General features: G+C 39.5%; 2 protein-coding genes and 1 long non-coding RNA gene across 20 annotated transcripts; 2 read left to right on the plus strand and 1 right to left on the minus strand.

Annotated features, from left to right (window-relative positions):
- Positions 1-1593: 1593 nt before the first annotated feature.
- On the plus strand, positions 1594-93526 carry EMB2191 (Cytidine/deoxycytidylate deaminase family protein). 13 transcript variants are annotated; one of them, XR_016109970.1, is made up of 12 exons: positions 1600-2018; positions 4707-4786; positions 4884-4942; positions 36366-36460; positions 40481-40518; positions 59861-59927; positions 61932-62091; positions 62206-62302; positions 62425-62606; positions 62854-62916; positions 64225-64328; positions 93291-93526. XR_016109970.1 is itself a non-coding variant. In XM_088978412.1 (11 exons), exons 5-11 carry the CDS (start codon positions 36395-36397, stop codon positions 93323-93325), a joined length of 567 nt encoding a protein of 188 aa, XP_088834538.1. In that variant the 5' UTR covers positions 1605-2018; positions 4707-4786; positions 4884-4942; positions 35266-35433; positions 36366-36394; the 3' UTR covers positions 93326-93526. The 13 variants fall into 13 exon arrangements, 10 of the variants coding, with proteins under 10 accessions (XP_088834537.1, XP_088834532.1, XP_088834538.1 ...); XR_016109973.1 differs by having other exon boundaries at positions 1625-2018; positions 4890-4942; XR_016109972.1 differs by lacking the exon at positions 62854-62916.
- Positions 93527-117404: 23878 nt separating this feature from the next.
- Positions 117405-118373, plus strand: LOC148864349 (uncharacterized). 2 transcript variants are annotated; one of them, XR_016109205.1, is made up of 3 exons: positions 117405-117646; positions 117854-118038; positions 118149-118373. It is a non-coding gene; the product is annotated as an uncharacterized LOC148864349 (long non-coding RNA). The 2 variants fall into 2 exon arrangements; XR_016109204.1 differs by lacking the exon at positions 117405-117646 and having other exon boundaries at positions 117783-118038.
- A 3143-nt stretch (positions 118374-121516) lies between these two features.
- On the minus strand, positions 121517-127592 carry LOC148864350 (cytochrome b5). 5 transcript variants are annotated; one of them, XM_088977740.1, is made up of 4 exons: positions 127509-127592; positions 127231-127330; positions 122329-122395; positions 121517-122174 (listed from the first exon to the last, which is right to left on the minus strand). In XM_088977740.1, the coding sequence occupies exons 2-4, from the start codon at positions 127315-127317 to the stop codon at positions 121924-121926; spliced, it is 405 nt and encodes a 134-aa protein (XP_088833866.1). In that variant the 5' UTR covers positions 127318-127330; positions 127509-127592; the 3' UTR covers positions 121517-121923. The 5 variants fall into 5 exon arrangements, with proteins under 5 accessions (XP_088833866.1, XP_088833864.1, XP_088833863.1 ...); XM_088977738.1 differs by having other exon boundaries at positions 127231-127334; XM_088977737.1 differs by having other exon boundaries at positions 127231-127334; positions 127497-127589.
- Positions 127593-144179: the final 16587 nt, after the last annotated feature.

The raw sequence follows: 144179 nt of genomic DNA on the forward strand, positions 1-144179 counted from the left end.
ATACAAAAGATGTCACTTTGCCAATGATAAAATGGCTTGAACATGATAGAATGGTGCTGCATGGAAATTCCTTTCATTCGTTTTAATCATCCTCCCTCATCTCATTATTTTGGTCTTTATTGTTTTGTAGTCTTCTACTTTACAACAAAGACGGGTAGTTGTTAGCACCCGATTTTTGCTTGGTCCATTGTTTGAATGCTAATTCACCCCGAATTCTTGATCAAACCCTTCCAACCTCTCTGAAACACCTAAAAGCTACAAAACCCAACTTTCAACCCTCATACCACCATTTAATATACCAATTTGATGGCCCCAATTGACCCCCATTTACACCTCAACCATTAGGTCAAACACAATCATCAGGCTCAATACCATATAGAACATATGCCCAAAAAATTTAAACCCAAAATCCCCCCCCTCCCCCCCCATTTACCCTCTTAATAAACAAAGATCTCATTTTGACTCATATCGTAGACCTAAAGCACCCACAACACATATCCACTTGATCCAAACACATCTAAACCAATCAAACACTGACAATCACCACAGAATGCCAAAAGACCCCTACATATGAATTTTTAGCTCAAAATTCATTCATTTACTCTCTCATAAATTAAAGATTCCATTTTGATGCTTATCGTCAACATAAAACACCCGCAACCCGGATCTCCTTCATTTGAACACATCTAAGTCAACCGGACCACACCATTAAAATCTAAACACACCAAAACACATGCCTACAAAATTTCAACCCCAAATTCCCCCATTTGCCATTTCATTAAACCAAGATTTTCGTTATAGAACATCCTATTGACCTAAATTTTTACAATCTTGACCCTCCAAGACTAAGACTTTACTAATCACCTCAAATTACCCAAAAAAACCTACGCTGTGTAATTTCACCCAAAATTGCCCTTGTTTGCCTTGCGATCACACCTAGATTCCATTTCAAGGCTCTAGATTGACTAGATTTTGTGCCCTTCCGATCCAAACTCAGTTGGTTAAATCAAACTTTACCAATCACCTCAAACTACCCAAAAACTCTACCATGTGAAATTTTACCTAGAACTGTCCTTGTTTGCCCATTCATCACACCTAAATTCCATTTCAAGGCTCTAGATGGATCGGATTCTAAGCCCTTTTGATTCGGGCCTAGTTGGCCTAATCAAACTTTACTAGTTACCTTAGACTATCCAAAAACCCTTCCCTGTGGAATTTCACCCAAATATGCCCTTGTTTGTCCCTCAATCACACAAGGATTTTGTTTCTAAGCTCTAGATTGGTCGAACAATGCCCCTTTTAGATCTACTCAATCCAGACCTAAATGGGCCAATCCAACCCTCCCGGTCAAATTACCAATTTTCAATAAAAAATCTCCCATTTATCCATTAGAAAGATTTCATTTTGGCCGATCTCATCGGCCTGCATATGCAAGATCCTTCTCTGCACTCTACCTATCTCAATCATTTCCATTTTGGCCCAAAAATTTCGGCCATCAAGCCAAGACCGCCGGTTTAACCCCCTTAGACCCGGCTGGTCCAATTTGACCCGGACCGCAATTTGCCAAAAACCACCCCTCCCCCTCAGAATCCAAAAAACACGGCTCTTATTTGTTATTTTATTCGAATGGGAGAGGAGAGAGGGGACTGTTCACTGTCTCTTACATTCGGACCAGCAGGTAGCGGCGGACAAGGCCTCCCATTCTCAGGTTTCCTTCGATTCCTTCCTTTTATTTAATCTTTCCTTCTCCCTCCCCTTCCCCTTCATCTCCCTTTCCGTCCGTAGCTCCTCTGTTCATTCTCCCCGCCGGTTAGAGAGGAGAAGTTGCAGTACTGGCGCATCTGGTCTGACCTCGTCAAGTCTGGAAAATAATCGCCCTCACCCTGGACGATATTCATAATTGAAGTCGCCTATCTAAACCTGCTCTCATAGACCATTCTTCAGCCTCATTTCCACACTGAAACGGACTGAGATTCCCCTGCATCATCAACCGAGTGCCGACCAGACATTCGAACAAGGTAAAACTCGCACATAATTTTTTTCTCCATTTCCTTCTGTGATGATCCAACTCTCGTTGCTGGGTATGCTTACTTCTGAAGCGAGGTCGAGCTCCCGTATATCCGATGTTCACCCAAGGCCAATGTAGCCTGCTCCAGAAATCTCAATAGTTGCGTGGAAATTTTAATTGAGAGAAGCCTGTTAAATTCTTGAGGATATTTTATCATTTAGATTCCCGCATAGCAGTAGCAATACCACCAGCCTTCTGATGAGGGAGGGAGTTTGAGGTATAATTGGACAGGAAAAAATGAGAAAAAGCAGAAGGCAAGAAAGAATCCAAGTTTTGCCTCCAATTGTCTGCTTCTACAGCCACTCAGAAACTGCAGAATCATAAGAAGCAACATGCTGGAAAGCCTTCCAAGCAAGTTTCCCGCGGAATTGCTGGTCATCTTGGTTTCCTTTCAGAATTCCGAAAGTGCAGGATAGTCACTTGAGTCAACAACCACCAAAATATCCTTGTGATTCTGTTGAAAATAAATAGAACATAAAATATGAATGTTACTAAAGGAAGCATTATTAATTTTTAAATATTTTCGTTATATTTCCTTGACAAACAAAGCACATTAAATAATTGACATCAAATACTAGGAGGATAGTATAGACTACGTAGTATAAATATGTACAATCCATTTTGCAGATGGTTGAACTCATTAACATGGATTCCATCTTGATGAGCTTCAACTAGGAGATCTTGCTCCAAAATCATCCTGATAGAATAACTTTCTGGAAATTACAGTCCAGGAATTCCTACTTGTAAAATGGACCATTGGGTTTTGTATATTTTGGTTTAGGAGTGGGTGATTTGTCAGTCGCAGAGAATATATGTTGTGCCTATTGGAAAATTAACAGACATTAACTTAGCTCTCCAATATAATGTCATTATTGTGTCTCAGAAAACAAACTTTGCAGTGGCTTTGATCATGCCAGGGCCACCGATGTCGATGCTTTCTATTCCATCCTCAAATGATATTCCACTAGTAGTAGAAACTTTGTCATAAAAAGGACACAGGTTGTCAGGTTCACCACCACTATATCAAATATCCCTGCAAGCTAAACAATGTCAACATCAAAATTGGTAAACTGACATGCACTTATATACTAGATCCAATCTACCAAGAAAAAGAATTAAAGGACATTGACATGTTTCTTTGCAAGCCTTTATAGATAGGCCCAATATGCAGAGAGTACTAAAACTAGAACGCACCAATCCCATGCCCATTTAGAGCTTCCATGTGATGCTTTTGGTCTCTTCTAGCAAGAATATCCTCATGAATATTAGGATGTAAAAAAAATTGTAGAGTTCACTAACAACATTTTGATATAAAAAATTAACAAAGAACTATATGATAGAATAACAGAATATAGGACTAAAGGAACAATTTGTATCCTTCGAGGCATGTCGTATCGACATTGTGATGATCCTCATCTGGTTCCTTGCGAAGCAGATAGAACCGGGCTTATCACAGTCAGGTGGGCGACATGTTACCATGTTCTCTTTTTTTGGATCAATAACCGCAGATTTCATTAAATAGTAGTAAACTTACAAAAAATAGGAGCTAAAGTATCTTAACTCCCCTGAAGTTGGGAATGCACCCAAACTAATAAAAACAACAATTACAATTGAGCCCAGAACCCAGAAACCCTATTAACCCCTTGCCTAGCTAATCCATCAGCAAAGGAATTGGTGTTTCTCTTTACCCAAGTACATTGAACTTCCATTATTCTTGATCAGCCATTTGAACTTTCTCTTTTCATCACTGTAGCTCCACATCTTAGAGGTGTCTTCTTTTAGCTAGTCCACTACAATCACAAAATCTCCCTCTATAATCAATTTCTTGACATTAAGATCTTTGGCCCTTTGTACCCCTTCCAAAGCTGCTAACACCTCAACCCTGAAAGAGTCTCCCACTCCAATTGGGCCAGAGAACATAGCTATTACATTGTTACCATGTTCTTAGGGACCAATAGTTGAGGTGAGTGGATGAGATTGAACACGTCACATAGGTTGGTACCCCAGAGGTCGGCTAGTCATGCAGGTCGACAGTTGCCCGGGTTGGGAGAGATAGGTCTTTTGCTGGAGTCATCAACTTATGCCTTCAAGGTGATGTGCTCCAGTATGTTGTCGAGCGGTCTGTAGGTCTCCCATTGGTTGAGGTCCGATTCGTAGAGGGTGGCTTAGGCTGGCCAAGTAGGATGAGGTCCAACGACATGTGGCACCGAAGTGTCATAAAGTGGTTCGGACTTGCCACGTAGCATGGTATAATCGAAAGGCCAAATCACCCCTCATCAGGAACCACTCTTGCCACCATTTTCTAGGTCAATAGTTCAACTGTTTGCATCAAACAATTTGACCCGTAGCCATAAGGCCCTGTTTGATTTCACTTGTAATAAGTACTTAAAATAAGTGTCAGGACCACACATTAGGTGGAAAGTAAGCACTTGTCCATGTTTGGTAAAAAAGTAATGAAAAGTGCTTATTTAAAAAAGAAGTGCTTATTAAGAAAGCAACTTCAAAGTGGCTTTTTTTAAGCACTTCTTAAATAAGTGAATGGTCGAACTTTTTTGGACGGTTCAATCCCTGATTATTTTTTAAAATTCCCAAAATTCCTCCATGTGTTCTCAAAATATCATCTTCCTCATTTGACCAGACCTGAGCATACCAGTGGCGGAACCTGTACTTTGAGTGAGCAGCGACCACCGAACCACCTACGAACTCACTGGTGATCAGGTCGGTTACATGTTTTGAACCATTTTTTCATGTTTTTAAGATTATTATTTTTCAAGTATTTACCACTTGAAACACTTTCCTCGATGTTGCTTGCTAGATTTAGGTTTTTGGGTGGATTTCATGCCATTTTCACTGTAGAATCACCGAAGACATCAGGTTGGCCATCCTCCTTCCTTGTTTTTGATCTATGATTACTTTTTTTGTAATATTTTGCTAAAAACTGGATCTTGAGCAAAATATGTGAAAAATATTTTGCAATATTATTTTTCTTTAATCAACATGTTGATTGTGGTTTTATTAATATGATTTTTTTTGTGATACTATGTTCTTTTTTGGATTTTTATTGCACATTGTACATGCTGAAATATGTGAAAAATAATATACTGAAATATGAATAAAAATTAGGCTGAAATATGTGAATAATAATATGTTGAAATATTTGAATAATAATATGTTGAAATATGTGATTACATTTTGGTGTTTCTTGATTATTATTATTATTATTGTTGTTGTTGTTGTTGTTTTTATTATTATCCTATTATCATTTTTTGTTAATATTATCACTATTATTGTTGTTATTTGTCATTATTATCATTATTATTCCTTTTTTCTATTAATGGGACTTGGTGGTCGACGTGGCACTCAATGCGTGGGCCCACATAGATTCCCATGTGTCATGGCATGGTGATGTGGTGAACTTCCTTCAAATGTATAATGTAATATTGAAAAGCATTGTTTATATGGGTATTATGGGGGTTAAAATTGTCATTTATACTAAAATAAGCACTTGTAGGGAAAGTATCTCGCCAAACATCCCCACTAGACCTATTCATGGTTTGGGTAGCCCGACAGCCCGACCCTAGACGGGTTTGGACATATTATTAGGCTTGTGCGCCCGAGCTTGGGCCTAATGATCTAAGCCCGACTTAATTTCGGGCTAGGCTCTGAAATTTACATGATAGCCTGACCCAAGCCGACAATATTAATATATATATTATTAAAAATATAATAATATTTTTTATTTTCTAAATCTAACCCTTTTTTTTTGATTGGAAACAGTGACTTTCATTAAGGATATCAAATTACATCTTGCACTGTCAACAACCTGACATCAAGAATTACAGTACAACCCAAAAAAAGTTTTCCCTGAAAGTCCCCTGTTTTGCCAAGCTATCTGCCACAAAATTTGCTGATCTCCTGACCCGTTTGAAAGTTACTCCAACTTCGCTTGCCAAGCAGATTATTTCCCTTATTTGCTGTCTAAACTTCCATACACCCAAACTCTTTGTTTGCAGCCATCCTATTATCAATTTAGAGTCCCCTTCCACCTCCAAGTTCTGAAATTCCCGTTGTTTTGCTAATCTCAGGCCTTGTAGTATAGCCAAAATTTCAGCTCTCATAGAGTCTCCCACTCCTATGGGACCGGAATATAGTGTGCAACCATTTTGTCCTCCCCATCCCTAAAGACTCCCCCAACACCCGAGGGTCCTGGGTTACCCATGGAGCTTCCATCAAAGTTTAATTTGGCCCTTTGTTGTGCTGCAGGTGTCCAAGAAGGCTGAGGGACAGGCTGTTCGGTTGAAGAGTTTGCCACTGCTGACCATCCCCTTTATAAATCATCCATTGAAAAGTCATTAAATAAGTCACTTACTTTCAGCCAATGTATGACTTTAATGGCTATGCAGCCAATAATTTGTTCTGTTGTTCTTTGTGCCCCTTGGAATATTCTGTTATTCCTTTTTTCCCATAAAGACCAAAGAATGACTGCTCTTGTTGCCCTCCACATCACTCTCCCCCTTTTCTTTGATAGGAGGAAGAAGCTTGGGTTGAAAAGACTTGCCACATCTGGAGGAGAGGTCCACCTGCAGCCAAATAAGGAAGAGAACCAATTCCACACACAAGAAGCAAAGGGACAAGAAAGTAATAGATGCGTAACTGTCTCACCATTTCCCAAACAAAGGCAACAAACATGAGGGAAGAGGCAATGATTTGGCCTTCTTTTTTGTAAATTATCCAGAGTATTAATTTTTTGGAGCACCACCTCCCAACAAAAGGCTCTTATTTTTGGGGGTATAGGAATACATCAGACTTCCTTTGTAGGAAAGGAGCCTCTTGGGTGCGGGGAATGAAGGAGGGCAGAGAAGAAAGAGACACGGGTATAGGAGCTAGAGGCGGACTCTGATTAGATTCTATTGTCCTGACTAGCTGAAGGAAAGACGGTAGCAAATTGTGAATTCCATTCCAAGGAGAAGCCCTTGTTGCCCTAGGATCAAGGCCAGCGTCCCATCCGTTGTTTGCCATGCCATGGATGCTTACAATGACCTTATGCCATAAGTTGTCTTGTTCCAAGGGAAATCTCCACAACCATTTACCCAGTAGTGCCAAGTTCCTAAGTTTAATGTTTCCTACCCCTAGGCCTCCACTATCCCTACTCCTTGAAACCACCTCCCATTTTACCAAATGATCCTTTCTTGTATCCCCTGGCTCCCACAAGAAGTCTCTCATCATTTTCTTCAGTTTATTGACCACTTTTAAGGGGGCCCTAAAGGTTGAGAGGTAATAGATTGGCAAATTAGTCAATGTTGACTTTATTAGGGTTATTCTACCCCACATTTCTCTTCTAGCCAGCAAGCCTTTTTGTGAATCTTTCCACTACTGGATCCCAGAAGTTGACAGAAGTCGGGTTCCCTCCCAAGGGTAGACCAAGGTACTGTAGAGGCCACTCACCTACTTCACAACACAACAATCTAGCTAAGCTTTCAACCTCTCCTCTCTCTTTAGCCTTGCTACACAACTTTTGCTCCTGTTTACTTTGAGGTTGGAGACCTTTTCAAACAGGGATACCACCCTCTGTAAATTTGTCAAGTCCTCATTTTCTCCTTCACAAAAAATTAGAATATCATTTGCAAATTGTAAATGAGTAATCACCACATCATTTCTTCCAATTCTCCAACCTCGTATCAAATTGTTGGCATCAGCCCTTGAAATCAAATCACTAAACACATATGCTATTAGAGTGAAGAGGAAGGGGGATAGGGGGTCTCCTTGTCGAAGGCCCCTTTTGGCTGGAAAGAAATCTCTGGCAACTCCATTAACCAAGATGGAATAATGACAGGAGGAAATACAACCCCTTATCCATTTGCACCATCTCGCTCCAAAACCTCTCAACCTTAACACTTTTAGAAGGAAATCCCAATCCACCAAATCATAGGCTTTCTTCAGGTCCAATTTGCAAATTAGCCCTTTTTCCTTTCTCCATTTTTTAAACTCCACACACTCATTTGCAATAAGGATTTGGTCTATGATTTGTCTTCCAAACACAAAAGCCCATTGATTTGGAGAGATTAATGATGAAAAAACTTTTTTAATCCTCTCAGCTAACACCTTGGAGATAATTTTATACATGCTACCCACAGGGCTTATGGGTCTAAAATCTTTTTGGTGGGAGGCATCTAGGGTCTTAGGGATCAAAGTGGTAAAGGTGGATTTGCCCTTGAGTTGAATTTTTCCCTCTCAAAGAATTCAACAAAAACTTCCGCTAAATTAGCACCCACAATTTCCCAACAATCTCGAAGAAAAGCCATCGTAAAACCATCTAGGCCTGAGGCTTTGGATCTTTCCATAGAGAATATAGCTTCTTTTATTTCTTGGACTTCAAAAGTCTTCTCTAGGGATTCCATCAATACCCTAGGACCTCTTCTCCAATCAAAATTTTCTAGGGGCTCTCTGAGACCTCCCTGACTATTAAAAATGCCTTTGAAGTGATCCACAAAAGCTTGTGCTATATCCTCCTCCCTAGTTAGGGTTTGTCCATTCCACACTAGCTGAACAATAGAGTTTCATCTTTTTCTCCCATTTGCTACCAAGTGGAAAAAACTTGTATTGCCATCACCTTCCTTTAGCCACATACATCTAGACTCTTGTCTCCAACTAATCTCCTCTTTCCTCAAAATCTCTTCTAGTTCATGCTTTATTCTCCACCTCTCAGATTTCTCTTCCTCTCTTATTGTCCTTTCCCCTTCCTGCTCATCTAATTCCTCTATTCTATGTGAGATGAGTGTCTTTCTTTCCTCCAAAGACCCAAAAACTTTCTTATTCCACTCTTTGATCCTGCCCTTCAACCTTTGCAGTTTTTTGTTAAATCTAAAACCATTCCATCTAAACTCCACTTGGTCTTCTTCTCACCATTCTTTCACTTTTGACTTGAAATCCGGATGTAGCAGCCACATGTTCTCAAACCTAAAAGGGCAGAGCCCTCCTCCCACTCTTTTTTCAGAGATGCTGATAGGATATTGATCTGAAGTAGTTCTAGGTAAGGCCCTAACTATTAGACTCCGTCACCCTTCCTCCCAATCTAGAGAAAAGAGAAATCTGTCTATCTTGCAACAAATAGGTATCTCTTGAAAATTAGACCAAGTGAACTTTGCTTGGAGAAGGGGCAGCTCTCTCAGTTCATTTATATCTACAAACAGATTGAATTTTCTCATGCTGGAGGTAACTAATCACATTGAAATCACCCCCCAAACACCATGGGCCCTCCCACAGACCCCTGATTGCTGCCAACTCTTCCCAGAAATCTTCTCTCTCCTTGTAAGAATTCAGCCCATAGACATTGGTTAGAACCCAAACAAAACCATCTGTCTTTTTTTTTTTTTTTGTCTTGATTGAGACTGAAAAGTTTCTTATCAGTTCTTCCATGCATTCAAAATTATCGTTCTTCCATACAGTGATGATTCCTCCTGAAGATTCCCAAGATTGTGAGAAGGCCCAACTAATTCCCCTAGCAGTCCAAATCTGTCTTATCCACCTCCTTTCCACATCCATCAATTTGGACTCTTGAATCAGCACAAAATCTGGCTTCTCCTTTCTTAACAGCTCTCTTATTGCTCTTCTTTTATTTGCTCTTCCCAAACCTCTTACATTCCAGCTTAAAATCTTCATATAGAAACAAACTAAACTCTGTCCCCCTTTTTATTCACACCCTCTGCTCTACCTTTTCTTATCTTTTCTTCCAACACTCCCTTTATCATACACTACATTACATTGCAAACTCTCCACCTCAGTTAGCTTCTTTTTCCTTTTCTTGTTTGAGCCTCCTATGTTCTTGCTTCGACCCTTTTGTTCACTCAGCTTTTCCTTTCTGACCTTTTTTCTAACCCTACCTCTCCTATTATTTTTTTGTGACCCTTTTTTCCTTGTAGTCAAAGCTTTTAAATCCTTCCTCACCTCTTCTGGCCTAGAAAGAGGACTGTCACCCTCCCCACCCTTTCTCCTCACTTTCTAGTTCATCCTTCACCATGATCCTAAAGATCTCCAAAATCATCTCCTAGATTCTTTCACCTTCTTCCCCTTCAACTGTCGGCATCTCATCACTACCCACTACTTCTGTTGAAGCACTAGCAGTGGCAGACTTGGATGTTGGGCTGGTCTCCCCTGTGAGTGACTAGAAGAAAGATTAGTACCCACCAAAACCAAAGGAGACATCATACCTTGTGATTGAGAGGGAGACACACTAGGATTCGGAGAATTCTGGTTTTTGAGACTTAGCCTTTTGCCAGGGGTGACACTCTTTGGATCAATACTTGGATAAGAATTCAGGGGTATGGGGTATGTCGTTGCCTTGCCGAGAGCCAGTGGGAGAGTTCTACTACAGTCAGTTCCTTCTTGTCCTTGATCTTGTGCATTTTCTGGTTTTCCGTCCCTTTCTGACTGAGTTTCCCCCTCCACCGAAGGACTTGTCTTTCCCACCGACATTGCCTCTACTTCCAATCCATTATAATGCTCTTCAAATAATAAGGCTAGACTGTTCGCCTCCACCGAGTCCATCAAAGCTTTTGATTTGCTTTCCACACTTTCTGGACTAGGGGAAGCTGTAAAAACTTCATCCTCTGTATTCTCTTCATCGCAGCTGATCCAATCCGTATCAAACACATCGTCCTTTTCCCTTTGCCGATCGTACCTTGGGTTTGGTTTTTCTGGGCTAATAGAGTAGGAAACCAGCCTGGGTTTCCATGTCCATACTCCTCCCTCACTGTTCTGGTCTCACTGCTTATCCAGTTGGTTTGTCTTGGGTTGGGACGAAGATAGACCGGGAGAAGCGTCTGGTGTCACTCGATTCCTTCCTCCTATCACATGACTTATTAAGAAGTCACATGACGTCCTCAAGTTTGGTCCACCTTTGTTTGCTGGCCCAACTGGATTTGGCCCAGTTACTTTCGGCCTTAAAGCTGGCTTTTTTTACCTGGCCCTACGTGCCCACTTAAGGGCCCATGTGACTGTTTCGGCCCATTAGCTTGCAGTCCTGTTTCACCAGCTGCCCCCTTCAAACCACAAGGCCCAATGTCCAGCTATCTTCAGATTTTGACGCAAACACCTGGGCAAATGATCTGAATTTAGCCGTTGGGGTTTGAACTCCTGAGCCTGATTTGTTGATAAGTAGAGGAAGAAATTTCTCTGTCTTTGTCTTCTCCAGAGTCACAGTTTCCTTACTCGTGATACTTTTCTTTTCATTCTGTCGCTGCCTTTGACTGCACTGACCTTGTAGACTTGCCACGTCATCGTCGTCTTCCTCAGGACGCCCTTCCTTCCACCACTGAGCTTCAAGGACGTAGTAATCCATGCTTTGTATTCCACCGTATCTGTGTAAACTTCCAGAAGACGAGGGATTAACTCAGGTTTTTCTCCTCCTAGTCGGACTACGGCTGCTCTCAAATCATCAGCAACGAAGTCTAGCGGTTCTCCTCCACAAAGTTTTGCAATTTTTGTAAAATCTTCCAAGTTCCAGAGATGAAATGGCAACCCTAGGATTCTCAGTTCAATATCCTTTATTGGCTTGACAATCTTTTCATTAAAACAGGGAGACCACCTCTCTACTATCACCATGCCTTGCTTAGTTATAGCCGACAAGGGTACATCCACCTGCACTTCTTCAGGTAATAATAACACTGCTTTCTTCCCATCGGAGGGTTTTATTACTACCCTGCCTGAGACCTTTAGTAACTGTTTCACTTCTTCCCCTAGGCCAGTCCAATCTCCTACAATTCCTTTTGCTGAAATAACCACCCTGCCTTCCCAGTCTTCTTTGGAGGTGTTTACCCACATTTTAAGCTTTCCCACATGTGCAGCTAGACATACATCTTTTACTTCCTCACCCAGCATTTCATCTTCGCTCCAAATCTCCTTCTCCTTCAACGTTTTTTGTTTCTCTTCTTCATTTGACATTTTTTTCCTTCCCTTTTCTGCCTTTCAAAGCTGTGTTGGAGAACTCCTGAATTGCTTGAATAACCTTATCCCAGCCCGAGGCCTTTCTTCCTTCCGGGAAACAGGTATATTGTTTCAAACCTTCACGAAAATAATCATATATTCCAACGTACCTCCCCTTTTTATTTTCTCTCCTATCTGCAACATGTTTTCTTCCTACTTCAGTATGGTAGTTTTTTTGTGCTTTCACCTGTGAAGAGTTCTTTGCATCTTCTAGTACACCCCTGAACCAAAAAACAGCTTTTCTGGAAGGACGAGGGGAGCTCTTCTTAGTTCAACTATCTTCAGTGCTTGGGCTCCCCTAATCCACACCTCCTCCATCACAAAGGTTTTTGCTTAGACTTTCAACATTTTCCTCCACCTTCTCGCCGGTGAGAACTCCTCTATCTTTTTTCTTTCGTGAATTAGTTTCTTCACATGCTCAGAAGACAACCGTCTTCACCTACCCTAATGGGTCATAAGAAATTTCCCTACAGAAAGTAAAGAAATCCCCTCCTCCACCCCACCCCCACCCAAAACAACACCCCCAGATAATCTAACTTCTAACCCTATTTTCACTCGATACTCTCTCCCCAACCTGTTTCTTACTTTTTCATTCGATAGCATACTCTCTACTTTTTCATTCCTCAACCCTTTTACGCAAGTGGCAGATTGAGCGACCAACTGGATACCATTGTCCATCAACAGCGGCAAGCAGGCAACCCCATCTTCAATAGTGACGACCGGTGAGCTGAGCGACTGGATACCATCTTCCATCAACAGTGGCGACCCCATCCTCAACAACGGTGAACAGCGATGCCATCTCAATAGCGGTGATCGGGCTCAGGCCTCAGGCTTTTATGAGGGCTGGGCTTAGAAGCCTAAGATCTAGGCCCAGTGGTTGGGCTGGGCTCCGACTCGAGCTTGAAGACCAGTTATACCTAAAGGTATCTCCTTGAACTTCTCCCACTTAAGAGCTTATGTAGAGTTCTCTAGTTACGCCCAAGAGCATGAACCTTAGATGTACCTGAACTGATCATCAAATAAATATTGGGGAAGATGGAGAGGAACGAAGAAGAGAGAAGAAGAAAAAAAGGAAAGAAAGGGAGAGGGAAAGTGGACCAGTGGTTGTTATGTGTAGTACCAAAAGGTACTTCACCATGCAACTATGCTTGCTTCATGTTTACTGTAGAGGACACAATTGGAATTTTCAAAATTTAAATGAGTCATGTAATGTCACATGTAAATGGAATGTGATGGCCAACTAACAGACAGGTAGCATGTGTTATATCATGTCTAAGGGTGCAAGTTGGGGTGGGTTAGATTGGGTTGAGGTCAATCCTAACCCAACCCAAGTTCTTGAGCCCCCAATCCTAACTCAAAGCCAATCCTTGGGTTCAAGTCGAGCTTGGGCTGGGTTTAGGTTTAGGTTAGTCTCAAGTTGGCCTGACTTCTCTGTTTCCTTTTGCTAGATGTACTTATTTCTTAGACTTTTAGAGTTCATGTTAGTTCACTATTGGTATTTTATGTGTAAGGGAACATGATTATCATGTTTTATAAAAAATGCCTTTAACTATAAATTTTTAACATACAATATAGATGCACATACATATACATAAATACTATATGCATAAATACATAAATACTTGAAGTAAAAAAAATACATAAATATATAGATATATACATTTATAGATGCATGGTTGCATGTACAAACTTGCATGAATAGTGAACACACATATAATAAGTGCTTACGTGCATAAATACATATTTATATGATATTTATACATGCAAATATGAAGTTAAGTCAGGTTTGGGTTGGATTGGTTAATTCCTCAACCCTAACCCAACCCATAGTTAAGTCAAATTCATACTTTTCAACCTTAACCCTAACCCCAATGTAGAGAAACTGAGCTGTGGGGCCACTCTGTCCGTAGGGTAGAATGTACCTAGTCTATTTGTTATATTTTTCTGTTATTCTAATTCTGTTATTCTAGTTGTTATTTACTTTTCAGTTTTATATTGTTAAGTGTTATGATGTAAACACCAAGGGCAGATGTGCCCTTTCATGTAACTAGCATAACATATAAATATTAAGTTGAAGTGGCGGCGGCAGATCAATTAGAATCTGTCCTTCCTTTCAAACTTGTGTTCTACTGCTCTCTCACTAATCTTTCTCCTCTTTCTTCTTCACTTTCTCTTCTGTTCGAACCTGAAATTCCAAGACTGATAGCAGTCTTGATCATCTTCATGGTATCAGAGCCAAGTTAGGGTTTCTTATGTGAGTCTAATACCAGTCGACCACATGAGAATCTCCTAGGACTAGAAGCTGAAAAGGTGGAGTTCGCAGACTGATTCTTGGAGATTGCCAGAAGTGCTAGCAGCTGTTGGAAGTTTTGTTATGGTTATTGGTGGTCAGGAAGGATCAGAGAAGACTAGGGTTCGGGTAACCCTAGAAGGCAGCGAACAATTCTTTTCTTGTAAGTCATTTACTTTTCTAAGAAAAGATAGGTTGGACCTATCTGGAGAGGAAGGCTGAACCATTCTAGGTTTTCATCTCTTCGATTCACTAGGGTTTTACAGCAAACCCTACTGTTCTACTGTGATTAAAACCCTACTGGTTTACACCGGACTGTCTCAACCTTGTTTCTTTCTGCACTAGAGTTTGAAAGTGATCTTGCGGCAAGTCCTAGTGCTGGACTGAACCTTGTGATCTACCTAGAGCTGTCCTCAAGTTTATTGTTGGCATTGATCGGATTCTAGGGTTTCATATTAACCCTACTATGAAGCAACATGAAAGGCACAGAATAGATAATTAAAACCCTAATTCTGCAAAGGCAAATCAGACCTCCTTCTAAGCTGTTTTTCAAAGTATGTTGGGGTTTTCGAACTCTCTTAAAGGGGTTAGAGCTCTACGAACAACCATTGTTGTGTTTGTTAGTTGGTTTCATATCAGAGTTATCCCAGTTGTGCACATACATTGTGAATACAAATCAGGCCTATACTGTTTTTGGTTGTGATTGGTAGTCCAAGTGCTGTTTTAAGACTTGACCGAGATGGAGTTTAAAAATCAGGCAGAAGGCAGCTTTGGGAGCATCAGTTATGGTAGTGTTTTTGAGATGGGTGGTCAGATTACAACCGTAAATTCAGGTACTCTAGCTTCAGCCTACCATGCCTCAACTCCAAGTACTACTGAACCTTGTTGGGTAATAGATTCAGGTGCATCCGACCACATGACTAGCTTGCCTTCACTGTTTACCTCTTACCATTTGTCATCTGGTAGGGATAGAGTATCTATTGCTGATGGCTCCCTGGTTCCTATTTCTGGGAAGGGGGACATTAAGTTATCAGATACGATCTCCTTGTCTTCTGTCTTACATGTTCCTAAGCTTGATACTAACCTCCTTTCAGTCAGTAGTATTACCAAACACATGAATTGCTTAGTAACATTCTTCCCTGATCGGTGTGTTTTTCAAGACCTGGAGACGAAAAGGGTGATTGGGACTGGCCGTGAGACGAATGGGATCTATCTGCTCGGGGAGAGTTCTCGTCGGGAAGAGTCAGTGGGTAAGAGGTCACTTGTTTCCCAGAGTGTGAGTTCGGTTATGCTTTGGCATAACCGATTGGGTCATTTGTCTTTTCGATCCTTAAAGAGTTTGTTTCCTACTTTGTTTGAGTCTGTTGAGTTGTCTCAGTTGCAATGTGAAAGTTGTGAGTTTGCTAAACATTGTAGAAACTCTTATTCATTGAGTAATAAAAGGAGTAATCGTCTTTTTGATCTTGTGCATACGGATGTTTGGGGGCCATATCACATTCCTTCTATGGGTGGGTACAGATATTTTTTGTTATTTGTTGATGACCATACCCGATTTTCTTGGGTTTATCTTATGCGTTCACGAGATGAGGTTCCCGCCCTGACCCAATACTTTCACCAAATGATCCTAACCCAGTTTGATGCCAAGATTAAAGTTCTTAGATCTGATAATGCAAAGGAGTACTTTGCTAAGTCATTGGCATCTTACCTTCTTACTCATGGGGTTATCCATCAGAGCTCTTGCCCTCATACACCTTAGCAGAATGGGGTTGCAGAAAGGAAGAATAGGCACATCTTGGAGGTGGCTAGAAGTCTTATGTTTACCTCTAATGTCCCTATTTGCTTCTGGGGTGATGCTATCCTCACGGCGGTCTATCTTATTAATCGGATTCCTTCTCGGGTTCTTGATTTGCGATCTCCTTTTTCCCTTCTATACCCACATGAGGAGTTGTTTTCTATTCCCCTTAAGACATTCGGTTGTACCTGCTTTGTTCAGCTTCTCGGACCCCATCACTCCAAGTTTGAACCCAAGGCCTCCAAATGCATTTTCCTTGGTTATGCATGAACTCAAAAGGGGTATTGCTGCTATGATCCAGTCTCTGGGAGGAAGTTCGTCTCCATGGATGTCACTTTCTTTGAGGAGACACCCTATTATCCTCGGGTTTCTCCTCAGGGGGAGAACAGTGAGAGTAGGGGTTTAGGTCCATGTCTTTAGGGGGAGAGCAGTGAGAGTGTAGTAGTTCCTTTACCTATTCCATTGGGTGATGGGAGCTGCAATGTCGAGGGTGGCTAGAGGGATAAGGAGTTGAGGGGGAGCTGCAATGGTGAGGGTGGTCAGAGGGATCAGGAGTTGAGAGTCTATCACAGGCGGTGCAGGCAGGTTGATCCCGATCATTAGCAGTCCAGGCCAGCTCCAATCTCATCTGCGGCTCCAGGTCCAGGCATTACAGTCCCAGGACCCACAAAGACTTCTTCTATTGTTGCCATTTCACCACCTACAGATGACCTTGATCTTCCGATTGTAGTCCGTAAAGGGAAACGACATTGTACCACATCTACAATCCACTGTATTTCCCATTTTTTATCCTATGATCGCCTATCTCCTACCTACAAGTCCTACCTTAGTTCCATTTCCAATGTCCCTATTCCAAGAACAGTGCAAGAGGCCCTATCAGTCCCGGAGTGGAGAGGTGCAATGCAAGTTGAAATGGATGCTCTGTTGAAAAATAATACCTGGGAGCTAGTTGACTTCCCCAAAGGAAAGAAACCAGTTGGATGCAGATGGGTATTTACTGTAAAGCACAATGCAGATGGTTCCATTGAGAGGTACAAAGCTTGGCTAGTTGAAAAAGGGTTCACTCAGACTTATGGCATAGATTACTTGGAGACGTTTGCCCCGGTAGCCAAGATAACCACCATTCGGGTTCTATTATCTCTTCCAGCAAGCCACACTTGGCCTTTGTACCAAATGGATGTTAAAAATGCCTTCCTGAATGGGGACTTGTAGGAAGAGGTTTACATGCAGTTGCCTCCTGGATACTATGATACAGAGACAGGTAAGAAGGTCTGCTGGTTCAATAAGGCATTGTATGGTTTGAAGTAGTCACCTAGAGCTTGGTTCGATAGATTCAGACTAGCTCTTGGGAAGTTCGGTTATATACAGGCCCAGTCAGATCATACACTATTCATCAAGAGGGTGGAGTCTTTACTGACACTACTTGCAGTATATGTTGATGATATTGTGGTGACAGGAAATGACAGCCATGAGATTGAGTCCCTCAAACAGCTCCTTCATCAAGAGTTTGAGGTGAAAGATCTGGGTCCACTACGGTATTTTTTGGGTATTGAGGTTGCTAGATCTAAACAGGGGATCTTTGTCTCACAGAGGAAATATGTTTTAGATCTGTTGGCTGAAACTGGAAAGTTGGGTGTCAAACCTGCAGATACACCCATTGAATAGAACCACAAGATTAGTGCAGAGAGTGGAGAGCTGCTTGAAGACAAAGTTATGTTCCAATGGTTAGTGGGAAAGCTCCTATATATGTGCCTCACTCGGCCAGATATTAGTTATGCAGTTAGTGTTGTCAGTCAGTACATGCATTCTCCTAGAACCATGCACCTTCTAGCAGTAGAAAGAATATTAGCATACTTGAAGAGATGCCTGAGTAGAGGTATACTGTTCAAGAATGTTAGAGTTGGCCGAATAAGGGTAGATTAGTCATCTCACCTTGGTTAAGTTATGAGCTTATGTGGCAGTCTTATTAGAGGTTCTCTGTCCCATACTTAAGTAGGGGCAGTTTAGTCCTTGTACATTTAATTAGAAGCCTAATCACTATTAAGAGGTCGACTGATAGGGTTTAGCTATCAAGTTCGACAGTTCTTTCATCTTCTTCTTCTTCTCTTCTCTTTCCTCTTCTCCTTACTGGTTCGGACTACAGTAGCTACTGTAGCTACAGTGAAAACATGGTATCAGAGCGTGACAACTTCAGTTCGTGCTTCAGTTCTCTCCTTTTCTTCTCTGGGCTGTCAATGGAGAAAAGTGATTCGTCCCAGGCCTGAAACATCACAGTTTTTTTCTGGTGCACAGAACCTTCTTTCCTAAGAAAACAACTTCAGCAGTGAATGGTTGGCTGAAGCTCTCAAACAAAGGTTGGTTATCTCTCCTCTGTGTGCTGTTGGTATTTCTGGGTTGAAAATCTTCAAGAACTTGAGAGGACTGATCAGAACCTAGAAAACTAAGTTGGTTGTTGCCCTGGTATTTGGAAAAATTCCAAGAACAGGCTGTGTTTACAGTGACCAAATGGTGTAAGGGCTGCTACTGTAGGTGGCCGAATGGTGCAAGGTGTAATGCAATGGTACTAGTTGAGTTTTTTTTTTTTTTGTTGGTCTTGTGGTGCCCTCTTAAAAGCGTTAAAACAGGTCTGTATTGTGTGTGACAGCTATGGCTATGTGGTGGTGCTTGTAATGCACGAACTCTTGACAGCAGTAGTGGTGTGACAGCAAGTTGAGTTTTTGTTGAGTAGTTGTGGTGGTGCTTGTAATGCACAAACTCTTGACAGCAGTAGTGGTGTGATAGCTAGTTGAGTTTTTGTTGAGTAGTTGTAAATGAGCTTACATGTGGTTAGTAAGTGCTGAGTTAATGTCGGTGTAGTCTGTGTTTTTTTTTTGTGAAATCAGTAGTGGTGTGGATAAGAACAAAGGCGTGTGTATCTATCATTGTGTTTAGGGACTGCTGTAGGTTCTGGAACATCAAACTCTTGACAGTAGCACTTAGTTGGTGGTTGGGAATTCAGATTAGAGGCAGCATTGAAAAAGTATCATGGCAGCAATGGGAGATGGTTGTAGTGATCAGAAACCTAGTGTGGTGGTTTCCTCTGACTATCTAGGTGTACAGATGACCTCAATTAAACTGAATGGTGAGAACTATGTTCCATGGGCCAAATCGGTGGAAGTTTTTCTCAAGGCAAAGAGAAAAGTGAAGCATGTGAAAGAAGATAAACCACCGGCTGACTCTCCAGGGTTTGATGATTGGGTACAGGAGGATGCTCAAATCATGACATGGCTATGGAACAATATGGAACCCAAAATAAGTGCCAACTTCATGTTCTTAGATACAGCTAAGGACATATGGGAACATGCCAAGAAGCTGTATTTTGGGCAAGATAATACTACAAGGGTATATCAGCTCTATCAGGAGCACTTTGGTCTGCAACAAGGAAATAAAACCCTAGAAGAGTACTATGCCAATATGAAGAACCTCAGAAATGAACTCAATGTCTATCATCCTCTCACTCCAGATGTTAAAGTTCAGCAACAACAGAGGGAACAACTAGATGTCACAAGGTTCTTAGTGGGGTTGAAATCAGAGTATGAACCAGTTAGAGCCCAAATATTGGGGGGCTCTACCCTTCCTACACTTGAGGAAGTGTTTGCTCGGTTCCACAGGATTTCTTTGGGACAGATAGAGAATCCCACACAGTCTGATAGATCAGCTTTTGTAACAGCCAGAGGAGGTGGACATGGTACGAAAGGGGGAGGACATGCCTCCCGAGGAGGTCGTGGTGGTTCCATATTTGGCCGTGGTGGTGGTTGTGACTCAGGGGGAGGCTGTGGCAAAGAAAAAGGCAGCTCTACAAGGAAGTGTACCCACTGTGGCAGGGAAGGACATTCCGTAAATTTCTGTTATAATCTTCATGGTCGTCCTCCCTCTAAATGGGCCAATCATGCTATTGCTGGTGGGGTTGATGTCAGTGATAATCAACAGGCAGACCTAACTCCTTCCACATCTACATCTGTTTCTGGAAGGGAGATGGTGAGTGTACCGCGTGATGAGTATGAGCGGTTCCTTCAGTCCACTTCACAGCACACTACTGCTACTCTTGCCCACTCAGGTATAGCTTGCCTGTCATCTAAAACCTCTCCTTGGATTATTGACTCTGGAGCCTCTGATCACATGACCGGGACTCCAGGTGTGTTCTTTTCTCTCTCTGAAACTTCCACATCTCAAACTGTTACCCTTGCCAATGGTTCCTCCTCTCCCATCCGTGGTGTTGGCAATGTTGACATGACTTCTCTTTCTTTATCATCTGTTCTATATGTTCCTAAGTTTCCATTCAATCTTATGTCTGTTAGTAAATTAACCAAGACTCTTAACTGCTTTGTTACTTTTTTCCCTTCCTCTTGTGTTTTTCAGGATCTCAGGACGGGGAAGAAGATTGGTGGGGGGCATGAAGCTGGTGGATTGTATTACCTTGACGGTGGTGGATCGTCAGTTGCACTTCAAACTTCACTCACTCCTCTACAGTGGCATTGTCGACTGGGACATCCTTCTCTCAAGGCACTCAAGATACTAGTTCCTTCTTTGAGTCATTTGTCAGTGTTACAGTGTGAGTCGTGTAAGTTTGGGAAACATTGTCGTGTTTCCTTCAGTCCTAGAGTTGAAAGTCGTATGTTGAGTCCTTTTGCTTTGGTTCATTCAGATGTTTGGGGCCCGATCAAAATAGAGTTTTATAATGGTTACAAGTATTTTGTCACTTTTATTGATGATTGTTCAAGAATGACATGGATTTATTTAATGAAAGGAAGGAGTGAATTATTTTCCATTTTTCAAAAATTCCATGCTGAAATACGTACACAATTTGGTGTTCCAATCAAAGTTCTTCGTTCAGATAATGGTCGTGAATATTTTCTAACTTCCTTTCAACAGTATTTAGAACAGCATGGCATCATTCATCAAACTTCTTGTGCATCCACTCCTCAACAAAATGGGGTGGCTGAACGGAAGAACCGTCATCTCCTTGAAACAGCTTGGTCTATTCTTCATCATATGTGTTCCTAAACGGTTTTGGAGTGATGCTGTACTTACTGCATGTTTCCTCATTAATCGGATGCCCTCCTTTATTCTTCATGGTCGGTCTCCCTTCTCTATCTTGTTTCCCACCTTGTTTCCCTTTCCATTAACACCTCGTATCTTTGGCTGTGTGTGCTTTGTTCACAATCTGAGTCCTGGAATAGACAAGTTGGATGCACGCTCCATTAAGTGTGTCTTTCTTGGCTACTCTCGGATTCAAAAAAGGTACAAGTGTTACAATCCCATTACTCGAAAGTGCTATGTCTGTCCTGATGTCACATTTTTTGAGTCTGTTCCCTTCTTCTCAGGAACTGAAGCATCTTCGTCTCCACCTTTACTTCCTCTTCCTCTTCCGGTCAGTGATCCCGTTCCGGGTGTTCCTATTGGAGTTGACTCGTCATCTCATCCAGTGCAGATCCCTACTGAACGACCACCAATTCGGCAAGTGTATACACGTCGAACGACACCGGCCCCTCCTCTAGCTTCTACCTTGTCCGTGGATCCTGTCGTTGCTTCTGTTGCTGAACCTTCAGGACTTGACCTACCCATTGCCTTACGGAAAGTGTATACACGTCGAACGACACCGGCCCCTCCTCTAGCTTCTACCTTGTCCGTGGATCCTGTCGTTGCTCCTGTTGCTGAACCTTCGGGACTTGACCTACCCATTGCCTTACGGAAAGGTAAACATAGTTCTACTCTCCATCCCATTTCCAATTTTGTTTTAGTATCTCGCCTTTCCGCCTCACATCGCCTGTTTGTTTCACTATTGTCATCTATTTCCATACCTAACAATGTCCAAGAGGCTCTTAGTTCACCTAGGTGGAGGCAAGCAATGGTGGAGGAACTCTCTGCTCTTCAACATACTCACACGTGGGAGCTCACTACTCTTCCCCCTGGTAAGCATGTTGTGGGTTGTAAATGGGTGTATACTGTTAAATACTTGCCAGATGGTAGTGTGGAGTGTCTGAAAGCCAGACTTGTTGCTAAAGGGTATTCACAGTTGTATGGAGTGGACTATATGGAGACCTTCTCTCCAGTGGCTAAGATTAGCTCTGTCCATGTGTTAATTTCCCTGGCAATTATGTATGATTGGTCCTTATTTCAACTTGACATAAAAAATGCCTTCCTTCATGGTGACCTTATAGAGGAGGTATATATGGAGCAACCACCTGGGTTTGTTGCTCAGGGGGAGGCTAGTAAGGTGTGCAGACTGAAAAAGGCAATTTATGGGTTGAAACAATCGCCTCGTGCTTGGTTCGGGAAGTTTAGTGAAGTGGTGAAGAATTTTGGAATGAAACAATGCCAGGTTGATCACTCAGTGTTCAGCTATGACTCAGAAGCTGGAAAGATTTTATTAGTGGTCTATGTGGATGATATTGTCATAACTGGCAATGGCAAATTGGGGATCGACAAACTCAAGGTCTTTTTGCAAAATCATTTTCAAACAAAAGACCTTGGGACATTGAAGTATTTCTTGGGTATAGAAGTTGCTAGATCAAGACAAGGTGTAAACCTGTGCCAAAGAAAATATGTTCTCGATCTATTGGACGAAACAGGACTGTTAGGTGCAAAACCGGCTGAGACTCCTATGGAACCAAATGTTAAGTTGAGCAGTGATACAGGGGGAATATTTGATGATCCTGGAAGGTATAGACGACTAGTGGGGAAGCTGAACTATTTGACTATCACGAGACCAGACATCTCCTTTGCAGTCAGTGTGGTGAGCCAATTTATGCAAAACCCTCGTATATCTCACTGGGATGCAATTCTTAGAATTGTAAGATATTTGAAGGGAGCTCCAGGTCGTGGGCTATTGTATAAACCAGGAGGAAAACTTGATGTAGTTGGGTACACGGGTGCAGATTGGGCGGGCTCTGTCTGATAGAAGATCTACTACAGGTTACTGCACATTTCTTGGAGGAAATCTTGTGACGTGGAAGAGTAAAAAGTAGACGGTTGTGGCTAGAAGCAGTGCTGAAGCCGAGTACAGAGCCATGACACACACTACATGTGAATTAGTATGGTTGAGGAATCTCCTACAAGAAATCGGATTCCACATGGATAAACCTATGAAGTTGTACTGTGACAATCAAGCTGCGCTCCATATCTCATCCAACCCTGTTTTTCATGAGAGAACAAAGCACATAGAGATTGATTGCCACTTTGTGAGGGAGAAGGTTCTTACTAGAGAGATAAGCACAGAACATGTAAGCTCAGGTGATCAGTGGGCAGATTTGTTTACAAAAGCCTTAAGCTCAGGGAGAGTGAACTATATATGTAACAAGCTGGGATTATATGTTATATACTCTCCAGCTTGAGGGGGAGTGTTAGAGTTGGCCGAATAAGGGTAGATTAGGCATCTCACCTTGGTTAAGTTATGAGCTTATGTGGCAGTCTTATTAGAGGTTCTCTGTCCCATACTTAAGTAGGGGCAGTTTAGTCCTTGTACATTTAATTAGAAGCCTAATCACTATTAAGAGGTCAACTGATAGGGTTTAGCTATCAAGTTCGACAGTTCTTTCATCTTCTTCTTCTCTTCTCTTTCCTCTTCTCCTTACTGGTTCGGACTACTGTAGCTACAGTAGCTACAGTAGCTACAGTGAAAACAAAGAACAATAACCACATGAAGGTGGAGGTCTATACGGATGCCGATTGGGCTGGGAGTGTTGATGACAGACGGTCTACCTCAGGATATTGTGCCCTTGTGGGAGGAAACCTTGTCTCCTGGAGAAGTAAGAAACAGAGTGTTGTCTCCCGGTCTAGTGCTGAAGCAGAATACAGGTCCATGGCCAACGGAGTGGCTAAAATCCTATGGCTAAGATCTCTACTTGAGGAGTTGGGTATTGAGTATGAGAAGCCTCTGATGCTGTATTGTGATAATCAAGCACAGAACCAAACACATTGAAGTTGACCGGCATTTTGTACGAGAGAGGGTCTCGTCTCAAGAAGTATTCCTCCCTTACATCACTTCCAGTATGCAACTAGCAGATATCCTCACTAAAGCTGTATCAAGAAAGAAGCTAGAAGCGGATCTATCCAAGTTGGGAATGATAAACATTTACTCCCAACTTGAGGGGGAGTGTAGAGAAACTGATGTGTGTCTATAGGGTAGAATGTACCTAGTCTATTTGTTATATTTTTCTGTTATTCTAGTTCTGTTATTCTAGTTGTTATTTACTTTTCAGTTTTATATTGTTAAGTGTTATGATGTAAACACCAAGGGCAGATGTGTCCTTTCATGTAACTAGCATAACATATAAATATTAAGTTGAAGTGGCGGCGGCAGATCAATTAGAATCTGTCCTTCCTTTCAAACCTGTGTTCTACTGCTCTCTCACTAATCTTTCTCCTCTTTCTTCTTCACTTTCTCTTCTGTTCGAACCTGAAATTCCAAGACTGATAGCAGTCTTGATCATCTTCACCCAACTTCAAACTACCCGACCTAACCCTACTTTTTTGGGCTAGGTTCAAGCTAACTTTGGCCCAAGTTGCAACCATAATCACATTATACCTTGGGGGTGTTAGTATATGTAATTCATTGTAACTCTAATCACAATGTCTGCAGCAAAATAAAATCACAATAACACGTAAAGGACCACATCACAACAGGATCGTGAGCTATTGCGGAATACACGCCGAATGAAAAGAGACTGTTGTGCGATTGCGATTATGCTCAATATTGAGTAGATGACGAAGCCTTGGATAAGACACGTCGAGACTGTCCTTGACAACACGTTGACATAGGAGACCCGCAAAAGGAAGTAGTACACATGCACTGTGAGAACCCTCAGACGAAAGGAAACCTCATCTCGGGAAGTTCTCGCGTGACACGTGGCGAACCCCTAGTATGTTCTGGCAACAAACACTGATATGAAGATTCCCTTTCCAAATGGGAGTCAAATCCCTTTTTGGCTCCTTCCCTTAAGGACCTTGGGATCTCCCCTTATAAAAAGGTGGGCATAGACCATAATAGGGACACAATTCTATCAATCCTAGAACCCTTGCTCATCTCCGCTACCCTGTTACCTCTAGCCTTTCTTCGTCCTTCAAGGAGACCACTATACTCAGCCTTACCACACCACTTACAGGGGGTATTTTAAGTAGTATTTAAATCTTAGGGATACTTTAAATAATTGTCAGATGGTTCAAGTGTATTTAACCCATATTTTTATTGGACTTTTTTTTGATGAATGATAATAAATTTATTAATTCAGAAGCAGATTTAGAGTGAGTTCATACAACATCCCAAGGAGAGGCGCGAGCTGCAACCCCTCCTTGAATCTTACAAGTAAACTAGGAAAGAAAAGCAAGAATCACAACTGAGCCGAAAACAATTCTTCCCTATTTACCCCTTGCTTGGCTAACACATCTGACAAAGTATTTGCTAATCTCCCCACCCACTGTACAGTGACCAACATATTCCTTGTCAACCAACTAAATTTCTTCATTTCATTCTTGTAACGCCACATAACCTTTTCAGGATTTTTCAACCAACCCACCACCACTTTGGAATCCCCCTCAATCGTTAGGTGTTGTACCCCGAGCTGGTTTGCAAATTGCACCCCTTGTACAACAACTAAAAGTTCTGCCCTGATGGAGTCCCCAATTCCCAAGGACCTGAATAGAGCAACAAAATCTCTCCCTTCTCATTTCTCAAAGCATCCCCATTTCGGATAATCTTGGATTACCCAAGCTACTTCCATCAAAGTTCAACTTCAGTGAGCCTTCGGATGGAGGAGACCAGCTTGTAATTGATTTGTCCTTTAGGGATGAGCACCTCGCTACTGCTGACCAATTTCTCCAAAGGTCATTAAAGGAGAATTGATGAAAGATTTCCAAGGTCTTCAGCCAAGGTATTGCCCTATTTAACACAATCTTTCAATTCCTGACTGCTCATTTCCTTTTCTTGAAAAATTCTAGCATTCCTTTCACCTCAAATAGTCCAAATCAAGGCAGCATGAGCACATCTCCACGTAATTCTCCCTATTTATGTAGGCCAGTAAAAGGTAGAATGGAACAGCATGTGGACTTCTGCTGGTAGACTGCAACTTCTCCCAAACAACGAAAGTAGCCAAGCCCAAAGGTCTGTAGAAAAAGGGACAAGACATTAATAGGTGGTAACAATCCTTACCGTGAGCTTTACAGAGGATATACCAATTAGGAGAAATACAGAGGAAAGGTCTTCTCTTTTGTTTATTGGACATTTTTTTTTGTTAATATAAGAATTTATTTTTGGGTTTTGGCTCAAGGGGTTGGGTAAGCTTATTGGCCATTTATATGAGAAAGGATTGGGTAAACACAATAGCTATTCACCAAGTTGTGAAACCAATGATAACTTTCCACGCTAGTAATAAAATAGATGGGGCCCCACTCATCTCACATTGGGAGCCATGAATTTATTACTAGCATTGAGTGTTATCTTTGGTTTCATGACCTCCTAAACAGCCATCACGTTCAACTAATGCCAATACAATTATATACCCTATCAAAAAGCGAAAAACACATTCGCAACTAAGAATATATTTTCATTGTTTTTTTCTCCAAAACAATCCATTTTCAAACGAGAGCTAGTTTTGATTAGATTTTGGAATCGGAAACAAAAACAATTCACGTTGTAGAATGCCCCAAAGTTCCTAACCATTAATCGAAGTCGGATTAATCCAACAATCTGGAGAATTCAACAAATGCGAATTCGAATGTATTTGTCACATCCAATCAATTTCAAATCAAACTCCAAATTTGATGAATCCAATCTGCTTACAGCCCTAGGTCCGCACATGTGAGGTTTCAATGCCCAGCTTACTCACCAAAGTTGGGATTCTTCTAAACCTCAAATTTCTAACTTAGGCCATGTTTGGAAGTAGACTTGTTCATGGGCCGGGTAGCCCGATAGGTTGGCCCGGCTCGACCTAGTCTAAGTTGGGGTTGGATAGGATTTTCGGCCCACGAACTCGGGCTTTCTCAAAAAAGCCTGAGACCTACTTGACAATGTATTATATAATAAAAATATATTTTCTATAATAGTAATATATATATATATATATATATATAAAATATTTTATCTTTATTCTTCTCTTTTTTTCAAGTAATAGTGAGATCTTTCATTATTTTTCATTTTTTTAGGTATTGAGGTCTTTTAATATAAACAAAAAACAATTTTTTTTTGAATAAAAAAAGAAAAAAAATATTTTTCCAATTTTCTGGTTGGGCTAGGGGTTGGGCCTGAGCTTTAGGCTTTATATATGGGTTGGGCTCAGATTCAAGACCTAGGCCCAATGGTCGGGCCAGGCTCAGGCTTAGGCCTGAACATATTTTGTTAATGTAGAGATAAGCCAGACCCAACTTGTGAACAGGTCTATTTGGAAGTCCTTTAAAATAAGCACTTATTCGTTTGAATATAATTATAAATTTTAATTTTTTATAATTTTTATTCATAATAATTATTGAATACCTTATTTTTATTAATTTTTAAATACTTTATTACTTTTTAAGATGTTGTTTTGCTAACTATTAAATATTTTCATTGCATCATGGAATTTATTAGTATTTCAATATTATTTTTATTTTTAATATATATTTTTTAATTTTTAGTTTTTTTGAAAAAATTATTTGTATCAATTATAAAATATTTTATTTTTATTAATTATTAAACATTTTATTAAATTTTCATATATTATTTTGTTATTTATTAATATTTTTTTATTTTTTAATTTATTTTTGTTTTTAAAATTATTATTTTTTAATATATTTTTAAAATTTTTATTCATATTAATTAGTAAATAATTTATTGTTTATTAATTATTATATACTGTATTACCTTTTAAGATATTATTTTTAGAATTATTAAATATTTTTCATTGCTTGATGGAATTTATTCCTATTTTCAATATTATTTTAGTTTTTAGTAATGTATTTTTAATTATTTGTTTTGTTATAATTTTATTTCAATGATTTTAATATTTTCTTTTGGTTAATGATTTTTTGAATGATAATGTATGAAACAGTTCTAAATGAATTCAAAATTACCAAATAGTTTATTCTAGGGGCAAAAGAGTGGTTGATTAGTCTTTTCCATTCACTGATGCGATCTCCTGTAGAAAGAGAGTTTTCTTGTATTCAACATGTGGAAAAACAATAGACATAAGTGAATATATATATATATATATATATATATATATATATATATATATATATATAATTATTGGCATATTTCCTAATGTTTCCATGACAAAAGTGAGCGTCAGATAACAAGTCACTTGGGCTGATACAGAGTCACCACCCATCAATCAAAGAAAATGGAGGTGATTGGTCCTTCAAAAATTGGGCATGAAATCATTTTTGTCCAATAGTGACTCCAAACCTAGAGCACCGGTTGAACCAGTCCAAGTAAGACTCAGATGGGGAGAGGGAAGGGGTTAAACACCCCTTTCCTGTTTCAGTAGGTTGGGCCAAGCATCCAAGTAAGACTCAGATGGGGAGAGGGAAGGGGTTAAACACCCCTTTCCTGTTTTAGCAGGTTGGGCCAAGCATGTGGGGGGAACCCAAAGCAATTACAAGCAAACTAAGGAAAAACACCAATTATTGCAAGAACAAGGATTATACGATCATGCATGAACAAGCATTTTGCAAGTAACATAATGAATTATTCACACCAATTTTCAATCATAAGCATTATCAGGAATGAAGACTACCTTCATATCCGAAATGAAATTTCACAAAAAAAGTACCATTCCACAACATGCAACGATGATCTTTCGATATCAAGAGGTTAAATTGCTAACATAAAAGAAAGTAATTTTATCCAATAACATAAGGGCAGAAATAATCAAAGACCTGAAACAATAACTACCATTGAGGATAAAAAAAAAGTGATAGAGATTATTCAAATTAACTAAAAAGACAAATGCTATGAAGGAGGATTGGGTGAAAACTGAAGAATATTTTGAAACGATAATTATGAGAGGCATGTATATAAAAAAGAAAAAGACTATTTACTAATATATAAGAAGAACTACTCAATAGGCTACCAATCATTCACTAGAACAAAAAGGATTACATGATATAGTCACTAATGCAATAAAGTAAGCATCATCTAACACTTTAACATGGCAGTTGTGAACATCGGATCGACCCCCTCTCACCTCTAATGGGCGAGTTTCTCTCTCGCCATTGTGTGAGTTTTATCCTTTCCCCTTCCTAGTTTCTTTCTTTTTTTTTTTTTTTTTCCTATTCTAACTCTTCTTTGGCCTCTCTCCTTTGGTTGAGATGATGACATAGGGCTATTATTTGAGCCTTTGTATCTTTTCTTTGGTTTAGAGGGTGGAACAGGACTGTTACTTGACTGTTGGCGCTGTTATTTTCCGAGATCCTACTACTTTGTAGATCGGATTCAATAGGGGATTGGAATGAAGAAGGCTATGAGTATAGTGTTGAGATTTCTACTCAGATCGGGCATTAAGGGGCTTAGTGTGAGTACCTTTCTCGTCTGAATTGATTTCTATGTTGCATGTGTTCCAGATACCCGTTCTGGTCATGGGGCACCCGCTATAGGGTTTGGATGTGCCGCTAGATTTTTAATGCCCTATGGTCTTGGTACTCGCCTAAGAATTCATATTGTTGTGGGCTTCATGGTGTGGGTTTCAGTGCTGTAATTCATTGTTTTTCTGACGAACCAATGCATTCAGTTGTCTCGTTTGTTGGCAACATGGTTGAGGGCGAATTTTCTGGATCCAAAATGGACGTTATGGGATTTCTAATTGTGGAAGTGACATCCATTTTGGGCGGTCAACCGTTTCAATATGGGCGCCTTTTAAGGAAAGCTCTTTATAGTGGATTATCATTACGTTGTCTTGTTTTGTGCTTCCCTATGCTATGCCTTATGTTTGGGTGTGGAAGCTTTGTAATGGGATGACTTGATGATTGATTGGGGTGTTTTGTTATGGATGTTTTATAGGAAACTTATAGGGGTTTTTATTAGTATGTTTCATACACTGTCTCATGGAGAAACCCTTGGCCTCCCCTAAAACTACGCCATTTCTATTATTATCTTTATATTGCCATAGTTGGGATGGTTTTGGAAATCCTACTCCTTTTAATCTTGATTTATGGGGATTGGTAGTTAATTTCCATTCTTGTGGGAGACTTTCTCATTTGAACTTTCTCTGTTGGAGGCAGATGCCCTCTTTTATTTGGCGTTCTCCAGTTGTTGACATCATGCGCAAAGGGTTCATGAGTTTTTTCTCCCGATGCTCGATATCTACTTCTTCAGCATTTTGTCTACTACTTAGTGATGGGTTTTTCTTATTGTTTTCTAGTCACTTTGTATTGATGACTTATTTGCTGTTTGTTACTTTAGGGTTGTATCGTGGGCATTTGTTTGAATGGTATGATATGGTGGATTGGTCCTTCCTGTTGAATCTAATGGAAAAAATGGTTTTAGGTGAAAGATGGAGGATGTGGATTAAAGAATGTTTTAGCTCGGCACAATTTTCTATTCTGATGAATGGGGTAGCAAAGGATTTCTTCCAGGCTAAAAGAGGACTCAGACAGGGTGATCCTTTATCCCCATTCTTATTCACTTCTGTGGTTGAGGTCTTGAGTAGACAAATCACCAAGGCTGACCAAGATAACTAGTTTAAAGGTTGGAGGATGGGTAGATCAGAAGTGGTGGTGTCTCACTTGCAATTTGTTGATGATATAATCATTTTTTGTGAAAGTTTGGATGAATCCAGTGTAAGGAACCTGAAAAGATTGGTGGATAAGTTTCAAAAAGCCTCCAAATTCAAAGTGAATTGGGGAAAATGTTGTGTAGCTGGAATAAACATGGGGGAGGGGGACATCCAAGCATCAGCAAAATTGCTAGGCTGTGAAGTGAAAAGCTGGCCTCTAGAATACTTAGGTATGCCCTTGGGGGGATCCGAAAGCTGAAAGCTTCTGGAAGCCAGTGTTAGAGAGATTCACAAAGAAGTTGGCAATGTGGAAGAGGAATTATATTTCCTTGGGGGGAAGAATCACCTTGATAAAATCTACCCTAGCAAACCCACCCACTTATTTCCTCTCCACCTTTAAGATCCCAGTGAAAATAGCTAGGAAATTGGAGAAGATTATGAGGGATTTTTTGTGGGAACCTAGCGATGAAAAGAAGGATAATTTGGTGAAGTGGGAGCAAGTTTGTTACCCTAAGGAGCATGGTGGCCTAGGTATAGGGAACTTATTAAAGAAAATTAAGGCCCTTCTAGGGAAATAGCTGGGGAGATTCCCTTGTGAAGAATAGGCTGTGGCACAGGGTCATTAAAAACATTCATGGTGAAGTAGTTAACGGATGGGATGCAAAACTAGCCTCCAATGCAGCTCCAAACTCTCCCTGGAAGGCAATCTATGAGGCATTACCAACCTTTCTTCAATTTATCAGATTTGATGTTGGATGTGGCAATAAAGTTAAATTCTGGGAAGACCTTTGGGTTGGGGATATGCCTCTAATGGTCAAATTCCCGGATCTTTACTCTTTATCAAACCTTAAAAACAAACTTGTTGCTAGGTTTGGTTTGCTCTCAGACTTTGGTATCTCTTGGGATTTTGGGTTTAGAAGAGGGTTGAGGGAAAATGAATGTGAGTCTCTAGTGCTTTTAATCTCAACACTTGAGAGGGTCTATTTAGACCAATCTATAGCTGATAGTAGAGTTTGTACCCCAACTCATGATGGTTTATTTTCTTGTGCATCTTTCTTTGGTTTGCTCACTCACTCTGACCCAAGGGTGGTGAACTTCCCTGTGAAAGAAATATGGTGTAAACCGATTCCTCCAAAAGTACAAACTTTTTGCTGGGAAGTGTTCTTAGGGAAGGTAGACACTTGTGATGTGCTACAGAAAAGGAAGCCAAATAAATGCCTCTCTCATGTGTGTGTCCTTTGTTTGGATTGTGGTGAACCCTACCCCATTTACTTTTATCTTGCTCCTTTGTTTCTGGTCTTTGGAATGTTGTTTGTTCTATCTTTGGATGCAGATGGGCTCCCCCACAGGATGTGGTAGCCTTTTCAGCCCATCCTTCCTGAGACAACAGAAGAAAAGAGGAAAATGCTTATGGAAGGCAGCAAGAGCAGCTACAGTATGGACTATATGGGAGGAAAGAAACCTAATAATTTTCTTTGAAAAAAGTAAATCAGAGGAGGAAGTGATGAAGCCATAAAAATCGGAACTGTACATTGGGTGAAGACCTTGGAGCTAATAAAAAATTTCTCCACGAATGAGATTTTAAGAAGTTGGGCTGAAGTAGCACTAACAGATGCACCCAAAGTAATTGTGAGTGAGGAATGAAAGCCACTGGCACTGAACAAACTAAAACTAAATTTTGATGGGAGTTCTTTTGGTAACCCAGGAAGGGCAGGCATAGGGGGTGTGATTAGAAATCATCAGGGTGTGGTGGTGGCACTCTTCTCAGGACCAATAGGTATTGGTGACTCAATACAGGCTGAATATCTAGCCCTACTTCTAGGTCTAAAGATGGATGAGTAGATAGGAACAACAAACTTAGAAATAGAAGGAGACTCACTATTGGTCATTTCTTGGTCTAAAAACATCACCTCAGTACCTTGGAAGCTCAAATTTATCTTTAGAGAAATTGGCATGCTTACAAGGAGGATCAACTCTCAGTTTGGTTGGGTCAAACGGAGCGCAAATGGGGTGGCGGATACCCTAGCAAAACAAGGGGCAAATAGATCTACATTGTACTGGGCAGAACTGTAACTGATTGTTTGTGGGTGCAGATTAGGTTAATGCTTTTCTACTACCTATAACTTTTGTAACTGATTGTAACCTTTGCTACTTTATTAATAAAATTTCTTGCTGATAAAAAAAATTGCCTTATTAGGCTTCAAAAAAAAAGAACTTCATATCGACCATTCACTTCATAACCGAGCAAATAGAATTGCCATCCATTAGAAAAAAACGAAACAGGGAGTGTTGGGTCTCCCAGACTTGAATTTGTAAGACGACTCCATGCTCCTCAGCCTAGACAAGATTTGTCTAGGTAAGTTGAGAGAGAGAGGGAAGGGATTAGGCACCCCTCTCTCGTCGGAGTGAATGTCAATTCCCTACTTGAAGCCAAACAAAATCAAATTAGGAAGCAGGGGGACAACCTACACACTCATCTAGTCCCAGGAACCTGAGCAAAAGGGTGAGGAGGTACATCCCCACCCCTTTTCTATCAGGACTCCATGCTCTTACTCGACTGACCAATTAGACAAAACTAGAGGAGCTTCGGCTACTTCCCCTGGACTAGAGGAGATGCAGATACTCTAACTTCAGAACGGGGAAAGAGCAAAGTGCCAAAACTAGTGAAACCAACAAAATGGCCTTATCAAGAAACAATTAGAAATTTTTAGCATATTTAGGAGCTTGAGCACTTCAGCTTATTCTAACCGTGAATCGAAAAGAGAAAAAAAGATATAATCTTACGTCTTGTTGGTGGTGGGATATCACCGGTGGTGATAGTAGAAATAGATGATGCGTTCAATGGCTGGAACGGAATGAATAGAACCCTCTTCTCCTCTACCCTTCCAATCTCTCAATCTCTCCCCTATTCTCTTTGCTCTCTTCACTCTCTCTTTTTCTCTTTGTTCATTACTCTCGCCTTATCTTATAAGAAGATAAGCCTATCTTATAAGAAGATAAACCTTATCTTTAATTAGGGTCCAGATCAGATTTGGAGATGGATAATCTTCTAATTAGATTAGGAGATAACTCCATAAGATATTTTAAAAGAGGAGGGGGCGGACCAGTCCAAAACAACATTTTTTTGTAGTTTATGGTTCTCTTTGCACCCTTTTATCTCCTAGTTTTTTCCCAGTCCGACATCAGCTATCTGGGACTGATTTAGGATTGTTTTCCCCTGATTTTTGCAAGAAAAATTCAGGGAATATCACGCTTATCATCCTTAGTTCGATCCAAGCAGTTGGATCTCAGTTTTGCAGAAAACTGTGATGCTGAACCGGCTTTAGGTACATACTGTGCCATCTTCGTGGAGGCTAGTTTTAGGACTGATTTGGGCGTGGGCTTTCACCTTGGGATCTGCATTTGTGGTATCCGTATCAGGTATACATATCCCTCTTTATTTGGTTTCAAATATGGTCTAGTTCAATGCAAGACCGTTTCGGAAAAACACAGTTTTTCAAAACATAGGGAATTCGAGTCCTAGAAGGATTAGGAAATTTTGAAATTTTGCCCAACCATCTAGTATGGTTTGGACATCCATGTGATGGATCCTAACCCTTCAAACAGAAGCATAGATTAAATTGATTGTTGAAACTGCTTTTCTCTAAAAAACAAGCTCGTGCCCATAGATGGAGGGACAAATTGATTGAAGTATTTGATGGAATATCTGAACCATGTTCCTCTAAAACTTAACAATAAATTCCAAATCCCTATCAAACATCTTTGTTGTGCTAATGTTGGCATTATTATCTTGCAAATCTTCCAATATTGACATGGATTTGGAGTTTATAATCGGAAAATAAAATATAAACACCTGTAACATTCTAACATAAAAAGTCTAGCCATTAAGGCTTAAGCACAACTACAAAGCATAAAAAAGTCCAAAAGCCAGGACTTGCGATCTGGGTTTTCAGCAGAGGAGAAAACACTAAGGCCCTGTTCGGTTTGCAGGAATAGGGGTCTGGAATCAGAATAGGAATGGACTATTCCGATTCCAACTGTTTGGTTGGGCGGAATCAGAATCCCATTCCCATTCTTGCTGGAATGTCATTCCCCCATTTGAGGGAATGGCCATTCCCTGCCCCTCCCTTGGGAATGAAATCCTATGCTAATTCCAATTCTCATTCCCATTGTTGTCTGAATCAAACAAACTATGGGAATGGGCCATTCCGATTCCAATTCCATAGGATTTTGATTCTGATTCTGACTGCGAACCAAATGGACCCTAAAACCGTATGGTTTAACAAAGAAGAAAATGATTGAAAGAGGAAAAAAGCTATTCAATACAATATATATTAAAGAAAACACAATATTTTACTTGGATTTCTTAAGGTAGGTTTTGAGTAACTAACAAAAACAATAAATTTTGTAGATGGCTGAAATATTTTGAAGACAGACGCAGAGAGAAAAAGAGAAAAAACGAGAGAATGGTGAGATTTTTGGGGTCGTATTTGATTGAAAGAGAAAAAGATGGGATGAGATTTTTATCTAAGATCCTATGAGTTGCAGAGGGCCGTTGGAGTGCGGAGAACCGTTGGAGGTAGGAGAAGATAAATGTGAAATCTGAAATATGAAAAGTTAAAAAGATATTATTTGTGTCTGAAATCTTAAAAGAATCATAAATGCTTTTCTACTTTTTAGAGAGGTGACAGTGTGCTGTTGAATCTTTCCATGCCTCTCATAATTATCATTTCAAAATATTCTTGCATGGTAGTTATTGTTTCAGGTCTGTGATTGTTTCTGCCCTTATGTTATTGGATTACATATCTTTCTTTTATGTAAACGATTTAATCTCTTGATATCGAAAGATCATTGCATGTTATGGAATGGTACTTTTTTTTGGGAAATTTCATTTCAGATATGAAGGTAGTCTTCATTCCCGGTAATGCTTATACCTGCTAATTGGTGTGAATAATTCATTATGTTACTTGCAAAATGCTTTTTCATGCATGATCGTATAATCCTTGTTCTTGCAATAATTGGTGATTTTCCTTAGTTTGCTTGTAATTGCTTTGGGTTCCCCTATATGCTTGGCCCCACCTACTGAAACAGGAAAGGGGTGCTTAACCCCTTCCCTCTCCCCATCTGAGTCTTACTTGGACTGGTTTAACTGGTGCTCTAGGTTTGGAGTCACTATTGGATGAAAATGATTTCATGCCCAATTTTTGAAGGACCCATCACCTCCATTTTCTTTGATTGATGGGTGGTGACTCTATATCAGCCCAAGTGATTTGTTTTCTGACGCTCACTTATGTCATGGAAACATTAGGAAATTTGCCAACAATTTGAACCATACATACTGTGCTTGTTCCTTCTTTATGTTTTTTAAACTCTAAGCATATTAAATCAGTGATACTTATTGTTAATCTTGGAAAAACATTATGTGGGGAAAATATATATATATATGTATGTATGTATGTATGTATGTATGTATGTATGTTCACTTATTTCTATTGTTTTTCCCAAATGTAGAATTGAAGAAAACTCTCTTTTTACATGAGATGGCATCAGTGAATGGAAAAGACTCATCAACCACTCTTGCATTTATGGAGCTTGCAATACAGCAGGTAATATGTAAAATATTTTTGGAATATTAGCTTAACTACTAAATGGGTTGTCATTTCTTCTATTGTTGCTAAGGATTTACCATCAAGCAATGATGGTGATGTAGAGAAATTTAGTTGCAGAGTATAGGAAATAAATGCGTAGATGCATAACAATATTGTTTCTTAGCATCATATTGGTCACATATGAAGCATCACAGCTTGCACATAAACATAGCAGCATCACACATTCACACTCTGTGCAGTTTAACATCAGAACAAACAATCACTGATAAAGCATCAAAACAGAGCTAGAAAGTCTATTTTTCCTCTTTAAAAAGATCACTACCATCTGTCTCAATGGCTGTTGGTATTATATTAATTATATGGCAGCTATCATTTTGCGATGATGTATAACTTTTTGGGCCAGTATTGTGGATGAATCTTGTGGTTAATGAAAAATCTTCACTTGACAGGGGACTCTGGATTGACCATTTTTTCATTCCCAGTCTACACCTTGCGGAATCCCCCAAGTTCTACAAATGTCCTTTTTTTGGATTGGTAACTAATCGTTTTTCTAAGAGAATTAAAGAATAAAAGAAAGTAGAATGAAGAAAGGCACCTTGAGCCTTCCCACACTATGGGAATGTGAGTCGGTCCTACTGCTGCTCTTCTCTACAAGACAAAATCCCTATAACATGAAAAGATGGCAGAACACTAATCTGGAAGATTTCTGTAACAGCATTCTATACAGCTTTGGCAGTTTTCAATTGGAAGTTGAAGGAGTCCTAAAAGCTGATTGTTGAAGAAGGATGATGTACTTTGGGTCTACAAGAATGAGATAAAGCGATTCAAGTGGTTCACAAGGAATATGCAAATTACTATACAACTGGTACAGCGATAGCCAAATACTTTGCCTGATCATCTAGCAAAACAAGGGGTTAATAGAGGACAACTTTTTTGGTCTACATTGTAAAATGATCTAATGGGGAAAACTGCATGGAGTTTATCAAATCAAGTTTCACACTCACTACTTGCAACCTGATGTTTTCAAGAGTAAAGAAAAGAGTGTTTACACTCTTTGGAACCTCTCAAGTGGTATCACCATCTGATATATTACCTCAAACCATACTAACAGTTTAAACAAAGACTAAAGACAAGCTGTACCAATCAAACATATGCCCAAAAGACGAGGAAAACATCAACTGGTGATAACAAAGCTCTTCAACCAACAAAGGAACTTGACCTTCACATCCCAAAACAGCCTACCACAGTTAGAAAAGTCCTGGACAGTAAGCAAGCAGTCCAAACAGGGGACTTTCCAGGCTGGGGGTAAAATATTGGAGGAAGAAAAATTATAGAAAATGGTGATGTCCCTAAAAAATGGTAGACCAAATATGGATTGTTGAAGGTTTGAGAAAGCTGGTTGAAGTTAAGCAGTTACCTGGAACTTTGTGGAGGAGGTGGTTTTGTTCTTTGCTAAATAAATTGGTAGAAGAGAAGTTATTTAGAACTTTGTAGAGGAGAAGATGGAGAGAGGGTTCGAGAAAACTGGAAAATGGAAGGAGGTTGCTATACAAGTGAAGAAGATGTTGCTCAAGGAGATCAAAACTAGGGGAGTGGTGACACTGAAGGAAAGAGAAGACAAAAAGCGACCTTGCTGTTGGTTGGGGATCTGATAATTTGGTTTAAGGGTGTTTAGGATGTTGCCGGCTACACTATTAACAGATTCAAATGGGGGAATAATTTGAAAATGGAAGGGAAGGAGTATGTTGTAGAAATGAGGAAGAATCAAAATGGGTGGTTTCTAATACTAACCAAGTTATTTGCAATGGTGGAAAGCAGATGATATGCATACCCGAGGGTAAGAAGAGTGGATGGAAGACTATGTTGGAGACATTGCAAAGGTTCCTGTCATGGTACAAAGTATTGGAAATGCAATTTTATGAGATATGTTGGGATATGATTTGGATAGACATTGATACAGATAGAAAATCAAGATACGCATGAATATGCTAGGAAACTCAAATAAATCATGAAAATTTATAAGTACCAACAAATATAAGTTTCATATGACTAAAAATAAGTTATCTGAACATAAAAAACCATACTTTAATGGTTTATGTAAAGTGTGAAATTAGCGGGGCACAAATGGTTCCATTGAAAATTGATGGAAGAACTAAAATGTGTATGTATAATGGTATATACCTTAATTTTTAGAAAACCAATATAATTTGTGTTAATATTTATTAGTATATATTGTAATAGTCAATGTTTGCATTTATTGACAAACATCCCTAAGAAGAGAAAGTTTAGTTAAGAATCAAAATGCATACAGTTATGACAAACATTTTGAGTATGGCATAGTGGTGGGCTTATGGTCATTACAAACTAATGACCAGTGTTCAAAACTTCTTACTTCCTACTTGTGGTTTTATATTTATAGCTAGTTTAATGACACATCAAATTCAAATTTGAATATTGTCCTAAATGTAGGACTTAGTTAAAAGTGAGATAGACAAATTTGAATTTGAAAAGTTGAGTTAATTATAGGAGTTATTAGGAGAGAAAGGGGTAATTATAGGGGTTATTTAGGAAATGAGAGAAAGATTAGGAATATGACAAATTTGAATTTGAAAAGTTGTCTTAAATATTGTAGTTATTAAAGAGAGAGGGAGTTTGGTTATAATAATAAAAATTGGAATTTATTGGCCTATTAGACTTGTTCATGGGCCGGGTAGCTCGACAGGCTTGGGCCTAGCCTGTTCATTTTCGGGCTTGGACATTATTTTAGGCTCATAGGCTTGGGCTTAGGGCCAAAATACCAGACCCAACTTTTTTTGGGCTAGACTCTGGCTTTCTCAAAAAAGCCTTGCCCGAGCCCGAGCCCAATAATATTTTATATAATAAAAAATATATTTATATTTTTCTTTGTTCCTCTTCTATTTTCTCAAGCCATAGTGAGAGATTTTTGGGTTCTAAGGTCATTTAATATAAATAAATCAGTTTTCTTTATTGAGTAAAAAAACAATTTTTTTTCCCAATTTATAGGCTGGGCTTCAGGCTTTATAGAAGGGCCAGCTCGGGCTCAAGATATTGGATGGTCGGGCCTGAATGTATTCTGTTAATAAATAGCAAAGTGTAGCCCGTGAGCAGGTCTATGGCCAAGACACTCAGATTTGGTCTGTATCGGCCAACCCGAAACAACTTGATATGGGCCCATATTGGCCCAATACAGACAAAGGGAATGAAACCCTGAGTTTCTATGCGTTCAACATATTGGGCCCTTGCTGGAAATATACATATTGTTGCAAAATTTTAAAACCTGGCTGTTAGCATTCGCATGGCCTAAGAATGGCGAGGTCTATTTGAGGGATATTGTAGTGGAGGGGGACTCAGATGTGGTGGTGCAATGACTGCAATAAAATGAACAAGCCCCTGATAATATTGTTATTACTTGAAGGAGCTCTGAACCTGCTGAAGTAAATGCAAGCTTCACATGGACTTAGATCAGCAAATGTTCTAGCTGATGCAACACGGCTAGACAAGGGGTGAGCAGGGCAAAATGTTCTGGAGCAATTTGTTGTAAGAATAAGAACCTAACTGTAGGGTGAGGGATGCCTCATAGTTATCAATGGAAAAACCTTGACCAACTAATATTTGGGATTTATATGGGTAGTATCTTAATTGAACATGTTTCTTTAAGATATCAAGGCTAAAAGATTCAAAGCTGTCAACATTCAGATGGGTCAAAGTGTCAGGCCATTGCTGGTTTTGCTTAATTTTTTGGTCAAATAATAATCAGAGTTTGTTCATTAAATTGTTAATCCAGAGTTATCTTTCAACTAATTCATGTTGAAGAAGGATTGATTTAAATATTTATTTTCTTACTTTTACATGCTTTATTTTACTGATCATTTCATTCTTGGCATCTGCATTTTACACTTTCAGAAATACTATTATTTGATTTGTTTCTCTAGCCCTGACTCCTTGCAAAAGTGTTGTTTCGCTTACTCTTGTAGTTCGCTTCTTTCCCATTCACAGGCCAAGCATGCGATGGAAAACCTTGAAGTGCCTGTTGGGTAAGCAAATACTTATTTCTCTTATTATAAGCTGCTCCCTATTACGTATCAGCTCCAACATCTTGGTATATTTGTGACCTTAGTTACACTGCATTTATAAGGATTGGTTGGGTATCTTTAGCTTTTTAATAGTCTTTTATTACAATCTTCTGCTTGTGAGATGAGATGAATTGTTTATGTCCTGGCATTAATAAATTTCACTTTTCAAGATGACCTATCTTCGATAAATATTCCAAGTAAATAAATTTAATCGTGCATCTGTTCTGGGAGAATCCCATTGCTTCATCTATAGTATAAGGTGGGAAAAGTTTTTTTTTTTTTTTTTTTTTGTGAGTAACCCATCACTTAAAAACCAGTTGTGCTGAATTTTCTTAAGTATCCTATCCATATTGTGATATAATTGGTGTTGGGAGTATTGTCATCATAGTTGTTTCTTACTGTTTATGCTTCTTTCTTATTCATTCTTGAGGCTGTTATATTTAGGGGGTATAACAATCTATTTAGCCTTTTTACTTAAGTAGGACACTTTAATCAATTCCGTGTTGTTACCAAACAGCTTATTGCTATAATCTTATTTTATTTTTGAGAAAATAATATAAATACAGATCTAGGCAATTGGGGGAGTGAATTTTTCTCCAACCAGCAACTCCTTTTCTTCTCTATTCATGGCTGCTCTCTTCTTTCTTTTCTTCTCTTTATTGTACTTCTTGGGCTATCTTCTCCCTTCATCTTGGGGAATTTTGCGAAGTAATGCAGATATGATTACTTATCATTTTTTTGCCTCTTGTTGTCTTGTTTTTCTCAAGTATAAGTGATTCTGAACTGAATTTTCTCCCTCTATTTGTTCTATTACAAAGAGGGAGTTGGGAGTTTGATGTGATATGCCGCTTGTGAGTCAAGGAAGGTGGTGGATATGCTGGTCATGTGGTGTGAGAATGGTGATTACCCATAATAGATTGTTTTAGCTTGGCAATGTTTTGTATGGATACTTGGGATGGTCGTGGTGGGACCACTAAAACAAGGTTTTGCACATATTGCAGTCTTGATGGCCATATAATTGGATATTGTAGAAATTGTCATGGAGTACATTTTTGTTCACATTGTGGTCATGAGGGACACGCTTTAACTTTTGCTGTCTCTTAAAGAAGTGCTATTCATTAGAGATACATAGTGTCTTTGTTGTCTTATTACTAAAGAATGGGGCTGGCAACTTTGATCCCAACCCACTTGATCCACCCAACCCACCAACTTGAAAACCCACCCATACCCACCCACATATCATGTGGGTCACTGTGGGCCTAACAACTCATTTGGGTTAGGGGAAAAGGGTCAGGGTGGGTTGGGTCAAGTAATACCCATTGGGTCATAACATCAATCATTAGGGTTTGAATTGCTTTGGTTTACATTAGGGATCGAGTAGCTGGAAGAAAAGAGTAGGAAGATGACATTGACGACAATGATTGATGTTCAAAGTGTTGAAGATTAATTAGTTTTATGATGTTTTTCTGAGTAGATGTTTTATGTTAGTTGTTAGATAGGAGGTGGGGACCACAATAGTTATGTGATTCCAAATTTTATTATTTTTTGAGTGTTATATATGTTGTTTTATGTTTTGCTGCCCTATAAGGGCATAATTGTCTTTGTACTGTTTTATTATTTTAGTATAAATAATAAATGAAGGGGGCAGCCAGATTATTGCTCTCTTTTTTTTTTCAACTTCTCTTCTTCTCCTTCTCTCTTCCTTCTCTCTTCAAGAAACTACTTTTCTTTCATATTTTTTAATTCAGCATATTTCTACTTGGTATCAGAGCATCGGCTAGGGTTTCTTGAAGCATTCTCATGCAGCCCTAGATCAGCCGGCTGCATGAAGTAGTAAAGGGCTGATCGATCTGCTATTAGATTGCCCAGTTCTTGGAGTTTTTGGTGGGATCAAGACATTAAAAAGGTGATCTACTGTTCGACATCAAAATCAGGAAGAACTGGAGTACGGGGAAGAGTCCCAGAATAGTTACTCTTTGTTTTCGATTTGATCTTGGGCGCCCAGGTATTGTTAGTTTAATTTTGATTTTCTTAAGAGGGCGGTTTGGTTTCTAGAATTTTCTAGGACTCCCGGAGTGATTGATTCACTTTTCTCTCTATTGGGAGGTGTGGGGAGGAGAGATATTTCCCTCTAGCTAGGGTTTTCTTCTTTCGGAAGGGTTGGTTTCAGTGTGTGTGATATTAAATTATTTTTTGAAGGTCTCCAATCTATTTTTTTTTCTTACTGTTGAATTGTTTTGTAAAACAAGAGTAAATAGAGGAAGAAGAAGAATTTGTTATATGTATTCATCAATCTCGTGTATATATATACAAGTTACAATTTCTATGTTAGGAAAGAAGACTAATTAAATTCCTACAAATCAGTCCTACAATCAAGGTAAATCATATCTCCCTAGTATTTACTTCTTATTCTGTAACAAGTATTTACTTCCTATTCTGTAACACTCCCCCTCAAGCTGGAGCATAGATATTAATTATGCCCAGCTTGTTACAAAGATAATCAACCCGGACCCCATTAAGAGCCTTCGTGAAGATATCTCCCAGTTGTTCTCCTGTTTTCACATAACCTGTGGAAATCAAACCTTGTTGAATCTTTTCACGAACGAAATGGCAATCAATCTCGATATGCTTAGTTCGTTCATGAAAAACAGGATTAGATGCAATGTGAAGAGCAGCTTGGTTATCACACCATAACTTGGCTGGTATTGAAGTTTTAAGGCCTACTTCAGTCAGAAGCTGATATATCCACATTATTTCACACACAGACTTGGCCATAGCTCTATATTCTGATTCTGTGCTCGAACGTGAGACGACATTCTACTTCTTGCTTTTCCATGAAACTAGATTTCGTCCAACAAATGCACAATAGCCTGACAGTATAGATTAATAAATCATCATCCTCCCCCTGACTTGAATGAGGAGTAGATGGAAAGAAAGGTGTATCTTCTAGAAAATTAACATCAGCTGACACAAAATATTTGTGAAGAGTAGGACAATAACATCTATACCCTTTTTGAACACGAGAATACCCAAAAAAAACACACTTTAAAGATTTTGGATCTAGTTTGGTAACCTGAGGACGAACATCCCGAATGTTAGAATGCTTGAGTCAGGGGCATTTTGGTCATTCTGGTGTATCTTATTGAAAGTGAAATGTCTATTGTATTTGAGTTTAAGTTATGTGTCCCATCTTCTATGAGGGACAAAATTATCTTTCTTGTAACTCAAAATTTTCATGAATAAAAGTCAAGTGGGTCGGCTAGGAGAGTGACTTTTGAACATCCTCTCTTCTAGTCTGGTCGAACACTCTTCTCCTCTCCTTCTTCTTTCTCTTTTCTTTCTTCTTTCTTCTTCTCTACTTTGACCTAGAAACAACTAGGGTTTATTCACATGGTATCAGAGCATTAAGGTCTGGTGTTCGTTTTCTTGCTGTTGTCTTCTTCCTGGGTTCGCCGCCAGCTTCACAGTAGGCTTCATCCTACAACTCATCTGATTGAAGACTCGATAAAGGGCAGAACAGGAGTTGTCGTTTTGAGGGCCTGGAGGTGAGAATGCCTCTGGCCGGTGCTGTGGTGGTCGTTGAAGTGGTATACTAGACCCTCTATTCAGTGTACGAAGAGGGCTGGTCGTATACAGGTATGGACATTGCTGTCGTGTGCTCAGAAATGGACTGTGAATGCTGATTTTTTTTGTGCTTCGAAAGTTAGTTGTTGTGGTGCTTGGTGAAACTGATACACATATCAGTCATGTCTTTTTTTTGTGTTTTCTTGCTCACATGTGTGCTGAAAGAAGAGTGGTAGACTACTGATGTCCACGACAACAGTGGTGTGGTGTTGATTGTGTTGTGGTGGCTGACATATCTATGTTTTTAAATGCTTAAAAGTGAACCCCTAGACCTTGTGTGTAATCAGTTCTGCAGTGTGCAGAACAAGTGTTCGATGAAATGACTTAGTAATTTCAGTAGTGGTGTGTTGGTGGTAAATGGTCTTGCAGTGTGCAGTCCAAGTGTTTGATGTGTTGACTGAATGATTTCAGCTTTAGAGTGTACTGTGTAATGTGCAGTTGAAGAAAGTGGGTTGGTGGTATTGTAAGTGAGATAAGTCTTGTGACAAGTGTGAGATTGTGGTGTATATTCAGAGGAGACCTAATTGAGATGGCTTCAACTGTAGTTGGGAATGACAACAAAACAGGCATCATGCTCTCTTCAGATTATCTAAGTGTTCAAATGACATCCATCAAGTTGAATGGTGAGAACTATGTACCATGGGCAAAATCTGTGGAGGTGTTCTTGAAGGCCAAGAGGAAAGTAAAACATGTGAGGGAGGAGACACCTTCCTCTGATTCTCCTGGGTTCAGTGATTGGGAACAAGATGATGCACAGATAATGACATGGCTTTGGAACAGCATGGAACCAAAGATTAGTGTGAACTTCATGTTCCTAGATACAGCCAAAGAGATCTGGGATCATGATAAAAAGTTGTACTTTGGACAAGACAACACAACTAGGGTATATCGGTTATACCAAGAGTACTTCAATTTGAAGCAAGGAAGTCAAAGCTTAGAAGAGTATTATGCAAGTTTGAGAAACATCTGCAATGAGCTAAATGTGTATCACCCTCTAACATCAGATGTCCAAATCCAACAATAGCAACGTGAACAGCTTGATGTGACTAGGTTTCCTGTGGAGTTGAAGGCTGAGTATGAGCCTGTTAGAGCACAAATATTAGGGGGATCAGATCTCCTCTCACTTGAAGAAGTTTTTGCCCGTCTTAAGATGACATCCATTGAGCCAGTGGAACATTCTTCCTTTTCTGATAGATCTGGTTTGTTAGTGACTAAAGGGAGTAGTCGTGGAAGTAGAAGTGGTGGTGGCAGCAGTGGTCCTCCAAGCAACCGTGGTGGACACATGTTTAACCGGGCCAGTGGTCGGACTGGAGGCCGTGAGTCGGGGGAGGCCGTGGAAAAGGAAGGGGTAATGCTCAGAGAAAATGTACACATTGTGGCTTAGAGGGGCACGCAGTTAATTTCTGCTATGATTTGCGTGGTCCACCCAACACTTGGGCTAACCATGTTACATCTAAGAGTAGTAGCACAATTACTGAAAGCCAACAAACTGCACCAACCCCCTCCACAACCACTTGTGCTTCCGGGTAGGAAATGGTGAGTGTACCACGGGCAATATATGAGTAGTTCCTTCAAACATCTCAGCAGAACACAATCACACTTGCCCATTCAGGTATGACTTGTTTAGCTTCCAAAGCCTCACCCTGGATCATTGATTTTGGCGCCTCGGACCATATGTCTGGGACTCCTGATGTGTTTTCTTCCCTTTCTCGCACCTCCACATCTTAGACAGTTACACTTGCTAATGGTTCTACATCTCCTATTTGTGGTGTTGGTGATGTTGATCTCTCCTCATTGTCTTTAGCATCTGTTTTATATGTTCTTAAGTTCCCTTTTAACCTTATGTCTGTTAGTAGATTAACCAAGTTCCTTAATTGTTCTGTAACCTTCTATCCTTCTTCTTGTGTGTTTCAAGATCTCAAGACAGGGACGAAGATTGGTGGAGGGCATGAAGCCGGTGGTTTGTATTACCTTGATGGTGGTGGCCCTCCAGTGGCTTTTCAGTCGTCTCTTACTCCTCTCCAATGGCACTGCAGACTTGGTTATCCCTCTCTCAAGGCTTTGAAGCTACTAGTTCCTTCTTTGAGTCATCTTTCATCATTAGATTGTGAGTCATGTCAGTTGGGAAAACATCATCAAGTTTCATTTAGTCCAAGAACTGATAGTCGTGTCTCAAGTCCTTTTGCTTTAGTTCATTTTGATGTATGGGGTCCAGTTAAAGTGGTGTCATACAATGGGTTTAAGTATTTTGTAATTTTGTTGATGACTTTTCAAGGATGACATGGATCTATCTTATGAAAGACCATAGTGAATTGTTCTCTATTTTTCAGAAATTTCACGCTGAAATACGCACTCAGTTTGGTGTTCATATGAAAATACTTCGCTCCGATAATGCCAAAGAATACATCTCCTCATCATTTCAGCAATACTTAGAACATCATAGAATAATTCATCAAACTTTTTGTGCCTACACCCCGCAACAAAACGATGTAGCTGAACGAAAAAATAGACATCTTCTTGAAACTGCTCGGTCCTTGATGATCAATATGCATGTCCCAAAGCACTTTTGGAGTGATGCTGTTCTTATATCTTGTTTTTTAATAAATCGGATGCCCATGTCAATCCTTGGAAGTCAATCCCCTTTCTCCGTGTTGTTCCCCATTTTGTCTCTCTTTCCTCTCACCCCAAGAGTCTTTGGCTGTGTTTATTTTGTTTAGCACTTGGGGCCTGGAGTAGACAAGTTAGATGCTTGGGCTACGAAGTGTATTTTTCTTGGCTACTCAAGGACTCAGAAAGGGTACAAGTGTTATAACCCTAATTTCATAAATCGTTTGTGTGTTTTGATGTCACCTTCTTTGAGTCAGTTCCTTTTTTCTCCAATGTTGGGGTCTCTTCTTCTCCCTCTGTGGTTCCTCTTCTTGTTCCGGTTGTGGACCCCCTTGCCGTAGCTCCCACTCCTACTGCAGATGCAAATCATATGCCAGTTACTACAGAGAGGCCGCCAATTACTCAAGTGTATACTCGTAGAAGTGCTTCGGCTCCTCCACTTCAGCACCCGCCAACAGATCCTGCTACTGCTCCCCCCTCAGATCTTCATCTCCCTATTGCTTTGCGGAAAGGTAAACGTACTTGTACTTCTCATCCCATTTCAGACTATGTTTTCACTTCTCACCTTTCTGCTTCTCATTGCAAGTTTATATCATTACTCTTATCGGTTTCCATTCCCAAGATTGTACAGGAAGCCCTTGCCTCTCCAAGGTGGCGGCAAGTCATGGAAGAAGAACTCTTTGCTCTACAACATAATCATACGTGGGAACTCACCACCCTTCCTCCTGGTAAGCACACTGTTGGGTGTAAATGGGTCTATACAGTGATGCATCTTCCTGATGGCAGTGTGGAACGATTGAAGGCACGGTTAGTGGCCAAGGGCTATTCTCAGTTATATGGTGTGGACTATATGGAGACATTCTCTCTTGTGGTTAAAATTGGTTCAGTTCAGGTGTTGATCTCATTGGCTACTATGTATGATTGACCTCTCCTACAACTTGACATAAAAAAAATGCCTTCCTACATGGTGATCTTGTTGAGGAGGTGTATATGGAGCAATCACCAGGGTTTGTTGCTCAGGGGGAGGCTGGTAAGGTGTGCAGGATCAGAAAGGCAATCTATGGACTGAAACAATCTCTTTGTGCATGGTTCGGCAGGTTCAGTGAATTGGTGAAGGCCTTTGGGATGAAACAGTGTCAGGTTGATCATTCTGTGTTTAGCTATAACTCAAAAGATGGAAAAATCTTGCTAGTCGTGTATGTGGATGGTATTGTCATAACTGGAAGTGACGGCAATGGAATTGATAGGCTGAAAAAATTCTTATAGGACCACTTCAATACGAAAGATCTGGGGAAGCTAAAGTATTTCTTAGGAATAGAAGTTGTGAGGTCAAAATAGGGGATCAACCTATGTCAGAGGAAATATGTTCTTGATCTACTTGAAGAAACAGGGTTGTTAGGTGCTAAACCAGCAGAGACTCCTATGGATCTCAATGCGAAGTTAAGTGTGGATGCATGTGAGGAGTTTGATGATCTTGGAAGATACAGAAGGTTGGTGGGAAAGTTGAACTACCTGACCATTACCCGACCAGATATATCATTTGCTGTGAGTGTGGTGAGTCAGTTTATGCAACATCCCCGGGTTCCTCACTGGGAAGCTGTTATGAGAATTGTTAGGTACCTAAAGGGTGCTCCAGGTCGTGGTTTGTTATACCAAAAAGGAGGACATCTTGAGATAGTAGGGTACACAGATGCTGATTGGGCTGGTTCTATATCAAACAGGAGGTCAACCATAGGGTATTGTACCTTCCTGGGCGGCAATCTTGTAACTTGGAAGAGCAAGAAGCAAACTGTGGTGGCAAGAAGTAGTGCGGAAGCAGAGTACAGGGCTATGGCCCATACCACATGTGAACTAGTATGGCTAAAGAACCTACTACAGGAGATGTGTTTCTCAATTGACAAACCCATGAAACTATACTGTGATAACCAAGCTGCTGTTCACATCTCATCCAACCTTGTCTTCCATGAAAGAACTAAACATATTGAAGTGGATTGTCACTTTGTGAGAGAGAAAGTGATAAGTGGGGTAAGAACTACATCTCATGTGAGCTCAGGAAATCAGTGGGCAGATATTTTCACAAAAGGATTGTCTCGGGGAAGAATAGATTACATTTGTAACAAGCTGGGACTATATGATATATACTCTCCAGTTTGAGGGAGAGTGTTAGAATGCTCGAGTCAGGGGCATTTTGGTCATTCTTGTGTATCTTATTGAAAGTGAAATGTCTATTGTATCTGAGTTTAAGTTATGTGTCCCATCTTCTATGAGGGACAATTATCTTTTTTGTAACTCAAGTTTTTCATGAATAAAAGTCAAGTGGGTCGGCTAGGAGAGTGACTTTTGAACATCCTCTCTTCTAGTCTGGGCCGAACACTCTTCTCCTCTCCTTTTTTCTCTTTTCTTTCTTCTTTCTTCTTCTCTACTTTGACATAGAAACAACTAGGGTTTATTCACACCGAACAAAGAATGTACAACCAAATACCTTAGGCTCAATAGGAAACATTGTTTTATTTGGAAACAGAACATGATAAGGAGTCTTACCCTGAAGGACAGACGAAGACATACGGTTAATCAAGAAACATGCTGTGGAAACTGCATCAGCCCAGAAAGGTTTAGGAACCGTCCTTTGAAATAACAAAGCTCTTGCAATTTCCAGAAGGTGTATATTTTTCCGTTCAGCAACCCCATTTTGAGATGGTGTATCTACACAAGAAGTTTGATGAAGAATGCCATGCTGAAGCATGTAAGTTTGAAAGGATTCTGACAAGTACTCCTTAGCATTATCACTTCTCAATATTTGTACAGAAACATTAAATTGAGTTTTAACTTCAGCGCAGAAAGCAAAAAAATGAGAAAATACCTTAGAATGATTTTTCATTAAATATAACCATGTCATACGAGAGTAATCATCAACAAAAGTAACAAAATACTTGATCCCAGTTTTGGACTCAACTGGACATGGACCCCAAATATCTGAATGGACTAACTCAAAAGGAGCACTAGCTCGTTTATTGACTCTAGGACTCGAACTAAGACGATGGTGTTTAGCAAATATAACAAGACTCACAATTTAATGACGACAAACTCTGAAATTGAGGACAAATTTGCTTTAACACATGGAGAGAGGGGTGGCCCAACTGACAATGTGCTTCAAAAGGGGTTACAACTCCAGAATAGGCTATGGATCTTGGAACTTGTGTATCAAGGATGTAGAGACCTCCAGATTCATGCCCCTTACCAATAATCTTCTTCGTCGTAAGATCCTGAAATAAACAATAATCAGGAAAAAAATGAGACATAACAATTAAGGGTACGAGTGAGTTTGCTAACAGAAATTAAATTAAATGATAATTGAGGTAAACTAAGAATAGATGACAAAGGAAGGGATGGTGTTGGACTAATTGTGCCAGACCCAATGACCCAGAATCAGTGACCCATTTTGAAGAGGAGGAAACAAGACATGTATTGGGTTTACATGACTCGATGATGGTAGTAACAGGAGTAGATTGAGGTTTCAATGATTCTTGGTATTGAGCAAATTTGGCATACTTATCTGCAGATATCATAACAAACTTCTCAGAAGTATCCGTGGTGGATGCAATATGGGCAGACTGAGTTTTCTTATTCTGCAATTTCTTGCAATCCCGCTTCATATGTCCTGGCTTATGACAGTAATGACACACTATCTCTCCTGACTCCTGTCCATGAGTATTAGTATTCCTGTCATAGTTACTTGACCTGTCATAATTGTTGGATCCTCTACAACAATCACTCCTGTGTTGTTGTCTCCCTAATTCAGATGTATTATTGCGGCTGACAAGAGCACTACTAGGCTGAACAGGTGGAGAACTTTTTGTACGAAGGACCCTACTGAAAGCATCTTGTAGAGATCTCTGAATTGGAAAGAATATGAGATTTAGCAGTCTCAAATTCAGAAGGTAGGCCATTTAAAAAACTCATAACAACCATCTTTTCTCGCTCAGCTTGTTGAACAGTCACATCAGTACTAAACGGAAGCAACATATTAAGTTTTTCATATGTTTTCTTGAAATCCATGAAATAGCTTATAAGAGACCTATCGCCTTTGTTTGCCCTGTAAAAGTCTTTGCACACATCATAAATGCGGGAAATATTCCCCTTTCCGGAGTACAAGAACTCTAGATAGTTCATTAATTCCTCAACAAATCCACAGTGAGTAACTAAACCAACCACCTCACTTTCAATGGAGTTGCATATTTGCAAGAACAAACGAGCATCCTCCCTCAACTAAGACTTTCTCGAGTCATCATTAGGAGGGTCAAATATAGTTGAACAGTTTTACTCCAATCCAGATAATTAGAGCCATCAAGCTTATGCTCAGTTATTTTTGACATCACTAGAACAACATCCGACATAACTACTGATTTCTTGTCTGCCATAATCTCAAAATTCAAATAAACAAAATATTTTGAACACTGAAAATCAACGTAGCACACCTGTTGAAAACACTAGAATGGATATGCACGTGACAAAGCACAAATATGTGCTATACAGGACGAGGTGAGCCAAAAGACAACGACCGAAAAATTTTCCGGCGACAGATGCGCCTCCACGCCCCGGCGTGTGTGACTGTGGCAGAATCTTCAGGCGGCGCGTGAGACACACGCGCAAGGCTGCTGACTGCCGGACTTTGCAGAATCTCTGATCGGCGGGCGGCACTTCTTCCTGGATGGGTGGTGAGAGTAAAAGAAAACTGCTCCAAGGAGGTGGCCCGAAACACCCAAAAAATTTTCCTCTACCTACTGTTTACTTAGAAAAAAAACGAAAGGGCAGGCATAGACTAGATGCTCTGATACCATGTAAAACAAGAGTAAACAGAGGAAGAAGAAGAATTTGTTATATGTATTCATCAATCTCGTATGTATATATACAAGTTACAAATTCTATGTTAGGAAAGAAGACTAATTAAATTCTTACAAATCAGTCCTACAATCAAAGTAAATCATATCTCCCTAGTATTTACTTCCTATTCTGTAACAAGTATTTACTTTCTATTCTGTAACATGTTTGAAGTAAGATGGAGATTTGGAATACTGAGATGAAATCTACCGATATTGTGGGATTGGGTGTTGGAGGTAGTAGTGATATTTTTGGGTCTGGGATCATTACTACAGTAAAACTTGATGGTACAAATTATTTGGAGTGGGCACAATCAACTAAGATGTCCTTTGGTGCATGTGGAAAATTAGGGTATCTCACTGGGGAGGAGAAGAAAGCTAATACAGACTCTTCCCGATGGGTGCAGGAGAATTACATGGTAATGTCCTGGCTGTGTAATTCTATGTTACCTCATATTGCAAAAAATTTCCTATGGGCTAATACTACTAAGGAGGAGTGATTGAAACCTACTCTCAGAAGCAAAATGAAGCCAAAGCCTATCAGTTAAGAAATCATGTGATAAGTATGAAACAGGGAGAAAAACCTCTTGCTGTGTATTTCTCCATGCTGAAAACCCTGTGGCAGGAAATAGATAACTTAGAAACTGTGGTATGGGAAAGTGTAAATGATGTGGCAACTCATCACAGACTGGTAGAGAGGAATAGGGTTTTTGAGTTCTTGGCAAGGCTGAACCTTGAATTTGACATTGCTAGGCAACATATTCTTTCTAGGGAGGGTGTGACACTCTCTCAGGCCTATGCTTTTGTCTCTGGAGAGAAAAGTAGGAGGAATGTAATGTTGAGACAGCCTGGGATTGACCAGTTGGCTATGGTTGGTACAACAAAACCTAAGTTAAATGGAGACAGGGGGAGTAGTGAGTCTAGAAGGGATGATAAGAACGACTTGGTGTGTGAAGGGAAATGCAAATGTAGTCACTACAGGAGACTCTTCAACCCCTCTCTCTCAAACTGATTGGGAATCTATTGCAATAGCAGCAGTGAGAATAGAATTGGAGTGGTTTGGATAGTAAGAAAGATTCACCCAGCTCTAGCCTTCCAGATGGACAGCAGAATGCAAGAGCCAACTACACCACTTCCTTTGCACATTACAGGTAGTTCGTATGCAACTGCAAATCTTGCATCCACTTTAGGTAAGGAGGGACCTCCTTGGATTATAGACTCGGGAGCATTTGAGCATATGACTAATGCCCCTACCATTTTTAGTTCCTATCAGTTGTGCTCTGGTAGAGATAGAGTCTCTACAGTAGATGGTTCACATATGCCCATTCCTGGGAAGGGGACAGTTAGAGTGACCAATGATATAACTCTGTCTTCCTGGTAATTTTGTTTTGTAGGATCTGGAGTCAAAGAAGATGATTGGGAGTGGTCGTGAGGTGAATGGAGTCTACTTTTTAGATGAGATTCCGAGACATCAGGGCCATTGTGTTAGCAACAACAGTAGTAGTGGGTCAGAGTCAGTGAACCAGATTAAGCTTTGGCACAATCGCTTGGGACATCTTTCTTTTAGTTCTTTGAAATGTCTTTTCCCAAAGTTGTTTGAGTCTGTTCAATTATCTACTTTGGAGTGTGAGAGTTGTCAGTTAGGAAAGCACTGCAAACAGTCTTTTAAATCAAGTAATAAAAGAAGTACTTTTGCTTTTAATATTGTTCAAACCGATGTATGGGGGCCATATCAAATCCCTTCCATGGGAGGATTCCGTTACTTTCTCTTGTTTGTGGATGATTATACACAACATTCTTGGATATATTTGATGAGATCACGTGATGAGGTTCCTAACTTAGTACGACAATTCCACCAGATGGTTCTCACACAATTTGGAGTGAGAACTAAGGCTTTTAGATCAGATAATGCCAGAGAGTACTTTGAGAAGGACCTGACCATTTATCTCTTAGAACATGGTGTAGTTCATCAGAGCAGTTGTGCATATACACTGCAACAGAATGGAGTTGCTGAGAGGAAAAACAAACACATTGTGGAGGTGGCAAGGAGTCTTATGGTGTGTGCTTCAGTTCCTGTGTAGTTTTGGGAGATGCAGTTCTTACAGCCGTGCATTTGATTAACCGTGTTCCTTCATGGGCTTTGGGGTTTAAGGTGCCATTTAGCCTTCTTTTTCCAGATGGAGAGGTTTTATATACCTCTGAGGGTTTTTGGTTGTGTTTCTTTTGTTCACATTCTTGGCTCTCATCGCAAGAAATTGGATCCTAAGGCCAAGAAATGTGTTTTTCTTGGGTATGCTTAGAACCAAAAGGGGTATTGCTGTTATGACCCAGTGTCGAGGAGCAAATTATTCACTATGGATGTTACCTTTTTTGAATCCGCATTCTTCTTCTCGAGTGGTTCTCCTCAGGGGGAGAGTTTTGGGGAGGAGAACTCATAATTTGTTCCTCTTCTTATTTCTGTGGTGCCTCCATTAGTTCATCTAGCATCTATATCAGCTCAGTCAGCACCTGCACCTCCAGTTTCATTACCTGAGTCACTACGGGCAGCCTCACAGAAATATCAGCGCCGATAGATGTGACTTCACACATCCTCAACCCACACCACTCTCTGTCAGTCCTTCTGTAACTCCAGATTTGGTAGATACATTTCCAAGTATTCCTCTTAAACTTGAGCCTGTTATGTTTTCTGATGATAATGTTTCTGTCCCTAACACCATTGTTGCAGCTGATCCCACTGACCTTGATCTTCCCATTGCACTTCGTAAGGGGAAGAGAGATTGTACAACCCACTACATTTCATACCATCTTTCCTACAGTGACTTATCACCCTCCTATCGTGCTTTTCTTTCTTCCTTGGATTTTGTGTCTATACCCAGGAATGTTACCGAGGCTCTCTCCAAATCTGAGTGGAAAATAGCCATGCAAGATGAGATGGATGCTTTGGTCAAAAACCAAACTTGGAAAATAGTTGATCTCCCTTAGACAAGGAGACAATCGAATGTAGATGGGTATTCACACAGAAGTATAAGGTCGATGGAAAGATAGAGAGGTACAAGGCAAGGTTGGTAGCAAAATGGTATACTCAGACCTATGGTGTTGATTATCTGGAAACCTTTGCACCAGTAGATAAGATGAGTTCAGTTCGCATCCTTTTATCTCTAGCAGCCACCTATTCATGGCCCTTGTTCCAGTTTGATGTAAAAAATTGTTTCCTCAATGGTGATTTACAAGAGGAGGTATATACAGACATTTTAACAGGCTTTTATGAAAATGTTGGTAAAGGAAAGGTGTGCAGACTCAGAAAATCTTTGTATGGATTGAAACAGTCACCTAGGGCTTGGTTTGACATTTTCAGAGGGGCACTCATCCGTTTTGGATACACACAGACACAGTCTGATCACACCCTCTTTGTGAAGAGGAGAGATGCTTTGGTGTCAATTCTGATTGTGTATGTGGATGATATAGTGGTGACAGGAAATGATCTGGAGGAGATTGATGATCTCAAAAAATCATTGCATCAAGAATTTGAGATCAAAGATCTTGGTGAGATCAAATACTTCTTAGGGATTGAAGTTGCAAGATCCAAGCATGGGATCTTCATTTCACAGAGAAAGTATGTACTTGACCTACTGCGAGAGATTGGGAAGCTGGGGACCAAATCAGCAGACACTCCTATTGATCCAAATCACAGAATTAATGGTGTGGATGGTGAATTGGTAAAGGATGTGGGGAGATACCAAAGAATGGTGGGCCGACTGTTGTATTTGTGTATGACATGACTAGATATTTCTTATGCTGTCAGTGTTGTGAGTTAGTACATGCATGCACCTCGGGTTCAGCATTGGGAAGCTATTGAGAGAATACTTTCATATTTGAAAAAGCACCCTGGCAGAGACATTCTTTTCTCAAATCATGAGAATCTGAAGCTAGAATCTTATACAGATGCAGACTGGGCAGGATGCTTAGATGACAGGAGGTCTACATCAAGAGTGTGTACCTTTGTAGGTGGAAACTTGATCTCCTGGAAGAGTAAGAAGCAAGCGGTTGTGGCAAGGTCAAGTGCAGAGGTTGAGTATAGATCCATGGCTCATGGTGTCTCAGAACTTCTTTGGGTTAGATCTCTTATGAGTGAGATTGGGTGAAAGCAGAGGAACCTATGATGTTATACTATGACAATCAGGTTGCAATCAATATTGCCCACAATCCAATTCAGCATGATATGAAAAAACACATTGAAGTTGATAGACACTTTATAAGAGATAGGTTAACAACTGTCGAAGTTTGTTTGCCTTATGTCTCTTTAGAGTTGCAGTTAGTTGATGTTCTCACTAAAGGGGTGGCAAAGAACAAGCTTGAACATGATCTACTTAAGTTAGGAATGTGTGACATTTACTCCCAACTTGAGGGGGAGTGTTGAAGATTAATTAGTTTTATGATGTTTTTCTGAGTAGATGTTTTATGTTAGTTGTTAGATAGGAGGTGGGGACCACAGTAGTTATGTGAGTCCAAATTTTATTATGTTTTTGTGTTATATATGTTGTTTTATGTTTTGCCACCCTAGGGCATATTTGTCTTTGTACTGTTCTATTATTTTAGTATAAATAATAAGTGAAGGGGGCGGCCAGATTATTGCTCTCTTTTGTTTTCAACTTCTCTTCTTCTCTTCTTCTCTTCTTCTCTCTTCCTTCTCTCTTCAAGAAACTGCTTTTCGTTCATATTTTTTAATTCAGCAGATTTCTACTCAAAGCCTCTTCTACTCTTCTTCATCACTCACCATTGAGGTATTGAGATTGATGCTATTTTCTTCTTCCTCTATTTTGGTTTTTGTTTTTTCTTCCTGTCTCTTCTTTAATTTTATTTTGCAATGTGCAACTCTCCATCTCTTATGATTCCAAGTTATGGCTCTGTTAGCAAATATCAACCTATTCAAGGACCTCACCTAACAACTTAAGCTTTTAGGTTGAATGGTTCTTTGATATGGTATTAGAGCTACTTTGACCGAGTGGACTAGTGTTTGATCCTTATTACCCCCATTATAATTAATTAAGTTTCAGCACAAGGTATGGGTGGGCCTATGCTTGTTCACACTTCAAGCCCAATGGGCTTTCGTGTGAGGGGGTGTGTTAGAAAATATCAACCTATTATTGATAAAAAAATATATAAACTTATTCAAGGACCTCACCTAACAGGCTCTTCTCCACTCTCTCGGATTGCATACAATTAGAGAATATATTCTGTCGTTCTCACTCTATGTCATACATCCTCAATTTGTTTGTTATTGTGGAGGTGATTATTTGTTCTTTGGAGTTAGGAGAATGACACATCCATACTTTGGGATTAGGAGCTATTGAAACTTAAATGAAATGATTTTGTCGTTTAATGTTTGTTTCTAGAACCCAAACATCTTATGTTTGTTTCATTGTCATTATTCAAATCCTTAATGAGTTAACCCCTTTTCACATTTATGCATCTCTTAATTTTTCTTGATCCTTGGTGGCTTCGTAAACACCATGAAAACCACCTAGAAGACCGGTTCATGGCTGTTGATGAGAAGCATCATTGTAGAATGTTAAATCAATTATTAATTAGTGACAAAGTTGTTATGTGTTTTCTACACTTTCTTTGTCGTTGACACATCGGTAGGGGCGAGTAAGAAAAACCGAAAAAACGAACCAAAAATTCTGGTTAATCGAATAAGTCGGTTCTGTTTTTTTGAAAAACCGAAGCTACTGGTTCAGTTTTGGTTAACCAATATAAAAAACTGACGGTTAGTCAAGCTGACCATTATATATATATAGTTATATATTATACATATATTTATGTATTTTTTATATATGTATATATTTTACATTATCTATATTTTATTGTTTGTATTTTGTAACATATAATATATTATTTTTTATTTATAATATAATATTTCATATGTATTTTTAAATTTTTATTATATTTATATATTTATTTACAATATATTTTATAAAGTAAAAAAACCAAAAAACCCATGAATCAAATTGATCAACTGGTTAACCGATCAGCTTTGGTTCAGTTTCGGTTACCGGTTTTCCAAAAAACCAGTACTACCAGTTTGGATTGAAATTTAGACCCACTATACATCGGGATACTCTAATACTGTGTTTTTTCTAGCAAATTTGGCCTTTTTATTAGTTTTTCTACTTTTTTGTTTGAAAATTCAGTTTTTTGGTGGAAACATGAAAAGATCTCCTAAGATATATATTCATTAATTAGAAAACTTCAGGATACAACAAGAAGTTGTGAAAGAAGCCAGCTTTGGTAGCTGACTCGGAACAAAATTACAAATGTGCCCAAAACATGTGTTCTTTGAACCCCTTGCTTTGCTAAGCTATTTGCCAAACTGTTGGCAGATCTCCTAACCCATTCCACCTGGATTGACATGTTCCTTGAGTCCTTGACATCCATTTAAGTCTTCGGAATTCATTCTTCAACTGCCATGTCACCCCTTCCCCTTTTTGCAACCATTTTATCACAGTTTTTGAGTCTCCCTCGATGATCAGTCTAATACCCAATTCTTTAGCCTTCTCAACCCCATATGCTGCAGCTAGAAACTCTGACCTTTCCACATCACCCTACTCCATAGGACCGGACTATAGAGCAATAGTGTTTCCATTTTCATCTCTAATGCGCCCCCCAATGCCTGAAGGGCCTGGGTTACCCACACAGCTCCCAAAAAAGTTCAGCTTCTTCAACTATCCGTTGGCAATTTCCTATTTTCTCAAATATATATATATATATATATATATATATATATATATCTATAAATATTAAATTTTTATCATTTTCTGTATTATGGTATTAGATTAAATATATATTTTTAATTTTTATCATTTTATTTATTTTTTGACAATTTCTTAATTTTGGTTGAAGTATATACTTTTTTTTTGATTTTATGTATTTTATGCAATTTCTGTGTTGAAACATATTTGAATTTTTATCAATTTATATGTATTTTATGTAATTTCTTCTTTTTTGTTTAAGTATATATATTTTTTAAAATTTTATCATTTCCATGTTTTTTTGCAATTCTTATTAATTTTTTGTTTTTCTGCAATCTTTCGTGTTTTCTTTTCTGCAAATTTATCTCAAATTTTGTGTTATTATTTTCGTGTTTTTTGCATTTTCAGTAATTTTATTAATATGTGTATTTTTTGTTTGGCTACAATATTTGTATTGGATTAGCGGGTCATATGGGTGGGTTCTGGTGGGTCAGGGTCAAGGTGGGTTGTGACCCAATAACACCCAATAAATATGTGTGGCAAATGGGTCAGCGGATCAATATGGGTGGGTTTGTAGTCAACCCACACCCAACCTAACCCAACCCTCCCATTTGCTGCCCCAACTAATGAAGGACAAAGTTGTAATTTTATATTTTAATCACTCTAATATAAATAGAAGAGTGTGGGCTGACCAAATGGCTAATACACCCATTTTGTCCCTACATTTTCCTCTTCTTTTCTCTTCTTCTTCTGGAAATAAAAGAAAAGTGCCCAACAATTCAAAGGTCATGGTTCTTGTTTGGCACAATGATGGAAGAGGATATTCTAGCTGGGAGTGAGAGTAAATCCTGGGTGTGTTGACTTTGCAATTAAGTTTAAGAAATGGTAGAGTTAGAAGTGTGTTAGGAGAGTTTTTACAGCAGGAGTGTTTTTCAGAAAGGTTGTTATATAGTTGTTAGGAGTTATTATTTTCTGTCCAGTTCAAATTAGAATTCCTAATCCAACTAAGAGTAGGATTCCCAATTTAGGACAACCAGTTGCTATTTTATGTTATAAATATAGGTGTCTTGGTTGTTTCTCAAGACAGTGAATAAATACAGAAGTTTGTTTCTTTATGTGGATCTGTGATGCTTCCTATGTTTGGGTTTGGGGCCTAAACCCTGTACAAATGAATCCTAGATTTCTCTCTTTACAGTTCTTTGTTGTGCTGCATCACTTTTGTCATGACATGATTCTTAGTGTTGTGATTGGTAGCTGAAAATTATAATTTAGAGCCTTAATGAGGGGATGAAATGTAACAGTTTAACTTCACTCTCTATGTTATGAATCTATATTAGTAGTATGTGTTGGAACTATCCTTTTCATTAATTTCTGTCTCTAGCTTCTTATTGGATAATACTCTTTTTGTTAAATGTCCTCATGCAAGCTTCATATTTAATTGGACAGCTGTGTGATAGTTGAGGATGGAAAGGTTGTTGCCTCAGGGAGGAACCGGACTACTGAGACGCGGAATGTACATGCCTGGTCTTTTTATTCTTTTCATAAAAGTCTGACTTCTTTGTTTATTGTGCTTGATTGTTTTCAAACCTCCTAGTTTTTTAATAATTAATAAACTTGTTATAATATACCAAAGAAGGGAAACCAAAAGGCAGCTTACAGTATGCCAATCTATGCACCCGAAACAGCCATCCAATTGAATACAAAATCACACTTAGCAAAGGATCTAAATTTTTTAATCCCAAAGGCCAATTCTTGCCAAAGTTACTGGCATCCTCCCAAAGTTGAGGTAGATATTTCTCTTTTATTCACCTAGTATACTCATTCCAAGAATTCTTCTCACCTTGCATTGCGAACATAATTGCTATTAACTTTACACAGATGAACTTTACTGTCCTTGAAGATAAGAGTGGCACTACAGTATTTTGCAGTCATGTTTAATGGTGTTTCAATCTAAAATATCACTTGATCTAATACTTGTTGACCCAAATGTTTCATGTATTTAAATCTTTGAAGGAAGAGAAGTGTTATAATCTGTTCACTTTCTAAAGTTTTTCTTGCATGCTATGTAGATTCAGATGGTTGATTAGAAAGCTGCCATTTAGAGGTGCAACTTAGGATGGGTTATCCTGGACCCAGCCCAAAAATGTAGTTTTGGATTTGGGTTTTGAAAATATGAATCCAATGTCTTACATATAAATATGTTGGCGTTTGGGCAAGGTGATTCTCCAAGAATGCCTTATTGCCTAGTCGTTGCCTAGGTGCCTATCTAGGCATTGCCTTGACAACTATGCACCTCCCCATCAATAAAGCCTTTAAACCAGTCCAGAGATTTCTTGATCAGAATCACCATAGATTTCCTGTCCTCTCTAATTTTTACCTGTTAAGCCTCCATTTGTTTCCTTGAACAGAAATTTTTTTCTTTTACACTGTCACCTCCTTTCTCCACTTTGTCACCAAAGTAAAGCCTATGGCTGCTTTTGAGTGTTTCATTCATCTCCCTTCCTCAGATCTCACTCATATTCTGGTTTGCATACTCAAAAAACTTTTCTCTGTTAGGAAACCAAACATTTCTCCCTCACTATCACCAGAGACATTTCCAAATAACCTTATAACCTCCTTGCATCTAGTCTATTGCTGCTCCTCCTGCCTTTCCAACTGCTTAAAGTGGCATCAGCAATATTACTACCTTGGGATTTATCTCTCCTTTTTCTGCTATGTATCAGTCTGTCAATGAAATTCTGTTATAGATAAAAAAAAAACATTACTATATTGGGAAAAGTTTCTTGAGTATGCAATTCAGGTTGCATGTCTTTTTCCAAATCTTTCTATCACTAAGTTCCATAATAGATCACTCCTGGAATCCCCCCACCATGACTTTGTCGTTCACCCAAGGATCCATGCTACAGTTTCTACCTCTCTATCCTCCATGTTGACCCCAGCTATACAACTTCTTTCAAAATTTATTCTTAAGTTTGAAAATCCTATCAGAAAGACTTGTCAGCAATCTTAAAATTCTTGCTTGTTGGGGATCTTCACCATCACAAAAAATTATAATATCATTTGCAAATTTTAGGTGAGTGACTACAACTTCATCACTACCAACTCTTGCAACCTCTAGAAGGACCTTCTTTATCTTCTCTAGAGATTAGCCTACTTAGAAACATCCGCAACTAAGGTAAAAAGGAAAAGTCATAAGGGATCTCCTTGTCTTTGGCCTCTAGAAGCAGGAAAAAAAATCCGTAACTACTATCCAGTATTGAATAGTGGCAAGTCCCAATGCATCCATAAATCCACTTGCACCATTTTTCCCCAAACCCTTAATTTCTCATCACCTGTAATAGGGAATATGGTTTAAAGTATTCCTAAATTTCCTAATATTTCCCCAACATATTTCCCTTTCTATGGGTAGTGACATCAAATTTTACTAGAATTGACATATTCCTCAGTGGATGCTACCAAGAGTACAAGAAATGGTTTCCACTTTCCATGACATATTTCCATTTCTTTGGCTGAACAGGCTATGAGACATGCAGAGATGGAAGCCATTGATGTTCTTCTTGAACAGTTGCAGAAACTTGGACTTTCTGAGGCAGAAGTTGCGGAGAAGTTTTCGAGATTTGGCTTTTATGTTACATGTGAACCATGTATTATGTGTTCCATGGCTTTATCAATCCTTGGTTTGCATATATAACCTATATTTCTCATTATGAAAGCTAATTTTCTTGTTAAATTTTATGCAATGGTTACATGCTCACAACACTTTTTGTTTTTTCTCTCTTTTATTCTTTTAGGAATCAGGGAAGTATATTATGGCTGTGCCAATGATAAATTTGGTGGATGTGGATCAATCTTATCAATACACTCAAGTAGCTCAGAGCACCTTTCCAGGTTTTCTTCTAAACCTTTGATATTAGAAGCAAGTGGTTATTCACTGCTTAATTTTCAATTTTTTTTTTCGTTCACTGGTATCTATCTACAAGTGATATCCTGTCCCCAATTTTCTTGTGCAGATTTTACCATAGTGGAAGTGTGATTTCAATCAGATAACAAGGAACAGTAATAGGTCTTAAAATTGAACTGTTCTTTGAAAATTTAGATGAAAGAAAAATTGTAAGATTGATTGAGAACAAGTTCCTCTGTCAGATGGACAGTCTGGACCTGGCACATCATCCCTTCTAGTGGTGGAAAAAACGTAGGTTGTTTAGAGCTAATCTCTATTTGACCTGGTTTGCTGTAGGGAAGCTTCCTACTTAACTATCTATCTATCTAAATGAAAAACGACATCCTCAGAAGTTAAATCCATGGACTAAGCACAAAATATAAAATGGTCTTCCTCTTGAGCCCTTTCCAATGTGGCTTGTTTCTTCTAAGCACTCGTATTTCAATTTTCTTTTCACTCAATGGATGCAACTTTCAATCCTCTCTCTTTCTCCTCTTAGGTAGATCAGGGAAATGTATTACAACAATGACAGGGATTGTCTCGTCATCTCTCAACCTTCTAGGTGATGCCTATAAATTCATATTCTTCCAGTTTGCCAATTTGATTTCCATTACATGCAATGGTTATGCTCTGGTGCAGAATAGAAGGATATATTTGGGCTTGTTTCAATAAGTGTTTGAGTTTTTTCTCTGAAAGGTTTCTTTACTCTCTTAGGGGACATTAAAAAAGGGGGTTATCATCATTATCATCATGCTTTATCCCAACTATATGGGGTCGGCTACCATGGGACATTAAATGGGGTATATTTTAATATTTTATTTGATATTTGCATTTTAGACTTTGGACATAAGAAGGGGATTTTGAACAAAATTCCAATGTGAAAAATCCTTGCTGTTCTTTTTTCTTCTTTCAAAGTTGTTGACATAGGACTCCAGAGGAGAGTTTAGTTGAGTGATTTTGTATGAGAGGGCACTATTGCCATATCTTCTTTATATTTTAATCAGAATGGGAGAAAATTTTAAGGGGGTTGGCAGATAAGGCCTCATGTGCAATCTTCTCATTTATTGTAAATGTGCAAGCAGGTGAGTCCATACATGTGAATGGGCCGAGAAGCACATGGGAAAGAAAACTGCTTTGGTTGTAGAGAACAGTTCTAATTCCAGGTCTTAATTATAGCATTATTCATAAGAATCATATTGTGAAATGCCTTAAAATAAGTGAACAGTTCTAATCTCCCACTCATTCTTTGGTGGACTGCAAGCTGTCTACTTGCTTCTCCATCTCTATTCATCATTGTTAATCACCCAAGTTACCTTCCTTTGCCTTAGACAACTACTAGATCTGATAGTTTGAGGACCCTCTACTTGTCTTCTTCCATTAGCAATTTACGGCTTATGGGATCAGAACTTTGCATTGTATTTTAATCTAAAATGTACATATGCTGAAGTAGTGAAGAATCGTTTTGAGGCCCACAATTTAACCGTGAATGAGATTGTTGCAATGGTGGATGCGCTTGGTGCAACAGTTGGGTTGCTCCATTGCGACTTGGGTGATCAGGGTTCAAATCTTGGAAACAGCCTCTCTGTATGTGCAGGGGTAAGGTTTCGTACATCTGTCCCTCCCCAGACCCTGCATTGGCCGGGAGCCTTATGCAATGGGCTACCCTGTTTTAGATTGTCCCAATGGAAAAACAGGATTCATGTAGCCAATCACATATAGTTGGGATATGCTTTATTCTTGTGTGATTGTTGCGATGAAAAAACAGGATTCATGTAGCCCAATCACATATAGTTGGAATGTGTTTTGTTCTTATCATTGTTATTAGTTATCCACCTTGCATTTATCTTAAAATTCTGTATTCTTTGGACAGTGACAACACTTCAAAAGGGAAAGGTTTCAAATGTACTGGAGGGATAATGGCATCAGAAGCCATCTCTCTTTTACGAAGCTTCTATGAACAGGGAAACCCCAATGGTATCTATCCTATATTCTAAAATGCAGTTGTTCATCTCAGATTCCTCATATTTCTTGCCAACCCTTTTAGAATTTTGTGTATTTTTTTTGAATTAAATAAAAACTAAATATGAGACTTAAAACTAAACTTACGTATAACAATTTCAGTTAAGAAAGTGATTGTAACATTGGCATCTTTTTAACACCGGATTGTGCATCGCATGGGTCCCTTCTACTGCTTTCCTAATATTCATTTATGTACTCTAAAAACTCTGTTTGCATTGACATAAAATATGTTATGTTTTCTGTTGGTTGCTGTCAAGGACTACATGCAAATGTGTAACTGGTAAACTGAGCATTCTTCATCTGATTTGATGACAAGATCTGATTTGTGCTGGTTACTTACTAATCAGGGATTGTCTGAGGTATTTCCAACTTTACTAGTGCTGTAAATATATTGGCTGGGTTTACATTTCCAGTACAAGTGTTGTAGTTGGCTTAGATTTGGGAGTTGGGATTTGGGGATCCAACCAATTTTCAACTGTTTTCTTAACTGCATCCTCTACCAAGCCTGTTTCAGTTCCTTTGCTTGGTTTAAACAAAAAAATCTCCAACAATCCTATGTTTCTGCCCCACTCATCATCAGCTCATTTGGAACAAATATTTTATGGATCTTATTCGAATCCTCAAGCACTAAAGGTTGTTTAAGAAGATGCGGGCTTCATCGGAGATTGTGCACATGCAGTTTACTAATGTTGGCATTGGGGGTGTAGTCCGTTCTTAACAGTACAAACTAATGTTGCCATTGGAGTAGGTGACTCTCAGGGGGTGAGATTTTGGCTTCTATGGAAGGAGTACAAAGAGCTAAGGAGCTGAGTATTAGTAAATTGACCATAGAAGGAGATTTTAAGGTGGTAGTGGGCTGGCTAAAGGAAGATATGAATGGGCTTTGGAACTACAGTAATGAATAGAAGAAATTCAAATGGCTGACACAGGACTTTGTTGTAAAATATATATGGGTTAAGAGAAGTGCTAACTCTTTGGCTGATGGGTTGGCTAAACAAGGGTTGAATAGGGACTCTTTATTTTGGGCTCATTTGTAATTGTACCTTCTTCTTTGGGGTAGCCTTCAGTTTTCCATGGGAGAGTTAAGAAAGCTTTTCTCCCCTTTCATGTACTCAAAGCTTAATTTTTAATGAAAAGTTACTTGTTATTGATAAAGAAAAAAAACAGTACAAACTAGTGAGGATAAGTTCCTTATTTTTTTCCTTTTTGTGTGCATGCATGTTTGGGTTGCAGTAGCACTAGTAAATCACATTGAACAATAATGCCCAACTAGGGAAGTTGGACTTTAACCTCATGCCTGACAATATTTTTCAGTATAATATGTTAAGTGGCATTAGTAGTTTTCCTTATGCTAGAGGTTCTGTTCTCAAAGACAAATGCAAGAAGATGGAGCTAACTGGCCTTGTATCATTTGAGATGTTAATTGTTTCATACTTCACAGAGGTCCAAAGAATTATAGATAACTACTTTCACAGAGGTCCAAGGTTTAAAATGTCAATGTCAGTAGAAATGTCCTCCAGAGTAATGGTTTTGCCTTTCTCATGGAGGCTCTGTGCTTGACCTGTTCTTATGATCTATTCTTCTCTACTCATTGCTGAGTTTTTTCATAGCTCTTGTTCATGATGGAAGGACACATTGAGGATGATTTGGTGAGGTGTTTGGTTTCTTTGAGTGGAGAGGAGAATGGCGTGGATATGGAGGAAGATTGTGGAGTGACCAAAGTAAATGGAAAAAATGCCTGCCATAATTGTCAAGGCATCACCTAGGCAACTAGGTGCCTGCCTAGCTGACTAAAATGACAAGGTGGGTGCCTTATTACAATACCATTCATATTGTTGCATGTTACTAATATGTATGTTACTGCATTCTATTATATACTATATGTATCATTTATACTTTGTTTTAAAGTTTTACCATTGAAATTTAAAAGATCCAAAGGTTTTGAGAAGAGGAAAAGAAAATAAAAAGAATAGAAATATAAAGAAGTTTCTTTCCTTTTTGTTTTCTTTCTACTTTCTCTCTCTCTTATATCAAATAACTGAAATCTACCCTTGTTCTTTTTCTCTTTTACTTTCTATATTAAATTTTATCATATAAAACTATAACCTTTATTAGTTGCTTATTTGATATGAAATTGCCTTATGAATTTTTTGTTATATTAATATTATTTTTGAAAGTATTGAAATTAATAGAACTAAAATCATATTGTCCTAGATATGTTGATTTTCCATGTTTTGAGAGGTAGTTTTTTGTTTCTAATAGAGAAAATTGCTATTTTCCCAATTGAATGCATGCTGAATTGTATATAAAACTAGAAAACTAGGAAAAACTTAGGTGCCTCGCTACCACCTAGAATTGTCTACGCCTTAAAAACTATATGATGCCTTCATGGAAAAGTTTTTGGGGAAAAACTAAGTTGGTGTTTCAGTGAGTGATGTGGGTAACTTAAATCAGGAAACCTAGCGTGAAAACAGCTAGAGGCTTCCCTGGGGATCCCCAGGTGGCAAACCTTTTTTTGCTTCAGTTTTAGCATCTTCTTTCCCTTGTCCATTCTGTTTGTTGCCCCCAGCCATCGATTTTCCAATCAAATTTCCTTCCCTAAGGTGTGGAGACCCAGCTTTTTTGTTTTATGAGGTTGAGATACAAAAATCAGTTTCTCCCTTTCAATTCACCCTGTGGATGAGATTCGGGAATTTCTTGTCAAATCTTTCAAGCTACAAGCCAGCTTGGTAGTCACAGCAATTGATCCTAAGAATGTAGTGATTCATTTTGTTGATGAATCTTATTACCTTTGGGGTTGGATGAGAGACTTTCAGGATCAAAAAGTTCCTCTTCTATCATTCTTAAATGAACTCTGTGCATGGAGCTTGGGTGGGAGCCATTGGTGGTGCCAGCTTGGATCTTTCAATTGGACAACTCGGCCCCTATGAAGGCTGATGATTCAGCTGGGTTGAGCTCTAAGAACGCTTCTGTTCACAAGGCAACTTTGACATTCAATCCTAGAGTTTGTTCAGATGATGATGATTGCATTCCGAGGAGAAAATATGATCCCTTCAAGCCTTATGATTCTGAATGAAGGATGTTCTTGGTGTTTTAACAAAGAAACCTGTTTGAGGCATCCAAAAGACCCTGAATATGTGGAAGGCTCCATTCCTCTCACTAGGGCAGGTTCAGAAGATGAAAAACTGATGGTGGTGGTGGTGAGGATGAAGGTTTTCAGCCAGTAAGGAAAAGGAAATCTAAAAAGTTTCAACAGGATCCTAATCTCATCCGAGTCACTAGATCGCAGACATGACAAAGTATGAAATTATGAATTCTAGCCATCCTTTGTCAGGTATGATTTAGTGTTGAATGTTAGGGAGATAAATAATCCCTCAAATTTTGTGAAGAACTAAGAATTTAATCAAAAAACACAATGTGGGTATTCTTGCTATCATAGAACCTATGGCCTCGGTTCAATTGCTCGAGATGGTTAGTAGGAAATTATGGTCAAATGGTTGACTTAGTAATAGTAATTCCAATAATAAGAATATTGTGTTTTGATGGGGTCAGTTTTCTTTTAATTTATTGTATGCCTCAGCACAGTTGTTAACCGTTTCAGTTTGTAATGATGCTGGTGATTCCTTTTTGTCTATTGTTCTAAGTGTGACAGGATAGAAAGGTCAATTTGGCAGGACATTGTGGATATTTTTATCTCTTCCACCGGTACCTAGATTGTTGAGGATTTTAATGCCATCCTTACTTTGGAGGACAAGATTGGTGGAAAGGATCCGGATTTGTCTTCAATTTTTGACTTTAATGATGCCATTAACTGTGCTGTTCTTGTTGATGTTGGTTATAGTAGCATTTGTTTTATGTGTTGCAATAATAATTGTGTGGATTGTGTTTGGGCTCGTTTGGATTAGGTGCTGGTTAGTGCTAGCTCAATGCAAATTTTCCAGTTAAAGAGAGCATACATCTGAACCGGTCATGCTCTCACCATGCTCTTACTCTTTTCTCATTGGCTGAGGTTGTCTTTCAGAGTCTGAAACCATTCAGGTTTCGGCAAATGAGGAGTTATCATGATGCTTTTCTTAGTTTTGAACAGAAACTAATCCTCTTTGGATTTCGTTCTAAAAGATTCACCGTCTCAGGGTTGCTTTGAAAACTTGGAATTGGGACTGTTTTGGGAATATACATCAGAAGGTGAAGGATGCAGAAGATTTGGTGTTGCATGCTGAAGCAAATTATTAACAGTTGAACACAAAGCAATCCTGGATGCATCTCATTGATTGTAAGAAAAACTTGCAGGAATTCTATAGAAGAGGAGATATTTTGGTGCCAGAATTAAATTCCTCTATGACAGTGACAAAATTACTAAGTGTTTTTTTTTTTTTTTCCACTTGTCAGTTAAGTTGAAGAGAGCCCAAACCTTGCTCAACTCACTATGTTGAGAACTTCTTCACTTGCCTCCCTACTTGAATGCCCTAGTGAACAGCTGCTGCTTGGGAGGTGGACTGTGATTGCCCTCTAGATCCTGATGGTATTGATTGGTTTTGTGAGCGGGGAGGTAAGGTAACAGTAGGGACCTACCTGAAAGACGGTAGATGGTCTGAGAGGAAAAATGAGAAGGCAGGGTTGCAGAAAGCTCTAATGGAGGTTGTAAGAGAGTTAAGAATGTAGTAGAGCAAAGCTTACGCACAGGGATGGTAATAGATGCATGTAGAGGGCTTCGGTTCTTCTCCACTTATAGACCCTACTGAAATGGGAAATCACGTAATTAGCAGCTGCAGCAACTTTGGTAATGTATCATCACAATGCAGGAAAACACTGCACTGGTGTATTAAATCGCAAGTATGCTAATGTCTGAGGCTTGATCAGGTCTACTGCTGTGACAATGGCTTACTTCGTCTCGCCACAGGAATGCTGGTTTGTTATGGTTTTCATGCTGAGTGAAATTGTGTTGTAGGGGTTTCCTCCAGGTTTTAGTTGCAATTAGGTATTCTTCAGCACAATTTGCCCATTATCCGGGTGGAAATTTGGGTTTGTAATGTGATGTGATTGCGCTGTGGTCACATGGGTGTTTACAGTGCAATCTTTATAGGGTCTAAATCCATGTACTTACAAGTTTTTTACTAGTTGCTTGGAAGTTGTTAGCTCAATTTTTGGTGAAGAAGTTAGACGTTTTCTCAATGGAGGTGAGTTTTTTTTTGATAGGTAATGTGGAGGTGACTTGCCTAGAAGTTTTACGTCGTCTTTTATTACATTAATCTCTAAGTGTAGTAATGTTGATGGCTTCTTGGAGTTTCACCCTTTTAGCCTTGGAAATTTATGCTACAAGATTATTGCTAAATTGATTATTAGAAGTGTTGAAGTTTGACCTGCCCTAGAATTCTGTCTTGTTCGTTGACTGTAAAGTAAAGTAAACAGCAAGTAAGGGAGGAAAGAAGAGAGAAAAGAGAGGAAAGAGAGAAAGTCTGGTTCAAATTAGAGAAAGATGTAATCCCTAGATTCGGCCAAACCTGTTATTATATTATTAACTTATTGGAAAAGACTTAAGTGCCCTTCTTTAAGTAAGAAGCACTTGAACTAACATAACAATACACATCAACATTCTCAACAAGTTCAAAGACCGAAATACCCCTTCACTAACACCACTAACACTCTCCCTCAAGCTGGTGAGTATATATCATATAATCCCAGCTTGTTACATATGTAGTCCACTCTCCCCCGACTCAAACCTTTTGTAAACAAGTCTGCCCACTGGTTTCCCATACTAACATATGCAGTTTCTATCACCCCATTCAGCACCTTCTCTCTCACAAAATGATAGTCAACTCCGATGTGCTTGGTTCTTTCATGAAACACCGGATTGGAAGAGATATGAACCGCTGCTTGATTGTCACAATAGAGCTTCATTGGAGTACTAATGTCATATCCTATCTCCTGTAGAAGGTTCCTCAGCCACACTAATTCACAAGCAGTATGTGCCATGGCCCTATATTCTGCTTCTACACTGCTTCTTGCCACAACCGTTTGCTTCTTACTTTTCCACGTTACCAGGTTACCCCCCAGAAAGGTGCAATAGCCTGTGGTGGATCGTCTATCAGACATAGAACCTGCCCAATCAGCATCGGTGTATCCTTCTACTACCAGTTTTCCACCACTCCTATACAGCAAACCACGACCAGGAGCTCCTTTCAGATACCTCACAATCCTTAGCATTGCATTCCAATGTGGGACCAAAGGTTTTTGCATGAACTGACTCACCACACTAACCGCAAATGAAATGTCTGGCCGAGTAATGGTTAGATAGTTTAGTTTGCCTACAAGTCGTCGGTATCTGCCAGGGTCCTCAAATACTTCACCTATATCACTGCTCAGCCTCGTATTTGTTTCCATAGGTGTCTCAGCCGGTTTAGTACCCAACAACCCTGTTTCTTCTAGTAAATCAAGCACATATTTCCTCTGACACAAATTAATGCCATGCTTAGATGTTGCTACCTCTATGCCCAAAAAGTATTTCAACTTGCCAAGGTCCTTTGTCTGAAAGTGTTCTTGTAGGAATGCCTTCAATCTGTCAATGCCCATTTTATCATTCTCAGTCACAACGATATCATCCACATACACCACCAATATTATTTTGCCTGTCGAAGAGTCAAGACTGAAGACAGAATGATCAACTTGGCACTGTTTCATACCAAACTTCTTGACCACCTCACTGAACCTACCAAACCATGCTCAAGGGGACTGTTTAAGTCCATATAGCCTTCTTAAGTCTGCATACCTTACCATCCTCCCCTGAGCAACAAACTCTGGTGGTTGCTCCATGTAGACCTCCTCGAGCAAATCACCATGCAAAAAGGCATTTTTGATATCTAGCTGATGTAGAGGCCAATCATACATAGCTGCAAGGGAATGGTAGAAACCACAACATCACAGGTACCAGCCCTAACTAGGGCTTAGAAACCACAACAACCAATCACCAATGACACAATCGGAGGCATAGGAACTTCCTAGGGAAGAGGGCGATCACTCCTTTTCAGCCCTTTTCCCAGTCTCCAACTCACAGTTGAGAAACCCAAGGGAAACCCTAATTCGAATGCACAGAAGGCATAATTCTAGCAAGTCTGATTTGTTGAACCTCGCTCTGATACCATGTTGAAGTTTGACTTGCCCTAGAATTCTGTCTTGTTCGTTGACTGTAAAGTAAAGTAAACAGCAAGTAGGAGAGGAAAGAAGAAGAGAGAAAAGAGAGGAAAGAGAGAAAGGCTGGTTCAAATTAGAGAAAGATGTAATCCCTAGATTCGACCAGACTTGTTATTATATTATTAACTTATTGGAAAAGACTTAAGTGCCCTTCTTTAAGTAAGAAGCACTCGAACTAACATAACAGTACACATCAACATTCTCAACAAGTACAAAGACCGAAATACCCCTTCACTAACACCACTAACAGGAAGGTTTGCTAACTTCCTCCCAAGTCTGATGTCCACTAAAAAAGGTGCTTTTTGTCAAAGGCCATAATATTCATGACAACATTACCTTTGTGCAAGACTTGGCTTTGGATGTGGATGAAAGGTTAGTAGTCATACAAGACTACAAATATCTCTTAGGTTTTGAACAAAAAATAAAGAAAGGAAGAGAGAAGGTGAGAAGAAAAAAAAAGAGAGATGAATAGGGAGAACTCGTGGAGAGGTATTAGAAAGAAGAGAGTGGTTGGTGTGTTTAAAAACAACCGCCCCACTCCTTAATTTAAATACATAGTTTCCTAATTGTAAAAGAACTTTAATGCTTACATGGCAATAAAAGATAAGATTAAAATAAAACTAATTGTAGATAAGATAGAATAAAACTAATCCTACTAGGAAAGTTGATCCTAATCAATTTAAATCTAAGTACATCTCTGAGTGTCACACGAACACACATAATGTGGGGTCCACAGTTTCCTACACTCCCCCTCAAGTTGGATAGTAGATATTTGTCATTCCCAACTTGCATAGATCTTCTTCTAACTTCTTTCTTGAAACAGCCTTGGTGAGTAGGTCAGCAAGCTGCATGTTGGAGGTGATGTAGGGAAGGCATACTTCTTGAGTTGTAACCCTTTCTTTGATAAAATGCCGGTCCACTTCAATATCCTTAGTTCTGTCGTGCTGTATTGGATTATGGGCTATATTGATGGCAGCCTGATTATAACAATACAACATTAGGGGTTTCTCATAAACAATACCCAATTCCTCAAGTAATGATCTCAACCATAGAATCTCAGCCACACCATTTGCCTTAGACCTATATTCAGCTTCAACACTTGAACGAGAAACAACACTTTGTTTCTTACTCTTCCAGGAGACCAGATTACCTCCTACAAAGGCACAATATCCAGAGGTAGATCTTCGTTCATCAACATACCCAACCCAATTGGCATCTATGTAGACTTCTATCATCATGTGGTCATTTTTCTTGAACAAAATGCCTCTGCCTGGGGACCTCTTCAAATATGCTAATGTCCTTTCAACCGCAAGGAGGTGAGTAGTTCTAGGAGAGTGCATATATTGTGTTGAGACCCAAACACCCCCTCCAGAACCCACTAGGGTAGTGGAGCAGGCCGCCACCTATCAGCCATTCACAAGAAGACAGAGGAGCCAGGTAGTAGAGCCCTAGAATTAGTTACACTCAGAGTTGGTTACTCTACCACCTGAAGATTTTCCACCAATGTTATCTGCCAGAGTTAGTTATTTAGAAATCAGAGAATATTCCCTATGATATTACACCTGTAGGCCAGCTATATAAGGCCATCATCACATAATGAATGCAATGAATGATTCTCCCTTAATTTTCCTCTCCCTGATTCCAGTTTTTTCCTTCCCTCCCTTCTCTCTTTTCTCTCCATCTTTTGTTTCAGGAGGTCAAGCCTCCCTCGAAGAGTTTTCCGAGGTGAGCGGAAACTCACCAAGTTGGTATCAGAGCAAGGTTGCAGACCAGCTATGCCATAGACAAGATCCTCTACCATGGAAGACAAAGTCGACCAACTTGAGATTGGGTTCCATCAGGTACTGAACGAACTCAGGGATCTCAAGGTGGTCATCTCTAACCTCGCCTCCCAACAACAATCCGACGAGACCAGTCATCCAACAGGGGTCGATGCCTCTGTTTCCGATAGCCAGGGAACTGGGGGTCACCCCGTCGGAAAGGTTACTAAAATCAATTTTCCCAACTATTCCGGTGGAGATCCCATTCCTTGGATTTTCAGAGCAGAGAGATTCTTCGAGTATCATGAAACCCCTGCACACCAGCGCGTCGCCATCGCTTCCATTCACCTAGAAGAAGATGCTATTCTCTGGCTTTAGTGGTATCGACAAACCCATCCTCAGGTACCTCGGGCGGAGTTCATAGAAGGTCTGTGCATCCGTTTTGGGCCGACGACGTTCGTGGATTACGACGAATTCCTCACTCGACTAAAACAGACCGGGACAGTAGCAGACTACCAGCTCGAGTTCGAAAGAATGGCGACCAGGGTACATGGATGGCTGGAGAAGGCTCTGGTAGGGTGTTTCGTGGGAGGTCTCAGAGAAGACATCCGCCTGGAAGTGAGACCTCTTCGACCAGCGGCAGTCATGACGTCGGTGGGAATGGCTCGTCTGCAAGAAGAGAAGATAGATAGCATGCGCAAAACCAGCAAGCCTTCCTACCCAAATGTGAGGGCTCCCCATCGGACCGAACAACAACCCATGAAACAAATTGGGGATTCTTAGAACCCCATTCTGTCCAGGCCCACTGTGCCTTTCAAGACTGTGCCCTTCAAGCGCCTCTCATGGGCTGAGATGCAGGCTCGACGCGAGAAGGGCCTCTGCTACAATTGTGATGACAAGTTTGGACCGGTCCATAAGTGCCGAGTCCAGCGAGTTTTTCTCCTTCAGACAGAGGAAGAACCGGAAGAAAAAGTAGAAGACTGTGAACTGATCTTAGTTGAACCAGAACTGGGGGGAGCCGAGATCTCCTTACACGCCCTCATGGGCCTCAACCCTCTTCAGTCCATGCGAGTAGAAGGAAAGTTGGTGGGCCGATCTGTGATGATCTTGATTGACAGTTGCTCAACCCTGACTTTCATCATTTGCCGCTTAGCAAGGCAACTAGGTATGTCTTTACAACCCACTCCACTCTTTTCAATCTATGAGGCTAATGGAAGTTAGTTGACATGTGATGGTGTGTGCAAGAAGGAAAGGATCCTTATACAAGGCCACTATTTCGTGGTGAGATGAGATCCTTAGACTGCTCAAGGCCAACTTGACTAAGGCCCAGCAAAAGATGAAGGCCTACTATGACTCTCACCACCGCCCACTAGAGTTTCAGGTAGGTGATTTTGTCTTCCTTAGGCTCCAACCTTACCGCCATGTCTCAGTGATGAGACGGGCTTGGCACAAGCTAGCTCCCAAATATTATGGGCCCTATAAGGTGCTGGAGAGTGTGGGCCTTGTTGCTTACAGATTGGACCTCCCTACTACCTCGAAGCTACACCCGGTGTTTCACATTTCACTTCTCAGGAAAGTTGTGGGGAATCATACCCCTATCTCACCGAACTTACCCCAATTTACAGATGAAGGGGACATTTACACGGAGATTGTCAAGATTGTGGATTTCCGATGGGTTCGGCGAGGAAGGCAGGTGGTGCCAGAAGCCAAGGTTGAATGGGCCGGTCTGCCTCCAGAAGAGGCCACATGGGAACCTTATCTAAGGCTGAATGAGAGGTTTCCCAACCTAGACCTTGAGGGCAAGGCCAGTGCTAAGGGGGGAGGAACTGTTGAGACCCAAACACCCCCTCCAGAACCCACTAGGGGAGTGGAGCAGGCCACCACCTATCAGCCATTCACAAGAAGACAGAGGAGCCAAGCGGCAGAGCCCCAGAATTAGTTACACTCAAAGTTGGTTACTTTGCCACCTGAAGATTTTCCACCCATGTTATTTGCTAGAGTTAGTTATTCAGAAATCAGAGAATATTCCCTATGATATTACACCTGTAGGCCAGCTATATAAGGCCATCATCACATAATGAAAGCAATGAATGATTCTCCCTTAATTTTCCTCTCCCTGATTCCAGTTTTTTCCTTCCCTCCCTTCTCTCTTTTCTCTCCATCTTCTGTTTCAGGAGGTCAAGCCTCCCTCGAAGAGGTTTCCGAGGTGAGCGGAAACTCACCATATTGACTAACTACACGGACTACATAACTGATGTCAGGTCGTGTGAGGCAAAGATAGAGAAGCTTTCCAACTAACCGTTGAAACATAGTTTTATCTTCAATAGGCTCTCCACCCTTTGCACTAATCTTGTGGTTCTATTCAATAGGTGTGTCCGCAGGCTTAACTCCCATGCTTGGATCTAGCTACCTCAATGCCCAAGAAGTATTGTAGTTCCCCTAGATCTTTTACCTCAAACTCTTGATGAAGGAGTTGCTTAAGGGACTCAATCACTAGTATCACTCCCGGTTAATACAATGTCGTCCACATACACGGCAAGCAAGGTTACAGAGGAACCCACTCTCTTAATAAACAAGGTGTGGTCTCATTGAGCCTGCACATATCTGAACCTATCAAGGGCTCGTCTAAATCTGTCAAACCATGCTCTGGGGGACTATTTTAGTCCATATAGAGCTTTTTCAATCGACAAACCTTTCCTGTCTCTGTACCATAAAATCCTGGAGGCAATTACATGTAAACTTATTTCTGCAAGTCTCCATTGAGAAAGGCATTTTTAACATCCATCTGATACAATGGCCAAGAGTAACTAGCTGCAAGAGATAATAGTACTCTAATAGTGGTCATCTTTGCTACTAGTGCAAAAGTTTCTAAGTAGTCAATACCATATGTTTGAGTAAATCCTTTTGCAATTAATCGGGCCTTATACCTTTCAACGGAACCATCAGCATTATGTTTCACAGTGAATACCCATCTACATCCAACCGATTTTTTTCCTTTAGGTTGATCAACTATCTCCCAGGTATTGTTTTTGTTGAGGGCATCCATTTCTACTTTTATTGCATCTTTCCATTCTGGTGCTTCCAATGCTTCTTGTATTGTTCTGGGAATGGGAATATCAACAATGGATGCCAGAAAAGACTTGTAGGAGGAAGACAAATGATCATAGGATAGGAACTGATAAATGCAGTGAGTTGTGGTGCAACAACGTTTGCCTTTACGAATTGCTATGGGGAGATCAAGGTCATTGAATGAAGCTGAAGGCTCCATGGATGGATATCTCTCATCTGTAGTATCTGTGGTATCTGGATCTGGATCTGCAAAAGGAACTGGGGCTACTGTGGTACCTGGATATGGATCTGCAGAAGGAACTAGGGCTACTGTGGTATTGGGATTTGGATCTACAGAGGGGACTAGGATTGGCCTGCACTGCTGCTGTCCAAAATCGACCTATCTCCATCGTTTGTGATAGACTCTCACATCTTTGCACCTTTGACATGAAAGGATGAGAGATCCATCACATGGACGCCCAAAGATTGCGGAATAAGGGGCGAATTTAAAAAATTTTTCCTCTCCCTTCAACTGGGAATCACATTCCCTATTTAGAAAATCATATTTTCAAGGATAAATCTTGAACCTTAAACTGAACCAGATCTGAATCAAAAGGAATGGGAGAGAATAATACCTGATACAGAGAAGTAATATCTCCCAACGAAGGTGTTCACGCCCAAGGAAGGATCCAAAGACTGCTCCCACTGAAGATGGCGCAGTGCAGGATGGAGCAGAATCAACAGTGTTCTTCCCCAAGAACTTTGTCCTTCGCAAGAATCAGTAGAATGGTACGCGAGCATAGCTTCCTTTTCAATCCTTTCTCAAAGAACTGATGTCAAGATCCAATCTTGACTTCTCCCACAGCTGGAGATCGAACTGGCAAACAGGGCGACAAGAGCAGGGAGGCGGCAAGAGAGTATTCGCAGGGTGCAGAATTCTCTCTTCTTGATTTCAGCACTAAAGAGGATCTTGTTGGTCTCTTGTTGGTCTCCCTCAAGGCTGCCGCCCCCTCCTTCTTTTTGTTAACTTAAAAGATCAGCTCCTAATCCCATTAGGAGGTGCTTATCCAAATCATATTTGGATCAGCCTTCTCTTCTAGTGATAAGGATAAACCCTTATCTTATCTGCAGATTAGATTAGCTTTATCCTAATCCCATTAGGAGGTTTCTAGATCTGAATCACATTCAGATCTGGACTCTCTGAGTGGATAGGATTAAGACCCTATCCTATCTGCTAATCCATCTCAGAATTCGCCTTTAATTAACTAAATAAATAGCCCAGTTCGAAATGGGCTTTAGGCCCATCAAGCTTATGTGCTCACTTAACTTTCCTAACTGCTGCCTAGTTGGGCTTCCTTGTATGGCGTGGGACCCAAGCATTGATCTACACATCAGCCACATGGGTTCGGCCCAGCCTTTGTTACAAGGCCTGGTCGAATACACTGTTAAAGACAGTGAACCCCCTGAAACCCATCGAATGGGCTCTATGGGCCCAACACTTACCCTAAGTGGTCCCTGGGCCAAGCCACCTTGTAACACTCAGGGACTGTGGGCAGATGCAAGATTAGCCCAATAGGTATTATCCTCAATGGTCTTACACTTAACCTCTCAGCCCTTAATGATCATACACTGCCCGACAAGAGAGGACCTCTCCCTCGGCTGCAAGGAACAGTGTTGCACTCTCCACTTATATGGATCCCGGGAATTAAAACCTTTTGCAAACATTTTAGAAACCATAATATATATACTTTTATATCTCATATAAAATATACTTTGCAAAACAAATCTCAACGGTTGAAATCGGCTGCCGGCAGTCTTGGTTTCCAATAGTCAGAGCGCATCCCAGATCATTACCTTTGTCCGACAAAGGGGCTGATCCTATCACTATGATCACCCACTCAGATGAATTCTCGGATTGTCCCAACATACCCAGGTTTTGACCCCCGCTAAGGATCTCACTGATTTGTACATCAAAGACAGACTGATCCGACACCTAGTGCAGTATCATAATCGAGTCTAGGGGTCGGGTGTAACTTTCCAGTTTTGCCCATCAATCTCCAAGGTCTAGGGCAATACTGGAAATCTGGTCCAATTCAAAGATTCAATTAATCCCACACTGTATGTGCCTAGGGTCTCACCCTGGTAGCTGAGACAAGCCACCCCAACCGACTTGGTGGCACCACAGTGTCAGCCTTGTTAGGATAGGTCTCCCCAGACTGACCCACTGGCTGTGAACATTCTAAACTAACACGAGTCTCAATAAGTGTCCAGTTTAAGGGTATTACACAGAAACATACCAAGGGAACATGAATCAAATATGCACTTTTATTCATTTACAATAAACTCATAAAGTGCATCAATTTTGATTGAAGCTAAGGGCATACAAAACTGTCTAACAGCTCCCACTTGCACTTAGGTCCAATCAGGTACTAGCCGGAGTCCCATGCTTTCCACGTGTTTCTCAAACACTTTCTGTGATAGTGGCTTTGTCAATGGGTCTGCTACATTTTCCGCTGATGCTACCTTCTGAATCAGGACGTCCCCTCTACCAACAATCTCCTGCAGTATGTGGTACTTCCTCTCGATGTGCTTCGACTTCGAGTGGGCTCGTGGCTCCTTAGCCTGAGCAATGGCTCCATTGTTGTCACACAACAATGGGATGGGTGATGTGTCGGACGGAACTACTCCCAACTCATGAATGAACTTCTTCATCCATACGGCTTCTTTGGCAGCCTCACTTGCGGCAATGTACTCGGCCTCGGTCGTGGAGTCTGCAGTGGACCCCTGTTTGCTGCTTTTCCAGCAAACAGCACACGATCCTATCGTGAAAACATATCCATATGTAGACTTTCTATCATCTGGGTCTGACTGGAAATCGGCATCTGTATACCCTTGGATCTGTAGTGAGCTACCGTCGAATACTAGACAAAACTCTTTTGTCCTTCAAAGGTATTTAAGTATGTTTTTCACAGCAGTCCAATGCTCCTGCCCTGGGTTGGCCTGAAATCTGCTTACTACACTCACTGCCTGAGCTATGTCAGGATGAGTGCACAGCATGGCATATTCTTTCTTTCAGCAACCCCTTTATGCTGTGGTGTATGTGGGTAGGTACTCTGATGGATAGTCTCATGATCAAGCATGTAGGAGGCTAATGGGTTTGAAAAATATTCTTTTGCATTGTCGGATCTAAAAATTTTAATTTTGACCCCAAATTGGGTTAAAATCATTTGATGAAAGATCTGGGTTAATGCTAGAACCTCATCTTGAGAACACATAAGGTAAACCCAAGAGAACCGAGTTTAATCAACAAATAATAGGAAATATCTGCCCCCACCCCCCCACCTCCATGGCAGTGGTATGATAGGGCCCCCAAACATCAGTATGTACAATTTCAAAAGGAATATTGCTTCTATTATTACTTAATGAATAGGTAGTCCTACAATGTTTTGCAAGCTCACAACTTTCACATCTCAAACTTGTCATTTGAACAGATTCAAATATACTAGGAAATAAAAATTTCAAAGCCTGAAAGGATAAATGACCCATCCTATTGTGCCAAAGCATCACCTGATCAACGGACTGAGAAATAAAGGATTTCTTAGTTTCACCATCCTCTTGATGAGCACTTCCTCTAAGTAGGTAGATTCCATTTGTCTCACGGCCAATCCCAATCACCTTCATTGTTTCCAGATCCTGAAAAAATACATTGATCAGGAAAAAAGTTTACTAAACAATTATGTTTTTTTGTAATGCTACTAACTGAGAGCAAGTTAGTATTAAGTTTAGGAACATGTAGGAAGGAGGATAAGGAAATTGCATCAGACAACTTGATGTCTCCTTTGCCAGAAATAGGAACAAGGGATCCATCAGCAATGGATACTTTGTCTTTACCAGAAGATAAATGATAGGTAGAGAAAAGTGATGGCAAGCCAGTTATATGGTCAGATGCTCTTGAATCTATTATCCAAGAATTTTCTGTATTACCTAGAGCTAAAGCATGATAAGCTGAGGCTCGATTACCTGATTGAGCAAAGGATGAGGTTGAAGGAGCTGATGATGGCTGAGGAGATGATACTGAGTTACTGACTTCACTTTCCAATTGTGTCAGAGCAACTCGGAAAACAGGTAGGGTGTCTAGAGGAGTGCCTCTCGAGGCCGTTGAGGCTGCACTATCAGTGTTGACAACCATATTGGCATTCCCCTTTTTGTTTCTCAGTTTTGCTGGAACTAGATGTGGATACAACTTCCAACAAGTGTCTTTTGTGTGTTTAGGTTTCTTGCAATGTTCACAAAATAGGTCCTTTTTAGCCTCTTTGGGTTTAACTGCTGCCAGGGCAGATTCTAAAGGTTGCTGCTGTAACATAACCTTTCTCCTAGTTTCTTCACTGTGCACTAGGGAATAAGCTTGAGATAGAGTCACATTTTCTCTTGTCAATAGCTGCTGTCTTACAATATCATACTCAGAATTTAAGCCAGCTAGGAACTCAAATACTCTATTAGTTTCAACTTGCTTTCTGTAAGTCTGTGCATCTTTCTGACTCTCCCATTCAATTGTCTCAAGGTGGTTAATCTCATGCCACAGAGATTTTAGGGTTGAAAAATAAACAGAGACTTGTTTCTCTCCTTGTCTAAGATTTTTAACCTCACATTTCAGCTCATAAGACCTAGCAACATTAAGAGGTTGAGAGTAGGTTTCTTTCACAACATTCCATATTTCTTTAGCTGTTTTTGCCCATAAGTAATTTCGGCTGCTGTGTGGCTGCATGGAGTTGCACAACCATATCATCACCAAATAATTTTCTTGAATCCACTTAGCATAAGTGGAATCCTCCTTAGTTGGTTTCTTCACATCTTCCAACAAATAGTTCAGCTTTCCTCTTCCCCCAATGGCCATTATGGCTGATTGGGCCCACTCTAAGTAGTTTGAACCATCAAACTTTACAGTTGTAATCTGGAAGGTGTTTTCAGTCATGCCACCTGAACCAGTCCCAAAAACACCATCTTCTTGGCCCTTAAACTCCATTCTTAGAAGTTAAATTAAAGGGCACTTACTGTACCAGTCGGCCTACTGGGTCTGTAACTAGTAGTAGAACTAGATGAAGAATTCTGATTCAGTAAAAGAATCCTCTCTAATTACTGTGACAGTCGGCCTATTGGGTCTTGAGACTGATAATAGTAAAAAAAAAATGATTCAGCTGTAACAGTCCTGCTGAGACAGCTCTACTGGGTCTTCCAGAGAGTAAAGAATAACTTTAAATCGAGGGAGACAAATCTGATTACCTCCTTGAAATAATAACAGTCCTGAATCTCGAGGGTTTTTCTCTTAAACCTCAAAAGAAAATATAGAAAGGAGAAAAATTTCTAACTGTACCTCTTAGATCAAGTTATTCTTGCTGCCGATCTTAAGAGAGATTGAAATCTCACCAGGGAAAGAACTTCTGAAATTTTGATTGTCTCTTCCAGTCTTGAAGGCTGATTTCAAACCAAAATTCCTCTGAAATTCTGATATCGAACCAAAATTCCTCTGAAATTCTGATTGCCTCCAGTCTTGATCAAGAACTGATTTCGACCCTCTTATCCTTCTTTGATTCTTCTTGGTTATCAAGGATCGATCCAATATTTCGACTGCTGCTGTAGATAACCTCCAAGAGTCATCCGAAGAACTGATCTTTCTATTTTTCCAGCCCTAGGCAATTCTCATGTGGTCAGCTGGATCAAAACCACATGAGAAGCCCTAAACCTGGCTCTGATACCAAGTAGTCGTATAAGACTACAAATATCTCTTAGGTTTTGAATAGAAAATAAAGGAAGGGAGAAGATGAGAAGAAAAAAAAAAAAGAGAGTTGAAGAGGGAGAACTCATTGAGTGGTATTAGAAAGAAGAGGGTGGTTGGTGTGTTTAAAAACAGCCGCCCCACTCCTTAATTTATATACATAGTTTCCTAATTGTAAAAGAACTTTAATGCTTACATGGCAATAAAAGATAAGATTAAAATAAAACAAATCCTAGATAAGATAGAATAAAACTAATCCTATTAGGAAAGTTGATCCTAATCCATTCAAATCTAAGTACATCTCTGGGTGTCACACGAATACACATAATGTGGGGTCCACAGTTTCTCACAAGGTTGAATAGTTGTTATGTGATTCGAAAGTTAGATATGGCTAAAACCTATGATAGGATGGAATGGTGTTTCTTGGATAAAGGTTTCATTGAAGTTTTAATTTACTCGTGACTGGTCACTATGATTATGAAAATGTTATCTAATTGTTGGTTTTTGATCAAAGTACTTTGTTATGAAAATGGCCCTATACTCAGTTTCAGCATTGGACCTAGCCACACCTGTCTACTTCTTGCTTCTCCAAGTAACTGGATTCCCCCCGATAAAGGTAGAATATCCTGTTGTAGGTCTTCTATTCTCAACAGACCCTACCCAATCAGCATCTACAAAGCTCTCTATGACCGTTCTATCGTGTTTCTTGAGCAGTAGTCCCTTTACCGGGCATGACTAGCTGTCTCAAAATTTGTTCGACTACTATTTTGTGAGAGACTCTAGGAGCATGCATATATTAACTCACAATATGAACAACATAAGCTATATCTGGCCTAGTAAGAGATGAATACAGAAGTTTGCCTAGTAGGCGTTGTTACCTCTCTTTGTCAGTAAACAGTTCATCTTTTTCCCCTTCTTGCAATCCATGGTTCTATTCAATTGGAGTGTCACCAGGTCTACTCTCCAACTTTCCTATTTCTTTTTGTAAATCCAATGCATATTTCTGTTGGCATATATAAATTCATTCCTTTGCAACTTCTATTCCAAATAAGTAACTTAGAGCATAGTTCAAAGTATCGATACACTTTTGTGTAACTTCTATTCGAAGGTCCTTAATTTCAAATTCTGATGCCAAAAAATCCTTTAATGCTCGAATCTCTTATGTATAATTTCATGTGATCATCATGTCATCAACATACACAATCAAGGTTGTCATTTTGTCCAAGGTTTAAAATGTTGATGTCGGTCATCCAAATTCAAGAAACATGTTGGAAATATTGTAAAAATTTTAGACACGGTGGAAACATTGTAAAATATGCAAAATATAGAATGGCATCTTATGAAATGATTCAAAGCTTCATTATAGAATTAGTTAAAGCAAAATTTTAACTCATAGAAAATGAAAATGGTTGTAATAGATCAACCAAATAATCTATTACACAAACAAAATACTAATATGTAACTTCATGTTTAAAATGGTTGTTGAGCTAGCTCCAAGTGGTAATCATGTAAGTTAGGCAGACTGAAGGAAGGGGAAATCCATCATATGGATGGTCGAACCATGTTGGATGGTAGGGCGAAATTTCAAAAATTTATTTTACCCTTCTCGGAATTGTATTCCTAGTTTTAGAAAAACTGCATTTTTCAAGGATTGTTCTTGCACCGAATCAGACCAGATCTGAAACCAAAAGAAAGGGAGAAGGATACCTGATACGGATTTCACACGAGTAGCTCCCAAAGTGAGTGTTCACGCCCAAATAGGATACCAAAACCAGCTTCCACTGAAGATGGCGCAACTTGAATTGAAGCCGGTTCAGCAACGCAGTCCTTCAGCAAGAATTGCAATCCAACAGCTTGGATCGAGCAAGGGATGTGAGCACGATGCAAATCTGATTTTTCTTGCAAAAATCAGAAACCAAGAGTGATCAAAATCAGTCACCAGATGGAGAACGAATTAGGGTTTGGGCGGCAAGAGTAGAGGGAGAAAACTGAGAGCAGAAAGGTCAAGTCTGGAGCAGTTCGCCCTCTTCTATTTATAAGTCTTAAAGATCAGCTTCTCCTAATCCAAATCTTTATTGTCCCATCTTCTATGAGGGACAAAATGGTCTTTCCTGTAACTCTATGTTTTTGAATAAATACAAGTGGGTCAGCTAGGGGAGATGATTTTGACTCTCTTCTAGTCTGGCCGAACCTTTCTTTCTTTCTTCTTCTTCTTCTTCTTCTTCTTTTTCTTCTTTCTCTTTTCTTTCTTCTTTCTTCTTCTCTACTTCAACCTAGAGTCTGCTAGGGTTTATGGTATCAGAGCTGTAAGGTCGTATCCTCATTTCTTTCTTGCCGCTGTTCTCTTTCTGGGTTCGCCGCCAACTTTCACAGTCATCTTCTTCCTTTTCGATTGACTTGAGTGGAGGTTCGATAAGGGGCTGAAAAGGAGCTGTCGTTTTGTGGACAGGTATGAACACTACTGTTGTTTGTCCAAGTAAGGGACTATGAATGTTTCTTTTTGTTTCAAAAGTTGGTTGTGGTGGTGCTCAGTGTGACTAATATGCATCTCAGTCGTGTTCCTCTGCATTTCTCTTCGTATGTATGTTGAAAGAAGAGTTGTTGACTGCTGAAGTTCACAACAGCAGTAGATTGGTGGTGGTTGTGTTGTGGTGATTGGTGTATCTATGTTTCAAAATATTTAAAAGTGATCTCCTATACCTTGTGTGTAATCAGTTCTGCAGTGTGCAGCTCAAGTGTTTGATGTGAGGACTGAGTGATTTCAGTCTTAGTGTGTTGATGGTGAATGGTTCTGCAGTGTGCAGCCCAGGTGTTTGATGTGAAGACTGAGTGATTTCAGCCTTAGTGTGTGGTGTGTAATGTGTATTTAAAGAAGCTGGAATTGGTGATGTTATAAGTGAGATAAGTCTTGTGAAAGTGTGAGGTTTTGTTGTATATTTGAAGGTGAAATAATTAAGATGGCTTCATTTGAAAATGGGAATGATAACAAAACAAGTGTCATGCTTTCTCTAGACTATCTAAGTGTTCAAATGACATCCATCAAGTTGAATGGTGAGAATTATGTACCATGGGCAAAATCTGTGGAGGTGTTCTTGAAGGCCAAGAGGAAGGTAAAACATGTAAGAGAGGAGAAACCTCCCTCTGATTCCCCTGGTTTCAGTGACTGGGAACAAGTAGATGCACAAATAATGACATGGCTCTGGAACAGCATGGAACCAAAGATTAGTGTGAACTTCATGTTCCTAGATATAGCTAAGGAAATCTCGGATCATGCTAAGAAGTTGTACTCTGGACAAGACAATACAACTAGGGTGTATCAGTTGTACTAAGAGTATTTCAATTTGAAGCAAGGGAGTCAAAGCTTAGAAGAGTACTATGCAAGTTTGAGGAACATTCGTAATGAGCTCAATGTGTATCATCCTCTAACATCAGATGTTCAGATCCAACAATAGCAACGTGAGCAGCTTGATGTGACAAGGTTTCTTGTGGGGTTGAAGGCTGAGTATGAGCCTGTCAGAGCACAAATATTGGGAGGATCTGCTCTTCCCTCACTTGAAGAAGTTTTTGCTCATCTTAAGAGGACATCCATTGAGTCGGTGGAACATTCTTCTCTCTCTAACAGATCTGGTTTGGTAGTGACTAAAGGGGGGGGGGGGGGGGTCGTGGAAATAGAAGTGGTGGTGTCAGGAGTGGACTCCCAAGCAACCGTGGTGGTCACATGTTTAGCAGGGCTAGTGGTCGGACTGGAGGCCGAGACTCAGGGGGAGGTCGGGGAAGAGGAAGGAGTAATACTCAGAGAAAGTGTATACATTGTGGTTTAGAGGGGCACACAGTTAATTTCTGCAATGATTTGCGTGGTGCACCCAACACTTGGGCTAACCATGCTAGGACTAAGGGTAGTGTCACAAGTACTGAAAGTCAGCAAATTGACCCAATCCCCTCCATATCTACTTGTGCTTCGGAGAAGGAAATGGTGAGTGTACCACGTGCAGTATATGAGCAGTTCATTCAAACATCTCAGCAGAACACCGCTACACTTGCCCATTCAGGTATGGCTTGCTTAGTTTCCAAAGACTCACATAGGGTCATTGACTCCAGGGCCTCAGACCTTATGTCTGGACTCATGATGTATTTTCTTCCCTTTCCTACTCCTCCACACCTCAAATAGTTACACTTGCTAATGGTTCTACATCTCCTATCTGTGGTGTTGGTGATGTTAATCTCTCCTCCTTGCCTTTATCATCTGTTTTATATGTTCCTAAGTTTCCTTTTAACCTTATGTCTGTCAGTAGATTAACCAAGTCTCTTAATTGTTTTGTAACCTTCTACCCTTCTTCTTGTGTGTTTCAGGATCTCAAGACGGGGAAGAAGATTGGTGGAGGGCATGAAGCAGGTGGATTATATTACCTTGATGGTGGTGGTTCTCTAGTAGCTTTTCAGTCATCTCTTATTCCTCTTCAATGGCACTGCAGACTTGGTCATCCTTCTCTCAAGGCCTTGAAGTTACTAGTTCCTTCCTTGAGTCATCTTTCATCATTAGATTATGAGTCATGTCAATTGGGTAAACATCATAGAGTCTCATTTAGTCCAAGAGTTGATAGTCGTGTCTCAAGTCCTTTCTCTTTAGTTCATTCCGATGTATGGGGTCCAATTAAAGTGGTGTCATACAATGGGTATAAGTATTTTGTAATCTTTGTTGATGACTTTTCAAGGATGACATGGATTTATCTTATGAAAGATTGTAGTGAGTTGTTCCCTATTTTTCAAAATTCTTCGCTCCGATAATGCCAAAGAATACAACTCCTCACCATTTCAGCAATACCTAGAACATCATGGGATCATTGATCAAACTTCTTGTGCCTACACCCCACAACAGAACGGTGTAGTTGAACGGAAAAATCGACATCTTCTTGAAATTGCTCGATCCTTGATGATTAGTATGAATGTCCCAAAACATTTTTGGAGTAATGCTATTCTCACATCCTGTTTTCTGATCAATCGGATGCCCATGTCAATCCTTGGAATTCAATCCCCTTTCTCCGTGTTGTTTCCCACTTTATCTCCATTTCCTCTTACCCCAAGAATCTTTGGTTGTGTTTGTTTTGTTCAACACTTGGGGCCTGGGTTAGACAAACTAGATGCTCGAGCTACTAAGTGTATCTTTCTTGGCTACTCAAGGACTCAGAAAGGGTATAAGTGTTATAACCCAAAATCCCATAAATCGTTTGTGTGCTCTGATGTCACCTTCTTTGAGTCAGTTCCATTCTTCTCAGATGCTAGGGTCTCTTCCTCTCCCTCTGTGGTTCCCCTTCCTGTACCTGTTGTGGACATCCTTCTAGTAGCTCCTGTTTCTATTACAGATGCACATCCTATGTCTGTTACTACTGTGAATCCGCCAATCACTCAAGTGTATACCCACAGAAGTGCATCGGGCCCTCCTCCACTTCAGCCCCTGTTGACAGATCCTGCTACTGCTCCTTCTCCTTCAGATCCTGATCTTCCTATTGCTCTGCGAAATGGTAAACGTATTTGTACTTCTCACCCCATTTCACACTATGTTTCTATTGCTCACCTTTCTGCTTCTCATTGCAAATTTATATCATTACTCTCATCTGTTCCCATTCCCAAGACTGTCTAGGAAGCTCTTGCCTCCCCAAGGTGGCGGCAAGCCATGGAAGAAGAACTCTCTGCTCTACAACATAATCACACATGGGAACTCACCACTCTTCCTTCCGGTAAGCACACAGTTGGGTGTAAATGGGTCTACACAGTGAAGTATCTTCCTGATGGCAGTGTGGAGTGATTAAAAGCGAGGTTGGTGGCCAAAGGTTATTCTCAGATGTATGGTGTGGACTATATGGAGACATTTTCTCCTGTGGCTAAGATTGGTTCAGTTCGGGTGCTAATTTCATTAGCTGCTATGTATGATTGGCCTCTTGTACAACTTGACATAAAAATTCCTTCCTGCATGATGATCTAGTTGAGGAGGTGTATATGGAGCAACCACCAGGGTTTGATGCTCAGGGGGAGTCTGGCAAAGTGTGTAGGCTTAAAAAGGCAATTTATGAACTAAAACAATCTCCACGTGCTTGGTTTGGTAGGTTCAGTGAAGTGATGAAAGCCTTTGGGATGAAACAATGTCAGATTGATCATTCTGTGTTTAGCTATAACTCAAAGAATGGGAAAATCTTGCTAGTCGTGTACGTGGATGATATTGTCATAACTGGGAGTGATAGCAATGGAATCAACAAGTTGAAGAAATTCTTACAGGATCACTTCAATACAAAAGATCTGGGGAAGCTGAAATATTTCCTGGGAATAGAGGTTGCGAGGTCAAAACATGGGATCAACCTATGTCAGAGAAAATATGTTCTTGATCTACTTGAAGAAACATGGTTGTTAGGTGCTAAACCAGCAGAGACTCCTATGGAACTCAATGCCAAGCTGAGTGTTGATGCGGGTGAAGAGTTTGATGATCCTGGAAGATACAGAAGGTTGGTGGGAAAATTGAACTACCTGACCATTACCCGACCAGATATATCATTTGCTGTGAGTGTGGTGAGCCAGTTTATGGAACATCCTCGGGTTCTTCACTGGGAAGCTGTTCTGAGAATTGTTAGGTACCTAAAAGGTGCTCCAGGTCGTGGTTTGTTATTCCAAAGTGGAGGAACTCTTGAGATAGTAGGGTACACAGATGCTGACTGGGCTGGTTCTATATCAGACAGGAGATCAACTACAGGGTATTGTACCTTCCTCAGTGGCAATCTTGTAACTTGGAAGAGCAAGAAACAAACAGTGGTGGCAAGTGCAGAAGCAGAGTACTGGGCTATGGCCCATACCACATGTGAGCTAGTATGGCTGAAGAACTTGCTTTAAGAGATGGGATTCTCAATTGACAAACCCATGAAATTATACTGTGATAACCAAGTTGCTGTTCACATCTCTTCCAATCCCGTCTTTCATGAGAGAACTAAGCATATTGAGGTTGATTGTCACTTTGTAAGAGAGAAAGTGATAAGTGGGGTGATAACCACATCTCATGTGAGCTCAGGAAATTAGTGGGCAGATCTCCTTACAAAGGGATTGTCTCGGGGAAGAATAGATTACATTTGTAACAAGCTGGGACTATATGATATATACTCTCCAGTTTGAGGGGGAGTGTTAGAATGCTCGAATCAGGGGTATTTTGGTCATTCTGGATTATCTGCTTGAGAGTGAAAGGTCTATTGTATCTGAGTTTAAGTTATGTGTCCCATCTTCTATGAGGGACAAAATGGTCTTTCTTGTAACTCTATGTTTTTGAATAAATACAAGTGGGTCAGCTAGGGGAGATGATTTTGACTCTCTTCTAGTCTGGCCGAACCTTTCTTTCTTCTTCTTCTTCTTCTTCTTCTTTCTCTTTTCTTTCTTCTTCTCTACTTCAACCTAGAATCTGCTAGGGTTACTAACAGTTTCCATTAGAGAGAGTGCAGTCCCGATCATTCACTTTGTTCGACAAAGGGGCTGGTCCTGTCACTATGATCACCCGCTCGAGTGTATTCTCAGACTGCCCCAATATACCTAGGTTTTGACCCCCACTAAGGATCTTACTGATTGGCATATCAAAGACAGCCCAATCCGACACCCAATGCAGTACCATAATCGAGTCTAGGGGTTAGGTGTAATTTTTCAATTTTGCCCACCAGTCTCCAAGGTCCAGGGCATAATTGGAAAATGGTCCAGGTTCAGTGTTTCAAGCAAACACACACTACATGTGCTTTGGGTCTAACCCTGACAACTGAGATAGCCTTGGCAGGATAAACTTCCCCAAGTCTATCCAATGGCTGAGAACATTCTAAACTAACACGAGTCTCATAAGTGTCCGGTATAAGGGTAATTACATAGAAACTCACCAAATATAACATAAGCCAATTATGTACTTTTATTCATTTACAATAAATGTCAATCTGATTGGAGCTAGGGGCATACACTGTCTAACATAGACAATAACATTGTTACTTCACATATCTACAATATTGTCACCAACTTATGTTGCTACCCATGGAAGTGGAAATGGAAATTTATCGTGGAAACTCTCTTGTATTCCATATAGTGTTGGTAGTGTTCATTGGGAAAATGTCGATTCCAGTAAAATTTCATGTTGCTACCCTTGGAAATGGAAATATGTCATGGAAATATTAGGGAAATTTTAAACCATGATTTTGTCATCTTTCTTCTTATAAAACAAGGTATGGTCAGCATTGCTCTGCTTATATCCCACATAGTTCATGGCTATGCATAGTATCTCAAACCATACTCGTTGAGATTGCTTTAAGCCATACAAAGCTCTTCTTAAACTTCTTCTTGGAGACCACCGTTTAGGAATGCATTCTTGACATCAAGTTGATGTAATTCCCAGGAAAAGTTTGCAGGTAGAGAGAGAACCCATATTGTATTCAGCTTTGCAGTAGGAGCATATGTCTCCTTATAGTCAATGCCCTCTTTCAAAGTGAACCCCTTAGCAACAAGTCTTGCCTTGTACCTCTTTACTAACCCATCTGCCTTGTATTTTATTGTGTAGACCCACTTGCAACCCACATTTTTCTTCCCATGTGGCAAAACCCACTAACTCCCATGTTCCTGCCTTGAACAGAGTTTTCATTTTTTCATTCATTGCTTCTCTCCATTTGGGATCAGGAGTAGCCTCTGAATACTTGAAAGTAGTAGTGGAAGACAAAGTAGATAAAATAGGAGTGATAGGCAGGAGAAAGATGAGAGTATTAAACAAACTTTGATGTTGGGTGCAAAGTACATGAGTGAATTTGCTTACACAAAGCAATGGGTAGATCTAAATCAGATTTGAAGATAAACACTGACCAAGTTGAGATCCACCCGATTAATCATGGACTTTAAGCTAGAGGATCTCTGTCATGAAGCTGATAAGAAACCATTTTTGCTCTTTCTTTTATATACACTCACCTCCATTCTTTCACGTGTCGTGGACTAAGTGGTGACAGGGTCAGGAGCCATAGCAATCTTTTCATGGCAAGATGGATTAGAGGACGGTGGAGAGGATGGAGGTGAGGAATTAGGATGAGATTGAGAAAAAAAGGGTTTACCTTAAGAAACCTCTTCCACCCTATTGTCTCCCCTTGAAGAGGATCCCGGGGAGGCTCAAAGAATGACTGGGATTCAAAGAATGTACTTTCTTTGGTAAAAGCTTCCTTTCAGTATGGGGGATGAAGACACTTATAGCCCTTTTGAGTGGGGGAATAGCCAAGGAAGACACCATGAGCAGCCTTGGGGTCCAATTTGGTACTCTTTGGATCTGTGACATGGATAAAACACACAACCAAACACTTTGAGTGGTAGAGAAAACTCAATGTTATTAGGACAAAGAATTGGAAGTGGAGTCTACATGCCCAACACCCTAGATGGCATCCTATCAGATAAGTGGTAGTAAGCACTGAATGAGATCAAAATTTCTTGGGAACCTTGTGTTGAAACAATAAAGCATGAGCAATTTCTCATGAGTGGCAATTTTTCCTTTTTGTAATTCTGTTTTGTTGGGCAGTATAAGCACAATATGACCAATGAAGGATTCCTTTATCTTCTAGGAAGATATTCAAGGAACTCTCTAAGTATTCATCTTCATTCTCTGACCGAAGCTGCTTTACTTTCTTCCCGAAATGTGTCTCAATCATTTTGTAAAAAAATTACAGTAATTCTGGGAACTTTACTTCTCTCTGCCATCAAATATATCCACCTACATCAAGAGAAATGATCAATAAAACCAACAAAATATCGATAGCCATCCAAAGAAACAACAGGAGAAGGGCCCCATACATAGTCCCCCTTTCAACTAGTGTTATGCGTTCTTCATTCTTCTTAATGCGAAAGATTTTTATTAAAAATAAAGAAAAGTGAGATTCTCCTTTCTCTTCTTCCTCTTCATCCCTCTCCTCTTAAGGAGGCTTACATCTCCTTGTGTTTGGGCGGCTTATGCCTCTAGGTAGTAGAACGCCTTGTGTCATGCCTCCGTGTTTTAAAACATTGGTTATAATGTTGCATGACATCTTTGTTCTTAAATATAGGCACCATATTCTTTTATTATTTTATTAAATAGCTTGGTCAGCCATACTAAAACTACCCCTCCCATACCTTTCCACATGTCTACTGGAATTACATGAGGTGCTAATGCCTTTCTCTTCTTCATCTTATTTAATTCATCTTTTGCTTCAGTAGATCTAACTCTATGAAGGTATGTATTATTTTTAACATTATTAGTATTGTTAACTTTTCCTACATTAGCACCATTTCCTTGTTTATTTAATAATTTTTCAAAATAGTTTTTCCATCTTTTTGGTTTCCTCATCTTTTACCAACTCTTTGATCTTCGTCTTTAATGCACTTAACATGGTTTAAATCTTTGCCTTTCCTTTTTCTTGACTTTGCTAGTTTATACATTTCTTTTTCTCCCTGTTTAGTGCTTAGTTTATGGTAAAGCTTATTATAAGCCTTATATTTAACTTCATTCTCTTTCCTTTTAACTTCTCTTTTTATGGTTATATATATATTTTTTTCTAAATTTCTACATTTTTAACCTTTTGCCATTCTTTGTAACATGCTTGTTTTAATTTGATTATATTTTGAGCCTCTTCATTCCACCACCAATTCCTTAGTATTTTTTTTTGATAAATGTGGTTTCCTTGTTATTTCTCCATTTCCTTTTAAATGATTCTAATAGATCAACCAAATAATTTATTATGTAATAAAATGTAAGATTTAACTTGATAATTGAAAAGAATTCCAAGCTGTCTCAAAGTTATAATGATAACAGTGATAGTACTCAACATATCTAAAACATCAGCTCCAACTCATTATAATACTCTCTTCTATTCTGCATAGCTCTGGTAGATTTCATCGGGGAATGTGTTGATTTCAAAAAATATTTAATGTCTACTCATGGAAGTGGAAATATGTATTGAAAATATTAGGAAATATATGGACATTTTAAACCATGAATTGCACACACAGAAACTCTGCAGTCATTACTCTGTTCTTTCCTAGCTTCTGCTAGTTTGGAATATTCTACTTGCAGTATTAATTTCATAACAGTAAATTATCTGTTTGAATTCTTACATATGGTCTTTTTTTATTTATTTTCAGCTCCAAAGCCTCACCGACCAGTTCAGCTATCTTAGTGAAGCTCCCACATTTAAATTATTTCACTGAGCTAGGATGTCATGTTATCTGTTCGTTTATTTATGTTCATTCTCTCAATTGTGGATTAGTATTCTATCTTTTGATAACTTTGGACCCATTTACCAATCAATTATCCATGGTTTTAATTCAAGATAATAAGAAATAAATTAAAGATAATATGCATATTAACGTTTGTCTAAGGATATTGACTCTTTTAATGTCCTCTAGTTGTGTTTGAGATTTTGGCCTGTCAACCAAATGATTAAATTTCCTTGGCATATTTTGCACTGCATGTTCAAGTTCATAAGATAGGTTCTTGAAGATACATGGGAAGACCTTCCTGTTGGAATAGGGGTCTGGAATTGGAACCGGAATGGGCCGTGCTGATTCTAACTGTTTGGTTGAGCGGAATCGGAATTCCTTTCCCATTCTTGGCTTTCCCCCATTTGAAGGAATGGTCATTTTCTCCCCTTCCCTTGGGAATGGAATTCCATTCCAGTTGCTTCCAATTTTCTTTCTGGTTCCTATCTGAACCAAACAGACTATGGGAATAGACCACTGTGACTGAACCAAATGGACCCTGATATGGGAAGACCTTTTTATTTGAAGCTCATTGTTAGATGGTATATGATGACAGATGACGCAGGTGCCTGCAAGGCAATGATCTTATTAATGGTTTGTAGGGTATACTGGTTTTTGTATTTTTGGTAATAAGGGTATACTGGTTAGAACGTGGCATTTGACATGGCCTCATGGGACTAGGTTTCAGAAGCTTAAACATTGGATTTGAGTTAATGATTTTATTTTGTTCGGACGATTTTTGAATGGTATCAATTGAATAAAGTTTCAAGCAGAAGCTATAACAATATGAGAAGGGTGGCTGGATCATTCTCAGTTACTACATTTCTAAAAGTTTACTATCTGAATTCTGAAATGGAGGAAGTTGACCACAAAAAAGCTCAAGGCTAAGATGCAAGGCTTCAAAGTGATACAACTCATGAATGAATTCTAAAACAAATCAGGGGTCTGGTCTAGCAGATTTGTTCACCTCAAGTAGTTTTCATGTGTTGAGAAGGTTCTTTAAATCAAATCGGTTGAGGATTTGATTGCATCTCGAGTCTGAATGAATTTTATGGATTGGAAGGGTTGTAACATGATGAACCTTGGAAAATATCTACACATTTTCAATCAATAATTATTCATTCATGTGAAAATACTTGAAAAGTTTATTCCTTCTTTCGGGATTTGATTGCAAGCAAGGCTTAGAATATTAGTATCACAAGGTAAATCGGTGAGGCTATAAGAATGGAACGTTTCATGATATGCTTTGGATTTGGATATGATATATTGATATTGTGAAATGTTGATTGTATTAAAAAAAATATAGCAATGAAATTCATATAAAACCCAAAAATGTATAAATAACACTAAGCCGATGCTTAAAAATCTATATATTAGGTATATATACATGAAATATTTTTATTATAGTAGTTTATGTGAAAGTGGGTTATTGTAACACTTTTAAATGATAAAAAATAGTCGAAGAATTAAAATATGTATGTATATGTTTAGGAAAAACTTCATTAATATCTATTAAGCTTCAAAGCATAGTTTAAAAAATCAGATCAGACCAGATGGTTGGATTGGTTGACTTGGGAACCGTTCAGACAATCAGTTCTATTTCACTCTATAGTTGTTCGTAGGTCAAAAGCCATTGACTTAGTCGGTGACTTGCTGATCCAGACAGTCAAAAAGTTGACCTATCGACCAGTGGAGGTGTAGTAAGAAACTTTATAGGGTTTTTTTTCCTTGCTTTCCACAATTTTTATGGTGAAAGAACCTCTATTTGAGCTGAAGCTCTCTATGATGGCCTTCTGATTCGCCTATCTCACAACATTTTAGAGGTAGAGATTTAGAGTGATAATCAATCTTTGATTGATATTCTCCTTCAAAAAATTCTCCACCCTTGGCATCTAACTTATATCCTTCGAAAAATAAAGAAAACATGTGTTGGTATGCACCTTTCTTTCTCTCATAGATTAAGAAGGTAATAAATGCGCTAACTTCTTTGCTAATGAGGGTATTAATGAAGGAAATTTCTATGCTTACAATTTCATCATTGAAGTTCCAAGAGAGGCAAGATAACTGCTAGGGGTGGCTACGAGCTATTCGAGCTTGGCTTGGCTCGGTTTAAACCAAGCTTGGAGATGAATTCGAGCCTGATATATAGGGTCATTTGCTAATTGAGCTGAGCTCGAGCCCAGCGATGCTCGACTTGCGACCCTAGTATTAAATAAATCTCTTAAACTACCTCTACTGTTTGCGAAATTGACCAACTCTACCCTTACTATTTATATAGTCTTAAAGTATCCTTATGCTAGGGGTGGCTACGAGCTATTCGAGCTCGGCTTGGCTCGGTTTAAACCAAGCTTGGAGATGAATTTGAGCCTGATATATAGGGTCATTTGCTAATTGAGCTGAGCTCGAGCCCAGCGATGCTCGACTCGCGAGCCTAGTATTAAATAAATCTCTGAAACTATCCCTACTGTTTGCGAAATTGACTCACTCTACCCTTACTATTTATATAGTCTTAAAATACCCTTAAGTTTTCAGAGCATTGACATGCCGGTAAACACTAACAAGAAAAATGAAATATCGAATTTGCCCTTCACTATTCATCAAATTTTCAAAATAAAACCAACTGATGAAAAACCCTTGATTTCCAATTTTTTCCAAATGCAACCTCAAAAACCCAAAACGTATTTGAGACATCTCCCTCATGCATCTAATTTCAGATTGAAAATCTTGTGGTTTTCTATAATGAATCTCAGGTCTAAGTATCAGATACCAAAGGACCAAAGTTGTCAGAGGTGGTGGAATCAGGTATAGAAATTTCGCTGACCTTTTCCTTTTTCTTTCTTTTCTTTCCTAATTTTGATTTTGAACCTTCTCTTTTCCACAAACTTGCTTCCCAACATCATTATGTAATTCCTCAACCTTCTCTTTTCCCTTTCCTTCCTGAGTTTTTCTTTGTTGATGGTTTACATCTCCATCAGCTTGAGATGAATTTGTTCTGGACTTTATCAAATTTCCACAGAAATTGTTGGCTTCTTGCACTTTTCCCTCTCTTCCTCAGAGATTGTGTACTCATAATCCGAAGATCTAGGGCTCACAAAATCTGAATCTAAGTGCACATCATTTTTTTTTTCTTTTCTCAGGCTTCCTCTTACTCTTCTGCAAAGACCCTCTGTCAACTGTGAACTCATCACCAGAGCTTATTACCCTCTTCCTCGATACCTTGGACCTCCTCCTTTTTTTCATTGGCTTCTTTGAAACCTTGGACTTTCTTTTCCTTTTTCGACTCCTTAAAAATATATTTTTTTGTGTTGTATGTTTTCTCCCCTTACTCCTCTTACTAACCTACGACTCTTCTTCATCATCCACATAATCAATTCCATCTGGCCTAAATTCCTTGTCACCATCATCACAATCATCGTCTTCATCCTCGTTGTAATCATCTGACAACCTGATTCTTCTACCTAACCGTTTGAGCCTAGTTTTTGACCAACCAAAAGAACCCTTTTAGGGTTTTGATATGGAAAGTTCCATCTTCTCTTCAACTACAAAATCAATTCCATATGGAATAAATTCCTTGTCACAACAATCATCATCTGTTTCTTCTTCTTCTTCGTCTTCACTTGCACCTGTACTAGTTCTTTTACGCAACTGCTTCGACTCACTTTTCCTTGAATGAGAAGAACTACTTTGGTGTCTCGATTTAACAAACTTTTGTTCCTCCTCAATCCCATCTGACATGAATTCGTCATCTTCATCAGAATAATAAGATGAAACTATAGTTCTTTTACAAAATCATTTATTAATACTTCTTTTTTGACCAGAAGAACCTCTTCGTGGTTTGGATCTAACCATCTAACAAACCTTGCCTGATGAATGCATCTTGGAGATCTTCAAGTTTCTTCCATCCTCTAGAGACCACTGCTCTTGCACTACTGTCTCGAAGAAATGACTTGCCTTATAGGCCACTATGCAGATTTTTGAGTTAAAATTCGAGCCAAAATCCCGCAACAATAAAATCTCAAGTTGCTTGGAAGGAAAAAATGCAAACGATACACGATTACCTGCTCGGAGATTCTAGCTGACAACGTCCTTCTCACCAAACTTTTGTCGTTCGGAAGTTGTAGTGGCTACTGTCACCTACGATGATGATACCAATATCACCACCACCGCTGCAACTTCTAACAACGGCGGTAAAATAAGGGTATTTTAGAAATTTTAAAATAATTACCACTCACGTGATGTTACATGTGAATGGCGTGTGATGGAAAATTAACGTCAAGGGAGGTTTTAGACAATTGTCAAAAAACTTAAGGGTACTTTAAGACAATATGTAAACAATAAGGGTAGAGTGAGTCAATTTCACAAACAGTAGGGGTGGTTTAAGAGATTTACCCTAATTTTTATTATACATACGTATGTACATACATACACACATACATATAAATATATATATATATATATATATATATATATATATATATATATTATAAATAATAATATTTTTATTTTTCATGTATAATAGTAAATAATTTATATAATTATTTTTTGTATGTATAATATTAAATAATTTTTATAGCTCTTATTTTTTTGTTTAAAAAAAAAATATACATAATTTTTATTTTTAATAAAGAAACATGGCTTATAGTCGAGCTCGACCGCTGAGTCGAGCTCGAACTTGTGAGTTATGAATCGAGCCAAGCTTGATCTCAAGTCTCTAGCTCAAATCGAGCTCGAGCTCAAGCTTGATACTATTCCTACGAATCGAGCTCAAATAGCCAAGTATTCGGCTCGACTCAACTCGAGTCCACCCCTAATTATTGCTTAAAGAAGACTATTTTGTTATTCTGTCTCTTTGAATAGGTTAATGGTGTTTGTTTTTTTATTGGTTTTTATTTTTCTAGTTTTTGAGCCTTGTATTGGGTTGGGATGAGAGGGTAAGGTTGTGTGTTCTGTTGTTGGGTTTTGGGGCAAGGTGGGCTATGTCCTCCCCTATTTTGATTTACCTCTCATATGATAATGGTTAATAAAATTTTAGGTGGCCACCTCAGGTCCACCTGGAGTAAACTTAGGGGTATTAAAAAAAAATCAACCAACAATGAACGAATCTGATAAGATCCTTTTACATGTCACTAAGCACTTGTATCTTCTTAGTTATGGTTTAAGTGTTGTTCAAGGGAGTTCACATCTCTGCCCCACAAGAAGCCGCCCCACAGCACATCTCCGTCGTGTATTGGGAACATCTCTCGATGATAATACCAGTCCCAATGATGTCATCATCAGGAGATGTTCCCAATACACGACAGGGATGTGCTGTGGGGCGTTGTGGGGCAAACCAATACCTGATTAGACAAATTCGTTAGTCATAGCTTAAACTACAGTGCTCACAAATACAATCAATGGAAAATTGTAGACACATGGACCAAGTCTGTATGCGAGTAGTGTGCAAACCAATACCCGATGTGCTGCTTTGGTTGATTAGCAGATTGAGGGACAAATCTGATTGAACTATGGAGGAATTCACCAAACAAAGCTTTGCAAGAAACTGAGAAGAAATTGATTGCATGATGAATTCGCCACCAACAAGACAATCGTCTTTGTTTAGCTGGTGATGTAGGTGAGAAAGCCATAGCACTACCATAGTCCATAGAACAATTGTCCATCATGTCCCTTGATGATTATACCCAGTGCTAACAAAGAGATGGAGAATCATCACAACTCACCTTCCAAAGATTAATTAGGGGTCTTTGCCACATTGTTGTTGAATACCTTAAATATAAAACTTAATGAGAAGGAATTAAATAAGGTAAAAAGTAGTAATTCAAATTATATTTTCAGTTCTTACAAATAGAAGGGGGCTAGATTCAAAAATAAGAATGTTTTAGAGAAGAAGAAAAGTTTTACATCCACGTGGCCTCATTAATACAATAATAAATATAGATATGGATATAGATATATTAAAAAATATAAAATAGTAAGGTTGTATAGGCCTGGAAGCCTGACAAACCCTGCATACGACCAGTCTCAGGCTTACATTTCAGGCCCCAGGAGTGGGCCATGCCAGAGCACATGTTGTATTTCTTATTATAGGTGCTAAATATCGGCCCATAATCACCCCAGATAGCACAATTCTTTCTGCAATAAACGATTATGCATGACTAAGAAAGTTTAGGGTCTCAAAATTCCTCAAGAGGTTTGAAATTTGATACTTTGTGATATGTGATACTTTTGCTGAGACTGTTGATCATTTTTTATTCTGCTCTGGGTCTTGTGGCTTTTTCTTTTGACAAGTAAATTAACTCCATTCAGCCAAAGAAACAGTTATAAAGTCCGTTACATTCGCTAACCAGGAGGTGATTCAAAAAATTCAAAAGACTGATCAAAAGATTTTGCTTTCTGGGCCAGTACATTAGCTCGGTGATTGTACTTTTTACGTACGAAACAAAAGGACATTGGCCCGATTTATTCATCTCTTTTGTTTGTATTAGACCTGGCAAAAAGTTGATTTAACCCGTCAATCCGATCTAATCCAACCCGAAAAAATAGGGTTAGTGTCTCATATTTAAATACCTGAACGTGAGAATGACCCGGCCTGACCTAAAAAAATTGTGTTGGGTTGGGTCATGAATCAACCCGCTGATCCATTATTAAATCTAATTGAGACTATTTATGCATTGTTAGAAGTTTCCATTCTTTAATTTTTTTTTTATTTAGTCTTTACTCTTTATTGTTACTTTTTAAATTATTAAATGTTTAAGTTTTTGTTTTATATTTGAAAATTTAAGATTAATTTCTTTAATTTTGACATTTTTCATGTAGTTTTGCTTTATTTATTTTTTTTTAATTTTAGTTATTTTTTAGGATGATCTGAATTGACCCATGGATCAACCCTAACCCGAACATTTAGAGTTAAGGTCTAACATTTGATAACCCAACCCAAAATTTAATCCAACTCAAAATAAATAAAAAGTATCTTAACCCAACCCGAATCCGATCCACCCAACCCAATTGCCAGGTCTAAGGGGATGTAAACAGTTCCTGGAGAAAGACGAAGCAGTCTGTAAGCTTTGAAGAACGATTAGAGAATCAGAACAGATAAAAAGATTATGCCTCTTTTTAGTCTTGCGATTTGAGCTTGTTTGGGCTCCCGATCACCTTATGGGGTTTCAAGTTTCCATCGATCAGTTGCAATAGTAATTGGTGGTTAGACTTTCATTCGTGTTTTATAAAAGATTTTGTCAATACTAAGGCTCAGTTAGTTTGAAAGGAGCCCAAGTAAATATGTAAAATATAAATACATATAAAATAATATAAAATACAAAATTTTGCACTCTTCTAATTTTAATTTGATTTTATCCGTGGATAATCAAACTAATGATGTATCAGCGGTTGCATATCGACTACTTTTTTATTAACAAAAAAGATGAATTTAAGTAATTATGAACAGCAGGAATAATACAAAAGGTCTTGAAAAGAAATGCAATCTGTTGACTTGCCAAAAAGTCAGTAATATTATTGAGGGATTTATTAACGTCATGTTTGAAACAGATGATATAATATTCTTACAAACTGGTGTCACATTGATGTCATGTAGAGGCGTCAATTCGACTGTATTTGGTCCAATCCGGTTCAGTACAACGTGAATTAAAATATCAAGTTTAATCCAATCCAATGAATATTCTGGACATTTTGGACCGGTTCAATTTAATGTTTGAATTGTTTAATTTGTTTAAACTTGTTTTAATTTAGATTGATTTCAACCCAAATCTGGTCCATTCACACCTATATTCTTATCTTATATCAATGAACTAGATGTCGTTTTAATCTAACCCAATCTAATATAAATTTATTACGGATGGACCAGATTCAATCCAATCTAATAAATATTTTGGACTGGATTGGTCTAATCCAATATGTCTTGTTGGTCCATAATCCATCCAAATTGATTTTGGACTGGGCGAGATTTGGTGCTAGGAAAAACCATGCCTGTTTGGTTGTTTTTCAAAAAATGCTTTCTTAGATTACATTTTAGAATACAGGGAAAACGTAGTATTAGAAAAAGCCCTTTTTATTTTCTCACTTTTATATCATTGGTAGCAATCAGGGGTGTCAATTGGACCGATTTGATCCAAAATGATCCAGTCCAATGTGAGCCCATTACAAATAGACTAGGTCCAATCCAATCCAATGAATATTTTGGACCAGTCTAATCCAATGTCTGGACTGTCCAATCTGTTCAAGTTCATTATAATTTAGATTGGTTTCAACTCAAACATGATCCGTTGACACCTATATTCTTATCTTATATCAATGAACAAGATATTGGCTTAATTTAGCCCAATCCAATATAAATTTATTATGAATGGACCAGGTCCAATCCAATCTAATTAATATTTTGGATGAATTGCTCCTATCCAATATGCCTTTTTGGCCCGTCCAATCCCTTCAAATTGATTTTGGATTGGATGGGGTCCAGTCCAAAACCAGTATGTTGACACCCTGACTAGAAATGATTTGCAATAGTCCCAAATAAGAAATGGAAAATTTCTTAAACTACCCCTAAACTTTAGGAAATTGACTAACTATACCCCAATATTTCAGTATTGTCTTAAAGTACCCCTATTGTTTCTAACAATTGACTAAATCTTCCTTGCCGTTAGTGTCTGTTAGCGGAAGGATTAAAAAGATTATTTTGTCCATCATTCTTCTCTAAATTTTCAAACAAAACTTTTGACAATTTATTGAAAATGAGAACTTCAAACAAAACTTATTGCATAGCTTTTAGCGGCCCTTCTAACTCTCTCCTCACCGACAATGGCTTCTCTGAGTGGAGAACCTTCCCAAATGATTTGGGCAATGGGCACTCGCCTGTAGTGAATACCCAGCTGTAGTGGTGATGGTTGAACACCAAATCCACTTTCGCGGTTGTTTTCCAAAAATCAATGGTTAAACAAACCAGCATCCAGCTCTAATGGGCCCAGTGAACTGTAAAAGATTTGGGGTTTTTGATATTTCTTTGGTACTAGTAATATGCATATAAGAAAATTTTCTTCATATTAATTACTTAAATTTTAGATATATCATAATTAAGATAAAATTGAAAATTAATAAAAGTAAAAATATGATTAAAAATAAACTTAAATGCTTGTAATAAATGTATACATACATTGTATGTGAAAATTTTAAATTGCAAACAATTATTATTATTATTATTATTAAATTCTGTTTTCATTGCTATCAACCTATCATAAATAAAAATAATTTTTATTTTAAAAAGTGCTTTTATTTAATATGATGTAACATTAGAAATGTTCCAAAATGTTTTATTTCAATTATGATATCATGAGTTTCTTTGAAAAGTTGGACCATTGACCCACCGTGTAGATAAGAAAATATATTAATTTGCTTTGGGATTAGTTTTAAATTATATATTTCATCTACAATAGATAAATATTTTTTACTTATTACACTTAATTTTTGTTTCAAATAATTAATTAATTTTTTGTATCATATATTTTATTTATTTTAATTTTTATTATTTATTAACCAATTTGACCCTAAATGGTTAAATTGCTTATCCACCACCTAGAGGAAAGAAAATGGTTTTATTTTCAAAATACTTTTCAAAATATTTATATTTATAATATTAAAATTAATGTTGTGGATTTAATTAATAGAATTTAATGATGAGAAAAGTATATCTTAAATATAGGATTTAATAAGAGAATATACCTTAGATATGAAATAATTAATTATTTCCAATTGGTCTTAAATCTTACATTCCATTTTCATCATTAATAAAAATATTTATTATTTATCATACTTATTATTGTTTAATATGTCGAATATATGATGTTAAAAATGTTCCATTTTTTTAATTTCTATATTTTTGCATTTTATCTATTTTTGAATTTTATTATTTAATTGTGGTAGCATGGATTGGCACATTTGACCCAAAATTGTTTAATTTCTTACCACTGCTTAGATGAAAACACTATTTTTTTAGGTAGATTTTAAAAGTATAAGTTTTTATTTTATTGGAATTATTTAGTTATTATGTATGGATTTAATTAATAGAATTTAATGATGAGAAGAAACAAAAATGCCTTAAATATATGATTCAATTAAGATGAATGCAAGTTAATACCTTAAATGTTGAGATTTAATGAGAGAGAATTGAATGATTGATTATCTTAAAATTACCTATTTTCAACTCATTCAATATCAAAAACCAATTGCCCTATTTGTTCACATTTTTTATGAATAAATTTAGATATAGAGAGATAAATTTTATCCTTAGAAAATTCTAAAAATATTATTGAGACTACTGGTACTTTTTAAAGCAGTATAGATATAGATTCCTGGGTTCTTTTCTAGGATTTCTCCTCCACAAAAAAACTACAAATCCAATCGACACTTGCTACTCCCTGAATGTTGACCACCCTCTTGGCTCACGCTCTCCCCCTATCTGTCTCTCTGTGTCACAACTTACAACAGGGTCAACCATACATTTTCTGTAAACAGCATTCGGCAACCCCCTTCTAGGAAATGGACCAGGAGTAGGTCCCTGAGGAGCCATTTCTGATGCAAAATCAAGTGTGTCCACAAAGTTGAATCTAGAATCATGTTGATTCCAGGGGCCAAAACTCCTTCCTCTTTCCTCTACCTATGGGAAGGCGGCTTACAGATGTAAGATAAATCAAAACGAGTACCAGGGTCACCACGCAATGGCGGGTTCACTTTGGTCCTCTGACCTAAATCGAAAGTAGGTCGAGACAATGCTGCTAAACTAGGACAGCTTTTCTCGAATTTTGCAGAGAAGTCCCTTTATGGAGGAGTAGGGTTATACTGTTTTCGGACTTTACTTGACTAAGGATCACCATCCAACAACAGCTGCCCATTTTCAAAAGGTTTGTTACGCTTTATGTTTGGACTACTTCAAAAATTGATCGTCCATATTTGTCAAAAGACTGAGATGTACTTTCCCGCTTGCGATGCTTATGATTTGTTATGGACACACCGCTCTGCAGCACACTGCGGTGCGATCATAGGCAGCAGCACGCACTGCCCAACAGCGCGTAGCACGCACCGCCTGGTAGCACGCACCACCCGACAGTGCGTAGCACGCACTGCTCGGCAGCACGCAGCACGCACTGCACGGCAGCAGTACACACCGCACGGCAACAGCACGCTTCCCACGGCAGCAGCATTGCGAGATGCGCGCACTGCCCGACAATAGTAGTAGGGCGGGGTCTATATGACAACTCATCATGGTGGGCCCACACTTATCTTACCACATCAGCTCTGCCCACCAACTCGCCGCCAGCTACTCCATTCCTCATCCCTTATCCTTATCCTTATCTTAAGTAAGAGTTGTGTTACCATTAGGAGTAGGTAATTAAGAGTTTGAGTTCAAGTTAGAGTTTGAGTTTAATTAGGAATTTCCTTCTGTAATCTCCTATTTAAGGAGCCACGAATTGAAATAAAGACATTCAGTTTTCTAGTCAAGAAAAGAGTGAGGAGAGTTTGGGTGGTCTCTTGGACAAATCACTCCAAGGGAGAATTTGGGTGGTCTCTTGGACAAATCACCCATTCAGTTTCCGCAATAGGGTCTGCACCAAGGGAAGGCGCAAGGAAAGGCGCAAGGAAAAGCAAAGCTTTCTCACCGTGGACCGACCTATGACGAGATCCTATGCACGGGACCCATAACATGATTGCGATCATCATCCATCATTAATGATTCTTTTCTCTTCAGTATCGATGGAGAGATATGAGCAAATGTGGTGGTTCAACCTGCTTGATGACATCTAAATTCTTTCTCTTCAGTATCACTGAGTTCTTTCAATACTTGTCAAATTAAAAGTTGCTTTTGGATCCTCTGATATGAACGAATTTGGTGGTTCAACCTTCTTGATGGCATCTGATTTCTCCAGACACCACAATTGAACCATCTTCTAAGGCCTGGAACAACTTCGTGATGAAAGACTCTGTGCCCCAACTAAGAAATTCAACCAGATTCTTAGCACAGAGCTTCTACATATATGCAGTTCTTTAAATGGTTTGTCCTTCTTTAACAAACCAGATCTAGTTCAGGTATAAAAGCAAACCGGTGGCTAAAATAATGGAAGAAAAGAAAGATGGAAAGGAAAAGGAAAAAATAGGGAGGGAGGGGGAGAGAGAGAGAGAGAGAGGATGGAAGGTTAGCCGTTGCTGCTGGTTTGAGTAGAGGAGACGGTGATCGCCGTCGGAAAGCAGCTCGAAGATGGTAATCGTCAAAGGGTGTTTTGTGTATATTTTAACAATAAATCAAACACATGAAGTTGCGTGTAAACGATCTGTGACAAGACAATACTGAAACATAGAAATAGAGAGAGAGAGGATGGAAAGTTAGCCGTTGTCGTTGGTTTGAGTAGAGGAGACGTGATTGTCATCGGAAAGCATATCGAAGATTGTAATCATCAAAGGGTATTTTGGGTATATTTTAACACTAAATCAAACACATGAATTCACATGTAAAGGGTCTGTGATAGAGATTAACAGAAAAATAATTGTGTGACAATTGTTAGAAACAATAGGGGTAATAGGGGTATAGTTAGTTAATTTCCTAAACCTCAGGGATAGTTTAAGAAATTTGCTCAATAAGAAAATGCCATTTTCTAAGAAAATGATATACCAATAGTGTTAGAGAAATGGCATCAATTCCAAACATTACCTTATAATGTGGTAGTTGTTAATGGACTTCTAAAGTTTAATACCCAATTCCACCCCAAATTGATTACCCCGAATTTTTTTTATACCCCCAAGTTTACTCTAGGTGGAGGTGTGGCCACCTAAAAATTTTATTAACCATTATCAAATGGGAGGTAAATTAAAACAAGGAAGCATGTAGCCCATCTTTCCCCAAAACCCAACAACAAAACACACAACCTTACCCTCTCATTCCAACGCAATACAAGGCTCAAGAAACAAAAAATTAAAAGCCAATAAAAAATAAACAAGACCATTAACCTATATGAAGCTACAGAATCCCAAAATAATCTTCCTTAAGTAGTAATTTTGCCTCTCTTGGAACCTCATTGATGGAATTATAAGCATAGTAGTTTCTTTCACTAATACCTTCATTAGCTAGCAAAGAAGTTGGCACATTTGTTCCTTTCTTTTAGCGGCTGTTTGGCATCGTTGCTGTTTCCTGGAGCAACCGCACCACATTAGCACCACATCAGAAAAAAACGGTGGTTTAGGAAATGGGCATTTGTTTGGAACTGTTTTTTCATAAAAAACAATGTTCTAAGTCATGCTTCGAAAATTGGGAAGCCATGGCTTGGAGCAACCCCCAATTTGGTATTTCTTGGGGCTGCAGCTCATTGCTGCCAACATGGTAGTGATGTGGCACTGATGTCAAACTGGATAATGGGTTCCAGTGCTGAAAATGTTTCTTGGAGTATTGGTACCAAACATAAAAAGTTGTTGTTGCTTCGGGAAACGTCTTACCTGACAGCAACGATTTCAAACAAAAATAAAGGAACAGTGCTTCCAACCACACATAAGCAACACCGTCAATGCCAAACATATACTTAATGTATTATAGAAAGAAAGGTGCATAATAATACGACCTTGTTCTCTTTTAAGTAAGTTACTTATCCAAGTAAATGCAGTTACTTAGGTAAGTTTTTCCTAGAAACACTTACTTGGGTAAGTGCATTTACCCATGTTCTTTAATTTCTCATGTAAATAAGGTAATGACCCATTTTAGCCATAAAAATCCATTATTAAAGGGACATTTTTGTCCCATTCAAGTGTTGGCAAATTCCCCCTGGGTGGGAAAGTTATTCACCCACCTAGGAGATGGGTATCACTTTCCCAAGTAAGTGAAGCCCAGAAAAATAAACTTTCCTAGTCCCCACATAAATCTGAAAACAAACATGGGATTCTTGGTCAATGGGAACCAAAATCCCATTGACCAACTTTCCCCCCTCTCAAAATCCAAAAAAAGAACACTCCCTACATGTTTTCTCTATTTTTTGAAGGATATAAATTAAATGTAGACCTGTTCATGGGCTGGGTAGTCCAATGACCTGGCCCGCATCCTGATCGGGCTTGAACATGTAATTAGACCCAGACCTGACCCTGGGCTCAAAACACCAAATCCAATTGTATTTCAGGCCTGAACCCGACCCAACCCAGCTATTTATATAATATAAAAAGGACTTGAATACACTACACCACCGCGCGCCAAGTGCAAATAAATAATCAAATATAAGCCAGTCAAACACTACGAGATGATCATGAAGTACAGTAAGCGATGAAGCTCATAATTCTGTATTCAGCAACCTTAACGCGCCTTCGATGACAGCACCAAAAAAGGGTCAAAGTAAACACTTTCTAAATTCTAAAGCCAGATAGCACCAAAAAAGGGTCAAAGTAAACACTTTTCAATTGCATTAGTATAAATTCTTACACGTCCTTGGTCATAAAGACGTCCCAGTCCCAAGCATCAATGGTTGAGTTGGACTCGGATTTGGGATTTAAAAAAATCTATTAATAAAGAATGAAAGTCCGGCCCAAGCCCAATTTGACCCAATCCATGAACAAGTCTAATTAAATATTGTAAGATAGACAAATTTAATTAAACATTGATTATCACCTTCAATCTCTACCTCTAAAATGTTGTGAGATAGGCAAATCCAAAGTCCATCATAGAGAGCATTAAATTCAGTTCTAATAGAGGTGCTTTGGCCATAAAAGTTGTGGAAGGGCAAAGCAAAACCCCCCCTATAAAATTTCTCACTACACGTCTACACCTCCATTAGTACCGGGGTTCCCACGACAAGCACCATCTACATTTAATTCTTCCCTTCCGTATAGGTAGTAATGTTGAAAATATCAAATATCAAATAATTGCCAATATTTATTCTCATTTGCAAAGCTAACTTCCCTCAATCATTTGTTTATCCTAAGAACAGGAGACGGAGGAGATTTCTTACGTCCAAATTTACGACAACACCTTTCCTTCCAAATAATGAGAGAATGAAAAATCCTAATGAGATGGCCAATTTAAGAATCACTAGAAGCTTGATTCCACAACATGAGAATTCTATCAACAGCATGCTGAGTTGAGAAGTTTGGTAATTCTAACAAACTTCCACAATAATTCTAAGCTTTCTTGGTCATAACGCCATGAACAAACAAATGATTGAAACTTCCAACCTTGTTATAAGCACAGCAACATTTTCAAACAAGATAAATTTCTCTTTTTTATTTTTTAATTACCTCATCAATAGGAATAGCTCCATGTAATTAAAAGTCCGATAAAAATTATTATTTTATGCATATTTAATATGATTGTATAAAATTTATAATTGATAAATTTAATATTTTATATTTACATACATGAAAAATAATAAACTTTTTAAAATTTTTTATTTTTTCATCATTTTAAACATAATAAGATGATTGCCATCTCATCCAAAATCCAACATAGATACGGAATTATTACGGATACGGATGCAATTGGATCCGAATCCGAATCACCGATTACAGTCGTGTCCCATATGGCAACACCTCACCGATATGAATTCATGCATATCTGTGCTGATGTTGTCCGGGCTCAACAGATTGACTTGTTGAATGGTTAACTTTGAATTCTGTTTTAGTAGAAAACATTATTGTGAAATCATGAAGCAAAGGTTGAGCCAATCATTCGTAAGAGCTGTGGGCTTCAGCTGGGTCGTGTCAATCTCTGTTTTATGGAGGGTAAAATATTGACCGCTTCTTCTGGCGTATGAGATGAGCATGAGACTTGAAAGGAGAGTACGGATCAGTTACAATACACGGTGCCAACAACATTCCAACTTCCAACTAGCTATTGCAGCCGTACGTCGGAAACATCTCTCCCTGATCTGTTGGTACTGGATTGATAGCGCTTTGTTGGTAGCAGATTCCTATTGGAGGAGGGAATTGTGAATAATTTCCAGGTGGATCTAGAGTAGGTTTAGGATCCACGCATATTTCCTCGTTTCTTCTAGTCTTGTTCAACTGCCACTGGTGGGCGTCTATCTTACGCGTACGCAATTACCGGAGGTGGACTCCCACCTTCCAGAATCCTCTTCCCCTTCCAATTCTTCAACTTCTAATTCGTATAAATACTAACTTATTGACATCCGTCCTCCTCGTGTTCCAATTGATTTTCAATTTTATCAAACAGTTTGTGGATTCACTTCGCTCTTTGATCTTCGAAGGGGAAGTGAAGGTTCGCTTCGCTCTTTGATATTATCGAATCATTCAATTTTGATCGGGCGATTGGGTGAGGATTCAACCATGATGTCAATTTTCAGTTCTTTCGACGCTGTCTGTGCAGAGTTTTGTGGCCAATCAGTTAATTCTTCTCCGATCATGGTTAAAGAACAGAACAATACAGCAAGGGAAAGAAAAGAAGGGATGGGAACGAAGAAAACAATGATAGAAGAGAAGAACTCGTCACCCCGTCCTCAAGTTCGGCCACCGTCAAAGCAGCAGCTACAGGGGCCACCGAGGTTCGCTCTGGAGTTGGACGGGTTACACTGTTTCGAGACCCTAGTGTCTCACTAGCTAGAGACCTAGATACAGGTGTTTGAAAATTTTCAATTTTGTAATTTTTTTGATATGTAATTTCAATTTTATTGGTATACGTATAGGCTGATCATTCAATTATTTTGTCGATTCAATCTTGTCGACATCCTTTTATAACACGGAGTTAGTAAATTTCAAAATAATGGCTGGCCATCCCTTCTTCTTCTTCTTCCTCAGAGCGAAAATTAACTTTCTAAGAAGTTCTATCATTCTTTAATCAAATTTGGGATCTTCACAGGGGAGGTGGACTGGTGGAGTGTGGAGTATAGAATTTTCTCAATAACAACCCCCCTTTTTTGATATAATAGGAGGAATGAATCTGGTAACGTGGTCGCTCCGAAATTTCTGTTTGTTTGGGAAAAACACTGACGGGGCTGTTTTGGGACTTTAGGAGCCTTTCATGTGTCATGTGCAAAACACACCCAAAGAGTCTTGGTTTGGGTGTAAGGTTGGTCTGGATTTTATTCAATGGCAGGTGTGTGCATGGGATAGATTCATAATTATCAAATTTGTTGATTTTTCTTTTCAGTGTAATTTTAAGAAATATTTTCTAATTAATTTGTCAATTTTTCAAAAACCGGGCAATCAAAAACCAAAATAATTAAGTAATTTTTCAATTACTGATGCAACTCTAACGTGGCATCGACCCTAAACACAACTTATGTCTCTGATATATTATTAACTAAGCTTTGAGGGGTGAATAAATGAGTAGGTTTTACCTCGAACCAAATGGAATCCACATTGAATTAGCCTTGAACTGATTTTACCCATTTACCCAATTTGGGTTTGGTTTCAAATTCTTGGAACCGATTCTTACCCAAGTTAGTTCCAGGGTCTAGGGATTTATCTTATCTGAACCGACCTGATGAACCAGTCTTGATTGGCTTTGGTGGAATCTACATTGGAACTGAACCTGCTTTGAAATAAATTTTAGAATACTTTTGAGGATGTAAAGATTTGAACCCAAGCATTCATGGTTACAAAGGCCATGTCTCATTTGATCAATGAGTTACTTTAAGTGATTTGACCATTTGTTTTCATGTTAGTATTTGTATGTGTATAATAATTAATATAAAAGGTAATATTTATGAAATTTAAATTTAAATTATAAGTTTTAAACTGTATAATGATACTCTACATGTTAACTTGGTCAATTTAATCAATAAAGATAATATAAATTTTAAACTATTTATCTTATTTATTGAAAATTAAATTTTTAAAGAACACATTTTTTTTTAAGGGGGAGAATAAACAAAGAACAGGTTCCATAGATAGACCTTAGAACTGATACTAAAACCACTAAGGCCAGAACCAGCTCTAAAACCGACATTTACAAGATATGTTCTATTTCCAAAAGCCTGAAACCAATTCCTATAGGATAAGTTCTAAATTCTACCATAAAACCAAACCGAATCGATCCATACTCACCTTGTGAACTGGTAGGCAACATCCTCGCATCCAATGTTAGTCTTACATATAATGGTCATGAATCCGACCAGCATTAATTCTTTGGTTGATTCATCTTTTTCTTGAAGTTTTTTTTTTTTTCTTTCTTTCCAGCTTTGTACTAAGTCATGATGTTCCAGTTCATTGTTTGATCTGGATTTATTCCAATTTGAGCCTGTATCCAAGTTGCTCCCACAAGACAGTGGAAGAATACATGGGTTGGTGTTTATTGTTATGCATTACATTATTTACGGGAGCTTTTCATCTCATTTCCTCTTTCCAAGCCATTTCCTCTTTTGTTAGCACTATCCCTGGATAGACATTAATTCCACATGAAGATTTGGTACCAGGCTACCAGTATGGTATCTTTCAACTTTCCATGAATCTCCTCCAGCTGACACCCCGTGCTGAAGAGTAAGGTCTCATATAAAAAGGGAGAGTTCATATTTTGGTTGTTTATTTGTCCCTTTTGTTTTTATTTTGATTTTTTTACTTGTCCTTCCTTCTTTCTCATTTATGTAGTTTTTTTTACTTCTTTCTTTTACCTTTTTCCTAAAATTACTCTTACTTACAATGGCAAAGTCCCATCTAATCCAATCCCAAAGTTCATCCGATATTTTCATATGAGAAGTTATGTAATCAAAGCATGTGGCACTCAAGACAGCCTTAGTTGATAATTGTAGTGATTCTGCCTTCCAAAATTGTACCAAGATCAAGGGGCGCATCCCGCATTCTCCACGATAGGGGCGGATCCCAAAGTTACTAAACATGGGTAGGGGGCTAAAGTTGGATTTAAATGGATGTTGTGGAGATTTTCAAGGCATGGGACCATGGTTCCCCTCTACCACGGTGCAACTCTCAGCTTCATTATTGCCCCATAATGGTTGATATAATATGAGATTCGCATCAATTGAGTAAATATTTATAAAGTTGGTTTCAAAGATTCATTATATATATATATATATATATATACATATATAAGGGAATGATCATACAAATAAATGAATAAGTTCTATGTAACTTGGGATCACTATAAGACATGTAAAAGATAAAAATGACGGCGTCAATCCAACTTGGTAAATATTACCAAGTTAGTATCGTTATAGAATTTCTATTTTAATTCATTTTTATCAAGTTAGCATATGATTTTTATCTTAATTCTTATTTGCCAAGTTAGTGTTACAAAGAGATTTCCAAATTTATATTCAATTAGGACATTTTATGAAAAACTTTAGTAGAATTATATATATTATTGAGTATTTTCTTAGATTAGAATTGTTCAATTAAGAATTTTTTTTAAGGAATTTGAGTAGGAATCTATTATAGAGTGTTTTTATAGAGTATGAAACTCTCTTATAGGAATTATAAGGGTGCAAATCTATATAAATACTACATTGAACAAAGTTATAGGAGTTTTATGTTGATTTTTTTTGAAATATTTAGTGAAGAGTTGTTCTTCCTGTTTATTTTAATTTTTGCTCTTTTCTTTAATGCTTCTTTGAACATTCCGTACTACACCAGGGGTGAATATGATTCAATTAATTCATGAGACTATAGAATGAGGGGTAATCCTTTACAAGATGCCAATTAACAGATTGGTATGGGTTGGGGGATGCCCATCTCCATTCCCTTAACCTTCTAATCTTCATTCCCTTAATCTCCAACCTTGAGGGCAGTGGAATTTGATCGCAGGTCTCTTATTATAATAAGTTAGAGATGCTAATAACTGGGATGAAAAAAAGTTACAATGGATTACTAAGAAGCTCTTTAATTTTCATTTTATCCTGAACATTGTTTTCTTCACCAAACAAGTATCTTGACTTTCTTGTTAAATATATAAGATGAAAATTTGTTTATTGCCCCTTAAAAGCTAAACATCATGGAGTCTCGGAGTCTTCTGGGCGTGTCGCGTATCGTCAACGCTCAACACTCCACAGCCGACAGGCGAACAGAAGAATTGTTTGTTTAAGTTAGGGCGGAAGATACAAATGTGAGCCAAAAACAAATTGGGTGAAATGAATTGGATAAGCATTTTGAGTGGAGATCTAACAACTCCATAATGAATAATGAAGACCTGGCTGAAGGTTATTAGTTCCATTTCGGTGGTGGCGGTGCATGCCGCCATTAGCCAAGCCAACCCATTTACGAGTTACAAGTTTGCGTGGAGACCACGCGAGAGTTGAAAAGTTTATCATCAACAATAAGGCAGGAGAACTTTCAATCTGGTCGGCTCAGATGGGAGCGTGGCCTATTTTGGCTTTTCAAGGCTCGATTGACGCAATACCTCCGGTTCTCATCGGTGGACGGTAGATATTGGATAAGCTTCCCTTCCCTTCCCATCAATCTTGTGCATGTCTTAGGCTAAATTTATTTGAAAAACAAGTATTTAATGAAGAAGAGATTACAAGTGTTTGGTGAAAAAGCATTTATTTTAAATAAGGATAATATAAATACTTTTAAAATAATTTAGAGATATGTCAAAAAGTAAATAAACATTTATTTAATAAATACTTAAAAAACAAGTTTAAAATTTGAACTTCTTAAATAAATATTTATTTTCAAAATTAACATTTATTTTAAGCTTATTTCTCAAATATAAATAAGTGTTTATTGATATAGTCTCGGCTAAAAATAAGTACTTATTTGAATATTTCCAAACTTAGCCTTAATCTTCTTCATTTAAACGGGATTGATGTTGTTACAATTTTCCAACTGAAATATTTCTTCTACAGCAACGACTTTGCTTTTCATCCCCCCCCCCCCCCCCTTGCCCTTACATGATAAATAAGCAAATGTATGGGCCAATTGATTACACTACCTATGTACATGCTCAAAAGATATAGAAATAAAAGTAGATATTAGTCTTTTAAGTTGGATCTTGTGTAGCTGATCAACCCAATGGCTCGTTGTGCCAAATGTTGTCATATTTACTAAAGATTCATTATAAAAAAAGACCTTTAGATGAGAGATGCCATGCTCTTGGGCTTCTCGCAATCCTTCTAAGAGTGCTCTAATTTCAGCATCGTGGCTGTTGATAGCCCAGCAAGGTGCTCCTCTTGCGAAAATCAGGCAGTGATTGGAGTGGCTGATGTAGAACCCACATCTTGCATAACCAAGTGAAATGAGTTGATGGTTCATTGTACTGGAACTGAGACACTAGGTTGGCTACTTGTTTCAGGTCCGACACCACGAGCTCAAATGATTTTTTATTTCTAGCTTTCCAGATATGGTAGCTTAGGATGCTGAAGCAGACTAAGCTAATTATAACTTGCTGTTTAACAAAGTGGATAGTTAACTCATGGAACCACTCCTTTATGACCTGATGTATGGGTTTCATGGACAAAAGTGATAGATTTAACCTGATTTGAGCTTCACACCAGACTACCCTAGCAAAAGGGCATTTGCAGAGGACACATATTTGATCCCCTTCCTGCAACCAAGCATGGCGTTTATTCCTAGTTGATATGCCTTCCCACACTAGCTTCCATAGGAATAGTTGGAAACTAAATTGAATTCCGAGTTTCCATGAGCTTCCACTCGAAAAAAGTTGTTGATGAGGATCCCTCTTTAGAGACGAAGAGCCTGTAACCTGATTTCACCGAATAGATCCCCGAGGAGTTACCTTTCCCGATTAGGTTGTCATTCGAGGAGCTAAGCTTTGGAGTGATGTTTGTGATTTGTATTATAGAAAGATCTTGAAAAATATGTTGGAACTTATGGATGTCCCAAGAACCATCTGGGTTTAGAAGATCAGAGACTAAAAGATTGGTAGATGACGAATGTAATAATGGATCTTTCGAAAGTGGTATATTCCCAGCAAGGGAAGGGACCCATGGGGTCTGAAATTGCATTAATGGAGTTCCCATTGTGCACTACCCAGAGTAGGTTTTTCCGAAGTTGTTGTAGTAATTTGAAAGCATGTTGCCACTATTTAGAACTCCGATGACCTTTCTTGGCTGCAAATAGTGAACTATGAGGGAAGTATTTGGCTTTAATTTGGTAGCTCCAAATGCTTGAGGTGGATGTTAGCAGTCTCCATATTTTTTTTCGAAAACATGGATTTTATTGATCTGAAGCCTAGACCTCCCAGATTCTTAGGCCGACAGATTTTATTCCATGATATTGTATGTGTAGATGCTTTAATGGAGTTCCCCCACCAAAATGATCTTATGATTTTTTCTAGTTTCACTGAAGCTGATTGAAGGATTAATCATGTGGTCACGATGTGCACTGGTATAACCTGCAATACGGAATGAACTAGAGTAATTCTTCCTACTTGAGAAAGAAGTGAACTACAAGATGAGGCTCTTGAAGAAACCTTCTCTATGATATTTTTGTGTGAGGAGCATTGGTTTAAATCAATATAGGTACCGAGGTACTTAGAGCCAATCATGGATCAGGATACGTGGAATATGTGGAAGAGTATTCTTTGGTGATGTTTGGGGACATTGCGGCTAAAAAATAGGCTTAACTTGGAGTAGTTTATTTTCTGACCTTACATTTCTTCAAATATTTGTAGAACTGAAACCAAAGATTTTACTTTCCCTACTTCTGCTTTACAAAAGATGATACAGTCATTGGCAAATAGAAGGTGAGTGATTGGAGACCCAAATCATATTATTTTCACTCCTTCAAACCGACCCAATGACATTGCTTTGTTTAATAGTTGAGTGAGAGCCTCCATCCCTAGTATGAACAAATACAGAGAGATAAGATCTCCTTGTCTTAATCTTCTTTTTAGAAAAAACTGGCAATGAAATTGACCAACTATTTTTATAGAGAAGGCTGTAGATATACACTGGTAAATTAAATTGTACCATTTGTTTAGAAATCTCATCTTGCTAAGTAGATGGGATAAGAAAGACCAACCCATACGATCAAAAGCTTTTGACATGTCTAATTTAATAGTCATGTATTTCTTACCTTTGGACTGAGATTTCATCTTTTGTAGAATCTCCTTCACTAGCAAGACATTGTCTGAGATTTATCTTCCCTTCAGGAAACCCAATTGATTTGGTGATATTAAGTCTTGCAGAATCGGCCTTAGGCGCTACACCATCCATTTTGTGATAATCTTGTACATAACATTACATAAGCTGATCGGCTTGAAACTAGAGGCATCACGGGCTTGTTGTTTCCTCAAAGGTAGGGGGAACTAAGAATGAGTCCTTCTATTGAGGAGATAGAGTTGGGGGATTTATGCCATTTAGTGGAATTGGATTAAAGACTTCTGGAAGGCCTCCCATTTGTAGAAGTACTTCTTTGAAAGTATTGATTATATAATCCCTATTAAAGGTCTAGGAGCCATTCGAACATTTTAGCCAATCAATGGTGTTCTTGGAGTTTTTAAAATTGGCCATATGGTGAAAGAATTTTGTATTTCTATCTCCTTTTTAAGCTACAACTCCCTTGATTTCACTTTCCACAATTACACTTCTTTAACCAGCCAATAGTTATATTGGTCTTTAAGAGAGTGCAATTCCTACTGCTCTTCCCTTGACGGAGCCCTCAGTTGTAAATTTGTTATTTTCTCTCAATGGAAAGAACCATAAAAACAAAGCTTGGGGTATAACTAATTATAGCTCAAATGCGAATTATTTCAGCCTTGAAATCATTTTGCATTTAAACACGTAGAACCATTCTGAGCATTGGAATTTCTATTTTTTTTTTCTAGTACACGTCTTTCAAATGAACCATATACAGGGCATCCGGAATATTGTATCATTTCAGGCTGAGTCCTCCATATGGGTCCAATACAATATTCCAAATGTACAGTGTAAGATGGAATTGTATGGTCTACAAGAAAAGAAGTCTGTATATATGTTTATTTAAAGTTGTTTCATTTTACAACAAGTACAAGAAAAGAAAAGCACCATTCGACGAGAGATTGAAACAAACTGTGACCGCTATCTCAGCACTATATCTACATTGAGGCCTTTAAAACAAAACCATAAACTTTGGTGAACCCGACAAAAATCAGGTTTACCGGCTGCTTTGATTTTGAAACAAACAAAAGTAAATGATTTTGGTGAACCCGACAAAATCATATTTCCGAGGATAATGGTCTCGTGAACATCTCAGAGCATCTCGTGGAGGCAGATGTTAAGCTTTTGGTCTCTGCTTCCAAGGCCCATGGATTAAATAAACTATAAAAGCCCAAAACCTGCGCGCCTATTGCTGTGAACAGAGAGGTCTTTTACTTTTAGACTTTTATCCTTCGACCTTTCTTGATTTTTTTCTCCTTTTTTATGATTTTACTTTGAGTATGAAAAGAAATTAAGAGAGATACCTTACTTGACTTAACCACCAAGGCATCTTAAGGTTCCTTCTTAGCTTTTTATCCTCTCATCATCTTTAATTATTGCTTTAATTTACAGTTTAGTTTATATGGATTCCAGAGCACTCTGTTTCTTTGAACTTTAAATTCATATAAAAAGCAAATCGTTTCTGAAAGGCTCTGAAGTTAGCGATCTTCTCTCATCATTATTAAATGGCGATGGGTACCCTGTATATGACGGTGCCTGCTGTGGCCGCTGCAATTGGATTCTATTTCCTGGAGACCACCCAATCCAAATCTAAGAAGGTGAATTATATTTCTCTCATTTCTTCTTGATCCTATATACATACACACGTACTTTTGCCATGTTAATGGATTTCTAAAGCGCTAGTCTTCTGTTACATGAATTAATTCAGCATTTCGAGGGTGGATTTCAAGCCTCTCTGGAGAGGTTGGTTTCCAAAGCCAGGGAAGGGATGAAGACGGTTCGGCCACCAAAACTTGCACCTGAGTTTGACGGATTGCATTCTTTCGAGACCTTGGTGACTCGTTAATTTCTCTCACCACGCTGTGCATAATAAATTTTAATTTCGAATTTAAATCGTTTTTTATTAATAATTTAGAGGCATATATTTTGTGAATCTGCGTTGATTGAGCCGCTTTCAAGAAACTAACCAAGATAAGATAGTTTCACCCCAAAGTCGATTTTGGGTCTCTCTAAACAGGCTCAGTTTGGAAGTACTATAAATACATGTACAGTATAAATATATACAAAATAATATAAAATATAAGATTTTGCATTCTATATATTTACATTTGTGCTCCTTCCAAACTGAGCTTAAACTTATTTTCAACTTTCCAGATTTTTACCAAATCTCAGCTTAACACCTTTTAATCGTTGCATGGAAAGTGGAAACACTCCCAAACGGCTACCCAATATCTTGATTCTTGAGAAAAGAGCAAGATCCTTAACATGTTTATTATCGAACAATCAGACACTGACAGGCAAGCAATCAATTATAATCGGGTCGTACCGGTTAGGCCTAATAAGTCCAATTAATAATGGGTCAATTCTGCGTCTATTTGGTTTGAGTAGGGATCATGTCTGTTCAATGCAAGACTGCAAGAGACTGTTCTAATAGTGTAAGCATGGACTTGTACTTAAGTTTCAAAGTATTGAAAATGTAAGATGTATGGGGAAGACAATTTTAAGAGACCTATCAGAATATACTTTAGATATGCATTAGATATATATGAAAAGTTAAAATACCTATAAATGTGTGAGGAAATTCAAATATATCCTAAAAAATATATTATTAACAAATGTAAAATCCATACTTACAATCATTTAATTGTAAATGATTACGATTAATAACTGTTGAAAAATGATAGAATAAATAAAATGTGAGAAAACAAAAAAAAAAACTAAAATATGAATGTGTATACATCAATTTTCAAATAACCAATATAAATGTTATGTGTGTATATTAATTTATATTAATATTTATTAGTATATAAATTTTAAAAATTAATTCTAGCATTTATTAATAAATATCCATGAAAAAAAGAGAAAATTTACTTAAAAATCATAATGCATATCACCATAGCAAACAAATGGGCATATGGCATAGTGGTGACTTATGGTTGTTAAAACCTAGTTACTAAGGCTCAAATTTTGCCATTGTTTAAAGTCTCTAGTTTTTATAATAAGTTACTAACAAAATGAAATTAATGAGACAGGATCATTAATTTGCGGAGTTAATGAGAGAGTATCATTAGTTTGTGGAATTAATAAGAGAATTTGAATTAGGCACTAAAATTTAAATTTAAAGTAGTAGTAATCGACTAATTAATGAAAGAAAAGTTATAATTAAATATAAAAGTAATTAAAGAGATTAATGAATGAAGAGCACCCGAAAAAAAAATCAAGTGTATCGGCCTATATTGTATCGGACATTCGGATTGTATTGTATCGGACTGTATCGGACTGTTTTGGGCCCATATTGATTGATACAACGCGAAAACAACCCATATTGTACCGGTGCGATACATACGAAAAGAAACAAAATGGACGATTTCTACACATTCCGCGTATCAGGCTCTTGTCAGATACAACCCAATATGTTGCAAATTTTAAACCTTTCTTGCACCGACCAAAGCCAAACTCATCTTCATCTACCCAAAGCCTACAACCTACCCCGAACCTAATCTACAGGCTCAGTAGGCTAAGAAAGGCACAAAATTAGACACCCTATAATTAGAGTCCATGACGGCTCAACCATCAATGTCGAGTGTAGACGATGCTACCGTGCTCAACACCCAATTACCTGAAGGACTTGTTCGCTTTTCATCAGGAACCTCCTTTCCTGGTCAAGTACATTTATATGGATAAGGAAACATTTATCCTAATTACATTTACCCATGTTAAGAAGGAAATCACTTACCTAGTAATACCATAAATAATACCTCTAAAAATCGATTTTGCCATAAATACCACACATTTCTAAAATAAGAACATGGATAAATTGATTAATGGGAACGCAATGCCATTTACCAACTCCCCCTACCTTTTTTAAAATCCCAAAAATAAACAGGGCCTGAAAGTGAAAATTCTCTTTGTTTGAAATTTTTAACCCAATCTAGAAGCTTTTGATGGTTCGACTGCAAGCTAACCTAGAGCTAGTTGCTGAACCATGTCCGTGCAACTGCACATGCTACACCAGAGAGATTTCGATTGTTTGGGAAAAACAGCTCAGGCTGTTTGGAGAGACAAATAAAGCATGGCTATCTTACGTCGCCCCTGCTTGAAAGCAGTTTTATTCCTAATATTTTTTTAGATAATCTTCAATGCAGTTTGAATCTAACAAACTAGTGAAAGCAACAGGTGATTACTTTTAAGGCTGCATTTGATAAGAGTGCAAACAATGAAGTGAAGCAAATTTATACTCAAGTTCAACTTTTCAAACATTTTGGTAAAAACATGTGTATTGTAAATGACAGCAATTACAAATCCTAAGACATGTTTCCATTCAAAATGGGAACATCCAAAATGGATGCAAGTCAATGTAGAAAGTGGATTACAGTCTTGGAATACGTATTTGTACAAGCTGAATTTTAGACCAACTCATCTCAGGACCCATATGATGTTCTGATGTTTCAAACATGTGACTGCAAATTGCGGGTGCCATATCCTTAAAACCCAGCTTTAATCATCCTCTATTATTTGAAGTATGAATTTTCCAAATCAAGCCAGCAGAATCTGAAACTCACTCGACTAAGCAATGTGAATGACTTTATAGTACTAGATCAACACCCACACAATCATCACCTGAACCAGCTATAGACATTGCACAATTCTCTTGGTATCCAACCTATGGAGGAGGGTTCCCCATCTCGCCTAAACACCAACCTTTGGAAAAGGTTGAACCATAACAGGATGAGCCCTAGTTTAGCATCTCCCTAGTAACCAAACCTCCAGTACAGACAACACACAACGTGGTTTGCTGATTACCACCTTAAAAAGAATAACAAGTTTTTCTTTTCTCACAACCAAGCAAAAATTCTGTCTAGTTTTGGAAGTTTAAAGAATGAAACTGTACATCATTTCAATAGACAGCATATACCTAGAACTCTCTATGGTTAGACCGAATAGGATGTAATCCATATAATCCAGTTAAGAGAGTTCCGACTGCCTTCTATTTCTTTCTTGCAATAGCAATGCACATCCACCGAGTAAGAAGCTATTATTTTAGAAATTTCAATTACCGATGACATAAATAATCCATTTATTGTACACAAAAAAAAAAAAAACAGATATATGATTAAAGAAAAGTGATCAGTGATTCCATGTCAGGATGCCAATGACATTAACTCTTGAGCATTTAAAATTTTAAATTCCACTACCATAGGCACCAAAGCATCAAATCTCAGCCTTAAAATAATAACACAACTCCTAGGATATCGGTGGATCCTAAACTTTGCCCTCCAAAATGAGGGAAAGAAAAAGAGAAAAAGAAGACTGACTGATTAAACCATACTGCACACGCAGCAAACCCACACGGCAGTTCCTAGATCTTAGAGAATCTATGGGCATAAAATCGCAGGAATAATTGATCTAGCAGATACAGGCATCTCAAACTACTCAATCTACTAATGCAGATGGTTTCTGTGAGAAAGGATGAAGAGATTTGGCTAATCTCTTTTTGTGAAATTTCGGACAGCAAAGGCTAAGGCCAAAATCAAGATGGGTACCAGGAACTGCATTATTTTAATCACAAACTGAGGAGTTTTATCGGGATTATAAGGTGTCTGTTGGGGTGGAATGTAGGTACGCTTCAGTGGAACGGTCGAGCCGTCAATCTCACCAATGTAGTATTTTTCCATCATTTCTCTTGCCGAATCACTGTGACCAACATCTTCAAAATCATTAGTTGCATCTTTTCCTGCAAGGTTTCAGAAATTCATGAGCTTGGTCAGATACATTTTGTCTTGGAAAGAGCTGCTCATATGACAGTGACGTTTCTAGGAAGTAAGGACCATCAACTTAAAGACTTTGGTAATATTGAAGGTTCATAAATGTAATATTGTAACCATTACCAGTTGCAGACAGCAAGACCTCATCGCCACCAGGATGATCATCCATAAATGAAGTAACATCATACACCTAAAACAGCAAAATCAGAAATACAAGTTATTTGAAGGAAAGAAAGAAGATGATACGAGGAAAGCTCACATATCATTACATGAGAAAAGCTACTCCCAAATTGTCCTTTGAATTTCATTATATTCCATGATATAGTTGACCTAGTCATGCATATGATAATAGTCATTGACATAGCAATATAGTTCCTTCTAGTTTCAATTCTTTAATGAGAACTCACCTTTTCCAAGATCTCATCTTACATGGGAAATATGGAATTCAAGAAGCAGTATAAAACCACCAAAATTGACTATAAAATTTACGTTAATGATGCAGGAGCCAAAGAGCCAAAACTGAACTTTTATGAATTTTTACACATTTCTATTTTTTTAGGTAATAGGTGTATTTTGGATATTTTACATGCTACATGTGGGGTTCAGCCTATTAGTTTGATTTGTCCAGTTGTAGTTAAGTTGCATTTAAATTCTCAAAATAGTCACGGAATTACTCATTTATTTTTCAAGTATGAAATCAAAATCATAATTTTGAGTTTTTTCAGTTTGAGGAGTTCCCTAGACAATCCACCATATTGTGATATGTGGCTAATGAACTTTGGAGATTATTTTCTATTTGAGAGATATTATATTCTTAAAGCCCCATAATGGTTCTAAGAACCTTATGATTGATTCCTAAGTTCTTCTTCTTCTTCTTCTTCTTCTTCTTCTTCTTCTTCTTCTTCTTCTTCTTCTCTCTTTCTCCTCTTTGTCTTCTCTTCTAAGTTTTCTAAATTCAGCCACTAACAGCCACCAAAGACCTCTGAAAAAGCAATTAACAACCATTTTTCAATATTGAACAGTTCCTTGATTAAACCTATTCAAGAGCCTCACCTAACAGCTTAAGTTTTTAGGTTGAACAGTTCCTTGAGAAGTCTTATTCTTAAATCAATTTCCTCCAATTTTCAACTCTCATACACTTTCTCTAGAAGAGGAATTCCTTTCTCTCTAAGTCATCCATACAAAATCTTGGCAAAAATCAAGTTCAATTCAGGTATTCCCTATATTGTAGGTTTGTTTTCACCCAATTAAAATAGTTTTCTAAAATTCCCACTAAAATCCTAGTTTTCAAAAGTTTCTAGTTTTGGGAATTCTCATCTTTCATGCTAAATCGTCTAAGAATCCCTCCAAATACAACACCTTCTTTAGTTTACCATTGTAACCACTCCTATGAAATAATTTAATGAAATTCCATATCAATATTAAGATATTGACTTTTTGTTTTGTCTCTAGAAATGTCGACATTAGCTCCCTATATTTTAAGTTCATTTTCATCCCATTAAAATAGCTTTCTAAATTCCCACTAAAACCCTAGCTCTCAAAGGTTTATAATTTCAGAAATTCTCATATTTTGTGCCAAATCATCTTAGAATCCCTCCAAATTCAACCACTTCCTTAGTTTAGTATCGTACTCCATTGAAATAGTTTAATGAAGTTCTATATCAATATTAAAATATTGACTGTTTTTGTCCTGTTTCTAGAGATGTCTGCATTGGCTTCCTAATCAAATCATACAGCAACATAGTCCTACACAATGCCTCAATTATGATCCACTTTGCCTGGACTTGCTCCTAGTCCCACCCCAAAAAACCCAAACCTTGGACTTAAAACCCTTGAAATCATCATTTGCTTTTCAGTTTTCCCTCAAACTTTTTACCAATCTGGCCTTGGATCATCATCTATCATTCTATCCTACATTAATTCGTATTAAAGCATGTCATCTTACATCAATTGGTATCAAAGCAACCAGCCCTACATCAATATGATATCACAGTAGTTGATCCTATAAAGTAGCATACCTTTTACTATTAACCCTGATCATGATGTCGCATTGATGATATCACAGTAGTTGATCCTATATCATAGCGTACCTTTCACTATTAACCCTGATCATGATGTCACATTGATGAGTTATTTCTGGAAGACATTCTGGAAACTTCTTAAAACCAAGTTGAAGTTCTCTTCTTGATATCCTCAGACCAAAGGCCAAACTAACATGATTTATATGATATTGACAAATTGTGATGTTTCTTAGTCAATGATCATATTTTTAGATGCGACTTTATCTTGCCTATAGCTCAATTTTCTTACAATGGATTGATCAACAGATCTACAACAAAGAATCATTTTGAGATGGTGAATGAGATACAACCCAGAAGGCCTGCTTTTGCTTAGGTCTTCATGAAATTCCCAAATATTGATAAGTTTTTAGGAAATCCCATCAAAATCCATACTTTCAACATAAACTTCCCCAAGAAAAAAAAAAGAAAAAAAAACATCCTTTGCATGAAATCAAATGCACTTAATACATACATCAAGGGCATGGAACCTCAAATATCATTTTTTTTCAAGTAATCAACTTCTGAAGATCATTATAATTTGCAACCAAAACTTGAGCCAAGGTTGATGTTAGGGGTGTAAGCCAGGTATCCAGTTTAAATAGCTTACACAGAATTGGGCCCAGGTCCCCAGGCTGGGTCAACTAAATTTTAAAAATTTTCAACCCAAGCACCCAAGTTGCACCCCCTAGTTGGCATGGGTAGTGTTCCTGCAACCACTGAACCTAATTATGACCTTATTGCTCAGTATCTACCTAAGGGCAGACTACTTGTATTAACACAATAAGCTACATACAATTATGTGCCCATTAAAAAAAGAGCTTCCTACAACTACATACAATAATGTTTGAGTTGTAGTGTTATAGTTGCCAGGTCAATCAGCATTGGCATTAAGGGTGACGGAATGTAATGTAAAATTCGATTTAGGTTTATCATATTTGCATGCCTTTGTTCTGCGACTCTTAGGTAAAAGAAATTTGAATTTTGATGGAAATTAAATATAATTTTTTTCAACATCAACTGTCTTGTTGTGCATTTATTTTTTTGGTGATTATTTTATGCATGGATTCTTTCACAGCTTTTGTGATGAGATTCAATAATTTAACTTCCTATAAAACATTTAGTGTTTGTCTTAATCCTTCTCAAATTTTCTTGAATATTTAATCCAATATGTGCAATATATCATGAAGCATTCCTCTTAGCTATATTTGCAACTATTAGAATTTTCAAACTTTGCTTACCACAAATATATTTCAGATCTTTACTATGGATTCCCAACTCAACTAAGCCCCGTCCCAACTGTACGGGGTCAACTACAGGAATTGTTTTCTACTATTCCACTCTATCTTTACCATGAATTCTATGATGCAAAATGTCATGTTTAAGTTGGGACTGATGTTAGATAAGTTTTTTAACTAGTTGTAAACCAAAAGAAATATAGAGCTTATTCCAAAACAAGATTCTTCAATACAGTTTGGCTTCCTTCCAAGAAAAGGAAAACAATTCCATCCACATTTAACATTGTGGAGAAAAGCTTTAGATGCGATTCTTAATTTTGCTCACATGGTAAAATTGATATACTGACTTTCTCATGTAGATCAACTTTATAAATGTATGCTTAAAGACAAGTTGCAAAACCCTTGTAATTCAACAACCAAAGAAACTAATCCATACAAACAAATAAGTAAAGGTTTGCTATTTCAATTCTCCAGATAAAAGATCTAAATGACCCAACAACTTCACACATGGTTACATGGTGGGGAACCCAAACAGGTTGTGTAATTCTTTCTCGAGGAAGCCAAAATTTAAGTCATCTAGAGAATACACTGAAGTAACTTGTAGGAAACATTTTTCCAAATACTTGCTAGATCATTTCAGTAGTAACTAAAGATGCATAGGATGGTGTTACAAGATGACCATGTTTTACAGGGGAGTGACTACAGGTTCCCTGATAAAAGGGAAACTGAATTAGTTGTGAGTAGCCCTTTTTTACTTTTTGTAAAAAAAAAAAAGAATTACAAAATTCTAAGGGGGCTAAACTAGTAAGGAAGCAAGAGAGAGTAGGCTGATGTGGACAACTGCATTTAGAAATATAGTAACAGATTTTAGTAGGATAAGAAACGCGTGTGTTGTTTCAAATGGTAAAAGGTGTCTTGAACTGTTAAAAAAAATGTAATTGTACTATTTAATTATTCTCAGGTAGAAAATAGGAGATTGCTGAATGACCAAATGCTTTGAAAGTGCTTTACATGAAAAAAAAAGAAAAGAAGATAATAAAAAAAAAAAAAAAAACACCTGGAAGTACCTATTCTGCATAATATATAAGCAAGATACCCCAATCCAAAGCATAGGTTGAAAATGCATACTCACCGCTTACTACAATGCGCATCTCACCAAATACCTACTTATATTTGGAGTGAAACTTCTTTCCTGGTTTACCCCCCCACCCCAAAAAATAGGTTCCTTTCATCTTAACCGAGAGCAGTGGTTCAATTGAGAAGAGAATTCAATCGGATCAACACTCTAAAATAATTGGAAGAAAACTAATATATCTGCCCCATTTCAAACCACTTTTCCCGCATTAGAGTTAGTCGCTCTTATCTATATGCCTTGAAACCCTAAAAACTATCAATTCCAGTTCATCCCTAAAATACCAGAAATCCTTTATAATTCTACCATTATCATAAAAGACTTAAGATCAAAACTGGAATAATAACGTGCTGAAGGCATACATAATCGATCACGAATTCATATTAACAATGAAAGATCAAACTGCTAGTTCAGCTCCAAATAGTGGATTTTTTTTTTCCATTTTTCAGAGATTGTAAACAACATAAAGAATCTCTTTACTTCAAATTAACTACAAAAAATAAACTTCTAAAATTAAATAGAGATAAGGAAGAAAGATATTGAGAAGGTCCAACACAAAATTAACACACACAGATTAACAAACATAGAAAAAACTGACCTTCCCAGAGATAATAAGCCAGCAATCTTTAGTTTTATTGTGCTTTGCGACCTCTTCAAACAAGTAAGTTTTGGAATCTGAAGCCATGACTACTTTGATACTTCCTTAAACAGAACAAAATTTCATATTATCTATTAAAATCGATCTTCGACATCGTTGATCAGAAAAACAAAAATACGAAAAAGACAGATGAAAGACAAGTCGGGGATTTGAGAAAGATGAAAGAGTGAGACGTTGTTGTAGTGGCTGAAACAATAAGCTCTTACAAAATCACCAACCCTCTTTCCCGGTCTCCCACAGTCCGCAGTCCGCAGTCCGCACGAAGAAAAGGTTGTTTCAATGTATGTGCTATCTATATACATATAACTTGAAGTGATATTTTAGATCTAAAAACCAACCCCAAACTTCGGTTAAATTACTGTCTTATCCTGGTGGAAATGACCAAAATGCACTTGGCACTTGCAATATTAAAGGCCCATTTCATTTATATAAATATGAGACTTACGAAAATTTTATTTTTGTAATTTATCTGAAAAAATCATATACTCCTTTTATGTGTATCGTTTTTTTTCACTTTTATAAAAAAAAAGTTATTTTTTTCACGGAGTAAATAAAACAAAAGAAGTTTTAAAAAGTAAAAACAAAATGATTTAAGGATAAATGTGGTAATAGAGAAAAAATATCTTCAACAAGAAAAAACGCAGTGGGTAAAAACTTACCGATAAACAAATCGGCCTAATTATACCCCAAACAAATCGGGAGTGTTTTTGATAATTTTGTTGCCTGGATAATTTGACAATTGACTAGCGAGCAGCGACATTAGACGTTAAACCTAATCGAATCGATATCCGCTCCTTACATAACTCAGTAACGCACCTAATCTCACAGCCCCATCTCACCATATATGTTTCTAATATGCGGTGGGATGGGACTGTGAGATCGGTGTGAGACGCGCTTTCTAAAGTGTAAATCCGGATTCTAACCCTCTTCACTCTTTTTCTTTCTCTTCTCTTTTACCCGATGCACCGTACTTTAAAAAGAATGTCTGAATCTTCATTCAACGAAATATTTTTAACACGATGATTCCAATTTCATGACGAGATGTGCAGTGCTACAGATGTTGGAATTTTTTTGACAAGAGATCCCAACTCATGAATAGAAAAATTTTAATCTTTTTGCGATTAAAAACTTAAGAGTCTCGTGAAGAACACGGATGTGCCTAGCAATAATAATTGTTGACTCTTTGACACTATACATGCTCAAAACCGCGGCTTGATCAAAACGGGGGCGTAGCGTATCGTATGAAAAGTTGGAACTTAGAACCAGACATGCAGAAGAGTTAACATCGGCACCCAATACCACATTCCAACCATGTAGTCGAAACATCTCCCAAATCCCAATAATAAATGCGGGAGATGTTCCTAATCCATGTTTAGATGTACATGTAGGCCGCGCCCAAACCGAAGGAATCGAGGGAAGGAGACTCGTTGCACTGCACGTGCGGCGTGGTATTGATTATCGAAGTGGAGACTCCATTTGCGTTTTTCTCGTGGTATTGATGATTGATGGGACATTGGGACCAGTGCTTTTTCTCAAGTGAGATATGTTTGTTGTGATTGCTCCGAAACAGGATTCAGTCATATCAAATTACATTCGAACAGTCATCATAGCCTTGCGGAATACTTTCAGATATTCTGATATAAGATTACTGTTCGAACAGTGTTTGAACGGATTTTGCTCTGACTGAAGCCAATCTCATCCACATGGTGTTCGAACAGTGTTTGAACGGATTTTACTTTGACCGAAGCCGATCTCATCCACATGCGTTTTTATCGTGAAAAGGTAATATCAATAATGGAATAAATTAAAAACCTCTTCTCAAAAAATATATGTTTGTTTAGAATTAGTACTGTTTATAGGTCGGGTTGGGTCGATTTATTAAGGATTTTTTAATTTATCCGATCTGGTTGGGTTATCTGAACTTGAAATCGAAACTAATTCAGTGTTAAGTAAAATTGATCTAGTCGGTTTGAGTCAGGTTGGGCCAATTTGGGCTCTAAGTTCAATCTTGCTTGACAGAAATTCTACTGCAATATATATGTGGGGATTGTGGCACCACAGTATGTGAGGTAATGAACATGGGAAAAGCCTTGTTTTTGATAAACAGGATATACCTCTAGTCCACAGTTTAGAATTTGGAGAGGAGGAGAAGAGCAAAACCCATATATAATAATAATGCATATTATAGAGGTATATATGTTATATATCTTTTCAATAATTAAGTTTTATCTCCAAAACCACCAACCTATCCCTTTGATTATGATGAAGGAAGATTTTGCCCGACCACTCTATTATGTGACAGGTGGCAGAAACAATAGCTCGGCAAAAAGGGCCAAGCCTAGGCGGGAACAAGGGGACACACTTCGCCGAACTGACCCTTGTAACAGCTCGGGATACACTTCGCCGAACTGACCCACCTTGTAACAGATCAGGATACACTTCGCCGAACTGGCCCACCTTGTAACAGCTCGGGATACACTTCGCCGAACTGACCCACCTTGTAACAGTTCGGGATACACCTCGCCGAACTGACCTGCCCTATAGATACCTCCGATCTCAAGACCGCCTCACTCAGCACTTCACATCACCTTCTGGGCACCAAAACCAAACAAGTTGTACCATGCCTGACACTAGGGAAGTCCGTGCCTGAGGGCGCCACGCCTGACTGACTTGGGATCTGACGTTTGGCAGCAGCACTCTAAACGGCCACCTGCCACCGCCACTGACACCGCCATCTCCAGTTAGACGGTTAGGCAGTGACGGTTCTGTCTCAGCAGAAAGGACGGCGGCCGAATTGACAAGCACAAGGGTAATCATACCCAATCTGACAAGGGTCTCGGGATGAGTACGCGAAGTGACTATAAGAGCCCCCTGCCCCCTGACAACGGAGGTATGCAAACTTTGCGCTATCTGGTATTACCTTGCTTTTGAAGGATTCTAACTTGAGCTTCGGAGCCTCTACACCGGGTTCCCCCCGGAGCTTTCCCATCTCCTCCGTTTCAGGTTCCCTGCTACCCCATTTAGAAGCAAGGCAGCGGACAGCTAAGACCAGCCGGGTCGCGCTCCATCAATTGGCGCCGTCTGTGGGAAACGCTTCAAAAAGCCTTCCTCCAAACTTCGATAACCCCTTTTTCTTCAAAAAACCCAACACTCATGGCCTCCTCCAGCAACACCGGACGTGGCACGGAGACAAACGCCACCGGGGAGCAACTTCAGGTCCCCGTAGTGTGCGTTGGACAGTTCACCATCCCCCTTTCAGCGGATGGGATCCCCATCTTGAACGCGCCACAAGCAGTGGCACCCGTAAACCCTCCTACCACAAGCGTCCCCTTTCCTCTCCCCATTGAGACAACCTTCACTGAACCAACTGCCATCCCCCTGGCAGCTAGCCAAAACCGGTTGGAGGACCTGATGTAGTGCATGCGGGCAATGCAAGCCCAAATGCAACAGTTCCAGCAACACCAGCTTCACCAGCACCAAGTGCTGCACAACATCTCCCAGTATCACTATCAACAGCAGTTCCCCCAACTGCCACTGAACCATCCACTGAACCAACCACTACTTCCACCTCGCCACCCCGCTCCGAGGCCGGTCAAGGCCTCCCCGCAGGATGGGCGCCCCTGCCAGGCGAAGGCCTCCCGGCCCCAGAACCACCCCAACAGCAAGGCCGAAGAGAGAAAAATGTCATCCCCGCCTTGCAACCTGCAGGCGGGTCGGGAACCTCGCCCGCGAGGTCGACACCCCGACGCTCCAAAACCGAGCTCCCGCTCACCGAAAACTGATTCAGCGCCCTGGCGGCAGACTACCAGCTTCCGGGCCCATCGAGCTCGGTAACATGGAGGCCAGCAGCGCCAGCACAAGGCCCGCTCAACGGCGAAGTCCCCGGCGAAGTCGCCGAACTGCCACCCGCGCCTTGTCGGAATTCAGAGGCAAAGACACGAGCTCGGACGAGGTAGGGGCTGCCCCGGCTCTCTCCGTTCCTTCCCCCCTCACATCGGAACTCCTGGGGGTCCCCTTACCCAGAGACTTCAAGCTCCCACCTCTGGACAAGTACAACGGGTCCTTCGACCCCAACGACCACGTTGACGCCTTTCAGTCGCAAATGCACCTCGCCAGGGCTAGCGAATCGTGCATGTGCGTGGCCTTTACCACCACCCTCAGGGGGGTAGCCCGCACTTGGTACAGGAACCTGGCCCCCGGGTCGATAAAGTGTTGGGCCCAGTTCGTGCAAGTCTTCACCACACACTTCGTCACCAGCCGACGGTGCCCCAGAACAGAGGAAAGCATATTCAAAGTGGTCCAAAGAGAAGGAGAATCTATTTGGGGCTACATCAAGCGGTTCAATGAAGCATGCTTGCAGATACCGCGGTTGGACCCCGCAGTGTAGCTCGCGGCGGCCAAAAGAGGGGTGACGCACAAAGAATTCAAATGGCACATGGTGGCCAACCAGCCCGCAACCGTGGCCGAATTCCTCAAACTCGCGGATAAGTTCATGAGGACAGAGGAAGAAATCAACCAACGAACTGAAGGCGGGAACGAGAAAAGAAAGAGAGAAGGCGAGCTCTCCAACCCGATGAATAGAAAAAACCCGACCCGGGAGCCGAAGCCGAACTAGTCCTTCCGGGCCCCCCTAGCAGTTCGGACAGACTACACGCCGTTAAACACGAGGCGGACAGAGATCTTAATGACGATCAAAGATGCTTCGTACGTTAAGTGGCCACCTTGCCTAAAGGGAAATCCGAACGAGAGAAACAAGAATTTGTATTGTAGTTTCCATAGAGACCATGGTCATAGCACCGAACATTGTAATAACCTCCGAGACGAGATAGAGGGACTCATCCGTCGCGGATACTTGAGAAACTTTGTATAGCACAGCAATAACAATAAAGCATGTCGGCAAGGGGAGCACGAAAAGGATGCCCCCGAGTCTAGCAACAGACCTGCCGAACCGTTGCAGAAGCAGCCTCCGGAAGAGAGGCCAGTTCGGGGAACCATCCATGTAATAGTGGGAGGTTCGGTGGTAGCGAGGTGTACCTCGGCAGCAGCCCGAACTTCAGTTCGCGAAGCGGCCCTCGAAGAACGGAACCCCCCAAAGAGACCAAAGACCGAAGAACCAATCTTTTTCACGGAGGACGACGCGCGAGGAGTCCACTACCCCCATGATGACGCACTTATCATTAAGCTAAGGATCAACGACTTCGAGGTCAAGCGCGTACTCGTAGATTCGGGCAGCTCAGCGGACATCCTCTTCAAATCAGCATTTGACCAGCTGCAGTTACAGAGGAGCAAGCTGAAGCCCGCGAACACTCCCCTGGTAGGTTTCAGCGGAGAGGAAGTCAGGCCCCTCGAAAAAGTAACTGTCCCTGTGGAAATCGGCACATGGCCTTGTGCGGTCAGACTCAACCATGATTTCCTAGTAGTCGCGACCCCCTCCCCATACAATGCCATAATAGGGCAGCCGATCACGCATATCCTACGGGCGGCGGTCTCCACCTACTATTTGGCCATGAAGTTCCCTACGGACTTCGGTATAGGGGTAGCGCGGGGCGACCAACTCGAGTCCCGCAAGTGCTACGTTGCCGCCCTGAAGAGAAAAACCAAGGCGGCCGACGACCTCGAACTGGAGCGGCCTGCGGAGCAAGGTGAGGAGCGAGCTTCGCCCACGGAGGAAACAGTCGCAATCCCGACTTCAGCTACGGACCCAGCTTGCACACTAAGCATCGGAGCTTCCATCGAAGACCCCCTACGAGCCAAACTGGTGAGTTTTTTACTTCAAAATTTAGATATTTTTGCCTGGTCCGCGGCCGACATGCCCGGCATTAACCCCGGACTGATAACTCACAAACTTAATACTGACCCTGTAGTTAGACCCGTTAGACAGAAGAAACGCAACTTAGCCCCAAAACGCTGGAGAGCGGTCGACGAGGAGGTCGAGAAGCTCCTCGCAACAAACTTCATAAGGGAAGTCCATTACCCGAGCTGGGTGGCCAACCCGATGTTGGTAAAAAAGGCAAGCGGCAAGTGGCGCATGTGCGTCGACTATACCGACCTGAACCGAGCTTGCCCGAAAGATTGCTTCCCCCTCCCCAGAATTGACCGCCTAGTGGACGTGACCTCGGGAAACGAGTTGCTAAGCTTCCTGGACGCCTACTCGGGCTACAACCAAGTTAGGATGGACCCATCTGATGAGGAAAAAACCAGCTTCATAACCGAGTTCGGCCTGTATTGCTACAAAGTCATGCCCTTCGGACTAAAAAATGCCGGGGCAACTTTCCAAAGACTTGTAAATAAGCTATTCCGGCCCCTGATTGGTACGAAGATAGAGTGCTATGTAGACGACATGGTTGTCAAGACTCAGTTTTCACAAGAGTTAATACAAGACTTAGATTCTGTTTTCCAAATCCTACGTCAGTTTAGCATGAAGTTGAACCCCAACAAGTGTGTCTTCGGCGTCACCTCGGGCAAGTTCCGAGGCTACATTGTCAATCGACGCGGTATTGAGGCCAACCCGGACAAAATAAAATCCATTCTAGATATGAAACCACCTCGGAAAGTAAAAGAGGTTCAGAGGCTAAACGGCCGCATAGCCGCTCTAAGCCGCTTCTTGTCTAAGTCAGCAGACTGCTGCCTACCCTTCTTCAAGGCAGTCAAAGGCAAAGGGTTCGAGTGGACCCAGGACTGCTAGTTCGCGTTTGACGAACTAAAAGGTTACCTCGCTAGTGTGCCAACCTTAGCCCGGCCCGAGGTGGGCGAGGTCTTAGAACTGTACCTCTCGGCGAGCGACGAGGCGGTCAGTTCGGTACTGATAAAGGAAACAGACCGGGTCCAACGACCCATATATTATGTTAGTAAAATTTTGCAGGGAGCAGAGGCAAGGTACCCGGAGATAGAAAAACTAGCATACGCCCTAGTAATAGCAACTCGGAAACTCCGCCCGTACTTCCAGGCTCACACTGTCATCGTCCTAACTGACAAACCTCTTAAACAAGTTTTACTCAAACCCGAAGTCTCCAGTCGACTGACGAAATGGGCCATCGAACTCAGCGAGTACGATCTCCAGTACAAACCGAGAACCGCTATCAAGGCCCAAGCTTTGGCAGATTTTATTGTCGAGTGCACTTTCAGCCACGAAGCCCCGCAGGTCGAGCCCGACGTCCCCAGTTGCGGCGAACCCGGAGCTCCTGAGCCCATAGAGTCCGAACCCCGTGAAGTAGCAGCCAGTGTGGCATCTCTCCTGGTTAGGCGAAGCGCGAACTGGGATGAGGAGCCCTGGATCCTTCACGTGGATGGTTCCTCGAACCGGCAAGGCAGCGGAGCTGGAATAGTCGTGTGCGGCCCGAGCGGCACAAAAGTAGAATACGCACTACGCTTTGAGTTCGCGACATCCAACAACGAGGCAGAGTACGAAGCGCTGATCGCCGGGCTGGACCTAGCGCAAAAGGTTAAGGCAAAACACTTGGTCATCTGCAGTGATTCTCAGCTCGTGGTAAACCAAGTTACCAGCGAATACAAAGCACGCGATCTCTCCATGATCGCATCTTTGGCCAAAGTAAAAGAAGCCCTGCTCAACTTCCGGTCACACATCATCAGGCAAATCCCGAGGTCAAAAAACACTGAGGCTGATGCCCTGTCCCGATTAGCCAGTATGAGTCACAACAATATGAGAACTGTGTACATAGAGAACTTACCTTGGCCTAGTATTCTCGGGGGGACAGAGGAGGTCGCTCCCATCTTAGAAGCAGAGTCGAGCTGGATCGATCCACTCGTGAGCTTCCTGATAGACGGAACCCTCCCTGCAGAACGCAATGCGGCCAAGAGGGTGCAGCGCCAGGCGGCCAAATACGTCATAATAGACGAACGGTTATACCGACGGTCGTACACGCTCCCCTATTTGCGGTGCCTGCGACCTACCGAAGCCAAGTTCGTACTCCGTGACACTCATGAAGGCCTGTGCAGCGGACACTTGGGGGGCAGAGCACTCGCCCAAAAGGCACTTCGACAAGGATACTACTGGCCAACGATGAAGGCAGAAGCTGTCGAGCTCGTCAGAAAATACGACAAGTGTCAGAAGCACACTAACATCCACCATCAACCTGCCTCCGACCTCAAATACCTCGCCAGCCCGTGGCCCTTTGCACAATGGGGCATCGACCTCCTAGGGCCATTCCCACCAGCAACAGGCGGAAGAAAATTCTTAGTTGTTGCGGTAGATTATTTTACGAAGTGGATAGAAGCCGAACCTCTGGCAACTGTTACGGCTCGAAACATACAGAACTTCTTTTGGAAGAACATAGTATGCCGGTTCGGGTTACCTCGGGTTCTAATCTCCGACAACGGCAAACAGTTCGAGGATATCAAGTTCCAAGAGTGGTGCCAGAACATGGGGATTCGGCAAAATTTCACGTCAGTCGCGCACCCGCAGGCAAACGGTCAGACGGAAGTAATGAACAGAGCCATCCTGCGCGGACTGAAAGCACGTCTGGATCGAGCTAAGGGATTGTGGGCCGAAGAGCTACCAAGTGTCTTATGGGCTCACCGTACGACGATCGGACGAACGGAGACGAGTTACGCACCAACCTCGACCTACTGGACGAGGTAAGGGACCTCGCGCACATCCGAACAGCAGCATACCAACAGTAGGTAGCTCACTACTACAATAGCAGAGTAAAGCAACGAAGCTTTCGAGTTGGCGACCTGGTCCTCCGTAAGATTATGGTGCCCGAACCTGGCATCGGCAAGCTTGGACCTAATTGGGAAGAGCCCTATAAAGTAAAAACAGCGCTCGGGAGCGCATACGCACTCGAAACCTTGGAAGGCAAACGAGTACCTCGAACGTGGAACATCGTTAACTTGAGGCGATACTACCTATAAACCACCTAGTGAAGTGGACGAAATCAGGCCCTATGTGCCACAAGGCAAGCCGAGGAACTTCGGCGTAGACAGCACATTATCAGCTCGGCAAAAAATTAGTTGACGGCATAAAAGACCACGGAAATTTAAAAACCCGACAAAGAAACAGCTCGGGGAAGATGAGCAAGGGGAAAAAGACACTCCATTGCAAGAAACAGTACATTGGCAAAAAAAAAAATTTACATGCCCGGAGCCACTTCTTCGCCATCGGAAGGCACTTCAACAACACCCGAAGGCCCTACCTCTCCTTCAAAGTCCGGTTCGCCATCGGCAGCATTGGCCATCTCCTGAGTTATATGCGAAGTGGTTATGGCACTTACATCGAGGTTGGGGTACGTATTCCGGATCATCCACCGGCTCAACTTGAACCCCCTCCTGTAAGAGTCCACCATCAGATCATCAAAACGCGGGGAGGCAATGTAGTCTTCAACTGCCTTCTTCTTGGCGTCTTCAATGCCTTGGGAAAAAATATGTGTTCTCTCCCTGATGTCCTCCTGAAGATATTCGAATTGATGCTGCAAATCCAACTTCAAGTCCGCCATATGCTTGACAACTACCCCCATGGTCTCGGCGTCACGCTGAGACCTCGCCTGTCTGGCCATCGCGACGCGAGCAGCCTCTTCAGCAGCATAAGCAGCCGCCTCAGCAGCCCGGGTATTTGCCTCTGCAGCACGGAAGGCTTCTTCAGCAGCATGAGCGGCAGCCTCAGCAGCTTGCGCCTGTCGCGAGCTCCTCTCCACTTGGGCCGCCAAGGCATGAATCGAAGAATTCACCTACCAAAAGAAACAAGTGAGCAAATGACAGTAGAAGCAACAGAATAAAAAAGGAAGACAGAATCTAACTTACCACCATGGCATGTGTTACGACGCGGCAAGTGACCTGATTCAAGGGAAGATCGGTCCACGCCGCGACCTCCTCGGGGAAAGTAGCATCCCTACTCTTCTGAAGAGCGTAGTTCGGCGTCAACACGCTCCTAAACTCCCCTTGAGCTCCCGAGCCTGAGGGCCCAGCCCGCGTATGAGCAGACCCGGAGTGAGCAGGAGCACTTGAGTATGTGGGAGCGCCCGTATGAGTGGTTTCAGCGTAAGGCACCCCGGCAGTCTTGTGGACCGGTGGAGTCACTTCGGGTCCCTAGGCAGATCCTCTGGCGTATGGTCTAGGGCTTGGGGCTCCTCATCCAGGGGCAACTCGGTACGAGTTCGCTTGGCGACCCGCTTCCTCCTCTTCATACCTTGGAACAAATGCCCCCCACGAGTTCTCTCCGCGTCCATCACACCTACAGAAACGAGTTCGACATCAGAAAAAAAATGAAAGAACAAAGCAAGCAAGAAACCGCATAGCTAGAAACCTACCCGAACTCAAGCCGGCTGCAATAAGCTTGGTCTCCATTAAGTAGTGGTGGCACTTTAAGCCTTGTTGTGCCCATTGCCGGAGACCCTACACTGTCTCTTTATCAAGAGTTACGCCCAAATCGGGAGCGGCCTCACCCCACCCGGTCTGAAAGGGCCATCCTTGTGCACTTTGCACGCCGAAGTAGTCCCGCTTCCAAGCCGGGACCTTATTAGGAAGATCATGCAGAAGCCTGAAACCCTGGCGAGGAGAAAGGTAATACGCCCGTCTCCCCCTAGGAAGAGAACCCGCCTGTCTCTTGAGCATCAAGATAGAGGAGAATATCTCTAAGTCTAAGGGAAAGTTCTGCTCGCAAAAAAGGGAAATTGTCCCCACCAGGTTCCGAATAGAGTTCAGATGAAGTTGGCCAATGGTGACACTGAAGTGGTTTATGACTTTGACGAGAAGGGGATGGAAAGGAAGTCGCAACCCTGCAGCAAGCTGCTCTCGAAAAATCACGATCTCGTCGGGACCGTGTTCCCAAGGAAAACTACCCGAAGGAATAAAATATGTGTACCCCTCAGGAAGATTGTAAGACAGAAGTATGGATTGAAGCCCCTCAGGCGTCATGGTCGAAGGGCCAAACCGGTCTAGCATCCGACCTCGGCGGGAGGTAGACGCCAAACTGCCCGAAGTGACTCGACCTACTGGTTCGTAGTCCTCAAACTCCACCTCAGGATCACTGAGGCAGTCTGGGGACACGGCTCGGTTGGTGGAACCTACATCGGCCCTACTCGAAGAATCGTCTGAGCTATCAAAGCTAGACATTGAGGAAAAGACGAATTCAAGAAAGTACTCATCGGAAAGTTTGAAGAAAAACCAAAGAACCGTGAACTGTATAACCAGCCTTGACGCGAGCTGGAAAAGACTTGGACACGAGCTGAAAGGTTGGACGCGGACTCAGTAGACAAACCGCAGAAGTGACAAAACAACCGGGGTCCCCCACTATTTATAGCTACAGTAACCAAGAATCGACCGTGCAGACCGAAGACAATCCGACTGCCCACGTTCTTATCGACCGCACAACCCTTAAGGTCGAGTCATGATTGGCGCACGTCTTTCCGAAAAAAGCGAAACGTCAGCGCATGTCTTTTCAAAACCGATGTCGCTTCGACACGCATCTTTTCGAAACTGACGCGCCGCACGTCTCCCTGATAGTCGCTCGCGCACGTACAGCAGTGGTGCGCCTTTTTGAAATGACCCGCTGTCACGTCCCAGCAGCGGGAATTGGTTTGAAATTTAAAACGCGCGGTCACAACCACCAGCGTTCTTGAGTAATCACGTTTCCAGCCTTCTCGGTAACCGAAAGAACCCTAGCAAAAGCGTCTCGTGCAGTGAAGGTTCGAAGGACGGGACAAATCCACCAGCTACCTCGCGAAAACTCCCCGCACCATGGCAAGACCCTCGGCGCAAGGAGTGGGGGGCAATTGATGAAGGAAGATTTGGCCCGACCTCTCTATTATGTGATAGGTGGCAGAAACAACAGCTCGGCAAAAGGGGCCAAGCCTAGGCGGGAACAAGGGGACACACTTCGCCGAACTAACCCTTGTAATAGCTCGGGATACACTTCGCCGAACTGACCCACCTTGTAATAGCTCGGGATACACTTCGCCGAACTGACCCACCTTGTAACAGCTCGGGATACACTTCGCCGAACTGACCCTATAACAACTCGGGATACACTTCGCCGAACTGACCCACCTTGTAACAGCTCGGGATACACTTCGCCGAACTGACCCACCTTGTAACAGTTCGGGATACACCTCGCCGAACTTACCTGCCCTATAGATACCTCCGAGCTCAAGACCGCCTCGCTCAGCACTTCGCATCACCTTCTGGGCACCAAAACCAAACAAGTTGTACCATGCCTGACACTAGGGAAGTCCGTGCCTGAGGGCGCTACGCCTGACTGACTTGGGATCTGACGTTTGGCAGCAGCACTCTAAACGGCCACCTGCCACCGCCACTGACACCGCCATCTCCAGTTAGACGGTTAGGTAGTGACGGTTCTGTCTCAGCAGAAAGGACGGCGGCCGAATTGACAAGCACAAGGGTAATCATACCCGATCTGACAAGGGCCTCGGGACGAGTACATGAAGTGACTATAAGAGCCCCCTGCCCCCCGACAACGGAGGTATGCAAACTTTGCGCTATCTGGTATTACCTTGCTTTTGAAGGATTTTAACTTGAGCTTCGAAGCCTCTACACCGGGTTCCCCCCGGAGCTTTCCCATCTCCTCCGTTTCAGGTTCCCTGCTACCTCGTTCGGAAGCACGGCAACGGACAGCTAAGACCAGCCGGATCGCGCTCCATCAGATTATATATTCATTTTGAAGTTTAATTGTCTTAATTGGGATTTGGGTGAATTCTGTAGGGAGACTTTAGGACAGTTAATTACAATCATTAATCTAGCCAATGTAATATATTTGAAGAGGGACAATTAGTTATGGGGGCTTAATTAATTTAAAATTCATAAAGGGACAATTAGTCGGTTCGGTTTGGGTCGATTTTGGTTTTCATACAAGAAAACCAAAACCGACCCGAACCATCGGTTTATGATGTTTTACAACCCAAAACCGACCCGTGCTGAAGATAACCTGGCCGACTTGGGTTGAGTCGGTCCGGTTTGGTCGGTTTGGTCGGGTTGAGCCTTCTTATGAACAATCCTATTTAAAACAGTGTTTGGCATCGATGCCTTTGCTCTAGAAAATGGTGACATATCAGTGCCACGCTGAAAAAACGGTATTCCAAAAAACATATATTTGTTTAGAATTGTATTTTCATAAAAAAATGGTGTTCCAAATCATATCTTAGAAGTTAGAAACGAGGAAGGTGTGGCCTGGATCAATACTAAATTTGACATTTCTTAGAGTTGTAGCTCGTTGCTACTAACAAGGACACGAAACATCCTACCTGGCAGCAACGTTTCCAAACAAAAAAACACCATTTTTCTCAAAAAACGGTGCTTCCAACCCACACATTTACAACATCGATGCCAAATATATACTTAATTTTCAAAAAACTTCAGTTACCACTACGTTAGTTTCATGTATTAGTGTTTTTAAAAGACAAATTCTACCTTTATATCCAACAATTCATATGAAATTTTACTAAAATGCAATCAAAAGGATTTTTAACTCTTAGCTAAAAAGTTGTTTAGGTCAAATTGAAAAAGAGTAAAGTAATTTTATTTTGTAAATTTGTGAGGTAAAGGGAATTCCTAATGGGTAAATCTAACATTTTGAACTATATAAAAAGATTCCCAATTCAGTAGTAAGGGTAATTTAGTAAATTTAAAGTTTAACAATGACAAAAGAAGGTTGGTCTTTTTTCAAAACTACACAGGAAGCTTTTATTTAGAAATGGCAATGGGGCAGGGCCAGACTGGATTTTTCCTACCCTATCCTTGACCCTGAACTTAAATGCCCCACCTTGAACCCTAGCAGGGCTAGAAATCCTAACCCATCCTTGGGAAACAAAGATCCTTGTATACTTGCAAATTTATTTTTTACTTTTTTTCTAAAACCTACCTAGATCTATTTAATATTATATAACATTAGTTGGGGACCCATGCTATGCACTTGCATACTCATCAATCTTGAGCTTATATTTAATACAAATTGTCAAACAAAGAGAAAGAAGTAGGCCATGAAATCAATACTATTTGTGGCAAATTTTTTAAACTACCCTTATGGTTTAACTAATTGACTAATTCACCTTTACTATTTACATATTGTCTTAAAGTACCTCTAATGTTTCTGATAATTGTCTAAAACCTCCTTTGCCGTTAATTTTATGTCATATTCTCTTCACATTTGACATTATGTGACTGAAAATTTTTATAAAATTCCTAAAAGATCCTTATTATAACCTATTTGTCCTCAACCTTGAGACGAAGAATAGAGCAATGTGACTAGCTCAAATCAACATTTTCGACATTCCTCAGCTCAAACAATAGATCCCCAATATGTGCCAAAGTCCATTGGAATGCAAATCCAAAACCCTCAATTGTTGAAGGTTTCTAATTCCTTTAGGGATTGGCCTATAGAATAGATTCCTGGATAGATCCAAATGCTACAAAGAAACCATCGTGGAGGTTCAGTATGTGATATGCTATAAGAAACCATCGTTTTATTCATCCATTATTATTTGTGAATATACTACGAGATGAATATCAAGTGTATAAAAAATAGAGTATGCTGCAAAGAAACCATCGTTTGGTTCATCCATTACTAAAGTACCCCAAACTTTTATGCACATGCTGCAACATGTAAACAATTTTGATTTTTTTTACACTCTTCAGTTGACTTAAGGTGCTTAACTCAAGTTCAAATCGCCATTCAAGTTAAATTCATCAAGAGCAATACCAGTGACAGAGCTTGACTCGTCACTAGAGAGATTTCTCAAAACTATAGAGAAATCTTAATTTTTCCTCCATTGAGAGATTTCTCAAAACCCTAGAAGTACAAAATTTCCTCAAACTAAAACTGAAGGGCGGAGTAGAAACCAGACGACACACGACACCAATTCTTACAACAGAATCACACTTGCTCAATCGAAGTTGCAATGTTCCTTGAAAACTCCGCCTTCATCTCTGGGCTCTGCAATTTCATAATTTTTATGTTATTAGTAATTAAGCACGAACTTGAACGTATAATTTTGTTTTTCATATTAATTACTTGAACTTTAGATATATCATAGTTAAGATATAAATTGAAAATTAATAAAAATAACAATATGACTAAAAATAAACTTAAATACTTGTATTAAATGTGCACATGCAGAAATTTCAAATTATAATTATTATTATAATTATTACACTATTAAAGTTTGTGTTTCATTTTTGTATTAAATAAAAATATTATCTATTATTTTTATTTAATATGATGATTATATAACATTAGAAATGCTCTAAAACATCTTTAACAAAACTCTACTTTTTTATTTTTTGTGTTCAATCTTTTTTTAAATATTTATTATTCAATTACGACATCATGAATTTCTTTAAAAAGTTGAGATCATTGACCCATCACTTAGTGATGGAGGCCCATCACAAGTCCCATCTCATCCCTAGGAATGGCACAATCAAGGTAATTTCAACCCCCGTAGGAATAATGATGAATTTAAACTCAAGGTAGATATTCCTACTTTTAGTGGAGATCTTGGTATAGAGGGACTTCTGGATTGGATCACAGAAGTCGATAGGTTCTTTGATTACATGGAAATACCAGAGGAACGAAGGGTAAAATTAGTAGCTTTTCGATTAAAGGGAGGCGCATCTGTTTGGTGGGAATGGATGAGAGAGACCCGGATGAGAGAAGGAAGGGGTCATGTTCGAACCTGGAGGCGCATGAAACAATTAATCAGAGGTAGATTTTTACCTCCTGACTATGAACAATATATGTTTGAATCCTATCAGAGGTGTGCGCAGGGTTCTCGTAGTGTTAATGAATATACATCTGAATTTTTGAGATTAGCTGAAAGAAATCAATTATCTGAAAGTGATAACCAGCAGGCAGCCCGTTATCTAAGCGGTTTAAGATCGTCTATCAGAGATAAAATTGGTGTACAGATGGTTCTTAGTGTGCAGGAAGCAATGAACCTAGCCTTGAAAGCAGAATTAATGTTCCAGGACAAAGCACGCAGTGATAATTATCACTGGTACAACGGGAGCGACAACAGACCGGCAACTGTCGACAGGAACAAGTCAGTTCCGGCAGCACAACCTTCTCACCCGGCAAGTACAAGTAACGCCGGTAAGGCTACTACAGGAGGACATACTCGAGGTAATCCTTCCAACCCTCCTAAACCCAGTAACCCTTATGCAAGGCCTGCTCCTATTAAATGTTTTAAATGTAATGAGGTTGGACATAGATCCAGTGACTGTCCCAGGAGGAAGGCAGTTAATATGGTAGAAAGGGAAGAGGAAGAAGATATTGAGGAAGAGGTATATTGTGGACCTGATGGGGAGGATGAAGAGGGTCCATATGAACATGAGGAGTATACTTGTGTGGTAAGAAAATTAATGTTGTCCCAGAAAAATAAGGATACTTCTCAACGGCACAGATTATTTCGTACCAGATGTACTATCAAGGAAAAATTATTTAATTTAATTATTGACAGTGGTAGTCAAGAAAATATTATTTGCAGGGATGTCATCCAACAATTACAGCTGATTCCTGAAAAACATCCCAACCCATACACAATTGGGTGGATCAAGGAAGGAGGCAGCGTACGAGTGGAAGAACACTGCAAGGTACCTTTTTCAATTGGTAAGTACCATGATGAAGCATATTGTGATATTGTAGATATGGATGCTTGCCATATTTTGTTAGGGAGGCCTTGGCAATTTGATACAGATGCAAGGCACATGGGTAGGAAGAATACCTACCAACTTGAAAAAGAAGGTACACATTATACTTTGTTACCCATAGCAGAAAAAAATATTACAAATACTCCAAAGGCACTTGAGAAAAATTTCCTTACCATCACCCATCATCATACGGAATTTGTTAAAGAATGTAAGGATACTCATGAGATACATTTGTTAGTAGTAAAAGGAGAAGATGTTAATGATGAAAATACAATTCC

Source organism: Nelumbo lutea, chromosome 3, assembly GCF_056320005.1.
Source record: "Nelumbo lutea isolate HS-2025 chromosome 3, American lotus-T2T, whole genome shotgun sequence".
Lineage (NCBI taxonomy): Eukaryota > Viridiplantae > Streptophyta > Magnoliopsida > Proteales > Nelumbonaceae > Nelumbo > Nelumbo lutea.

Excerpts from the sequence above, each read along its gene's own strand:
- EMB2191 (XM_088978406.1), top strand. The coding sequence starts at position 36,395 with ATGGCATCAGTGAATGGAAAAGACTCATCAACCACTCTTGCATTTATG. Across the intron at positions 36,461-40,480 it reads TGGAGCTTGCAATACAGCAG|GCCAAGCATGCGATGGAAAA; the intron begins GTAATATGTAAA and ends TCCCATTCACAG. Across the intron at positions 40,519-59,860 it reads AACCTTGAAGTGCCTGTTGG|CTGTGTGATAGTTGAGGATG; the intron begins GTAAGCAAATAC and ends TTAATTGGACAG.
- LOC148864350 (XM_088977740.1), bottom strand. The coding sequence starts at position 127,317 with ATGGCTTCAGATTCCAAAACTTACTTGTTTGAAGAGGTCGCAAAGCAC. Across the intron at positions 122,396-127,230 it reads GGCTTATTATCTCTGGGAAG|GTGTATGATGTTACTTCATT; the intron begins GTCAGTTTTTTC and ends TTGCTGTTTTAG. Across the intron at positions 122,175-122,328 it reads GGTCTTGCTGTCTGCAACTG|GAAAAGATGCAACTAATGAT; the intron begins GTAATGGTTACA and ends GAAACCTTGCAG.